Consider the following 143,687-nt stretch of genomic DNA (forward strand, 5'->3'; position numbering starts at 1 on the left):
CAGCTCTCAGAACCCAGACTTGCCCATCTCTGCAACAACCATCATTCATCTGTGGTTGCTTAGGGTGGGAGACAGGAAGCTTAACACAGAATTATCCGATTGGTTTCGCAAGAGATATAGTAGTTCAGTTTGGAAGACAGAGAAAAAGAAGGAGGGAGCTAGTTCACTGAGTTAGGACTGGATAGAGCATTGAAGGAATCTGGCTCCATTTGCTAAGTCATGTTCAAAACCCCTCCACAGCCCCTGTCCAATTGAGGGTGCAGCTGGGGGCTTCCAGATCACCTTTATGCAGGCCTGACTTACTCATAGGTCCTTTTCATGATGAACCCAAATCCACCCAGCTCCATCCTTCATAGCCTTTGAGATTACAGACAAATGTCATCCTTCCCCTGAATGCCAGCCCTTCGACACTAGGCCTCCACATCTCCATCTCCCATTCCTCACACGGGGTTTTCTTTTGTAGATTAAGCAGCTTCAGATCTCATACTTAGACCATGGTTTGCCCACCCCTTTCGTCCTGCGTCATTCTCTTCCAAACAGGAGGGCCATCATCCTCACGGCTCTGCAGTGTAAGGGCCAGTAGGGACAGTAGGGACTGCAGTTTGTAAGGTTGGCGTTGGCATGACCTGCAGAGAAGCCTAGGAGAAATGAATTCCTTTGCTAATAGATGTGCAGCCCAAGATTACAGGGTTGGGAAAATGCAAAGCTACGTGATCTTACTCTAAGGCTGGCGGAAGTGTTACCTAAGCTGGAATCTTGTAGCCCACTGAACATGCAGGCTTCAGTAACACGCCTTCCAGTCTCAGTAGAATACTATACACTTTTGAGAACGAGAATCATGATTTCAGAAGCAAGTGATTGTTTTTTAGCTCCCAAATTTTAATAAGGAAGGGTTGACATGATCTGGAAATATTACAGAAGAGCCTAGCACTTAGAACAAATGATTGGTAAATATTTTAGGAATAATCACACTCTCTTATATAGAACAACTGAATGTGCTAGATTAGCATATGACTTAAAAGGTGCTGTTGCATGATAAAAAGTCAAAAAGGTAATGTACAAATCCCACGCTGTTACTAGAAACTACTGCCCTGCCTTTGAACATGAGAGCGTGCTTTGTAGGACTCTGCAGTGAACACGCATCTATCCAAGGTACCATGAACTAGAGACAAAATAAAAAAAAAAAATCTCTTCCCTGTAATAACTTGCCTTCCAAATGTGGCTTTTCCATCAAAGTTCAAAAGCACTGTTCAAAGTGGGGAGGGGCAAGCAGGTTTTGTATGCCTGGAAGATCAAGAGAGTTGGCTTGACTCTGCATTTTCCCAAAGGGATGACCCATGGTTCATGAACTGATATTTCTAAGTTGCACCTTCTATCCTGAATGTAGAGATTTGGTACTAGACATAGTGATGGTGCCAGAGTCTTGCTAATGAGAAGAAAACCGCCTCGAATCCTAAGCATCTATGTAAAGACTGGGAAGGAGGGCCGGACGCAGTGGCTCATGCCTGTAATCCCAGCACTTTGGGATGCTGATGCAGATGGATCACAAGGTCAGGAGATCGAGACCATCCTGGCTAACACATTGAAATCCCGTCTGTACTAAAAATACAAAAAACTAGCCGGGCGTGGTGGCAGGTGCCTGTAGTTCCAGCTACTTGGGAGGCTGAGGCAGGAGAATGGCGTGAACTCGGAAGACGGAGCTTGCAGTGAGCCAAGATCGCGCCACTGCACTCCAGCCTGGGCGACAGAGCGAGACTCCATCTCAAAAAAAACAAAACAAAACAAACAAAAAACAAAACAAAACAAAACAAAAAAACTGGGAATGAAGAGCATAGGGATGTTCCTTGCTGTTCCGTGAAAAGTTTGGGCTCCCAGGGTCACGCCTGAGCAGACTTCTGATGCTTAAGTGGCAGTTCCGTCATATTTAAAAAAAAAAAAAAAGAAAAACTTAAGTTTTGCATAATAGCAAATGTTCAATTTTCCTCAGAATAGTCATTATATAGAATTTGTGAAAAGTAAAAGAACTAATATTTTTATGGAATATTCTAAAGGTAAAGAATAAAATGTAGAACTAAAAAAAAAAAAAAAAAAAGGATTCCATTCTGTTGAATAACTTTCCATTTTAGCATGTTAAAAACTTCTAATTTTTGTTGATTTGACAATAATTCAAAAATTGTATACTGTAATTATTCATCATTTTATCCCTCTGATTTAGGCATTTCAAAGAGCTCATATATAGGGACTTGATGCCTTTTCTATTCAACAACATTTATTACAAAACTCTCAAAATCAAACTTAGTAGATACCATCAAATTTCCGTAATTCCCTCCCTCAATGTTTTTCTCAGTTCATTGGAGTGCGACATTCTGAATTAAAAATCTCTTCTAGTTAGCTTGCTGTGAATTCAGAAATCAGTGAAGAGAAATTTGATTTCGTGAAAGAACCTGCCCCTGCTGTAATCCAAGCCTTCTATTGGCCTCTGGTGTGGATAAGGCTCAAGTCTGAATCCAGGGCTGGTCTCCTGCATGCTTCCTCCTGAAGCCTTGCTCACTCCTCTTCATCTCTTTCTCTCCTCCTCTGAGCACCACCAAATGCTGATGTCATAGTGCCCGTGGGGAGCATCAGAATCCTGCCGCCCAACAATGGCCTTTCCTGGGAGAGCCTGTGCGCAGGGCAGGCATGAGAGCAAGCTGGAGAGGGAGAGAGGATGGGAGGGGAAGAGGCAGCCTGAGGGAAGGAACAGGAGGGAAGAGAGAATGAAGGGCAAGACCGGGGCCAGCCATGCCTGTGCTAACAGCAGCCACCCAGCGGTGGCCCAGCCTGCTGAGAACTAGAAAATCAGAAGAAAAAGGAGAATCCACCAGGAAACCCAGGTTCCCATGAGCAGGGGCCTTTATCTGAAGTTAATGGAAGCTGAGCCGGGTCCTGACAACGTACCTTCTGATGGGGAGATGAGACTTTCCTCTGAAAGCTAAGGTAAAGGGCAGGCAGGGAAGGTGGGGAATCACGATGCTTCCGGAGCTTCCGGGTGATGCAGGTCAACATGTCCCCCATCGGGCTTCCCAGGCACTGGCTTGCTGAAGGGGGCAGTGACTGGAATTTGGGGAGGCTGGAGCCGTGCAACAAGTCTGGGAGTTTTGATTCTGTTCTCCGTTTGCTGGTCCGCTCTGGGCCTTTAGACAGGTCTCGCCAGCTTTTCCGTGTAACTGGATGCTTTCTCAAGGAATTCTTGTAAGAATCATAAACTATGGTCTATATTTATAAAATTCTAATGTAGACAATAATTTTTTCCCAGTATTTTATTAACATGGGGAATGCGAAGGAATTGCCATTAGATGCATGGATGCCATTAGATGCAGCCTGTGATGTTGAGAGTATTTTCAGGGACAGGGAACTCTCCAAGTTTCATCCTGACAGGAATCCTCAGAGCCTAATTCCTCTCAGAGGGATGAGAACAGTAGGGACAGGAACTTCAATTCCCAAACCAGGACCCAGAGAGAGCCCACAGCACCGTTGGAAGTAGGTGATGTCTGTCACTGGGTCCCCTCACCCTTTCCTGACTTGATCCTCTTTCTCTCTCCATGGGAAAGAGGGGTCCCTAGAACTTTATGTAACCTGGGAACCATTAATCATGCAAAAACAATCAGCAAAAACACATTTATAGGAAGCACAATTCCACTGGGATTTTAAAGTAGTAGATTTTTTTGTTTGTTCTGTTTTGTTTCTGAGTTGGGAAAAGGTGGCTGTCACAGACTTTTTGAAACAGCCAACCAGTGTGGTCTGACACTCCAGGGCTCCTGACAGGGAAACATGTGGGCACAATCCTGGAATCACTTTTTTCTCCCTGGATTTCTTGCCCTTCTTTTATGGATGAATGTGGAAACAAATGAAGATTCAGCTTTCCTAAATCCAAGAAGGACATTTAAGAGATAAAGCTACAAGGACTCTCATCTCACAGGGTGGGATCAGGACTTAACGCACTGCAGAGAGGCTGCCGTGGCCCCACCTTGAGCCTGAGTGGTGACTGGCGGCGTTATTGCTGGAGTGATCCATTCTCATAGACTCAAAATGATGGAAATGCACTGTCCCTTCCTCAGTTTCCATGGCAATCAATCAATGGTCATAGCTTGACCTGACCACCAACCATCTGGACCATCATAGAAGCCCTTTCTATCTCAGCTGCTGCCTGGCATATGAAATGCCCACCATAGCCAAATTCATTTAATCAAACAGAGGTTTCATAATGTTTTACTTCCTGCTTAGAAGCTTTTAATAGCTCTCCAGGACCTTCAGGACAAAACGCTAACTCCTTAGGCTGCCATCTGAGGCCATGACAAATCGGTCTCAGTCCCATATTAACGGCTCAACAAATCCATAGGGCTGTTTGATAACCTGCAAGTGAATCCTAAACACGTTTTGAACTTTCCCATTGCCTAAGGTTTGCTAAACGTGTGGCTCCACTATTACTCCCAGCCACGCTTTCCCCTGTCCCCTGTCTCTTCTCTGCTCATCTCTCCTGGTTGTCGTCCAAAGCTCCTCCAGGTCTGGATCAGATCTCGTCTGTTTAAGAGCAGCCTCAGCCTCTCTTCCCACCCCAGCACCCCCTCAACCCTCCCCCTCCCAACCTCCTCGAGCCTCTGGGACTTTGGCAACCATGTGATAGTAGGCATATGTGGCAACGTTGAGCCAGTTATTATTATTTTTTAAATAAGCCACAGAATTGATTCAAATGTTGCCAGTTTTTCTACTAGTGTAGGTTTTCTGGTCCATTGTATGAAAAGCAACAATGAAAGGAATCCAAGAGATCTCCTTGACACAATCAAACTGAAATTCAGTGCGATTAAATGTCTTGACAAAGTCACACAGCTAGCAAGGGGCAGGGCTGGGACACAAAGCCAACCTTTCTGATGTCAAATCCTGTGTTCTTTCTCCTGTACCACACTTGATGATTCTACACAGGAAAGAGTATTGTGCATTTGGTCATGAATCAAAAGAGACCAGTTTGTATTAAATTAGAGACCTTCATTCACATTGCAATGTGACATTTCAAAGCTACTGTTAGAGCATAAGGGACTCTAACCAATGACCACCTTTTCTTCTCCTGTCCTCTAACCAATGACCACCTTTTCTTCTCCTGTCCTCACTCACACGCTTTGAGAACACATAGGATGAGGGATGGATGACAGTAATAATAATGTGACAGAGAGAAACTCACCCTTTTTTATAGCCAAGCAAATACAACCCATTGCATACATGTTCTGAAGATAAACCATAACTAGTCCTCAAGTAAGAGCACTTGACAGCACCCTTTATCCTTCTTAGTTCATCTTGAAATCACATGGTAATCTGCATTAGCTAATTGCTTTTATCCAAGACCCAAGAGGGGAAAAAAAAGCCATCTGGACAGGAGATAGTTTTGCATCTTGGAGCAAGTCCCCTGCCAAATAGGCTCTCTCTTACCTTCTCACGGAAATTAGGAGATGGGGTGCTGTCTTCCCTCATATTTACATTTCAAGGAGGTGGCCTCCAGGTCTCTTAGGAAACACTCCTGAGTTTTACAAGTGGCCACAGGCTTATTTAGCTTTTCAAAAGATTTACAACATCTGGAAGGGACAGAGAAAGAATTTACAATGCCACGTGTCCTCCAGTAAATGCTCTCAGAGAAGGAGGAGGAAGGCAGACTCTTCCCCTTATTGCATGAGAGATAATTCAAAAAATATCTTTGGTTTGTATTTACCCTTGCATTAGAAAGGAACAGTTGAGCTACAGCTGCACAGCTCCTTTGACGAGACAGAAGGAACAAGGGATGCAGAGACCAGAAGGTTATTCAGAAAGTGTTCCTGGCTGGGCACGATGGCTCAGGCCTGTAATCCCAGCACTTTGGGAGGCTGAGGCGGGTGGATTACCTGAGGTCAGGAGTTTGAGACCAGCCTGGCCAACATGGTGAAACCCCGTCTCTACTAAAAATACAAAAATTAGCCGGGCGTGGTGGCACACGCCCGTAATCCCAGCTACTCAGGAGGCTGAGACAGGAGAATTGCTTGAGCCCAGGAGACGGAGGTTGCAGTGATCCGAGATTGTGGCTACTGCACTCCAGCCTAGGTGACAGAGCAAGACTCTGTCTCAAAAAAAAAAAAAAAGAAAAAAGAAAAGAGAAAAAGAAAGTGTTCCCATGGCACCCTTGGAGGGGGATAATGTTCCTCTTACATCTTTGATGCTCCTTTTAGATGTATGTGGTTTTATCATATATTATATTAATGTTAGGCTTTAGGTTAAAGGAAAATTCAATTTCGCTTTCCTAAGTACACAGGAACACTTATTTGAATCTAGGAGATTGACAATAGCTCTCCTAAGGGTCTGTCCCTTTCCTGTGCTAGCTTAGCTTAGCCAATCAACCCATTAGTCCTTCAACAAGTCTTCTGAGACCTTTCTGTGGGTCTGGCATACACTGGACACTGTGGAATAGGGGAAATGTGAGACGAACGAAGTCCTCAGAGTGTAGTTATTCTCCTCACCAACCCCAGGTTCTAGGTCAATGATGAAACGGGTGCGTGCCAAAGTGAATGGCAATAGGCAAACAGCATTTACATTCTTCCCATGAAATGATATGATTTGTTAGCATATTCAGTCTCTTTCTGCTTTCCTAATTCATTCTTTTGAGCTGATAAATGGTTATATCACTTAATGCTGTAGATTTTATCTTCAGAGGTCTATCTGCTAAGGCATTTAGTGGCTGAGCTATGACTCCTGGGGGCTGGCTCAGGTGTCCTAGTACTGTCACAGGTTGCACAGTGTCTTTGCAGAAGCCTGATTTTATTTGGAAGTCAGCTTCCCTCACTGAGGCCAGACGCTGGGTCACTCAACTGACTGACACCTTAGTTTTGGGGTTCCAGTTTCTACAGCTGGTTGATGAGCTCTGTGTTGGGGCAGCCTGGGGAAGAACTGAGCATTGGGGTGCCTTCAGTCCAGGTTGATTTTGTGGATTTGAAATCACTTTGATGCCCTTTAGGATGCAAGCATCTTTTCAGGTCTTTTTAGAATGCTGTCTTAGGTCAGGCTGCTAGAACACCTATCATAGGCTGGGTGGCTTAAACCACAGAAATTTCTATCTCATGGTTCTGGAGACTGGACCTCTGCTACCGGGGTGCCAGCATGGTTGGGTTCTAGTGATGCCCACTTTCCTTGGCTTGCAGACAGCTGCCTTCTCCCACTGTCCTCACATGACACAGAGTGAGCTCTGGTCTCCTCCTCTTCTTACAAGGGCACAAATCCCATCATAGAGGTCTTGCCCTCAAGAGCTCATCTAAACCTAATTACCTCCCAAAGGCTCCACCTCATCATACCATCACACTGGGGACTAGGGCTTCAACAGATGAAGTTTGGGGGGCACAAAGATTCAGTCCATAGCAGATGCATTTCTCAGTTGAAGCTAAAAAGCAATTCCAAAAATACTTTCTTCTTTGGTAGATTCATACGGCATACACTGCTATGACCTTGCCAATGATTAAAATATTAGAAATTTAGAAATACCCATTGTAGTCACTGTCCCCAGTCCCCTAAGTGGCCTCATTCCTGTCATCTCATCTCTTCTCTTAGATTTGCCCCCTTCCCTTTGCAACCCTCTCCATAAGCCAGCAGGTCCCTGCTCTGCTGTGGCTGGTGTCTGCTCTGATTGGCTTATGCTCATGGCATGCCTAATAGTTTGAATATCATCCCTGGGACTGGCAAAGGAGGCACTGTGGACTACAAGGCTGGGGAAAGCTGGGAAGAAGGATGAAGCCTGGAGTGCTACACGCAGATGTGTTGATCTGAAGTGTATGCCAAAGGACATCACCTTTATAGGGAAGTGGACCAGGAGGAGGGAGCGAGATAATGTCACATTAGAAGTGAGGGTGTGACATCTACAGCCATCTGATCTTTGACAAACCTGACAAAAACAAGCAATAGGGAAAGGATTCCCTATTTAATAAATGGTGTAGGGAAAACTGGTTAGCCATATGCAGAACACTGAAACTGGACCCCTTCCTTACACTTTATACAAAAATTAACTCAAGATGGATTAAAGACTTAAATGTAAGACCTAAAACCATAAAAACGCTAGAAGAAAACCTGAGCAATACCATTCAGGACATAGGCATGGACAAAGACTTCATGACTAAAACACCAAAAGCAATGGCAACAAAAACCAACATTGACAAATGGGATCTAATTAAACTAAAGAGCTTTTGCACAGCAAAATAAACTAGCATCAGAGTGAACAGGCAACTGATAGAATGGGAGAAAATTTGTGCAGTCTACCCATCTGACAAAGGGCTAATATCCAGAATCTAAAAGGAACTTAAACAAATTTACAAGAAAAATACCAAAAAGCGCCATCAAAAAGTAAGCAAAGGATATGAACAGACACTTCTGAAAAGAAGACATTTATGTGGCCAACAAATGTATGAAAAAAAGCTCTTCATCACTAATCATTAGAGAAATGCAAATCAAAACCACAATGAGATACCATCTCACGCCAGTTAGAATGGCAATCATTAAAAAGTCAGGAAACAACAGATGCTGGAGAGGATGTGGAGAAATAGGAATGCTTTTACACTGTTGGTGGGAGTGTAAATTAGTTCAAACATTGTGGAAGACAGTGTAGCGATCCCTAAGGGATTTAGAACCAGAAATACCATTTGACCCAGCAATCCCATTACTGGGTATATACCCAAAGATTATAAATCATTCTGCTATAAAGACATGCACACGTATATTTATTGCGGCACTTTTTACAATAGCAAAGACTTGGAACCAACCTAAATGCCCATGAATGATAGACTGGATAAAGAAAAAGTGGCACATATACTCCATGGAATACTATGCAGCCATAAAAAAAGATGAGTTCGTGTCCTTTGCAGGGACACGGATGAAGCTGAAGCCATCATTCTCAGCAAATTAACACAGGAACAGAAAACCAAACACCGCAGGCTCTCATAAGTGGGAGTTGAACAATGAGAACACATGGACACAGGGAGGGGAACATCACACACTAAGGCCTATCAGGGGATGAGGGGCTAGGGGACGGATAGCATTAGGAGAAACACCTAATGCCGATGACGGGTTGATGGGTGCAGCAAATCACCGTGGCATGTGTATACCTATGTAACAAACCTGCACGTTCTGCACGTGTATCCCAGAACTTAAAGTATAATTAAAAAAAAAAAGAAGAAGAGGGGAGGGTGTGAGTCTCCCCTCTGCTGCATGGTCATTGACTCATTTTCGGGAGCCAGCACTGCTGCTGGGGAGTCCCACTTCTGGTCCTGATGGAATAACAGGGAGCAGGTCTACCCTCCTGTCTTAAAAACAGCCAGAAAGCTGGACAAGTATCTGAAATAACAGTGGACACTGGACAATAGGCAGAACAGGACAGGGATTCCTGGGAGAGGGGAAGCAATACGAGCAGCCTTGCAAGTGTCCAGCTCAGCAGTGCAGGAAGAGGGAGCCCAAACAGGGCCCGAGGGCCTTCCCAGCTCAGGAGATGGAATGTGGGCTTCTGGGAGGCCAAGGGAGCTCGAATTTGCAGGGCAGAGATCTGCAGAAGAAGGAGCCACAGAGAATGGTTCAGAGATCTGCAAGGAGTGCCTTCGAGTCTTCAGCTGAGTACCGGTCTGCACATGAATGTGAGGAAACCACCAAGGAAGGAGCTTGCAGGCGGAACGATCTCCAGAAATCACTCAGACCTGGGGATACTTTGTGTCTGTGACAGCAGCTTAGAAATATATCCCTAAATTATCTGATAGTCTTCCTTTCAAAAAGAGGTGCCTACTCCTACCTCCCTTGATTGTGGGCTGGGCTTACTAATATGCTTCTAAAGGACAGAATGTGGTGAAAGTGACGGTGATAGTTTGTGACTTTAGAGACTATGGTGTAGAAAGCCCTGTGGCTCCTGCTTGCCCTCTCTTGGGTCAGTCCCTCTGGGGAAGCCAGAAGCTGTATTGCTCAGTCAGCCTCCGGACAGGTCCATGAGGCAAGAAATGGAGCCCCTGGCTATAGCCATGTGAGACACCGTCCTGGAGGCAGATCCTTTGGCCCCAGTCAGAGGGCTCCATTGTAGCCATCACTTTGACTGCGACCTCACGAGACAGCTTGAGTCGGAGCCACCAGCTGGGCTGCCCCTGGATTCCTGACACAAGAAACTGCAGGGACTAAATGCTTGTTGTTTCAAGCTGCTAAGTTTTGAGGTGAATTTTACACAACAAAAACTACATTTCCACCAGCCAGACTGGGGAGACCCCCTAAAATTCAGGACATCGAGGAGAAAAGTAGAAGAGAATTGCCTGGCAGAGGTGACAAATTAGTTCTGGAACAAAGGCTGTTCTGGATCTGCTGTAACAATATTGAACATCAAGCCTCAAAAAGATCAAACTAATCTTAAGTAACTTTACTGCATCTCAGAACAAAGCACAACGCTGTTTAAAGGAATGTAACAAAACCTAGCCACCAACGGTACAAAATTGACAATGTCCCATGTCCAAACAAAAATAACGGACTTGCAAAGAAGCGGGATAATATGACCTAGGATCTGGAGAAAAATCAATCAATAGAAACAGATCCCGAAATGATACTCATGATAGAATTAGATGAGGGTGTTAAAACAGCTACTATTTATATAACCATATGCGAATGACATTCAACACAAACCCTTTGTATCAGGGTTCTCCAGAGAAGCAGAACCAAATAGGATAGATACAGATAAATGAGAGGGTATTTAGTTTGGAAATTGGCTAACATGATTATGGAGGCTGAGAAGTCCTGTGATTTGCTGTCTGCAAGCTGGAGAACCAGGGAAGCTGGTGACATAGCAAAGGCCTGAGAACCTGAGGGGCCACCAGTGCAGGTCCTGGAGTCCAATGGCTGGAGAGCCTGGAGTGCTGATGTCCAAGCGCAGGAGAAGAAGGCTGTTCCAGCTTCAGAAGAGGGAGTGAATTTGCCTTTCCTCGGCCTGTTTGTTCTGTCGAGGAATTCACCTGATTCGATGGAGCCCAGCCCACATGGGTGAGGATGAATCTTCCTTCCTCACTCAATTCACTGATCCAAATGCTGACCTCTACTAGAAACACACTCAAAGACATCCCCAGAGACAATGCTGTACCAGCTATCTGGGTATCCCTTAACCCAGTCAAGTTGACACCAAAAATTAACCATCACACCCTTCAATTATAACTTCAGGAATTGTCAGATTGGTTACAAAAAAGAATACCCAACTGTATGGGGTCATTAAGAAAGCCACTTTAAACATAAAGACAGGTCAAAGTAAACAGAACGGAAAGAGATACATATGTGATGCTAATACTAATCAACAGAAAGCTGGAGTGGCTATATTAGTATCAGAAAAAATTGATTTCAGAGCAAGCAATATTAGCAAGGATGAGGGTCATTTGTTCATCTTTGACAATCCTAGATGTGTGTAGTTCTCATAACAGAGCTGCAAAGTTCATGAAGGGGTGACTTGGGAAGGGAAAGACTTTCTATACTAAGTACACTTCCCCCTAGATATACACTACCGCTGGGAATTGCCTTGTTTCATGCAGCCATAGAAAATTCTTGTTCTTGGCCGGATGCTGTGGCTCATGCTTATAATCCCAGCACTCTGGGGGGTCGAAGCGGGCAGATCACTTGAGCTCAGGAGTTCCAGACAAGCCTGGGCAACATGGCGAAACCCCGTCTCTATCAAAAAATCCAAAAATTAGCTGGGCGTGGTGGGACTCATCTGTAATCCCAGCTACTTGGGAGGCTGTGGTGGGAGGATCGCTTGAACCTGGTAGGTGGAGGTTGCAGTGAGCCAAGACTGCCCCACTGCACTGCAGCCTGGGTGACAGAGTGAACCAATGTTTGGAACCAATTTACACAGTTCTTTTCCTTGCAATTGCCAAACAATATTATTTATCTGATGGTCATAACACCTTAGCAGATAATAGAACTACTGAACAGCAGTGCTTACTATGCTCATGGATGAGGTTTCTAGTTGTCTTCTATTAAGCAGGTGGCCTTGAATTCTCATGAAAAAGAAAAAGAAAGAAAGAAACAAAGAGAGAGAGAGAGAGAGGGAGGGAGGGAGGGAGGGAGGGAGGGAAGGGAAGGGAGGAAGGAAAGAAGGAAGGGAAAGAGAAAGAAAGAGAGAGAAAGATCTACTTATCAAAAGATCTACTTATCAATTGATACGGGGTTCAATTGGGGGATAAAAAATTTGAAACCATCTTCCCAGAGATGACAATAAACAGAAATAAACAAGTGAAAACGCAGAAGATCTGTGGTTGCTAATCAGAGGAATCGGGTCTGAACAAAGAACCACTTAGCCGTGTATACCAAGCAGTGTCCAACAGGTTGCTTAGCAGAGGCAGAACGTCATGACTTTTCTCAAGTACTTCTCATAAGTTTCTTCCCAGAGTAATCAGAGATGCTGCATCCAGTTTGCTTATTCACAGTTTGGGCACAAAAGAGATCTTCCTCAAGCCAAGGAGGAGACAGGCTTGACAAGGAGCAGGATGGCCTTCACAGCAGCGCAAATGGGAGCTCCTGTGAAATTCTCCTGGAAGGCAGAGCTAAGAGATGTCAGCCCTGAGGCTTAGCATCCCCACAGAGGAACTGACCAGGAGCCCGGGAGTCCTGCCCCAGCTGTGTCCCTAAGTTGCTGGGTTAACCTCTGTAGAACGTGAGGATGGTCTGGTCATTTTCATTCTCGAGAGACATTGGGGAGAAAAAGAACATTTTGTGAATGATGTTGTGTGTCCACAGGTAACTCTGAAGCGTGAGCTGCCAGAATTCAAGGCCACCTGCTTAATAGAAGACAACTAGAAACCTCATCCATGAGCATAGTAAGCACTGCTGTTCAGTAGTTCTATTATCTGCTAAGGTGTTATAACCATTAGATAAATAATATTGTTTGGCAACTGCAAGGAAAAGAACTGTGTAAATTGGTTCCAAACAATGCCACTCGAGTGTAGAAGTTCAAGACCAGCCTGGGCAACATGGCAAAACCTTGTCTCTGTAAAAAAAATATACATCGTGGCTAACACGGTGAAACCCCGTATCTACTAAAAATACAAAAAATTAGCTGGGCGTAGTGGCGGGTGCCTGTAGTCCCAGCTACTCGGGAGGCTGAGGCAGGAGAATGGCATGAACCTGCAATGGAAAGCTTGCAGTGAGCTGAGATCGTGCCACTGTACTCCAGCCTGGGTGACAGAGTGAGACTCTGTCTCAAAACAAACAGACAAAAAACAAAAAACAAAAATTAGCTGGGTGAGGATATTACCCAGGCTGGTCTTGAACTCCTGAACTCCCGAGTTCATTCATCAGTGATAAGCCCCTGCAAACACTGAGTGGTAAGAGCTTGAACTGATAAAGTGATTTGATATTTTATTGGTTATCTGGATCCCAATATATCTCATTTAATTTCCCCCTAAAGCTGCTGAGATGGGGATGGTTATCTCTTTTTAACAGCTGAGGATGCTGAGGTTCAGACAGCACTCAGCCACGTGGCTGAGCTGGACTTGAATTTGAGCCTGGTGGATTCTGAACCCTAGACTTCGTGCACCTGACCAGGTGGCCTATTATTAATGAGAAGATCTACAGTCATGCGCCACATAACAATGCTCTGGTCAACTACAGACTGCGTATACAATGGTGCTCCCATAAGACTCTAGTACTATATTTTTACTATACCTTTTCTATGTTTAGATAAGTTTAGACACATATACTGACCCATTGTTTGCCTCTCTGGGCCTCAGTTTTCCTATCTAGGGAAAGGGAGACTCTTAAGGGTCGTCTACCTCTGAGCTCTTCTTAGCATCCTGTCTGTGTAGCTGTTTTCTTAGCACTGGGGAACGTGGTACTTGAGATGTGCTGCTTAAGGCTGTGACAACCCCACACTTGTTTAGCAAGGTCATGGCGACTCCGAGGACTGACTCACGGTGATATGCGGGGTCTTTTTCTTCCTCCTGGAATTAGAGCCCACTGTAACAGTCCGCACTTCCCAGCACAGCCGCCACTGTTTCTAAGCGATGGAGTTCTTTCCTCCCATCCCTGGTCATGTTGAGGTCTCTTTCCCTGCCCCATCCTCGCACCTTGGTCTCTTTCTTCTTTCCTGCCTCTCTGCTGTTCTCTGGTCTAGCCCCGCTCATCATGAATCGTTCCCAATCTGACCTGAGGAGAAAGGGTGTTCCATACCCACTCTTGCTTCATCCAGTGGAAGATAGGCATGGGGCTTGCTGTGAGCTCCCGAACTCCCCCGCTCACCAGCGGCCAGCCACGGGCCTTCTTTCAAGCACCTGTGCATGCCTGACCGCTGTGCGTGTGCTGCTGGCTGGCCCATGGTTCATTCTGCTCCTTGACACCTGGCCTAGATTTGCCTAGGTCGGTGCCTGCTCAGGCCACCAAGGTCAGGTGAATCCTCTTGCTTGGGGACAGGGCAGGTCAAATCCTGTATCAGTGCACAGCACTTCAGTTCACAGCAGCCAGGAGCACTGTGACAGTTTTTACACCATCACAACCCCAGACTGTGCACTTCCTGAGGACAGACACTGTGTCTGGTCTGCTCCCCTTTGGAGCCCCCAGTGCTCGGCCTAGGGCCTTCAACATGCTCCTCTGTGGCCAGCTGTCAGCCTTTATCATCCTGCCACTTCTTATGCCTCGACTCTAATCTGCGAGCCCCGCCCTAACTGTGGAGTAGGCCTCTGGACAGCCCGGGTGACCATCAAAACCTTCTGTGCTTTGGTTCCAGATGTTCGCTTTCCGAGGATCACTGTCCTCTCCCTGCGGAACCCAGGGCCTTTTACACCTGTCACTTCCCCATGAAACTGGCCCTGCTCAGCCAGCCACAGCACCCAGGGGCCCCATTCCACCTTGGGTGGATTCCCAGGCTGCTGTGTTCCCTGCTGCCAAGGTAGTGAAGCGGCACCAGGTGGCCTCTGGTTCCCACCTGGTTCTTGAGAGAGTGCCCAGGACAAAGTCACCTCGTGAGGGGCCTCCAACCAAGGAGTGGCCTTAGACCCCAAGGAGATGCCCTCCCTTCCCCAGAGCCCCAGGCACTGGTACCAGGGATAAAAGGCTGCACCTCTGGGGGAAGAATTCATTGATTCATTGTCCTTTCTTTGGGATCTTTTCTGCCAGGGCAGTTACAGAGCTAACCATGCTCAGAGTCCTGGCGGATCAGCTGGTGTTTCTCCTTCCTACAGTAGCTCGCCGGACACCCGTGAACAGGGATGTTCACTCTTCCTGCCTACCTTGCCCCAGGTATTCTGGGCCTGTGCAGGTGGTTGATCTGGACAACTTCAGAGTTCTTGGGATACAACAGCTACTGTCACCAACTGCGCTCAGCAGTGAACAGATCCTTCTGGGAGTGGCCACTCCTCAACTTACGGGGTTTTAGAATTGAAAAATCTTCCAACCCGGCAACTGTGACAGCAGCTTCCCATGATGCCTTTTTCATCCTCAAAGCAGATCTGTGTCATGTGCAACTGCAGCCCATTTCCCGGATTGTGAAACTGAGCCTCTAGAATCAGGATGCTTGTGCTGGCTTTGCTGAGGCATTACTCAGCCCCTCCTTCCTCCTCCAGTCAGCTAGAGCAAGGTTACTCATCCCCTGAGTTCCCTCTCCTCTTCCGAGTGTGGCTAGGTCCTGGGATTGGCCAGGGGGATCACCTCAGCTCTCCTGGCTGAGTCACTGCTCAGTCAGGCCTGGTTGCTGATAGCACAGCCAAGGGCCCTCCCAGGGGGACTCCAGCCAGTGCCAGATCAAAAGCACCAGGGCTTTGGAAAGTCCAGTTTCATTTATCGCCTGGGAGCGCACTGTGATCTAGTGAGTGTTTTCTTCCCACTGCTTGTTTGTACAACGGCTCCCCGCAACCTTGGCCTTCCCCGAGTGGCAGGCTGGGCAGCAGCGGGACCTAATTTGCTCTGAATCTAGTCAGACCCTGCTCATCAGAACTGACTCTAGCCCTGCTGGGCCCCCAGGCTCATCATTTTCAGAATGAGGGCTTTGAGTTGGATTTTCCTGTATTTTCAGACCTCTTATCTCCACATTTGAATAATGGACTTATTTTACACACAAAAAATAAACTTAAGTGGCCTGAAGTTGGACTGGCTTCCTGGAACGCTTTTCCACATAGGGTAGACTTCTTCCCAGGCCAGCTCCTCCCTGGAGGTAGGAGGGGAGGGTGCAGGAGGGTGTCCTTTTGGGGCCTTGCAACCCCAGCAGTTTTGGGCAGCTGTGATGCACTTGCAACTCTGGTCTCTGAGAAAACCCCTGTGGAGATAGCTCACCTACAAACTGCAAGATTCTCTTTGTGTAGCTCCCACCTCTGCAATGTCAGCATGGGACGGGCTGCCTAGATGGGAGCTGCCGCAAGCCCAGCTGGAGCGTGTCCACACTTGACCGATGGACGGGAGCCGTGTCCTTGGACAAAGCTCTCCAAGCAGCTGCCCCCAGATGTCTATCTAGAGCTGGCCGGCTCATCCAATTCACTAAGCTGCCGCATTGGATGCTGTTTCCAAGCTGGCCTCCTCCCTGGCCCTCTGCATCTCGGTTCAATCTCCACAGCGAGACTTGTCTTTGAGTATTGCAACACACACCTCCACCCGCTCCATTCATCAACAAGCCTGTGGGTTTTGCCTCCAAATCTCTCTGAAGGACTTCAGTCCTTCCACTTCTCGCTGAGCAGGCCCTGCAATCTGAGCCACCATCATGTCCCCGGTTCCCTGCAGTGCCACCTGTCTGCTGGCTTCTCCTCCTGCAGTCCATTTTCCATGGAGTGGAGGGGTGACTTTTTAAAGAAGTAAATTAGATCATATAATTCCCAGGTTTAAAATTCTTTTTGGACCAGGTATGGTGGTTCACACCTGTAATCCTGGCACTTTGGGAAGCTAAGGTGGGAAGATTGCTTGAGCCCAGCCTGGGCAACATAGGGAGACCTTGTCTCTACAAATAATTGAAAAAATTAGCTGGGCGTGGTGGCATGCACCTGTGTTCCCAGCTACTTGAGAGGCTGAGGCAGGAGGATTGCCTGAGGCCAGAAGGTGAAGGCTGCAGTGAACCAAGATTGTGCCACTGCACTATAGCCTGGGTGACAGAGTTGGACCCTGTCTCAAAAAGAATTGGTTTTGGAATAACATCTAAATAATACCTAAACTCCTTGCCTTAGCCTACAAGACTTGAATATTTGGCCCCTGCCTCCCCTCCAGCCCACAGCGCCAGCCCCAGGACCTTTGCACCTGCCATTTCTGCTCTCCAGAAAACCCTGCCTCCTCCCCCGTCTTTGTAGACATAGGTGTTTCTTGTCATTTAGAGTTTTAGTTCAAATGTGACACCCTCCCATTGATGGAAATCATTTCACCACCAGACATTATGTGGCTCATTGTTTATCCTCTGCCTGCCTCCCGGCTGGAGAGGCACAGGGAGCTGCCTGTCCCTCCTGTTCAGAGCCACCATTCCGCACCTGGACCACCGCTTGGCAGAGGTGAGAGTGGAAGCTGTCACCATCAGGATGATGGACAGGGGTGGCCCAGGGAGGAGAAGCTAAGAGGAGATGGCGATAGGTCAACGCGATTGCGCCTTTATGGTGGAAGAAAGGAAGTGGGAGGGTCAGAAAAGTCAAGGACGGGCTCAGGTCCCGCCACTGGTGATGAGCGGGACCCACAGGACCTACGAGATCGCGGCCAGGCCCTGGGAGGCTTACTTGGACATTTACCTGGCTGCCTTTTCTCTGCTCCCCTCCGTCCTCACTCCCCCAGTCATCGGCATAGGTCAATTCAGAGTGTTGAAGAAATACACGAGTTTGGCTCTGGAAAGGAAAATCAGAAAAGCGGCCTAAGGGGCCCCACCCCCAGGAACGCTAAGGCAGGCGGCCGGGGTGAGCGGGCCGTGAAAGCAGCCGGGCAGCCAGCGCTTCCCGAGTCCCCCTCGCGCCGCCCCGCTTGCCCCGCCCCGGCCCCGCCCCCGGCCTCTGCCCCCGCCCCTGCTCCGCCCCCGAAGGCGAGCTGCGCTGACAGCGGGCGACCGGCTGGGTGTTTGCATACAAAGGCGGCCACGCGCGGCACCGCTTGGTGAGTAGCCGCCGCCTCCAGCCTCCCGCTGTGGAGCGGGGGCCGCAGCCTCGAGTTAGGCGGGGTGAGGAGCGGCGCAGGGCCGCTGACGGCGCGTGGCGAGGCGGGGGCTCGGCCCCGGGGGCCCGAGGACCGACGGCCGGGCTACGTTCTCCGCGGCCCTCTACGGGAAGTGGTTCGGGGGAGGGAGGCGGGGAAACAGGCCCTGGAGGCCTGGAGGGCCTCGCGAGCATCCCTCGGGCCTGGCCTTCCTTGCGCGCCGCGAGGCCCGGCGTGGGCCCGGCCTGGCTGATCTCGAGCGGCGTGGGGACCCCGGGGGCTGCCGCGCAGTCCCAGAACCGCGGGGACCAGCTCCAGCCGGCTAGCGCGGGTGCGTCCTGGCTCTGCGCGATCATCCCCTGCTTTGCGCCGGGGACTGGGATGAGCGGCTTTCTTTCCCCCGGAGTTAGGATTCCAGCGCTGCAATTGAGGAAACTGAGGCTCAGGGACGTTGACCTCTGTGCCCAAGGTCACACAGTTGCTGGGCGGCAGGGCAGGCCGAGCCCAGGTTGGAATCCCGGTTCTCATATTACAGCTCTCCCCTGCGAGGCCTCTGCACCTTTCTTGCAGCCTAGTAGGTGCTAGGCCTAGTGAGCTCCATCAGCGGCTCCTGCAACATAATTTTATTATGGGGAAGGCCAGGAAAATGCAGGAAGAGAAGTAACGTTTTGGGAGTACCTTAAGTGGCGTGGAGCTAGCGTAGGTAATTTGTGTGGTCAGTAGTTGCTGGAGAAAGCAAATTCAACCCTGTTTTTGATCAGCAAGCAGGAAACCAATTAAGACAACTGGCAGTATTAATTTGGAGAGTTTTTAGAGTCCAGTAGTTTCCCACAGGATAGAAGTGTCTTGGGAAATCAAAGCTTGTAACAGTTTTTTAACTGGGGGTGTTGTGGTATGGTGGTCTAAGGGTAGTGATTGTGAGATTGGCTGTTTATCCTTTGTTCCGTAGTTTGGGTCTTATGAATGAAAGTAAGCAGTTGAGGAATGTATAGTATATGAGAAATAAGTACATGCACACATGAACGCTTTTCTTGCTTCCAGATTGTTGAAAGGTGTAACAGTTGGATTTATGATTTGATATTTTGATAGCGCTTCACGTTTGCCAGCATTTGTTATTGAGTGTTTTTATGCATGGTTGTGTGTTTTGGCGTTTATTATTCCTCTTCCCATGTGGGGCCCTGTGGTCTTGTGGAGCCAGGCGTGAATAGAGCCCTGGACTTGGGTCGGGAGGTCTGTGCTCTGATCTGGGCTCTGCCTGAGCTCTCTGGGATCCTGAGTGAGTTCTTTCATCCACCCAGGTCTTGGTTATCAGAAGTTCCTTTCTTTTAGAAAAGCACAGGGGAACAAGGGGCGGACCTGCTGAGTCTTGCGGTGTGGGAGAGAACCCGAGCATTCAGATGACAGACTGCAGGGATTCCTGGTTGTGGGGGGGATCTTGGAAGTGACTGAGGAGGAGCCTGGCCTGGATTAGGTGGGGATGATCGGCCTGGCCCGGACAGAAGGAAGTCTGTGGGCCCTGCTTTTCTGCTCTTTGCCTGGTCAGCTGCACGAAGGGCCCAGAACAGAGGGCAAGGGAGGGTCAGGAGATGACAAGATATTTCAGAAGAAGATCCTCAGGCCACCGTGGCCTGAGAGGCGCCGAGGCCAGCACAGGGCACTGGGCTTTGCAGTTGTTGTTCTGACCACTCACAGATGTAGAACTTGGGCAGAAGACTTGAATCCTCTGAGCCTCAGTTTTCTCATCTGTAAAATGAAGGGATAATCATAGCCATTTACAGAATTGTTGTAAAAATAACTGAGATAAAAACGAGCCCCTGGGACATAATATGGGGTCCACGAATCATTGTGGTGGTTATTATTTTAAGGTGCCACAGGGTGCCAGTGAGGAGGGGCTCTTTGCAGGGTTGGGACAGTCCTGGCTGACGCCGGCCTCTGCTCTATAAATCATCCCTGTGGGACGCCCCTCCCCCTGCCTGCCACCTCTCTTCCGGTTGACTTTTCCGGACCCTCTGTGTACTGGGTTCAAGGCCTAAAAGGTACCTAAATGAGATGAATTGATTTGCGCAAGGCTGCCAGTGGGGGTAGTTGAGGGGTACAGGCAGCTTTTTCCTTAGGGTGGGAGTTGCACGGATGGCGGCAGCTTTTGGAGCATTTTGAGAGACATCCAGGTGTCAGGTCCCGCCAGGACACGGAGGCTGGCGCTTCAGCCTGTTGGCGCTTGCATTTCCTCACTGGTAACCGGGGCACAGGATCTCGGAGCTTTTGAGGGGTTCTGAGGAGGAAGTCCCTGGAATCATCCACTAGCAGCTCTGGGGCTTGTTCCTTGAGAAGGGCAAAGTCACAGTTTTGACACTTTATTGAACCCTGGTCCAATGTATTGTATAATAAGCCCACTCATTTAACACTGTAATGGGGTGTGTGGGGAAAAAAGAGTTGGTACAAAACCCAAGCAGAGCCTTTCAGTGACGTCACAGGTTCTTCCTTCAGCAGGGGCCCAGGTGCCTATCAGATGGCTGTTTCTGAAATGTTCGCTTTCTGAGCTGTGAGTGAGGGTGTGGAGAGAGAGCGGCCCATGCCTGTGTGTGGAGGGGACATACCCGCACTGGCCCTGCTCCTTGATCAGGGGATGCACCAGTGCCCGAAGGGAATCTGTGCCCCCCGGGAGGCCACACTGGGCCCTGGGGCTGCTGGGGTCCGGAGCAAGTGCCCTGACCTCCCTTCCTGTGGGCTCCCTTCCTCTTCCTTTTTCCACTGCTTTCGCCTCTCCATCTCCCCACCTGTAATTCACCCAACAAGCCCTTAGCAGCTGGGGTTGGGGTGGGGTCTGTGCAGGCAGGGATATGTTGAGTAGTGAGTTTCTGCCTGTAGAAAGCTCTGGGTCTGGGTCCAGGCTGACACTTTTCACAATGAGGTATGTGGCCCAGGAGTCTTAAAACCTCAGCACAGTGTCTGGCCCACAGGCTGTTCTGCACTCTGAGGGATGCAGGGTGCCTTGTGCCATTCCCACTCCCAGCTGAGAGGTTGGGAGGACCCAGATGGACTGGGCTGCATCAGGAGAGAAGCCGGAAGCATTTTCACACCGGCCGTCGTGGCTACAGGGTGATGGCTACAGTGGGTTTTTCAACCCACTGACCAAATTTTGTGATTCTTGCAACAACTTAGAATTTTCGGCTGATGCTGAATGCTGGGGCTTTCCAGAAAAAGTTGTAGGCTGTTAGAACAGGCACTTTGCTCTGTAAGGAGGCCTGTTTGTTCCAGAGTGTAAGCTGATTTGCATTGGCTCACAAAGCTGACCACAGACCCTGCATGGGAGACACAGCCAACACCCCCATGTGCCTGCTGGCATGGACTTGTGCCCCCCACCCGCCCGGCCTTGCCCCCTGGAAATCCTTGCTCCTCTCCGCTTGCCCTCTGTCCCCTTAGCCACACACACTCACTTTTTGATGAAGTCATCCTCTGTTCATGGATCTCACTAGGCCATAGGTCTTCAGTTTACAAGACAGGAGACAAGCAACAAGGGTTTTAGGATAACGAGCACCCGACAAGGCACGCGCCCAGACAACTGTTCTGGCAAAAGAATGTCCCGCCATTGGACTCCGCAATGCCAGAATGCCACCAGTCTCGGGGTGGCCTCTTTGGGCTCAGATTTGGGGCAAATGAGAACGTGTTACCATCCTGGTGGAACGTAGGCATAGCCTTCAGATAGTTCTGTATTCATTTTAACCAGTAATGTTCTTTGCCTCTTTTTGGGAAGGTATCATTTACGTAGGTGATATATACAAAGTCTTCTCCAGCACGAGACGTATTCAAAGACTGGGTTTTGTCTGGAACCAGTTTGTGGTCACAGAGTTAGCACCTGGTTTTTATTTGGTGCATGTGCTTTGAAAAGTACTTTATGTTTACTGCCTCACAACAGTCCTATGAGGTGGCTGTGCTGATGTCATCCCTTTTTATAAAATAGATGCGAAACCACAGTGCAGAGAGCTTAGCAACCTGTCCATGGCCACAGAGTTAGTGGAAGGTGGAGGCAGGATTTGAATACCTCCAGAGCCTGTGCTCTTACCTACTGAGCTGTGTTGTCTCCTAATAGATAGTGACCTGGAACATCCAAGTGATATTTGCCCACCCCCCAATTGCTGGGGTGTGGTGGGGGGTGGTGATACAGAAATGAAGTTAAAAGGGTAGAACATTCTTTTTGACCAAGACACGAATTGGGACAGAGGGCTTTTGAAAGTGTGTAGAGAGAGCGTGCCATTGGGTCTTCAAAGGAAAAGAACTTTCTGTTGTTCATCAGTGAGCTAAATAATTGAGCCAAAGGATCGGAGTCAAAGCCTTGGGCTGTTTTGCCCCGCATAGTGGTCACACCATATTTAGATGTCTGTACCCACCTTTATCCAGGCCATTTGTATTTCTTGGCAGGAACCTGAGAACAAGCGTCACCGGGGATTGTAGTGTCTGAGGGTTGCAAAGTCTCAGTGCTGGAGGAGTTGAGTGATCACTCATCTGACCTTCCCTCCAAAACAGGAGTACCCCTGTCCAGCACCCTCTTCTGTCTCAGTGGTTTCAGTGATGGGGAGACCCTGAGACTGAGTGGACCAGAGTTTTCCATCCTTCACTCCCAGTTCTCTGAGGTCACTAATAATTGGTGTGAAATACATGCAGACATAAAAAACAAAAGCTAGAAAGCAACATTATGGGAAGTATTTATGATAAAAAGTGAAGATCTCTTCCTCCTTTTCCCAGGCTGGTCCCAGGGGTAAATCTTGTGAATCTTGTTTTGTATGTAGCTCATTCCATATATTTTTTATGCCTATCAAAATATGTACACATGTAATTTTTAAAAAATGAGTTCGGCCGGGTGCTGTGGCTCACACCTGTAATCCCAGCACTTTAGGAGGTTGAGATGGGCAGATTATGAGGTCAGGAGATCGAGACCATCCTGCCTAACATGGTGAAACCCCGTCTCTATTGAAAATACAAAAAAATTAGCCGGGCGTGGTAGCAGGTGCCTGTAGTCCCAGCTACTCGGGAGGCTGAGGCAGGAGAATGGTGTGAACCTGGGAGGTGGAGCTTGCAGTGAGCCGAGATCGTGCCACTGCATTCCAGCCTGGGTGACAGAGTGAGACACTGTCTCAAAACAAAACAAAACAAACAATAAAACCCCACAATGGGTCCATATTATGAGTATTTTTTACCGGTTTTCATTCTATATGTACCTTTTCATGTTAATATTTATGGAGCTACTCTCTCCCATTTTATTAACAGCCTCATAATATTCCATTTTACAGTGTGAATGGCCCATAATTTATTAAGCCAGAGTCATACAGATATTATTTCCAATTTTCCCTATTACAATTAATGCTGCGGTTACTGTTTTTGTACGTGGATCTTACTGTATTTGTAAGATCATTTCCCAGCAGTATAGTTACTGGGGTTTGCCAACATGTGCCCCAAAAGATAGGCATTGCCACATTGCCTACCCCATTTACGACCCTGCTAGTAGTGAGTGCAGATGTCTGATTTTCCTACTTTTCATAGGCCCTGGGGTTTTAATGAAATGCTTTGATTTTGGACCATCTGAAAGGCCTCTTTCGATTGCTGTATCTTTAATTATGAATGGGGTTGAATATCTCTCTCATGTATTACTGGCCAAATGTGAATTCTCTATACGTTTTGTCCATTTTTTCTTTTGAGCTGGTCTGAGGCCATTTTAAACTGACCTTAATCTTCTAGAGGTGGCTGGTGTTGGCAGAAATTGTGAGGTTAGGAAAGCTGTGGCGGGGGTTTTGAATTTTGGCAGTTCCAAGAAAGCAGCGTTTCTTGGCAATTTGTGAAGCCTGGAGATGGATTCTGCCAATTTTGGAGTAAATGTGGAATTTTCTAATGTAATCGTGAGGCAAGAAACCACGTGACCTCTGTCACCTCATCCTGACAGTGTCAGCAGTGCTGTCCTTTCTGGAACTGTATGAAATTGTGGTCATGAATGCTTGGAGCTCGTCCGGCCGGCCATGTGCTGGAGTTCTACGGATAAGCTTAATTATGGGAATGCCCTCCTGTCCTGGGGCAAGGAGGGGGATGGGCAGGGTGGGGGTGGGCCGGAGGAGGAAATGCCTGTCGCACCCTGGAAATACACATTTTCCCACCTGCCTAACATAGGCAGGGCTTTGGTGGCTGGACCCCAGGGCTGGCTGTTTTTGCTGTTTCATCACTTTCATCAGGAAGTATTGAAAGGCCTTTAAAAGGCCTCTGACTTGCAGGGCCTCTGAGCTGCTGGCCTTTTAAAGCAGCTCCAGCTTTTCTAGTGAGTTTTTGTATTTTGGACAGGAATGTCTCACGATCCCTGGCATGCCAAGAAAGTCCCCAATTTCCCAGCAGGTAGTGATGGATGCAGAGCTGTGCTCTTCTGTTTAAGAAGCTCCTCAGGGCACTCTGGTCAGGACAGTTTAACCACAGGGATGCTGGTGGACTCAGTCCAGACCTGGCAGAGGGCAGCAGCTGTCTGTGAGTGTATGCCAGTTACAGCAGGGCGTGGGCTGCTGCCCAGGTGGCCTGACTTTCTGTCTGTGTTCCTTTCCCTGCGTCACCCTGAGTCTGAGCCAGACTTCCTCTTTTGTCACAGGTAATTCACCACCCTTATCAACCGCCATAAGTATCAGTCCACAATGCTCTGAAAAGACTTCCTCTTTGCCATTAATGTAAATTACAGGAGGAAGCTAACACTTTATAAATCAATTTCATTTTCGTGCAAGTCTTATTAGTCATTATACCATTTTGGGCACTTCTTAGAAGCTTTTTGTGTTTTTAAAGGCTTTGGATGAAAATCCTCATTTGTCTCATAAACCTCCAAGGTGGATGTGATCTCGGCAAACACCAGTAACAGCGAGATGTTTGTGACTTTATCCGGTACTGGGCAGACCACAGATAGAGTCCTCAGATGCTGAGACACTGCCTGCAGTGTGCTCAGAGGAGGGCGGCTAGGCAGTGAGCAGGAAGCCCCAAAATAGTCCCTGTCAAGCCCAGCTGGGGAGCCGACAGTGCCTTCCCTAGAGGAAGGGTGCCAGGGGTGGTCATTGAGCTGTCCTAACATGATCTGCTGGCCCCATGAGCAGCAGCCAGGTCTGTATCTGGGAGCTGTAATTTCCTGCTGATAACAGGAACATAGATAAGGGGGCCCCATCCCAGACTGATATTGGCTTGGCTTTTGAATCACTAGGCTCCTTGGATGTGCCTTAAGCCCGCAGGTGCCCTTTACGCACCTGCCGTGAGGGCAGATGTGACCGAATGCGTGTTTGCTCTCTGGGCAGTGAGTGGCTTTTAGGTAGCTTCTCTCCAGGAAATGATGAATCACTCGGAGCTGAGCGAGTGCCAGAGAAGTCTTCAATCACAGACTGAACCCAGGAGGGTGTTTCGGCCTTTCTAAGTCCTTAAGGGTTGTAGGGAAGGTTTTGAACTATGGCTTTTGACTTTACCTTCTGAGAGGCACTGTCAGGGAGTGGTGATGCTGCGGGTGAGAACAGTTTTGAAGGTGTCACATCCGGGGCCAACCCTGAGGCTTCTGTAGCCACCTCCTACGGGAGGTTGTGACAGGAATACGATTTTGCATGTGTTTTCCAGGAGCAAAGATCTTTCCAAACTAGTCATTGTGTTGACCACTGAGGATGACAGCCTGGTGGGCTCAGTCAGAGCCATTGTGTTAATACCCTGCTCCCACACACATAGCTGGTAAATGCCAGAAGATAACACAGCCAGACCTTCTGACCCCCAATTTTGTGTCGTTTCTGCTTTTCAGTCTTACCCTTAGATGTCATGGCTGTTTATTTAAACTGCTGGCAGTAAATTTTGTTTGGGAGCATTGTCTTATGAAATTTATGCTCTGGCAGAGAACAATTCCTGCTGTCGTCTTTCGTGTCTTCTGGTTTTTAAATTGTAGTGCTTTTCCCCCTCATACCCTGACTTGCCAAGCTACTTTGAGGGTGGTGGGTGCAACTTGCTGTTTATACTCTGGAATGTCATGATGGGACCGAAAATAAAAGCTTCTTGCTTGAGATGAAGACTTGATTTCATGAAGTTGCTATGACCAGGTCACAGAATCTCAGCATCAAAGTGAGAGCCACATCAGATTCTCGAATTACCTCTACAACCTCTTTGCCAAGTGGTGGTTTAGACTTTTTGAATGCACCTTTTGAGGGTGAGCTCACTCCCTCTAGTAAACCAGTTTTTGGAAGCTTAGATTGTGCCTTCTGCCCTGGATTTGAAACTGCCTCTCTGTAATTCAGACTTCAGTTATCGTCTATGATGATCTCTCCAGCACTGGATGCCCTGTAAACATGTGCTCAATATTAGTTGACATTTAGAATTAGATGGTTGCCATTTGCTTTGCTAAAGCCACATGACTGGTTTGTCTACCTGGGCCTCACCCGTTGATACTGGATTTATCCACCTTCGATGAGGAGGTAGTGCTGTGCAGAGGACAGCAGCAGAGACTAGGAGTCCATCCTGGGCTCCCCTCTCTTCTCTGTTCACTTTCTAGTCATGCTGGAATAAACCTGGTGCTCCTGGCTTCTCATCAGAAATGGGGTGATGATGCTTACCCTGGAATGCTTCCCGGGGTTGTTTAGAATCCGATCAGATGTGCTTACAAATTATGAAGGAGTTTCATACATTTTATGGAATGTGGAGGTTCCCATGGCCTTCCCCCTGGGGCTTAGCAGTGATGTGTTAAGTGTTCTGAGCACAAACAAATAAGGGGCATTGGGAAAGGTCTGCGGGCTCTGGAGAATTCCTACCTCCAGAGGCTGACTCCTCTAGGCTGGACCTGTGGCTCCCCCTAGAGCCCCAGGAAAACAAAAATCAGTCTCAGAGGATCTGTATTGACAGGACAGACAACACTTTAACTTCAAACAGGCAATAGGATTTGTTTTCTCAGAAAGCCCCAAGTTCTGTTTCGTTCTGAGTGTCCTTTCAAAGGTAAGTCAAAGGTTAGCCTGTGCTGAAACCCGAGGTGGTTTTCCGCAGTTCTCTTTTCATTTGCTCCTGGCAGAGTTCCTCATTGCTCTTTATGTGGTGACCTGCCAACTCCTTCCTCATTAAAACAGCAGGGGCTTGCACATGCCCCGCGTGGCCCCCGACAGCCCTAGGCCATCTGTGTCTCCTGGGTAAGTGGAGACCCCATCACAAAACACATCCACATGCTCCTGCCTGCTGCCGCTTCCATCCTGGTTTTGGCAAAATGGTCACCACAGGTCAATGAACTTGGCTTGAGCCCTGGTCCTGTGCTCTGGGACACCCACTGGTTCTCAATGTTTTAAGAGTAGGACTGAGGGAGCTTGGATCCTCTACTTCTGTTATATGGGAGGAAAAGCATTCTGAAAGCAGAAAATACTTTCGCTTTTGGAAATCAGTCACCATATAGATTTAATGCAATTACATCATTCCATAAATACCTAGCTTGGTACACAAATACATAGGATTAGACTCCTGGCAAGTGTTGCAGAATGGCATCAAAGAAGACGTGGGAAGTTGTTAAAGAAAACATGGCCACATAGCACTGCAGACATCTCCTGGGCCCTGCGGTGGGGCAGGTACCGCGTCAGAAACGAGCAAGCCTCGTCCCTGTCCTCAAGGAGAGAAGACTCACTTGGTAGATAGACGTCTGTTCAACCACTTGACGAATGACAGGAAAATTTATCAAGCTACTGCCCTGGGTGACTGGGCTGGAGGGCTGAGGAGGAGGTTGAGGCTGAAAGATAGGGTCGTGTGGGCGTGTTTATGAAGGGGTCGTATACCTGGACAGCGAGGGGAGGAAACGGAGGAGGCAGGTAGGAACCCAGATTTGAGGGTTAATTATTGTTCAACTCCTGCAAGACACTTAGTTCTTTTCTTTTTTTCTTTTTTGAGACAGAGTCTTGCTCTGTCACCCAGGCTGGGGTGCAGTGGCGCCATCTCGGCTCACTGCAAGCTCTACCTCCTGGGTTCAAGCGACTCTCCTGCCTCGGCCTCCTGAGTAACTGGGACTACAGGTGTGTGCCACCGTGCCTGCCTAATTTTTTGTATTTTTAGTAGAGATGTGGTTTCACCATGTTAGCCAGGATGGTCCCTATGTCCTCACCTCATCATCTGCCCGCCTTGGCCTCCCGAAGTGCTGGGATCACAGGCATGAGCCACTGTGCCTGGCCACTTAGTTCTTAAAGAAGTGAGAGTAGGAAGAAAAGTACAAGTGAGAAAGACTGAACAAAAACGGGGATTGTAAGAGTGCATTTATTGAGACAGTTTTGCATTTGCATTTGCTCGGCCAGTCTTGTATATCATTAGATGTTGCTTACCATGACATCATTTCGTTTCCAAGGAGCAAACCCACAATAGGAAAATGGAGCCACTATTATGTCCCAGATAACATGCCTTAGGTAATGTTCTAGTTGAAGGAACTAGAAAGGGAATGAAAATCACTTTTATTTACTTGCATAATAAATGAGTGGAACAGTGGATTCCTGGATCATCCATTAAGGGGTGTGGCCTAAAATCATTCAAATCCCTTTATTTATTTATTTATTTATTTATTTATTTATTTATTTATTTGAGATGGAATCTTACTCTGTCACCCAGGCTGGAGTTCAATGATGTGATCTCGGCCCACTGCAACCTCTGCCTCCTGGGTTCAAGCGATTTTCCTGCCTCAGCCTTCTGAGTAGCTAGGATTAAAGGCATCATGCTAATTTTTGTATTTTTGTGGAGATGGGGTTTCACTGTGCTGGCCAGACTGGTTTCGAATTCCTGACCTCAGGTAATCCGGCAGCCTCGGCCTCCCAATGTGCTGGGATTATAGGCGTGAGTGCCCGGCCCCCATATGTGTTTTTAATAATCGATGCTATTCGAGTTGAGCTTGCTATTTATTATTAATGTCATAAGTAGAATTCTAAGTGGAATATGCTTGTAGATGTTTATGTCCTTTGGTATATTATCTATTTGGTCCTAACATAAAAACTGTTTCTAACCCAGAGATATCTGGAAAGATGGTATTCCAATGGGATGTAATAACCTCAGAAAATTTGTATTAGTTCAGAAGGTCAAGCTAGAAGATGTCACATTCAAAAAACTTATGTTTCTTAACCTTAGAGCTTTTCTGAAAATCCACACTTAGAGAACCCCAGTCTTGCCAAAGGATATTTGTAAGATTTGGCTGAGTTCTCCGTCAAAAACATTTGAACTAGTGGTTGTAGAATCCTGTTTCGAGTGGTAAATAAAATCCTGTCAGGTGAAGCTGCTATTTCCTGCCACATTTTGAGATTAAAATCAGTGAGTTTAAAAGGAATTTGGTATGGGGTGAGTGAACAGCAGGCATCTGAAAGCCACTGGAAATCGAAGCGTTCCATTTGGTCCTCTGCAGGTTTTGTTTGTGTTTATTGTTGTTTGTCACCCTTGAGATAATTAAGATACTTTCTTCTTTAAAGCAGATATTCCCCTCACTGCTTGGTCACGTGTTTTAGCAGACAGCAGGAAACCGACACCAAAGACAGTCATGAGATAAGGGCAGGAGGTGGGTTGATGGGCTGGTTTTGTCTGGCTTCTTCAGGTAAATTAGCTTCTTCCTTGAACCTTTTACTCAAAACATAACTGAAAGTAAAATTTGGGAATTTATACTCAGCTGGTTTATTCTTGTATTCTTTAAACATTTGTCCAGGATTTATTTAGAAGAGAGCTTGGAGGAAGGGCAGAGAAAGAAGAGCCTGGCTGCCTCTAACCTGCCAGCACCCCTCCAGGCAACAGGTGCCTGGAGTGACCGGGCCCACCCCGGTGCCTTAAAGGGCATGGTGCCTCCTGGGAGAGGGATTGCCCCCTCCTCCCCAAGTTCTCTTTCAAAGAAATTATTTAACCAAATAATATCCTGGCTTCCTGAAATGAGTTCTGGTTAATACAATATTCTCTCTCCCCAGTTCTTTTTTTTTTTTTTTGAGACGGAGTCTCGCTCTGTTGCCCAGGCCAGAGTGCAGTGATGCGATCTCTGCTCACTGCAAGCTCCGCCTCCCGGGTTCACGCCATTCTCCTGCCTCACCCTCCCGAGTAGCTGGGACTACAGGCGCCCACCACCATGCCCGGTTAATTTTTTGTATTTTTTTAGTAGAGATGGGGTTTCACCATGTTAGCCAGGATGGTCTCAATCTCCTGAGCTCGTGATCCGCCCGCCTCAGCCTCCCAAAGTGCTGGGATTACAGGAGTAAGCCACCGCGCCTGGCCTCTCCCCAGTTCTTAAAAAAAAAATGTTGATTGTGATAAAATACACATAACATAAAATTTGCCATTTTAACCATCTGTAAGTGTATGGTTCAGTGGCAAAATGGAAACCCTGTACCCATTAAACACACACTGACTCCCTATGTTCCACTCCTCCCCAGCCCCTGGTCATCCCTCTTTCTGTTTCTATGAGTTTGTCTACCTAAGGTAGCTCATATAGGTAGAATCATACAGCATTTTTCCTTTTGTGACTGGCCTATTTCACTTAACCTACTGTCCTCAAGGTTCATCCACACAATAGCATGTATCAGAATTTCCTTTCTTTTTAAAGCTCAGTAATAGTCCATGATATGGGTAGACCACATTTTGCTTTTTCATTCATCTGTCACCCTGGGTTTGCTGCCTCCTTTTGGCTATTATGAATAATGCTGCCACGAACATGGGTGTGCCAATATCTTTTCGAGACCTGGTTTCAGTTTTTTTTGGGTATATACCCAGGACTGGAATGGCTGGATCATAAGCTAATTTTATTTTTATTTTTTTGATGAATTCAGACTATTTTCTGAAGTGGCTGCACATTCTACATTCCCACCAGCAGTGCACAAGAGTTCCAGTTTCTCCATATCCTTGCCAACACTTGTTATTTGTTTATTTTTTTTTTTAATAGTAGTCATCTTAATAGATGTGAGGGGGCACAGTTTACATTCCCGCCAGCGGTGCATAAGAGTTCCAGTTTCTCCATATCCTTGCCAAAACTTGTTATATTCTGTTTTTTTTTTGTTTTTTTTTTTAATAGTAGTCATCTTAATAGATGTGAAGTGGTGGTATTCACCCTTTTAAAAACTTTCAGTGCTTAGTTGTTAAGGCAGGCCCAGGGTGTAGATGTTGAGTTCCTAGGAACAAACAGATTGCCAGGTGGAGCCCGTGACCCTGTCACTTGTTGAGAATTATTGAGAAGATTTCCTGCTTTCAAATTGAGGTATTTTCAGATTTGCAAAGAAGTTATTCAATAGAGGGGACGGCTAAAGATATCAGAGCACCATTAATCTAAGCTAAAGCCACAGCTGGGATATCAAAGCACCTTCTGGTTATTTGTGGTAGGAAAATACTCCAGACCAATCCAGTGGGAAGGTCACAGAGGAAATTGGAGTCTTGGCTCTGTCTTTGCCATGGGGAGAGCTTTGCTAAGTCACTTCCCATTTCTGGGCTTACTTTTTTTTTTTTTTGAGACAGAGTCTCGCTCTGTCGCCCAGGCTGGAGTGCAGTGGCGCAATCTCGGCTCACTGCAAGCTCCGCTGCCTCCCGGGTTCACGCCATTCTCCTGCCTCAGCCTCCCTAGAAGCTGGGACTACAGGCGCCCGCCACCATGCCCGGCCAATTTTTTTTGTATTTTTAGTAGAGACGGGGTTTCACTGTGCTCGCCAGGATGGTCTTGATCTCCTGACCTTGTGATCCGCCCGCCTCGGCCTCCCAAAGTGCTGGGATTACAGGCGTGAGCCACCGCGCCCAGCCTTCTGGGCTTACTTCTAAAAAATGAGGTTGTTGGAACAACAACTAAGGATCCTTCTAACTTCCAAATTCTTGGATTCTGAGCAGTAACCTTGAGTTTGCTCACTGGAGAGGGGCAAGGATGCTTGTTCTTGAGAACAAGAGAGCAGAGCAACAATTAAGTTATTAAAGATGCCTCTTCAGTTGCTAAGAACTAAGGAGTGGAGCCTTTGTTTTAGAACGGATAGAGCTGGAATTAGACCTTGCAGGTTACCCAGGCCAATGTGCCCCCTTTACAGAGGAGAGGCTAGGATGCAGAGATGTGGTAATGCTATCCAGTTATGAGCTTTCTCTTTCTTACAAGTAAAAAAATATCAACAGTAGTTCTTAGATGTGCTGGCCTGGGGTTGGGGCCTCACTGCTGGGGAGTTGGTCTCATCATTCGGTGACAAACATACCTCACCTGCAAGGGTGATGAAGGCAAAGAGATAGGGGCTTCACAGAACCGAAAGAGAGGTCACTTCAAAATCCAAAGACCTGGGTTCCAGTCTGGTGAAACTGGGCGTGTCAATGCAGACAGCCCTTCTTCACCAGCCCTGCAATCTTCATTGCACTTTGGCTATCTTCTGGTTTTACCATCTGAAAGGCTACATTCCTACAGGGTATTGTGAGAGTCAGCAGGAGATAATGTATATGAAAGAAATTGTACAAAGATGTTATTAATACTGCTTGAACATAGTTTTAGAGTTAGAGGGTTACCTTTCTTACCAAACACATGTTAAAATCTAAGTTCAACATGGAAGGAATAAGAAATACCAGGGTTATAAAGAATCATTTCTGATATTGTACATCTTTTCAGGAACCATCCCACTGCACCCTTTTTGCATGAAGTTAAACCCGCACCACTCGTAAACTTAGAGAAATGTGTGTTTTGATGTTTATATATATGTGACCTATTAGCAGGACAGATGAAGGGGGAGCTGGGCTCTGGCGTTTACCCCCAGGTGAAAAGGAAGGCAGATGTGTGTTCCTCCCTGAGTGTGTTTACTAAGGGCTGGGCTTGTTTCCTCGGTTGAGAGAGGAGGTGTATCAGTGCAGAGAGCTTCATTTAAAATTGTAAAATGCACCTGGGAGGGCTTCTTGCATTCTTTCCTTTGTAGGTATCATTCATGACTTTTGGTTCTCCGGCCTGTTCTAAATTAGAATTAAATCCACAGTTCTTACTAGCCCCTGCATGCAGGGGATTTGACCACTTTTGAGCATCATTTGCAAATGGGTGTGCTGATCTCACTTTTGCTTATTTCATAGGAGTTGGGGTAAGATATACAAAAGGTATATTTTGTTTTTTTAACTTGAAAGACCAAAGCTTTATCCTTGGCCTTAAGAATGTAGCTCATAAAAGAGCAAATAAACCATACAATTTCCTCTACTCTCATACACACTTCTGACACCAAACCTGTGTGTCTCTTCCACACCAAGCAGTTCTCCAGCTCTCGGAGCACACCAACTGGGTGCCTATAATTGAATTCATTTCAGACACCGTCTACCTGGAGTTAGCATCGGATTCCACAGGCTAAGGGCTCATCCCCACAAGCTGTCCCTCACTTCAGATGCCAGTCAGTCTGGGCCTCCTGTGCTTCTGCCTGACTGGGTATAAATCAGGGGTTCCCATGACCACCTCCTTGGGTTCATTCCTTTGCGGATCGGCTCACGGAACCCAGGGAAACAGTTCACTGATCGCCACTGGTTTGTTACAAAGGATAAAACTCCGGAGCAGCCAGGTGGAAGGGTGGAAGGGTGCACAGGGCAGGGCGGTGGGGTGGCAGTGGTGCTTCCGTGCCCTCTCCAGCACCCCAGCCTCCCAGCACTGCCACACGTTCACCAACCTGGAAGCTCTCTGAGCCCCTTTCTTTCGGGTTCTATGGAGGCTTCATTACACAGGCGAGATTGATTCACTCATCGGCCATTGATTACACTTAATCTCCCTCCCCTCTCCCTCCCTGGAGGTTGGGGATGGGGTGGGGGGTGGGGAGTGGCCGAAGGCACCAAAGCTTATCACGGATGAGTTCCTCTGGCAGCTGGCCCAGCCCCCATCCTCTGAGAGTCCTCTGATTAAACTTCAGTGTGGTTGAAGGGGGCTTATCTTGAGTGACGAAAGATGCTCCTTTTACCAGAACAATACAGCTCTGGAGCTAAGGAGCTGTTTCAGGAGCAGGGGAAGAAAACGAAATATCGTAACAAAAGACATTCCTATCACTCTGATCACTTAGAAATTATAAGGGGTTTAGGAGTTCTGGCTGGGATCTGGGGATGAAGACCAAAATATATATTTCCTTTTACATCATAATATCACAGCGCCACTGAATGATAGGAAAAGCTCCCAGAACCAACCTGTCTACACGGCAGGTTTGTAAGCCACAGGTTCACACACGTGGTGTTTCCTGGAGTCTGTAGGTGACCTGAGGTGGGGGTGTTGTCTGTGTGGTCACCTGTGTCCTGGGATAGTCGCCTTGAAGAATGGCGGCAGTGTGGACCAGGAGGAGGGGTGAGGTCTCGGGGTGGACTGGAAGTTATGTCATGCAAATCCTTCCTGTTTGGGCGGTATTTGCAACCACGTGGCTTCACGAATCCACCAAAGCATCAGGTGAATAAACGGGAGATGAGAAGAGAGTCTGGGACTCAGCCCTGGAGTATAAGTCAGAGCTGGAAAGAAGAGACTCCCGAGACTGGACGACCACCAAGAGGTGCCACGTGCCTGAAGGGCCAGAGTAGGGTTGATGGCGTGACCCCCTGAAGCCGAGCAAGGAGTGGAGAGAGGAGGGCTGGAGGACTCCTGCCTGCCATGGCCCAGTCCAGGGATAAGATGTGAGTGCCATGGGCCAGTCAAGACCGCCAGTTAGCACAGCAGGGCACAGTGACGGCAGAAGGATGGGAGCAGAGAGCTGGGTAGAGTGGACAGTGATGTGGGCAGGTGTGGACTGCACCAGGTGGTCAGGGATCCGGAGCTACGAAAAGAAGGCCGGAACACAGTAGTGGCTCGCAGTCCAGCTGCCTTGAACCCAGAATATCTCTTGGCCTGTCCCTATCCCTCTGTTTCTTCTGTCTCTACCTCCTTTCCAGGCGGGGAATCGTTTCTCTCCTAGCCTTCCTGCCATCAAGTTTTTTTCTTGCCAGTCTTTACATTGTTATAGTGATGCTTTTGCTAAATCTTGGATCAAAGTGTCATTTTGTTGTAGAATCTGATGGCTTCACACAACAGAGCCCGCATCTCCTGGCACGGTTTCCCACTCTCCATCCTTCCCTTCTGCACATTCTCTGTTCTGGGCACAGCTCCCTCTTCCAGTCTGGTAGTTTTAAGCTTCCGTGCTTCTGCATGAACCTCTCACTGTCCTGCAGTACCCTGTCCACCTTCTCATCTGACATCTGAGGGTATCCCTGTCCTCCTCCAAGACCGTCTCCAGCGCCAGCTCCTCTGATGCACCTTCTTTCCTTGATCATAACTCCCTTAGTGTTTACCTAAAACAAATTCAGCAACACTGACATATATTTTAGTTTGTGTGTGCGTGTGTGTGTGTGTGCGCGCGTGCTACTGCACTCCAGTCATACTCAGCTCACTGCAACCTCCACCTCCTGGGTTCAAGTGATCCTCCCACCTCAGCCTCCCAAGTAGCTGGGACTACGGGTACGCATCACCACGCACAGCTAATTTTTGTGTTTTTAGTAGAGATGGGATTTTGCCATGTTGTTCAGGCTGATCTCAAACTCCTGGGCTCAAGTCATGCAGCTGTCTCATTCTCCCAAAGTGCTGGGATTATAGGCATGAGCTACTATGCCCTGCTAGTTCCTTGTATATTGCCTCTGTTTCCTTCACGAGCCTGTGAGTCCCTCCAGGGGACAGGACTTTCTTCTTTATCTCTGTGTTGTGGCTCCAGGCCCTGTAGAGGAGATGGCCTGAATGTTTGCTGAGTGGATTGCAGTTGATAGCGGGCCAGCAGCCCAGAGTGCTGGTGTTCCCTGGAGCAGTGGAGAGAAGTCAGACAGGCAGACAAAGACCGCATGGAAATTGTCACAAACAAAAATCATTCATTTCCCTTCTCCAGTAAAAATAGTCATTTGTTTTTCAACTAATATCAAGTAGCTACTGTGATTGGCATGGTGGGGGATCCTAAGCTGTATGAAATAGTCTCTTTCCTCTACAGTCTTAAGATTTAGTGTGTAAAACCTGTCCATTCATGACAGAAGAAGGGGCAAGTGGCAGTGGTCCTAAGGACAATATAAACAAGCTTCATGGGACTGCAGAGGAGACAGGGCCTGGGGACAACTGAGATTAGATGTCATGGGGTCAAGGCTGTCTGTGCTGGACTCTGGGAGAGTAGAGACTGGTGGGCCTGCTGTGGGAGTTGGAGTGATGGGCCGTGATGGGCTGTGATGGACCCTGATGGGCCGTGATGGGCTGTGATGGACCGTGATGGACCCTGATGGGCCACGATGGGCCGTGATGGGCCGTGATGGACCGTGATGGACCCTGGTGGGCCGTGATGGGCCGTGACGGGCCGTGATGGGCCCTGATGGGCCGTGATGGGCCGGAACGGGCCGTGATGGACCCTGATGGGCCGTGATGGGCCCTGATGGGCCCTGATGGCTGTAATGGGCCACAATGGATCCTGATAGGCCATGGGGGTGAACGGAGCACATTCCAGAAACGAGATGAGCTGAAAGTTGAGTGTGTAATCTATGTTTTTGAAATGGTGAGGAGTTCATTTTGATTGGCTCTTCCTTGGATTAATTGTGTGTCTGTGTGTGTGTTTTTTGTCTGTTTTCCAGGCACAGACCATGAATTATGTGGGGCAGTTAGCCGGCCAGGTGTTTGTCACCGTGAAGGAGCTCTACAAGGGGCTGAACCCCGCCACGCTCTCAGGGTGCATTGACATCATTGTCATCCGCCAGCCCAATGGAAACCTCCAATGCTCCCCTTTCCATGTCCGCTTTGGGAAGATGGGCGTCCTGCGCTCCCGAGAGAAAGTGGTGAGCTCTCAGGGCACGGGGACCTGGCACCGGCTCTCCTTAGAGAATGCCCTTGCACTCTGGTGACGCCACCTGTCTTGAACTCTCAGACCCAGAGTTTTAGGTCTCCGTTGGAAATGGTCAGTCATAGAACTGACAGTGACTAATTGAAATTATTCTAGTTAGCATGGCTGTGTAAATTAAAGTGCCGTGGCACACACCACTGTTTATTAAGCTCCTGTATCTGTGGGTCAGGAATTCAGGCAGAGCACAGTGAGATGGTTTTTTTCTGCTCTCTGGGGCCTCAGCTGGAAAGGTCAAAGGCTGAGGGCTGGAATCATCTGCACACTCACATTCTTTGTGACCGGTGGTTGATTCTGGCTCTTGGCTGGGCTCTTCGCTGAGGCTGTTGGTCATACCAACTACCCATGGCCTCTCCACGTGGCCAGAACACCCCACAACACAGTGGCAGTGGTGAGGTGAGCATCTTGAGAGGGAGGAAGCCAGGCAGATGCTGGATCTTCTTATGGCCTAGCCTTGTAAGCCACATGGCATCACCTCTGCTGTGCTCTACTGGTTGGGGCCATCACAAGGCTGCCTGGGCTCAAGGGGAGGAGAAATAGGCTTTTCTTGGTGGTGTCAGTGGAAGAAGGATAAAGTTCATAAATTTGGAGAGGAGAACTAGGTTGTTGCCTTGCCCGCTGGGTGGCCAATTCTGACAGGCTGGGAAGTGTAGCCTCCGGCCAGAAGCAGAAACAGACGCTTTGAAGGAGGGGCAAAGAGACCAGGGATTTCTGGGATCACAGAATCTACATATTTAATAAGCCACAGGAGGGGGGTCACGAGTATTCAGGAGAGGAAAACATGCACATGTGCAGCTGAGCGTCGTGCTTCTCCATGGGACCCATGTTCAAAACACGATGGCACTAGCACCAGCCAAGGATGGAGTTTTCTGGTGTCTCACATCAAAGGGTGGAGCAGAGGAAGGGAAAACCCTCAGGGCACATTCTCCCTAGATGGGCCAGGACCAGTTCCTGGGCTCTTATCAGGCAAAAAAAAAAAAAAAAAGAAAAAAAAAAAGGCAGAGCAGCTTCTTTTGCTGATACCAGTGGTGCAGCGTCTTTTGAAAGGGCTGGTTTCTGTTTGGCCCTTTTGAAATGGTGGTTACTAAGGTGGGGTATGAGGAAGCATATCCTATCTCGCATTCCATCATGGCCTGGAACTCAGTTCTCAAGGTTTCTCTGGCATCTCCTTGACCAAGAGGTGGTCCGTTCAGTCAGTTGCGAGCTTAGATTTTTATTTCTAGTTTATTTTTAGGAGTAGCAAAGGTTCTGGAAGAGCAGGTAGGACCGGGATATTGATGTGGCCAGTTTTAGCAGACAATCTGTCACACAAATGGAAAGAAACAAATATTTACAAATAAACATTTCATGCCCCCACCTAGTGTGGATTTTGGGATGAGGTCTCGTGATTCGTTCTTTGAGTTAAGTTCAAGTGGCAGCTCTTCCTTGAGTATGGGTGAAGGATCCCAGCCAATAGTTGGTGAGTTTTCCAGGGTATAATTTCTAATGTCTGGGACTGGGGAAGCTTTGATTGCAGCTTGAACTCTCACCAGCCGTGTGACCCTGGTCTGGTCACTCCTCTTGTCTGGCCTAGCTCCTCAGCCAAAAAAGGAGGAGCTAGACCAGGTGGTCTCGGAGGAATCTTTCTATTAATTAGCTTGCTGCAGAAACAACTGCAGTTTTTGCCACTATTTTTAATAATTATAATAATGGCCAAAACCGCAATTATTTTTGCACCAACCTACTGTTTTGGGTTCCTTCTTTCCTGGTCAGGGGCCTGCCCTCCCCAACCCAGAACTCCTCCAGTGCTCAAGTGACCGTTCCCTTGGATGGGACTGCCTGACTGAGACTGGGAGTTGTGCGGCACTTCAGGGTGTATGTGATGACAGCGTGTCCACAGAGACTTGGCTCTCCCCACGAGGTCTCCTGTTCTGGTGAAGGCAGCTCATTCTTTTCTTAACCATATTTTCCCCTCAGGTTGACATAGAAATCAATGGGGAATCTGTGGATCTGCACATGAAATTGGGAGATAATGGAGAAGCATTTTTTGTTCAAGAAACAGATAATGATCAGGTAAGGAGGGCTGGGTGGTCAGGGTTACTTCCTGGTTTTGAGCTTTGAGCAGGGGTTATCTGGAGACACCGCGGAAGTTTGTGCAAAGTAATACTGGCCCTGGCTGTGTGGACAATGGCGCAGATAAAAGTGGGCGTTGATCTGTATGAGGGATTTGAGCCAGATGGCCTGGGGGTGTGCTGAGTCCACACAGACTCAGCTCTCCTGGCTGGCTTCAGTTTGCTGACGACTTCCCAGGAGACAGAGGGATGGCCTTCACACATGGGCCTGGACCATTGTCAGAGGTGTACAGATTACACTGGTGTGTCAAATCTCAAATGCCCAATGTTCTTTTATTAAGTGAGTGGCTGAATTACTTTAAAAAATATTTTAAAAATTTTAATAGCTTTATTGAGATATACGTCACATATACACAATTTACCCATTTCAAGTGTACACGTAGTGGTTTTAGTATATTTACAGACAGGTGCAACTATCACCACCAGTAAAATTTAGAACATTTTCATCACCCCCAAAAGAAACACCATACCCTTTAGATATCGCCTCCCTTGTACTCTACCCCCAACCCCTGAGCCCTAAGTTGACACTAGTCTATCTCTTATAGATTTCCTTATTCTGAACTTTTAGATGGAATTATAGTATCCCATCTTTTGTGCCTGTTTTTTTTTGATGAATGTTTCAAGGTTCATCCAGGTTTTAGTATGTATCAATATTTTATTCCTTTTTATGGCTGAATAGTATTCCATTGTATCCATAGACCATGTCCGTTCATCTGTTCCATTCATCATTACAAACAACTTGGATTGTTTCCACCTTTTAGCCATTGTAAACAATGCAGCTGTGGACATTTGTATACAAGTTTTTGTGTGGACACACGCATTTGATTTTTCTTGGTTATATACCTAGGAATGGCATTGCTGGGCCGTGTGGTAACTTTACATATAACAGCTGAGGAACTGCCAGACTGTGTTACAAAGCAGCTGTTCCATTTTATATTCCCACCAACAGCACACAAAGAGTTCTGATGTGTCTACATCTTTGCCAATACTTTTCTGATTTTGTGATTCTAATCATTCTAGTGGATGTGACGTGGTATCTCTTTATGGTTATGATTTGCATTTTCCTAATAACTAGTGGTGTCTGACATCTTTTTATGTGCTTATTGGCCATTTCTGAATCTTTGGAGAAATGTCTATTCAGATCCTTTGTTAGTTTGTGTGTGTCTGTGTGTTGTTTTTCTTTTTCACTACTGTCATGTATGCCTTCATTATATATTCTAGGTACAAGTCCCTTATCGGGTATATGATTTGTAAATATTTTCTTCCATTGCGTGGGTTCTCTTTTCACTTTCTTGATGGTGTCCTTTGCAGCACGAAAGTTTTTAGTTGTAATGAAGTCTAATTTCTTTCTTTTCAAAGTTTGTGTTTACCTTTTTAATGTATGCTGTTTTTTCTTTTGTTGTGTATGATTTTGGTGTCATATACATGTAAGAGTCCTTTGCCAAATCCAAGGTCATGATTTATGGTTATGTTTTCTACTGAGACAAACCACGTCTTTAACTCTTTTGTTCACAGATGAAGCACCTTAAAGGGGTCTGATGTAGGGGTTCCTGAATGAAATTGACTTGAACTAGTTCCTTTCCAGGAAGGCAGCCATGATTAAAAAGGAATGGCTCTTTATAGCTCCAGGTTTTAAAGCAAGTGTTCATAATTGCAGCTTCGGGACAGAACAGTCCCAGGCACTGCCTCCATCCTGCCCACCCAGAAGGGTGGTGCCTGGGGAGGACCCAGCATCTCCCCTTCCACATTCTAGAGTAACTCTGTTGATACTGGGGATCCCCGCCCACCTGCTCTTCACCTCTCTTAGATGGGAAGACTCCGAAAATACTAATTGGTTCCTAATGGCCTTTGACGGAAACTCTTTCCACTGCATGTGGACACCTGCATTTTTAATTTCTATTTGTACCTGGCTTTAGATAGATTCTTGGCCGCCGGAGCTGAGGAAGCATTTTGGGCCAGCATGCAGCGGGACCTGTATGGGGCCTGCTTGCCGGTCTTGCTGGTCTGACAGGGTGCCTGTGGTGGGGGGGGTGGGGCCTTGGAGGCCAGAGAATGTTCAGCAACATACAGATGCCTCTTAGGACCCCTGGGATGCTGCTGGAAGCTGGGGAGCCCTGTGTCCTTCAGCACTGCTTGGTGCTGCATGTGCCTGCGGGGGTCTGCCTGGCTGCCCATTCCATTCCAGCCTGCGGACAGCAAAGGCCCTTCTCTGCTCTTGACCTGAGGATTTGTGCTGCTTCTCTAGTTGGTCTAGTCCAGCAGCTGGGTGAGATGACCCCTCACTCCCTTCCAGCCTCAGCTGTGTGTCTCAGGTGTAGATGTTGTATTTCAGCGTGTCTGATGCTCTCCAAACCTACTTGAATGATCAGCAGCACATTTTTATTTATTCCCTCTGTTTTCTGTATATTCTTATTGTCAACAAATTTCTCATACAAAACGAGGCATTCATTAATAAAATGATTTCTAGAGTTTTATAAAAGCTGCTGAATCTTTACAAACAACCACTAAATGGACAGGTTGTGCTTTTTCCTTTTGTCTTTAAAGAGAGGATCAGTATCTGCCTCCTTGATGCTCAGGGCCCTCCCTGGGCCCTGGTGCAGGCAGGTTCTTGGGTGGGGCTGTCGGTTGTTTTATGTGTTTTTGGTTTTTAGATCATTATTATCTTAATTCAGTGCATATAAAAAATACACAACACACATTGTCTCTCTTTCTCTCTCTCACACCCACCCACGCACACCCACATCTACACAGAAGTGCAAGAGTGCATCTAATTCTCAGCATAATATGGTGAGTCAAAGTCCATTTTTTTTCTCTGTGCTCTGGATATTTCAGCCACAGTTGAATTTTGGAGGCTTGAGATCACTGAGAATTACCTCCCATTGTTAAAATTACATAAATGCAGGGTTGAGTACAAAGTGGCATTCAGTACGTTGTTGGCTTTCTGATCATCTTACCAGATTGGGCAGCCACATCTCCTGGTCACCGTGGCTGTGGCCTCTAGCTGGGCTGTCTGCTGTGGCCCTCCCCAGGAGGTACTTGCCCTCTGAAATGAATCCTGAGGCCTCTGGCAAGGCCCTGCTCCTTAAACACCCAAATTAATGAGGCTTTTATTAGAAAATGTGTTCTTTTCTCAGGAAGTCATCCCCATGCACCTGGCCACCTCCCCCATCCTGTCAGAAGGAGCTTCGAGAATGGAATGTCAGCTGAAAAGAGGCTCTGTGGACAGGATAAGAGGCCTGGATCCCGGCACGCCAGCCCAAGTGATCGCTCCCAGCGAGACGCCGTCAAGCAGCTCTATAGTAAAGAAGAGAAGAAAAAGGAGGAGAAAGTCCCAGCTGGACAGCCTGAAGAGAGATGACAGCATGAACACGTCTGAGGATGAGGACATGTTCCCCATCGAGATGAGCTCGGATGAGGCCATGGAGCTGCTGGAGAGCAGCAGGTAATAACCGTCCGGGGTGGAGGGGCTGCACCAGAATCAGATGGTTACCCGTTCAAGATTATTTTTATAAACTTTCCCCCCATAATTCCTTATTCTTTTATGTGTTTTAGACCAGTGGTCCCCAGCCTTTTTGGCACTAGGGACCAGTTTTGTGGAAGACAGTGTTCCCATGGACGGGGGTGGATGGTGTTAGGATGATTGAAGCATATTACATTTGTAGTGCTCTTTATTTCCATTACTATTACATTGTAATATATAATGAAATAATTATACAACTCACCATCGTGTAGAATCAGTGGGAGCCCTGATCTTATTTTCCTGCAACTAGACAGTCCCATTTGGGGGTGATGGGTGACAGATCATCAGGCATTAGATTCTCATAAGGAGTGTGCAGCCCAGATCCCTCACATGTGCAGTTCACAACAGGGTTCCCGCTCCTATGAGAATCTAATGCTGCCACTAATCTGGCAGGAGGAGGAGCTTAGGCGGTCATGTGAGGGATGGGGAGCGACTGTAAACACAGATGAAGCTTTGCCAGCTTGCCTGCCACTCACCTCCTGCTGTGTGGCCCAGGTTCTGACAGGGGCACGGACCCCAGGAGTTGGGGACCCCTATTTTAGGCTGAATTTTGGAATCATGTGGACCCAATCCTAGAGTGGTATAAAGATTTGCTGTGCTGTAGCCAAGAGAGTGTTGGTGATGCCAAACCTCCTTGGCTGATCACTTTAGCAGCCTGGGATGGAGTCAAGAAACAGGAACTGAGCAAATTAATAGTTCATGACCAAACCTATTTTCTTGGAACCTATTTATTCTTCTTTGAGCACCAACCGTGCACAGTTGGGCTGATTTATAGGCAAGCGCTGATTTCAGGCTTAAAAGTAAATGAAGAAAATGCTGTTTTCTCTATAAGCAAACTGTTTCCTTTTTCCTTTTGACTTAGGTCCAAAGTTTAATGGAAATTTTGTTTCCTTTTTCTTTGCTTTTAACAGTGTAGTGGAATTCTGTTTGTATGTATTACTATTTTGGTGAAAAATGCCAGTTTTAAAAGATAAAATTAATATTGAGAGGATATTTGATGTTTCAGATTTTTATGTAATTCAGTGTAATTTTTGATAATTTTGTTCACATAAAGAAGGGATAAGGAACATCAGGAGTATCGTCCTGTGTCATTATTCGGAATAGAATATATCTTTTTTTTTGGTGAAAAAGAAATGACAACTGGCAACAAATATTGCTTTTCCCAACTACAGCCTCTAACCTGTGACAGGCGCAGAACCAGGGTCATTGGGCTTCTTATAATGGCCTTCTTACGTCCAAAATTTAGTGGTAGGTGTTCCAGGTAACATCAACATACAGACAGATGGCCTCTGCATGATTGAAATTGTGAATTGTATTTAGTAGTGAGTGTGCTTATACCTGAGACTAGGTCGTTTGCAGTTATTCTGTAACCATAAAGCATGTTTGGTTGATGCCATTTATTTCTTCTGCTAGACGAAACATGATCAGCGTATGGTCATTGAGTTATTCAGCAGCTCTGCCTGTACCTGGCAGGGGTTTTATACCACCCTGGGGCCGGTTTGGGGCCGCTCTACTTCCCAGGCTTTTGGAACGTGACTGTGTAGGGTAACAGGAGGCGGCATGATGGGAGGAGCCAGCAGTGTGATCACCGCACGCGTGTCTGAGTCCAAATGCCGAAACAAAATCATTTTACATTTAGAATTCAGCCAAAGCATTAGCACATAGACACGTTTATGGACGCCGGTATCACTTTCTCCCCTCCCACTGCCTGGAACAGGTCTGGGTGTTTAAAGAGATCATGTTAATTACAAAGCACTTAGAGCTAATCAAGAAAAAATTGGAACTTGATCGTGAATCTATCATTAAGAATTCTCTGACTTTAGTCTTCTGATTTTTTTCCTCCAGAACTCTTCCTAATGATATATCTCCATTCCAAGATGATATTCCTAAGGAAAAGCTCTCCCCAGCCGTGATTTACCCTCAGTCAGCCTCATACCCTAATTCAGATAGAGAGTGGTCGCCCACTCCCAGGTAAGCTGTTCCCCTGGCCCAGGGGAACAATTCTAAGAAAAGAATGAAATAGAAATGAAAAGTGAAAATCATTAGGACCAGGAAAAACACAGTGTAGAGTAGGAGGTACAGATTAGGATTAAAAACAGAACATGTTCAGATCATACACTTATATCTGGTGTCAGACTCCATCTGCAGATATGGCTGTAGCTCCCTGGAGGTGAACTTGAAAGGAAAAACATGTAAATTACATCATGCTAATTGTTAATAGGAGAAAACACAGTGGCAGAGCCTTTCTTGATACTTAGCCCTAAGTAAAATTCAAAAACACAGACATTGCCTCAGGAGCCGCTGAGGTCGTTCAGGGTTATTAGAATGATGCCTCCCCCCACACTTAATCCATTCTGCCGAATTCAAGAATATTTATTTCCCTGAAATGAACTCACAAGTTGCCCTAGAGGAGAACTTGGAGAACTAGGGCTGCTCACTGTGCAAATACCATCCTGATGACCCCGAGATGTTTACACCAGTGAAGCCTGTGGGAATAGTGAGCCCCCCAGCTAGTTTTCAAAGGACTGGGGGAAGAGGGTAGATCTAAATCCTGTGTTCTCAACACAGGAAATAATATAACCCCCACTGGGATGAAAATTCATTCTTGGGTGGCAACAGAATCTTAGACATTACAATGGTTTGTGGTCTCTAAGGGGCCATAGCATTCAAATCTCATGGTGGGTGGAGCTGGGCTATGAATTTCTCAGAATGCTCGGGGGTGTGGTGATAATGAAAAAGAGACTGAGAAACGCTGATCTAAATGCCAGTGACATCCTTGGATTATTCGTACACCTCATGCTTTAGATTTGCTTCTGGAATCTGAAGTAGAAGTGTGCGAGCCCTTAGAAACTCTGGGTTCCTGCCTAAAGCCAGTCTTATCAAAACGCCACCCCGGTTCCAGTTTGATCAGGGTAACCTTGTGCATTAGCAAGCGGCAGTCCCCATTGTGTGCTGACATGGAGGCTGGAGAGAAAATAGACACGTCCCATGTCTGGTTTCCAGCCAATACTGATGTCGCAGGTTAGTCCAGCAGGCTGAGGCTGAGGCCTGTGACAAAGTCCCTGCATGGAGGTCGGCTGTGTCAGAGCCTAGTCCTGTTCAATAGAAACATAATAACTAGCACCATATGTAATTTTAAGATTTCCAGTAGCCCTATTTTTAAAAAGTTAAAAAAAGATGAAATTAATTTTAAAGCTATATTTCATTTGACCACAGTATTTCCAAAATATCATTTCAACAAGCAATTTTAAATAATTATTAATGAGATACGTCACATTTCTGTTTTCATACCAAGTCTTTAAACTCCATTCTGTATTTGACATGGGCAGAACATCCCAATTTGGACCAGCCACATTTCAAGTGCTCAGGAGCCACCTGTAGCTGGTGGTTTATTATAACGGACAGTGCAGATATAAGACCTTTCTAGATTCTCATTCTTTCTCTAGGTCTGTGGAGATAAAATAGCGGAGGGAAAAATAGTGGTGTAGGAGGAAAATAATATAGAATATTTAGAACCCAGTAATAGATTGAAAACTCTGTTCAAGCACTGTAGGTTAATTTTAAGGATTTAAAAGAAATACTTTAAACGCAACTCTGAGCATGTTTAATGCTCCAAACATCTGTCACGTTTTGCCTCATGAATGCAGCACGATGACTGAGTCAGGTTATGTAGATTGGACCGTCACCAAATGGAATGACAAATTAGGATAAATAGCTACATTTCCACACTTGGAATTAGGTATTTTCTGTAAAGAGACAGTTGACAGCATACACGATCAGATTTTTGGATTATGTAGTTTGATTCAGCATCGAAGTGTGGCCAGAGACAATCACTCCTATACGTGGGTGAAACAGAAAGTGAAATAGGTCATTTGGCAGTTTCCTGTTTTTGTGTCTCAGAAAATTCACACTGGTGTCTTAGCAATTTCAATATCCAGTGCTCTGCCATTATCAGATGCCTGAGTTTATTTTCTTAAAAATGTCATTGTTGAGAGTAGTCAAATGCTTTATATAATCTTATATATAATCTTTATATAATATACTTTATATAATCTTACTTGATGTAATTGACCTCTGATTTTGTCTTTCTTTTAATGTGTATCACGTGGTGGTATCCAGTAGCCTGGTAGATTGCAAAAGGACTGCCCCTCATCTTGCAGATGCGGCCGAGGGAGGTCTGTCTAGTTCTTGCCCTCCACAGTCTTCCCTGTTCCATCCTCCGGAAAGGTAGAGGAGTTACTTTCCCCATTGGGATGTATTCAATAATGAAAAATTTGATCTAACTCTTATTATAAGTGTATTTTACCATTAACCAAATTACTTATGAAGAAAATACCTGTAGATTATATGAAGTGAAAATTTTGATCTAACTCCTACAAATCGATTTCACTAACCAAATTACTTATGAAAAAATATGTCTATAGATTACTCTCTTCCTTTCATTATAAGCATTTGTCGATGATCAGATTTTTTTTTTAATTCCTAAATTTGACTCTCTGGAAATTATGGTTAAGCAAATAATTTTACCTAATTCTGTGGAGTGCTTTGGAAATGAGAATAATGAAATGTGGCTTGGGAATATGATCTTATGTCTTCTGTCTAGGGTTGTTTGACAAATAAGTTTACAAGATATTTTTAGAATACCCCTTGAATTTATTATAACCATTTAAGCAGTTTATTGGGCTGTCTGAATAATGGAGTCAGACACTTTCCACAGCATTTCTAGAACAGAATCTTGGAGAATGGGCTGGGTCTCAGACTGAGGATCGCAGGTTGGTGTGTTCATTCGAGGCAGTCATCTCAGATTTCCGCCTTCATTCCCTCAGTTTTGGCCTGCCTACTTTGTGGACTTACATGGTTTACTTTATAAGCCCTTAGCAAATGAAGCTACGATTAATCTGTACATGGGAAAACCTTTTTTTCTTTTTGATTAAAGAACCAGACCTCAGGATGTACTTCATGCAGAGGCTATATTTGCAGAAGAAAAGTCCGTTTAGAATGAGGAAAACAAAGTCGTAAACAGTTGTAACTAATTAGCCTTATTGGGACTGGCAAAAATACTGAAAACTTTGATAAGGCTAATAAATACCTTATTTATGAACATCAGTCATCGACCTTGTAAACTTACTTTTTTGAACAACCCCTTGATCTTAAAATAATAATATTTGATGACAGAGCACTTTGGAGTCATCTTTCTGGTAAATCCCACTTGGCGGTGGGCCCCGTTCCTGGGTCCTCTTCGGTCCGTCTGAATTCCCTCAGTGACGGTCGGCAGAAAGCGCATCTATATTTGTGCACAGGACCTTTGGAGAAGGGCTGCTGTGGCCTGAACAGGCAGCATTGATGGTGGTGGCCTGTTTGCTGTCGGGGAGGGACTTGCAGCTTAGACTTTTGTGTAGGGCTGGGCTCCTTATGCATGGGTTGGCACGCGTGAGTGCCTCTATGGCTTTGTTTCGTGGCTTGCGGCTTTTAGGAAGGGACCAGAATGTTAGGAACTCTGGAGTTCGGAGTCGCTGCAGGAGAACCGTGTTCCACATTTTTGTTCTTCTAGAGCAGAGGTTGGTAAACCACGGCCCATGGGTCAAATCTGGTCCATCATGTGCCTCTGTCAAGCTTTCCCGGGCATAGACAGTTGGTTTACATACTGGCTGTGGCTGCTTTCACACCACCACGGCAGCGAGTAGTTGCGACAGACGTCATAAAACCCATAAAGCCCGAGATATCTGCCACTGGGCTCTTTACAGAAAATGTTTGCCGACCCCTGCTCAGAGCCAGCTTTGTCTAAAGGACTTTATTTCATTTGGTGGCAGTGAGATAATTTATTGCTCCAAAGAGCTTACAGCCAAATATGTTCTATTTTGTATGGTAAAACAGTGGCAAGAGCTTTTTAGACAAATACTTTGAGGTTTGGGCACAGCACCATTGAGGGTGAGAAGCCAGTTTCGATGGACTTCCTCCACGATGATGCTGGAGAAAGAGTGGATTCAGGTCAAACTTGTAGGTACCAAGGCCCCTCGCTGGAGGCCACAGCCTGCACTTTTCCCATTGCAGTGATACTGAACATGTGACTGTAGATGCTTCAGTGCCATAAAAGCGTTGTCTCTTTGGAGAAGTCCAGTTGTAGAACTGGAGGAGCAAGGAGGTTGAAAGGCCAGGGGGTTTTCTCACACGGATGTGTGGGGGCCCCACGTGCCTTCTCATAGGACTGCTCCCTAAAGGGCAGAAATGTGTGTCTGTTGGGAGCAGGGTATCCCATTGCAGAAGCTCTCCTAGTGTGATGTCAGGAGCCTCCTCCCCCCAGGCAGGAGAAAGAGAGCGTACAGGCTACCCCGTGGCAGCACGTCGTTAGAAGGGCTGGGAGTCGGGGGCACCAAGGGAGCAGGGACCACCCTCTGCCTTTCTGTGTGAGATGAGAGAGGTGGCGCTTGGTCTAGCTACCCTATGTAGCTTGAGCAAAGAGATTCAGGATCAGTTTAGCCCATAGGGTCCGTGTTTGTTGGATACAAGTTATGGATCATCATGAACTCACCTTGTATTGACAGGAAAGTTGTATTCAGTTGGAGTTGAACTCTAACTCAAAGATAAATGAGACCAGGAGCATCAGTCTCCGAAGAACAGACAAGGTCCGGGAAAGAAGATGACAAGGGAAACTGCAAAGTTTTATTTCCTGCTTTGTCTGAAAACTCTGCTGTCTTCTTCTAGAGGAAATGATGCAGGAAAATAAGCAATAATTAACCATGTTATTATGCGGCAATAAATAATTACAAGAGTTGCTGCTGTAAATAATATTTCTCTAAGTTGTTTAGAATACGGTGAGGATCTTGTGGATAAGTTAGTGACTTTTGGATGGTTACTTTGGCTGGGCAGAAGTAAGACCTCATTTGGACCTTCAGAGTAAAAATTCAGGAAAAGTGGAGGTGGTTGCTGAGCGAGCCTTAGCCAGTTGGTAGTCCCTTGTCAAAAATTCCTGGAAGACATAAGACCTTAGAAAATATCAACTTGGAGGCTCCTGCCCAACGTTATCGAGTTTATTTGTGGCATCCAGCATCTTTGGTAAAACTGGCATATAATATAATTCCCTGTTTCCGAGGCCAGTGCAGATTATAAATATTTAAAATATAGACTCTAACGAGTGCCTGCCCGAGCCAACCAAGACCCTTTTGCAGCCCTCTGACAGCAGAGGAACTTGGTTTGGAAGCAGAATGCAGGAGATGCGAGTGCAGAGCGGGGTGGGGAAGGGTGGTCTTTTTGAGGTAAGAACACACTATTTTTCCCTTTCTCTTTCCATCTCTTTCTTTTGTAAAACATCCTTTTCTGGGTTACTTCTTTTTCTCCTCTCCTCCGCGGTGCAGCAGGCGGCAGGGTGGGGCGGGCGACCCACGCGGAGCGCCTTCCACGGGACGCGCTGCACTGCCCCCTGGTGGCCGAAGGAGGGATTTGTCATGAGGCTCTGCTGAGAGCGAACGACAGCTGGGGTGCATTTTCTGGGCTATTTGAGCCATGGAGCTGGGCCCAAAACATTTACAGAAGTTTCTTTTCCCACCTTAATTTTCGCTTTGTGTTTTCTTAAGTCCTTCCTGTTCCCGACCTTCAACACCTAAAAGTGATTCAGAATTGGTCAGCAAGTCCACGGACAGGATGGGGCAGAAGAACCCAGAAATGCTCTGGCTGTGGGGAGAGCTGCCGCAGGCTGCTAAGGTGAGCGTCTCTTCAATTCTGCCACGGACCGAAGATTTCTAACTTAGCTTAAATTACATGGAATTAGTATCATAGCATAGCCAAGAAACACAGCTACCAGAAGCCAGAGGTAAACCAAAATATATTAAGGATTAGCCTTGAATGTTGGAATTACTTTCTTCCACATTACCAACATTATAGAGAGGTCTCATTGCTTTTGTAGATGTTAAACCCATGGGATTCCTCTTAGGATTTACTTTTTTTTTTTGAGACAGTCTCACTCTGTCACCCAGGCTGGAGGACAATGACTCTATCTTGGCTCACTGCAACCTCTGCCTCCCGGGTTCAAGCGATTCTCCTGCCTCAGCCTCCAGAGTAGCTGGGATTACAGGCGCGTGCCACCACGCCTCACTAATTTTTGTATTTTTAGTAGAGACGGGGTTTCACCATGTTGGCCAGGTTGGTCTTGAACTGCTGACCTCAAGTGACCCACCCACCTCGGCTTCCCAAAGTGCTGGGATTGTAGACGTGAGCTGCCGTGCCCAGCCAGGATCCACATTTTCTATCACAGCTAAATGCAAATTAAATTAAAGAAATACAACTTACACACAATCTTGCTGTCTTGAAACTGTAAACAAAAATAGCTTCCAGCTCTTGATTCTGCTAGGTCAGTGATGACTGGAGCAAAGCCACAGGCGGAGAGATGTGGCCTCTTGGCCCATTGAAAGAGAAGCTCAGTTGTGAGAACTGGAATCCACATGTTCTTGTGTCCCTCACAGAGAGAGACATCTGGGAGAGCCCTGGGAGAGGGAAAGGCTAATAGAACAGAAATGAAAGATTTCAGCCTAATAGATAAACAAAGTCAGAAAACCTTAAGGTTTTGATTCATCAAGTAGTAAGTATTTCTGGGCCCTCATTGTTGGTGGGACCCCGAATTTGACCCTATGGATATCTCCTAAATACATAGAGAAGTAGCTGAGTGTAGCAGAGAGAATGAGGGCCTGGGAGGCAGCAAGTTATTCTGGGTTTGAGTCCTCACTCCACCACTTGCTAGAAAGGTGACCTTGGGCAAATGAGTAGACTTCGCTGAACCTCAGTGTCTTCATCTGTAAAATGGTGAGAAAATGACAGAATTTTTGGAAGGTTAGAAGGGCTAATGTAGGTATGTGAAGTATCTGGCACCTGTAGGCCCTCTGAATATTTGCATTCTTTCTCCTTGGCTGTGCCACATGCACGCTGAGCCCCAGTTTCCCTATCTTGGAAATGCAGTGGGTTTTACATGTAGGTACATAATTGGTTCAGCAAATGTGTTTCTAAAAACATGAAATGAACACAGTCTTTTCTTTCAAGAAATTTTACTTGGTATGCTAATGTATTATAAGCATCTTTAATTATGTTATTATATCACAAGCTTTAAAAAATATTGTAAGGTCCTTAGACGATGCTATAGCCTCTTGCATCCCCAGTAAGTGTTTGTGATATGAATGAATGAGTGAGTGAGTGAATGACTATTGAAAACGTTCTTTATAAAGAGTCAGGATGGGCAGCTTTTTGGAGAGTAGTCTGTTGAGGCCAAAGTTGTGGATCCATTTCCTTTCTAGGTTACATTTAGATTTCACAGAAAATGCTGATTTCCCTGTCCACAGCTATGGTGCTGACCCAGCCAACTCTCTTTGCAAGTTGATGTCAGTAGTTGCTGGAGAAACAGCATGGAAGTGCAAATCCGTCACTTCTTCTGGCAAAATAGTTGTAACCGCAGATTTTCTGTTAGCATTGTTTTCATTTTCCATTGAAGCTGTTTGATCAGATAGAGAAGTGAATACCTTTTCCCCTCTTTTTAGCCCATGAATTGCATTTTGGGTTTTGTTTGAATAAATCTTTTCTGTAACTGGAAATCCCGCTGGCGGTAGAATCAGAAATGCTAATTTCTCACTCATGTGAACCAACTGTCACCAAATCTTGACTTATTCACTCATGTTTTGGGAGTAAACTTCATTGAAATATACATACAGAGAAATACAGATTGTAAATGTATAGCTCAATACATTTTCACGGCAGGAACAGATCCGTGCAACGTGCACCCAGACCGAGAAGCAGAGCGTGACCAGCAGCGTGGAAACCCCCACTCTTTGTGGTCACTGCTCAGACTGACCCCTCTGCTCCCTGCAAGGGTAAACTTGATCTTAACAGCAGAGATTAGTTTTGCAAGATTCATTCATGTTGTTGGTGTAGCTGTAATTCATGTATTCTCATGGCCACAGAGAATCCCAGTGTGTGTGACTAGACTTGCCATCTAACAGTGAACATTTAGGGTGCCCTGCCTGTTGGCATTGCTAATCTCACTTCTCTTTGGCAGTGGATGTTTTACAGGAAAGTTCATTTGCTTTGGACCGGACTTTTCATTTGGACCGGAAAGTTCATTTGGTTTCCGGACTTTTGGGCAGGTGTAGAAGTCACCAGGTGATTCCCGAGGCTTAAAAGTCCTTGCCTACTTTTGATTACTTCTTGTTCTCTGTCCAGTTTTTCTGGTTGCCTCTGTGCTGACCTTCTCTTTCTCTCTCTGTCCCTTTCTCCTCTTTGCTCCAGTCTTCTCCACACAAGATGAAAGAGTCCGGCCCATTGAGCACTAGAAAAATTTGTGATAAAAGTCACTTTCAGGCCATTCACAGTGAATCTTCAGACACTTTTAGTGACCAGTCGCCAACTCTGGCCGGGGGTGCACTTTTGGACCAGAACAAGCCTCAGGCAGAAATGCAGTTTGTGAATGAAGAAGACCTGGAGACCTTAGGAGCAGCAGCGCCACTCTTGCCCATGATCGAGGAGCTCAAACCCCCCTCTGCCAGTGTAGTCCAGACAGCAAACAAGATGGATTCTCCTTCTAGGAAAAAAGGTATGAAGGTTGGGGCTCCCCAGCTGTCTTCCTGTTCGTAGTTTGTGCTCACTCTGCAAATGACAGGTCCTTTCCAAAGTTCCAAGGAAACTGAGGTAGAAACTGAACTATGACAATGATCATGTTCAGTCTGTGCTCTTCGGAGGAATATTTTAATTATCAGAATTTAGTCATAGGAAGTCAGACATGAAGGAGGCCTTGAGGATCATGTAGCAAACTTCCTCATTTTACGCACTGGGGCTGCTGAGACCTGGGAGAGTTAAGTCCTTTTCAGCATACGATGGGACCCATAAATGTGACTTTAATAAAGCTGATTATTAGGTTAATCCTGGCCACCTCTCTTCTTGACCTGTGTTGCTTTCCAGCCCCTTACCCACTGTAATTTCTGCATACCATTTATCGCGATTTCAAATGATCATTATTTTATTGATTTATTTTTGCCCGACTCCCCCATAGTCTGAGATCAAGAGTCTTTTCTATCTAACTTACCTTTCTCTCCTCGGTGCTTGGCATAGTGGTTGGCACACAGTGGCGCTCTGCATTGGTTTAATGCACTCCTGGCTGTGTGTCAGTATCAACGATGCCAGGCCTGATCTCCATCCACCCAGCAGCTTCGTGTGGTGTTCTAGAATTGTATGGACCAATTACATCATTCTCTGCCAGAAGTAAAGAGGACATTTGAAGTCATCATGCTCAGTGTCTGACAATGCACAGTGTCAGATGCTTTGCCTCGGGGTATTGATGGGGAAGTGCCTAATGAAAGCTTTTATCATTTCATAATAAGTGTAATGATAATGGTAATAGCCTCAATGCATTGAGTGCTCAGTACACTTCAGGCACTTTACGGGGGAGGAATGAGGCTCACAAAGTTAACTAACTTGATCCCGGCCACACGATGGTGGATGACGGCCCTGGTTTGTGGACCTTGGTGGTCTACGGTCATGTTGTACTGCCCACCATTTTTCAGTGGGAAAAGCGCAGGCTGTGGCCTCCAGCGAGGGGCCTCGGTATCTACAAGAGTGACCTCAATCCACTCTTTCTCCAGCATCATCATGGAAGAAGTCCATCAAAACCAGCTTCTCACCCTCAACGGTGCTGTGCCCAAACCTCAAAGTATTTGTCTAAAACACTCTTGCCATTCAGTTTTACCAGACAAAATAGAACACATTTGGAACTACTGTGGTTCTTAGGAAGCATGAGTACCTGGGAGCACATCTGCACATAGTGTTTAAATGCTGTTTCTATAGATACAAGGCCATGAGGTCATTTCTAGAAGAGTGGTTTTCTAACACGATCCATTCGCCCTTTTAGATAAACGAAGCCGACATCTTGGTGCTGACGGCGTCTACTTGGATGACCTCACAGACATGGATCCTGAAGTGGCGGCCCTGTATTTCCCCAAAAAGTAAAATTCCTCTTAATTCCTCACATCATTTTCTATAATCTAAATACCATTCTGTGTGAGCCCAGTCTTCCCTTATGTTTGATTAGAAAGTGTGCAAGACAGCCAGGCACGGTGGCTCACGCCTGTAATCCCAGCACTTTGGGAGGCTGAGGTGGGCAGATCACTTGAGGTCAGGAGTTCGAGACCACCCTGGCCAACGTGGTGAATCCTCATCTTTATTGAAAATACAAAAATTGGCTGGGCATGCTGGCACGCACCCGTAATCCTAGCTACTTGGGAGGCTGAGGCAGGAGGATTGCTTGAACCCAGGAGGCAGAGGTTGCAGTGAGCCGAGATCATGCCATTGCATGCCAGCCTGGGCCACAGAGTGAGACTGCATCTCAAAAAAAAAAAACGTGTGTGAGAGAGAGGCAGCGGGAGGCTCCCATTGCGTCGTGAAATGTGCCTGCTCTCTCTATGGACATAGGGGGTGGGCACTGGGCGGCATCCCCACCTTGGGACAGGGGTGCAGGCACCAGACTGCCCTCCCTCTGAAGCCTGAGGTCATGTTGTCCACAGTGGTCATGGTCCACAGCCCAGTAAGTGGCGGCTGTGCAGCCCTTTCTTCCCCCAGGAGGGTGTCCCATGATCCTGGGGACACACCCCCAGTCCGCCTGCGATCTAGGGCAGGGCTGGTGCCTGGAGGGGAAGGGCAGGGAACAGGGAGGACAGCTTACTTCTTAAGTGTATTTTAGGGGAATATAGAGAGATGCAGCCGGCTGAGAAATAATGGTTTTGTCCCCTAAGCTAAGGCGTTTAAATGTCTCTTTCCTTGTGGTGCTTTAATAAACATCTGTGCTGAGATGCAGTCGTCTGCAGCTCTGAGGGTGGCCTCGTGCCAGAGCATCACCGGATGGCGATGTGGGACCCTGGACTGGGACAGTCCTCAGCCGGTCTCTGCCGCTTTTCCTCCTTCCAGTGGAGACCCTTCTGGACTCGCAAAACATGCCAGCGACAACGGAGCCCGGTCAGCCAACCAGTCCCCGCAGTCTGTGGGCAGCTCAGGCGTGGACAGTGGCGTGGAGAGCACCTCGGACGGGCTGAGGGACCTCCCTTCCATCGCCATCTCCCTCTGCGGGGGCCTCAGCGACCACCGGGAGATCACGAAAGGTACCGCGGGCCTCGCGCGGGCGCCCTCTGGTGGCCGCCGGTCAGAAGGGCCAGAGGCTTAGGTTTCTCCAAGGGGTGCGTGTCAAGGCAGCTTTTCCCTTGGTTGCGGTTAATGAGAGCACAAATGATAGCACCGAACTCGTAACCCCGATGTTTCTAGCTTGCAGTTAGCCGGCCTCAGAGTTCTGTGGGTCACACGTGGCTCAGGCCGTCACTGTGTGTCCCCTGTGTCCCAGGCGAGCACTGCAGGGACGGCCTCCAGAAGCCTGCAGGCCGGGGGGGTGGTGGTGGGGGGGTGGTGTCAGTCTAATTAAATTAGAGAATGTTGGCAGCGAGAGAGAAGTGTGCCGGGGCCTTGGAACAGGGAGGTCTGAGTTGGTCAGAGGAGGGCTGGGAAGTTTTCCCAGCTGGATTCAAAGGGCGTTAATAGGGTGGGCTTAGGTGATTCATTCATAGCACTGCCACATTCATAGCAATGCCCTGCCAGGGCCTCCTGACAGTTCCATGGCAGGGTGTGCCCAAGCCCCACAGCGGGGCGCAGTCAGCAGTTATCAGCTGATGGACGCCGGCACTAGACACAGTCACCCTGCACTCCTCCCGCCCCCTCCCCCACTGCTTCCTCTTTTCCATCCCCTCGTGGTATTTCTGGCAGGGAAGGGGCTGAGGCTGTATACTTCTTCCCTCTACCTCTCAGGAGCCACCCGCATCTCCCCTTCCACCCAGGGCTGCCATCTGAGACTCCTGCCTCTGCCCTGGTCCCTTCAAGGCTTTGGGAATTTCTTCTTCCACAAAGATTGAGGCCTTTTTGTTCTCACGCCTTTGCCAGCCATTCCTTTGAGAGCGGAAACAAGATTGTGTGCTGGGTCCCGCCAGCTCCGTTCATTCACTCAGTTTTCCTAGGGCCACGCATTAATACCCAGGCCCACTGTGTTTCTGAGGTCATGGGGGGCGAGCGCACTCTCTGGACACTGGCGTGAGGAGACCAGTGTCCCGTCGAGTCCCCTGGGTGTTCCCTCCCTGATACACATGAGCTGGTGGGGGTGGGGTGACAGCACTGACAAGGCCAGGTGCCGTTATCTGAGTGTCATCTCATGGGGCAGGATCTGCGAGTGTCCAGTCCTTACAGGTGAGGCCAGATTGTCACAGGAGACCCCAGGAGAGTCCCCAGAGGTCCTGATTAGGGCTCTGAGGGTACATGTCGAGGCCCGTTGGGCTGGCATCATGACCCAGGGACTCTTTTCCTGGACAGAGGAGATTCTTAGTGTCTGATGTCTGCTGGGATTCGGTTTGGTTCAGGGTAAATAGGAGCTCCCAGGGAAGGAGCAGGTGTGGCTCTGGGCCAGGGAGATGGTCAGAACCACGGTCAAGGGTCAAGGTACAGCCCAGCTGCCAGAGCCGGTCAAAGAACTGAGAGCGTCCAGGGCCGAGGTCTGGGCCTCCTGACCCTGCCACCTTCTCCTCCGCTCTGATCCGGGTGCGGCTGCCCCAGTGCGGTGAGAACAGTGCCCTTCCTGCTTCCGATTGTGTTGGAGGCAGCCCCGCTTTTGGAAGGGCCCTGTGCTTCCTGTTCACGACCTTCTCGGTCCCCATGACCACCCTAGGAAGCAGATGTGGTTATTATCCCCATGCTAGAGGAGGGAGCTGGGGCCTGGGAGGTGAACCGCTTGCCCAGGGTCACCCCAGTAATCATGACTTCAGCCGAGGGAGCCTGGCCTCTGTGCCATGCGTAGCCATGACTCTACCTGTGCAGATGCACGTGCATGCTGTTTTCACCCCTACTCCCTGTGTGAACGTATGTGCCCCAACTAAGGTACACGTCCCCCAGCATCCTCAGACTTGCCCTGGCCTCCCTGCATTGCTGCGCAGACACCGCCCTCCAGATAAAATGGTGCGGCCTTTACAAATACATTTTATAGGATTGTCTGCGCAATTGGAATGCACAAACTCTCAGAAAACACTTGTGAGTGAGCGAATGAAAGGTAGGCCTAATTTTGAGCTGACCTGTCTTTTTCCCTGATCCTCTACAATCGCTGTCACAGATGCATTCCTGGAGCAAGCTGTGTCGTATCAACAGTTTGTGGACAACCCCGCTATTATCGATGACCCCAATCTCGTGGTAAAGATTGGGAGTAAGTAAGTACCTCTTGAAAGTCACTTTGGCAGTAGCATGATACTGTTTCTGTTTCATGTTTTCAAATAGACCTAGACATTAAGCCTTAGAAATATATAAAATCAAGACTTTGCTACATTGCTTTATTATGCCTTCACTGTGGTCGGAGTTCCATGCCCATAGAACTGGCAAGACAGCTGATAGGTTCCGATAGCCCTCAGTCCTGTGAGTTTTAGTATTCATCTCTACCAGTTTTTCTTTTTTTTCTTTTTTTTTTTTTTTTTGAGACGAGGTGTAGCTCTGTCTCCCAGGCTGTGTGCAGTTGTAGCTCACTGTAGCCTTGAACTTGTGAGCTTAAGAGATCCTCCCACCTTGGCCTCGCAAAGTGCTGGGATTTCAGGTGTGAGCCACTACCCTCAGCTCGATGTTCTTATTGAATGTGAACAGTCACACTGTGCAGTACATGGGTGTATCAGAGTAGCCTACATCTCTACCCTGTTGAAAAACTTCATTATCGGCCGGTTGCAGTGGCTCACGCCTGTAATCCCAGCCCTTTGGGAGGCCGAGGCGGGCTTATCACGAGGTCAGGAGATCCAGACCATCCTGGCTAACACGGTGAAACCCCGTCTCTACTAAAAAAATACAAAAAATTAGCTGGGCATGGTGGCGGGTGCCTGTAGTTCCAGCTACTTGGGAGGCTGAGGCAGGAGAATGGCCTGAAGCCAGAAGGTGGAGCTTGCAGTGAGCCCAGATGAAGCCACTGTACTTCAGCCTGGGTGACAGAGCGAGACTCCGTCTCACAAAAAAAAAAAAAAAAAAAAAGGGAAAACTTCATTATCTGAGGACAAGGGATGCACATTTATTTTTGCAGACTGTTAGCAAGCTTTTCTCCCTTAAGCCATGGATGTTTTACACCTAGTTGCCTTTTCCTTGACATGTGGCAAGAAATACCCCAAGCACATTGTGTTTGCTGCAGCAGCTGTACTGTGGGATTTGGGCTGCTGGCATGTCCAACTGTCCGCCCTGCTGGCACGGCTGCTGCTGGGCCCTCACTAGCGGCTGGGGTGAGGTGGACGGGAGCCTCTGCCTGGGGGGAGAGGTGGGGACTAGCAAGAGTGTTGAGCTCTTTAAGGACCTTGCTGGGGTCCTGAGCTTTCCTTGTCTACTTTATATGACATCGGAAAGGTTTTCAGTCTGAGCCTCCGTTTTTTGACATCTATTTCATTGTTTTGTGTTAGATACTATAATTGGACAACAGCAGCACCCCTCCTCCTGGCAATGCAGGCCTTCCAGAAACCTTTGCCAAAGGTGAGCTTTAACATGAGAAAGAAAAGGGGATGCTAGAAATGATGGGTGGCTTAATCTGGGTGGTTGGAATTTCACTTTTATTGTGGAAACCACAGCGTTAATTCCACTGTGCTGTTTTGAAGTTCATGAGCATACAGGCCGGGAGTTTCAGATCTCTCTCTTGCACCTTGCATGTGGGTCCCCCTCCTCCTTATCGAGGCAAAACCTCCCAATCATGGACCAAAGATTCCTTTCTCAATATCTGCCGTGCAAGGGGCACAGGTGGAGGCTGAGCAGACGGGTGCCAGGACCTCAGAGCCTAGTGAGGACAAAGGGAGATGAGTGTCACCCTGGAAGGGGTGGAGCAGGCATCAAGGTCAGGCGCAGGTGTCCGTGCCAGTGTCAGGTGCTGCTCAGCCAGGAAGCCAGCCCCATGCCTGATTCTCTGAGGCTGGAGCCAGTACAGGGCCTGGGCAGCTCCCAGTCTGCAGGGGAGAGTAGGTAAGTGGCTGCAGGGAAGAGTTAGGAAGGCAGCCACGCCACCTGCCAGCCTGCAGTGTTCTCATCCTCCCCAAAACAATTCACTAGACAGTCAGCCGGGAATTGTTAATTTTCAATGATAGATCATCCTACTAGATTATACGTTCTTTGCTGCAGAGACTGCCTTAGACTTGTTTGTGTCCTTTGTGTGCTTAGCAAGCTTTTGTGTGCCTTAGGATGTTGCAGTCGGTCAGCCAGTTCTAACACTTGAGATTCTTGAAGGTCTAATTGGACTTTGTTGAGTCTAGGCTTGCTTCTTCCTGGGTTTGCGTATGTGTGTGTGTGCCTGTGCCTGTGTGTCGGTGTGTGTGCATGTGCGTGTGTGCATATGTGCATGTGTGTGCATTTGCATGTGTGCATGTGCACACGTGTGTGTGGACGTGTGTGTGTGCATACTTGTGCAGGTATGTGCGTGTTTGTGCATGTGTGTATGTGCACGTGTGTACATGTGTGTGTCTGTGTGTGTGCATGCGTTGTGTTTTGAGGACTGCAATCTCATGTTGGATGGTGCTTTATCTGTGGGTACCTTTGTGGACTGGGCTGAGGGCATGTTCTCCAGAGTGGTTTTTATTTTGTCCCTGCCATGGTATCCATGGCCTGGGACACATTTTTATGTCACCGTTCTCAACATTTACAAATCCATAAGAAAAAAGGCCATTGCAATAGCAATATAGCTAAAGGATTTATTTATTCACTGAAAAAGAAATCCACATAGGCTCTGAAACTTAAATTCATTCTTTTGATATGCATGCTAAATCTTTTTACAAGTCAGTAACTTTTGACTCTATATATGGCATTTCTCTAATATAGAATTTTCCCATCTTATCTTTTATGGCTGTTGGGTTTTGTATCACACTTAAAATGGCCCTGCTTCCCCATTTCCAAAACTTGTGAAGATAGGCCTTATATTTTCTTTTTGTGCTTTCTTGTATATGGGGTGTATTTTTACAAGTTTTGGAAATTTTGAAAGATTTTAAAATCTTTCATCCATCTAGATTTTATTTTGAGCTTAATGAGGGAGGTATTGGGAACCAAACCAGTTTTTTTTTTTTCCTAGGAAGTTCTTGAATTGGTGAAGATGCTTTTTGTTTTAGGAAACAGAATGACTAAGAGTGGCTTAAGTAATGATCTCATATGACAAGGATCTTAGAGGTTGGCAGTTTCAGGCTTGATGAATTTGGGTTAGCTTCTTTGTGATTTTCTCAGCTTTTCCTTGATGGTCACAAGATGACTGCCCTACAGATCATCTCCTCATATCGCCACATCTGAAACGGGAGGGTGGGAGCAGCTTGCTCGTATTTCATTGGCCAAAGTTGGTCGCATGATCACCTCTAAAGCTGTTCTTGGCAAAGCAATGAAATGACGGTGAAGGCTTCAACCATTGAGGTGCATCCTCTGGAGTTGGGCCAGCCTTCACACGCATTGCAGCCTGATTCTTGAACAGAGTTTCAGATCTGTCAGCAAGGAAGGGGAGGCAGGTGAGCTGCTCACAGAGTCTGACATGGCTACTGAATTATCCCAGGACCATGTATTAACTAACCCTATCCTCCAGCGTCTGACATGGCTACTGAATTATCCCAGGACCGTGTGTTAACTAACCCTATCCTCCACTCAGAGGCACTTACAACTTCACCTTCTGTTACATTTCTCTGTGAATTTAGATTTATTTCTGGACTTTTGTTTTCTGTTCCTGTGATATGTGTCCTTGTATACCAACACTGCATTCTTTTAGTATATTTAGGTATATTTTAATATCCAGTAGTGCTTGTTCTACTTACTACTCTTCTACCTGAGAATTTTCTAAGCTATTTTTGTTTGTTTTCAAATGAACATTAGAACAAGTTTGTGAAGGACTGAAAATACTCCTGTTTGTTTTTTCCTTTCTTTGGCTTGCTTGCTTTTTTTTTTTTTTAAATTGTGGTTTTGTTACAGTTATGAGTAGATTTAGGGGAAATAGGTCATTGACAGCTTTGTGAATTGTCCTATTTATGAACTGGATGTGAGTGGTTTGTGTTTTACTGCAGTTGGGTTTTCTTTTGTGTCAGATAGAGATCTTTTAAACTACATAGTAAATTACTTACCTATCTGCTTCCCTGCACCCTGTTAGACTGAATCTTTCAGCTTAAATCTTTCTTTCGTTACTAGCTGAGGTGTCAGCTACTTGAAAGTTCTGTAAACTGAGGAAGGGACATTACATGACTTTTACCTTAGTCCTGGAATTAACCTCAAGATAGATAGATATTTTGTTCTTTGGAAAAAATGTAGAAAATTATCAATTCATATTTAATCTCCCCATTAAACTCATTTGCCTAAGTTAAAAGTATGAATTTTCTTTTTAATACTTGAGATTTTAAATCAAATGTACCTATTAATGTAAATGTTTAGAAATTTACACTTCGTAAATATCCTATGCATTTTACCTTTTGTTGAAAACTGTTTTATCCTCTACCCCATATTAATCATTTCATATTTTATTTTATAATCATATTGAGAGTAATAATATCTTAACCGGTTAGCCACTTTAATTTGAAAAGTTCCAGTCTTACTAATCACTAATGATTTCTAATGCTTTCTTTTTCTGTTGTTGTTGTTGTGTTGTATTTTATTTGTTGTTTGTTTATTCCTTTAACATCTTCTTAAGTCTTCATGCTTAAGTTACCTTCATGTAATTTTGGACGCCATTAGGTTTTGCTTCTCTAAAATTTTTAACCCACAAATAGTATGTTGTGTTTTCTCTGATTTTTTTTTTAAACCTTACTTTAATTTGCATGTATGTTTCTTTTGGTTTGAATGTGCTAAGTTGATCTTTTTTTGTTCCATTATTTATGTTACCATCCATTTAAAACAGGCCACTGTGGAATCGATCATGAGGGATAAAATGCCCAAAAAGGGAGGAAGATGGTGGTTTTCGTGGAGGGGAAGAAACACCACGATCAAGGAGGTAAGCCCAGAAGACAAAGCAGTGCTCACACTTAGCAAGTTTTGGTTTTGTGTAGTGAGATTGGTTTTCATGTACTTACATCAGAGAAATGAACATAGGCCTTAGTGCTGAGTTTTCATGAGCCAGCTCTGCCATGAACTAGGGCTTGTGGAACGTGGGGAGGTGGGGAGGAAGGTCAGGAGCCAGCAGCATAGGCGTCACCCCCTGGCTCTGTAACCGTTAGGAGACTGTGGTCCAGTCACTCCCTCATGGTAAGATTTCGTCATCTATAAAAGAAGGGATTCACCCTGGGAATTCAGTTTCTTAAGAAATTAAATATCTTCCTTCTGCTTGTGGAGACAATTTTTTTTTCTTTTTCTTTTTCTCCCCTCCTTTCTTTTTTTGAAATGGGCTCGTTCAGTTACCCAGGCTGGAGTGCAGTGATGCAATCTCAGCTCACTGCAACCTCTGCCTCCTGGGCTCAAGCAATCCTCCCATCTCAGCCTCTAGAATAGCTGGGATTACAGGCGTGCACCACCACGTATGGCTAAGTTTTGCATTTTTAGTGGAGTTGGATTTCACCATGTTGCCCAGGCTGGTCTCAAACTCCTGGGCTCAAGCGATCTGCCTGCCTAGGCCTCTGAAAGCGTTGGCATTACAGGCATGAGCCACCACGCCCTGCCTGTGAGGACAATTTTAATGAGGTATATATACTTAAGGCAGTTGACTAATTCTCTGAGTCCTTTTACTGAAATGGCACGTCTGAAGGTCCATGGCTTTGGCCTTACTTATGAGTGCCTGTGATTTCTTTCAGATCTTCGTTGCCTTCTCCTCCTATTTCTTGAAGTACTTGCTTTGCTTGGCTCCCAGGCCCCTGTGTCCACCTGGGCCTCCTCCTCCCGGCAGACTCCTCCCGCTCTGGCTTAGTCACCTCTAGGAGGGTCCTCAAAGCTCATGTTAGGCCACCTTTTCTCCTTTTAGTTCTTACTTTTCCCTTCTGCCCATGTGATGACTCCATTTTTCTCTGCAAACCGGACATTCTTTTCTACTCCACATCCGTTTATCAAGTAGCCAACTAAACAGACATTGTCCTGCGGATGCCTCAAGGTATTTCAAACTTAACACTTCCAGAGTTGAACTCACGGGATTCTTGCGAGTTCTTCCATCACTGGGGCCATAGTCAGAAAATGGCACCACTGTCCATCCATGGGTGAGATTCATGCTTTTAGCCTCACTCCCACACCAGGTCCTATCAGTTTTCCATCTTAAATACTTACCTGACGTGTCCATGTCTCTCCAGCTCCACTCCCACAAATCTGCACTACCGTCATCTCTCCCAGAGGTGCTCAGATGGTCTCTTTGCACCCATCCTCACCCTTGCTTCTTCATTCTCTGTACTGCAGATACATTGGTCTCTTTAGGGGACTGCTCCCATTTATGTTGCTTCTTGCTTAAAGCCTTACTGTGGTTCCCCAGGGCTCTTATAATGAAGGCTGGTGTCCTTATCACGTCCTACGGTGCTTGTGTGTTCTAGTGATGAATCCTGCCTGCCTCTTTCATCTCATCTTTGCTGTTTTCCTCTGCCCTCTGTGCATTAGCTTCAATGGCTGGAGGTACCTTCTACCCTGGGGGCTTTGCACATGCTGTTTTCATTACGTAGTATTCTGTGGACCCCTCTCCCCTGCTTCGCTTAGCTAACTAGCGGATCCAGTAGCCCTTTCTCTGCACATGAGTCTGGTCTGCTGTCCTCTGCCTGTGAACTTTTCCTCCATAAATTTTGTCATAGTTGATAATTATATAATTAGTAGTGTGACTATGTGATGAACCTTTCCTTTCTGTCTAGACCCAAAACTCCATGAGGCAGAGACCATATATGGCTCTGATTGCCTTGGTGTTCTTGGTTCCCATATTGGACCCAGAGTAGGGGTTCAGCAAATATTTGTTGAGGGCATGCTGATTACTCTCGGAAAGTAGTATGAAGAAGCCACAGGGACAATAGTCAAATTGGTTATTTTAATCATAACCTGCCATGAACTCTATTTATGCCATTAGTTGAAAGGGAAAACGTTTGCTGGAAGAGTTTTATCAAGATATAGTTGTTCTTTGACATTTTCTGTTAGCATATCTGAGGTCTTCTTATCAGTTTTACTGATCTCCAAGGGCTACAGACAGATGAGTGCAAATATATATACTTTATATTAGAGGCCTTAAGAAATGAAGGGCCTCTCTAGTTTTCTTACTAGAGAGCAGAATGTTCTAGAATTTAAGGTGGAAGTATATTTCAATGACTTCTTTGTAGAATATCCAAATTCTCACCAGTTTGAATTAAGTGGAGTGCTGCTATAAAGTAAGGAACAATTATGAAAGTAAATGTTTCTTTAAAAATCTAAAACATACTTATTTCAGTTAGATACATATTTGGGAAATAGCCTAAGAAGAAATTGCTAATAGTGGTGGCTAAGTCACATGATAAATAGATAAAACAAAACTGGACACATTATATCAATTATTTGTGTGCTTATTAAAAAACCTAAAGGATATTTGAAATTAGTTCATGCTAATCATATGTTAAGACAGTCACCCTATTATGCTGTTTGTATTGTTCATTTTCTTTATTAAAGGACCGTAGTAGAAATCGTTAACCTGTGTCCTGATGAAATGAGCACAGATAAAGAGATTTAGTCATTTACCCCTGGTCCCTTGGCATTTCTCTCTGGTCTCTTCTGTCCATAGGGCCATTGCCCATCTCCGTCCTCCCTTGCCTGCTGTGTGCCTAGCTTTGTGTTTCAGACACAGAGTCTTCTTTAGTCCTCATAGCAGCGTTAGGAGAAGGAGAATATCACCCCTGTTTCACAGATGAGGAAGCGAAGTTCTGGACGGTTAAATGACTTGCCCAAAGTTTGTAAGCAAGAGAGACAAGACTGGGCCCAGGTGTTCTCTTAGAAATCCAAGGTTCTTTCCAGTACACCAACAGAGGATTTTCTATTAAGAGTATGTGATCTTGGAAAAGAAGAAAATGCTTTCACATCTTCCCCAGGCAAAATATGGTATGAAAATATTTTCAAGCATTTCTATCAGCAATTTCAAGAAAATATTTTGAAAGGCCCCCAGAATCCAAGCAGCCCTTGATCAAGCATTTGCATAAGCCACAGTGATGATGGAGTTTGGTTTGGTGCCACCAACACTCACGGATAACAGACTCATTTCTGTCAAAAATACTTCTTGGTTTAATCGTATACTTCTTAGCAAAGGAGCGATCAGGACCCACTGAAATAAACACAGCCAGAGCCTCCTGGGGCGATCGCTAGGGTGGGCGTCCTTGGGGAAGGGTCTACCTTCAGGGATCCTGCATTAAGGAAGCCCCTGGGAAAACACAGCTGCCTGCAAGCCCCTTCTCTGTGGTACTTCTGTGACTCTTTCTTTCTTCCTTCTCTAGGAAAGTAAGCCGGAGCAGTGCTTGGCTGGCAACGGACATAGCACCGGAGAGCAACCACCGCAGCTCAGCATGGCCACCAGGTGCGGTAGGAGGCTTCTTGGGATGTTGCAGCGTCCAAGTTCATGGCACATGCCGCCTGGATGCAGCTAGGGTTCACCACACGGTTCCAACTCTGGCTCTGTGATTCACTTGGTGACCTGGAGCAATGTATTTAACTCGGTTTTCCCATGAGCAAAATGGATGCAGTTGCTCCCTTAGATAGCTAATTTGCAAAATAAATGTGAGCCTTAAGTGAGATAATATAACTAGAGCATTTCTTATGGTCCTGGCATGCAATTGTCCTTTATGCAAAGATGATGATGATGATGACAATAATGACAATAATAACAGTGAGAATAATGTCAGTGATGACGATAATAAATAATAGCCCTAATGATAACATGGAAATAAGTTTCACTTCTGAAGGAACTTGCCTTTCTCTGCAATTTAAATACTGACCAGGACTTATGTTGATACTTTTGACATGGATTCATATTCACTTGGCATAGGAGAGGTTAGATTTTGATGATACTGAACAGTATTTGTGGTTTGTCTTCAGGTTAATCTCTTTGTATGGGGTTGGAGGTGACTCTGAGGACAGTCCAATTATACACTAATTATGATGCAGGTATCATATACTGACACTGAATGATTTGCTCTGTACCATCTTTTACTTATTACTTCATGTTTACAGTATTTCCGTGCTGAAGAAATCCAGGATTCCATTTCTTATTTAGCAGACAGAAAGTGCTAACAGATTAATTGGGGCCAGATCCACATCTTACTCGTTGTTGTATCTTGGAGGCCACTGCCCCACAGAGTAGGCTTTCCAAAGTGTTGCTCAACCATCACTGAACCACTGAGGTTTTCTCCATGTGTTGTTGATTTATGGGAGAGGCAGGCATGGATTTCCATTCCTCTGAATCCTGGCCATGGCTCTGCGTCTTAAACAGTTTTACATCTAGGATTCTTTACTACACACAGAAACCCACATGGGAGGCAGGTAGGAAACGATCTGATTTCTTCATTGTTCTCTGTGGAGAAGAACAGGGTGGAGACGAGTCTGTGGGACCTGGCAGGGGTGAGTTTGAATGTGCCTGTGAATGGCCTGGCCTGCTCTCGCCTGGGATGCTCTTGAAGGGAAACGTTTCCGTTTCCCCTGGTGGTGTCCCAGGGGCCTCCTCGCTGACCCACCCCTGGTCTGTGCTTCACAGGCACAAGAACGAATGGAAAGGCACCAGGGTCTCAATATTTCCCAGCTGGGAATTCTGAGTTTGGCTGTGAGTGCGCTTGGAAGGGAAAAGGCAGGTGTGTTGAGGATGGAGCCCAGGCCAAGAACGTGCCACCCTCTGAGTGATCCATCAAGCAGCCAGCATGGAAACCAGACATTTTTAAAATAAGTGGTTGTTTACTCCGCAAGCTGTAGCGGAAGCAGCCGACTTTAGAGTCAGGCAGGTCTGCTTTGGAATCCCAGCTGTGCTCCTTGGTAACCATTGGACCTCGGGCAAGCTCCCGAACACATCTGAGCAAAGATGCCAGTGCCACCGTCAGTGCCCAGACAGGCTGGGATGGAGCTGACCTGGGGGCTGCGTGGGAGGCATGCCCCGAAAGAGGCACACAAAGAAAGATGCAAAACTGAGTGCTCTCAGCAACTTAAACCAACTTAAATAGCTACACTAGAAAGGCCCCATTTTCCTGGAATTCATTTTAATAACCTTCTCTGTCTTGGCAATACTTTCTAAACACAAGAGGTAGCACAAGGCAGGATGTAGAGCAGGGACCTTGTCCAACAGCCTTCAGTGTGATCTTTGGCAAATTAATCCTCCTCTCAACGTCTCCATCTGTGAAATGGGGTTAAGAGTAACACCGATGCAGTAGACCCCATCTCACTGGGTCTTTGCAGCAACTTCATGAGAAAATAATCCAGAGTGCAGAAACCGATCGGGGAGAGTGGCTCTGTGATCACCTGGAGGACACAGTCCCAAACCATACAGTTTCAAGTATTTTAAAATAGACTCTGTGGGCTAAATGCACGATGTCTGCCAAGTCCTTCCTGCCCTCTCGCAGTGCCCCAGGCTGTGGGAGCTCACCTCTTGCATTAGCATGACCTGGGTGTGAGACATGGAGTCAAAGGAGATCATTTAGGAACTTTAAAATTTATTGACTGTCCTATTGGATTTCACACTTGCATGGGGATTGTAGCCCCTTCGTTTTGGCTAATTTGTCCCATTGGAAACAGGTGTATTTACCCAGTGCCTGTACCCTCATTGTATCTAGGAAGTAACTCACTTGCTTTTGATTTTACTGGCTCATAGGCAGAGGGGACCTGTCTCAGATGAGACTTTGAACTGTAGACTTTGAGTTAATGCTGAAATGAGTTAAGACTTTGGGGGACGGGGCCGGGCATGGTGGCTCACGCCTGTAATTCCAGCACTTTGGCAGGCCGAGACGGGCAGATCACCTGAGGTCAGAAGTTTGAGACCAGCCTGGCCAACATGGTGAAACCCTGTCTCTACTAAAAATACAAAAATCAGCCGGGCGTGGTGGCATGCACCTGTAATTCCAGCTACTCGGGGGATACTGAGACAGAAGAATCGCTTGAACCCAGGAGGCAGAGGTCACTGCGGTGAGCCAAGATCGTGCCACTGCACTCGAGCCTGGGTGACAGAGGAAGACTCCATCTGAAGAAAAAAAAAAAAGACTTTGGGGAGCCTGTTGGGAAGGCATGATTGGTTTTGAAATGTGAGAAGACGAGATTTGGGAGGGTCCAGGTACAGAATGATATGCTTTGGTTCTGTTCCCCCCCCACCAAAATGTCCCAAATTCGAATTATAATCCCCGTAATCCCCACGTGTCAGGGGTAGGATCGGGTGGAGGGAATTGGATCGGGGGGCCGTTTCCCCCATGCTGCTGTTCTCGTGATGATGATTGAGTCTCATGCGATCTGATGGTTTTACAAGCATCTGGCATTTCCCCTGCTTGCACTCATTCCGTCCTGCTGCCCTGTGAAGAAGGTGCCTGCTATTCCTTTGCCTTGCGTCATGATTGTAAGTTTCCTGAGGCCTCCCCAGCCATGTGGAACTGTGATTCAATTAATACCTCTTTCCTTTATACATTACCTAGTCTTGGGTATTTCTTCATAGCAGTGTGAGAACAGACTAATATAGCCAGTCTTAGACCTAGGGGAAGATGCGCCTGAGGGTCAGAGAGTTAGGTTTACAAGGGAAGGAAGAGGACAGCCACTGGGAGGGGCCTATACACAGTGGGCACAGTGGCATTGCTGGTGCCAGCACTGCTCTTACTCTTACTCCTTCTAGCCATAGCAGACAGGACCCCAGGAGAGGGGGGAGAGCAGCGAGACACTTCTGCAGCTCTTCCCAAGTTGGAACCTCAGCTCTTGCAGTTTACTTGGGGTGTCACGGATTTTCTCACTGTCCAATACAATCATATTCAAATGTGGGCAAAAAATGCTTTACCCTGTCAAATAGAAACAGCTGGACCATTCGCCATTCTGAGTTAGTCACACTATGGTTCCTCATCAAACCTAAAAAATTAAGAATTGGTTCTTGTGAAAAAGAACTCAGATTTTGAAAAGAATGTAAAGTTCTCTTGAAAAATGTAAACGTTTTAATTTGTACTGGCATCTCAGACTTTGAGTCTCCTTATTAGAGTCATGCAGTTGACTAAAAAAAAAAAAAGGTGTCAGAATGTTTTCCTAATTGACAGACTTGATTGACGTAACAGTCCCCGAAGTCCCATAATTGAGCAAACAGCTTGTCACCATACAAATAATTAAAATACCGTTTGAAAAACGTACACTGACAAGTGCTAACTTAGATGTTGTTCACAGCTACTCTTCTGTGCACACATTTTCAAATGACATGAGCCCTTTTGTTTTGTTTTGTTGCTTCTTGCAGATACTGTAAAGCAAGCAACATTTAATGAGCCATTGTAAGGGGTGGGGTGGGGGCCTCCGAAAAGGAGGCATTTTATTCTGTGCAGGGTGGCGTGATCTGGGACGTGGCAGCCGCAAATGACCGTGTACTTGCCCTAAGCCGAAACCACCAACAGCCAACTGCACATCTCACATTTTAGTCTTTGTATCTGTGTTTTCCTTTCTGTGTTCCTTCAAACATGGCATGCTGCACAAATTTAGTGGTTTTTTTTTTTTTTTTTTTTTAAAGCAGCAGATGGAAATCACAGCCATTCCGCCTTGCCTCCTCATCCCGCCGGCAGAGGTACACATCAATCTGTTGTCACCAAGAGCTTTGCTTCACATTTGGATCTCATTTCACTCCAAACTGTTTGGTTGGAACATAAACATTTTCCCATTCAATGAGGGGCCTGTAGCCTCTTTCTTCTTCTGCTTGACAAGGAAATCTGCACCACCGCCCCGTCCCTAGCAGCATTTGCCAGGCTGTACTAGCTCCAGGACCACATTTACCCCGTCTGAAAACCTCCAGGTTGTTGGTTCAGAAGAACCAGCCTGGTTCATAGGGTCCGTAGGTGTCAGAACTGGAAGGGACTTTGGTCGGACCAGGTCATTTTACAGAGGAACCCACTGAGGCCCAGGGAGGAATGTTTTAGGATGCGGCCTTTGCTGGGGCTTATGTCTGGGTCTCCCAGTCCAGGTCTCTGCAGCCTGTTACCTGCCTGCATCCTGAAGTTTTGAGTGGATGTGGTTCAGTTGTTCCTCTGCATTTTAAGATAAGAAATCAAGACTAAAAGATGAAGAAGTGATTTCTCCAAGGTAATACAGGCTGAAGTTACCAAGGGCTGGAAATCTGTGTTTTTCAGAGTCTAACTGCTGTGCCATCTCCACGCTACCTAGAATCAGAGTCAGCCCCCAGTGTCATGGCACTGTTCCATCCACGTGTAGCTTAGCTCCGCCACAGACCAACCACAGTTCTAGCCGATGCTCTGTTCTCCTTCAACTCAGCCTCCTGTTGCCATGGCGTATTCCCCCAGGACTCTGTCCCAGTGATCTCTAAATCTTTGACTTCAGCCCAGGTCTCTGTGTTGTGATTTAGACACAAGCGCTGTGTGAGTAGGAATAGGTTATTTGCTGTGCCATCGATGCGTGGCATGGTATGCTTGAGTGTTGGCTGAACGAGCTCTGGGCCAGCAGCCCGAAGCCCACAGACCTCCCTTTCTTGGGGCCCAGGGAGCAGGTGCTTAGGCAGGGCCTGCTCATTCTAGGACTGGAAGGAGCCAGGTCTCCACACAAGTGCGTTAGAAACAACACAGAAGTGAAGGTGCTGTGGAACACTGTCCTCCTTCACGTCTCCCCAGAATTGGGCAGTACTGGGTTGTAGGGATCTCTTTTTTTCTTTTTTGAGACAGGGTCTTACTCTGTCACCCAGGCTGGAGTGCAGTGGCACATTCTTGGCTCACTGCAACCTCTGCCTCCCGGGTTCAAGTGATTCTCTTGCCTCAGCCTCCCAAGTAGCAGGGACTACAGGCATGCGCCACCATGCCCAGCTAATTTTTTAATTTTTTGTAGAGATGGATTTTGCCATGTTGGTGAGACTGCGAATCACTTCTTAAATGAACACTTATGGGGTCTGAAAGCTGTAGGTTGCATAGGAGATCTTAAGGGAGGCAAGGGCAGGGGAAACAGGAGGCAGTAGGATGAGAGGAAGTTAGCACTGAGAGGAGAGAGTTTATTGACATAAAAAGATAAGACACACACTGGTACATCTTCTCTTGTGAAATTCAGATCCTTTGCCCACTTTTAAATGGATTATTGGTTTCTCTGCTGTTGAGTTGTTTGAGTTCCTTGTACGTTCAGGGTATCAGCCGCTTGTTGAATGAGGAGTTTGCACGTGTCTTCCCCATTTAACGGGTTGTCTCTTTGCTCTGTTGATTGTTTCCTTTGCTGGGCTGTAGCTGTTGAATGTGATATAGTCCCATTTGCTCAACATCACTAATCAGGAAAGTGCAGATCAAAACCACAGTGAGATAGCATCTCACCCCAGTTAGCATGGCTACTATCAAAAACACAAAAAATAACAAATGCTCCCAAGGATGTGGAGAGAAGGGAACTCTTAAACACTGTTGGTGGGAATGTGAATTAGTACAGCTATCGTGGGAAAACGGTAGGAGATTTCTTAGAAAACTAAAAATAGAACTACCATACAATCCAGCAATCCCGCTACTGAGTATTTATCCAAAGGAAGGGAAATCAGGATGTCAAAGGGATGCCTGCACCCCCATGTTTATCACAGCACTATTCACAGGAGTTGAAATATGGAACCGAGCTAAGTGTCCATCAGTGGATAAATGGATGAAGAAAATGTGATACATATACACAATGGAGTACTATTCAGACATAAAAAAGAATAAATCCTGTCATTTGTGGCAACATAGGTGGAATTGGAGGTCATCATGTTAAGTGAAATAAGCCAGGCACAGAAAAACAAATATCACGTGTTCTTACGCATATGTGGGAGCTGAAAATGTTGATCTCATGGAGGTAGAGGGTAGAATGGTGGTTACCAGACCTGGGAAGGGTAGAGGGGAAAGGCGCATGAAGAGAGGTTGGTTAATGGGTACAAACATACAGTTAGATGAAAAGAATAAGTTCTGGCGTTTGATGGCACAGAATGATTATAGTTAACAGTAATTTATTATAAATTTCAAAATAGCTAGAAGAGAAGATTTGGAATGTTTTCAACACAAAGAAATGATTACAGTTTGGGGTGATGGATATGCTGATTACCCTGGTTTGATCAGGGTATGCATGATATTTTGATAAATGCAAATGTATGCATTTATCAGAATATTACATGCACCCCATAAATACGTGCAATTAATATGTCAATAGAAAAATAAAAAATAAAAAAAAACAGTTAAAAAAAATGAGCTGGAGCTCTGTGTATATGCTAACCTTGCCAAGAGGAAGGTACTGAGCCAGAAGCTTTGTAGGAAGGCAAAGTACCGCAGGGCTTGGGATGTGCTGCTTTCGGGGCCACTCAGCCTTTTCCATTTAGTCTAAGGCATTTGCTAAGCGCTTCATATAGCATTAAGGCATTTTCAAAGATAGTGGTCCTGGAAGGCAGAGCTAATACTACTGGGTTGGGGATTATGTCATAGCAGGATTTTCACTGACTGTACAGCTAATTATAGATATACTTTATGTGAACTATTTAAAGAAAACGAGCCTGATTCCCACCCTGCACCTCCCAGCTCCCCACTGAACAAAAAAGTCTAGAGGAGTTAGGGACACTGACCTGTATATTCTGAGCAGGGAAGTAAGGCATGTTCCTCTGGGGGATCCTGCGGGGTAGAATTGGTGGTTCTTCCTTGCTTTCACTGGCACCTGTCCGTAAGTCCTAGAAAGGCCCTAATTCCTTGGAGTTGTATATTTGGCGAGCTTTATACAGGGAACTGACGGATGAGTTTGGACTTGTAGAAACTTGGACTCCAAGCGCTTGGCCTGCAGTCACAGATAGGAAGAGAAGAGAGACAGAGAAGACAGTTAGCATCTTCCTAGGCCAAGAGGGAGTTTAACCCTTCTTGTCATGAATAGGAACCTGTTGGCTTAAAATAGTGATGGTAGCTCATCAATAGGCAAGTGAATGAGGAGAGGCAGCCCCCACATGTGTAATGCAAGAGATGCATGAATGGGGATGTAGTGAGAGTTCATTGATAAATTTAGCATCTTATGGTAAATGATCACCCAAGAGACGGGACTCAGGAGAGACTGGATTGACTTAGTCATTGATTAAAGGCTAATGCATTTTTTGTGGCTACCCAGATGCATTTTCTAATTGGTGATGACATCACTGTGTGTTCCAGAGTAAAGCATGAATCATCCTCCAGTGATGAGGAGCGCGCAGCTGCCAAGCCATCAAACGCAGGCCACCTCCCTCTTCTGCCTAACGTCAGCTACAAGAAGACTCTCCGGCTGACTTCCGAGCAGCTTGTGAGTCTCCCATGTTTGCTGTGGCTGTGTTGTAACCACATGAGGTTTCTGCAGACTCCTAAGGCTGTGTGATGGTTGGGATGTGCCCCTTACTTGTTACCTTTCATCCCAGCGGGCCTGCAGTCCCTCAACTGGGTACCTGCTGTTTCCACCCCAACTCTAGCACTATCCAGGCTGGGTCCCCAGTGCGACCTTCTCTTTTGTCTTCTCCTTTTGCTGGCCTTCCTTAGGAGGAAGGCAGCCTGGCAGAGCTAATTCATCTTGAGGTGTCAATCACAGATAGATTTGAAAATCACTCAAGGGTGTTTTTGCATCAAGAGAGAGATGTTTGTTAACTCAAATGCATCTCTTCAGTTGGTGGAAATCAAGCAGTTCTGATAGAATTTAGAGAATTTCAGGTAACCAGGGACATCACCTGGTCATGGTGTCCTTTTATTTTTCCATGTGTGAGACCAGTTTTAATTAAAAGCCCTTTCTTGGATCCCACTGGTCATGGTCAGTGGGCACCTATCCTTGCTTTTTTTGTGAATCAAGTCTTTTGCATCTCCCCTGAGTTAGTGGGGAGCCTGGCTCAGGGGTGAGGGTGTTTACTAGGAAAAGATAAGGAACAGGCCCAGACACCCACTCAGGCCATGTGTGGGACCCTGCAGCCTGAAAGTCTCTGTGTGACTCGCGGTTCCCACTGGTGACACTGGGGACACCTGCAGTCAGGCAGCCTGGGGGTCTGAATGGCCAGCTGGCATGCACCAGGAGTCCTGGCACAGAGACTCAAAACTGCTCAAAAGTCACTTTGCATTTTGAATTTGGTGTGATTTCTTTGGGTCTAGACTATATTCTTCTGGATATGAGGCATGACTGATAACCAAGACTTCTCTTTTTCCAGTTTGTGTCAATATAATAATAATTTAAAAACATGGTTATTTAGGGGAATGTATTTTCACACTTGGCTTAAATTTGTCTCCCTGAATCATGACCTTCCTATTTAGTCATGGAGTGGTAAGTTTATCCTATTCCAAAATTGTGATTTATTATGCTGGATAACTCCGTCATTGAATCCTGGCTAATGACTCTAATCTGAAAATACTGGATCAAATTAGCACCATCCTGGGAAGTAAAACAACTCTGTAGCAAGTAGGCACATTGCATTACAAGGGGGCCTGAGAGAGCTGAGGTTTCGTTTTGCCTGTCCAACCCCAGAAAGAACCAGAACAAGGAAGGGTGGGGGAAAGAAAGAATTATCCAAGGGCCCAGGGCAGCCCCTTGTTTTTAAAGCCAAATGCTGGTTCTCATGGAACAGAAGCCAAATGCCCATCCATCGGGGCCTTTCACTCAAGCAGACAAATATTAATGGTTCATGTTCTTCAGAAAAGCTTGAAGTTGAAGAATGGCCCCAACGACGTGGTTTTCAGTGTCACCACGCAGTACCAAGGCACCTGCCGCTGTGAGGGCACCATCTACCTGTGGAACTGGGATGATAAAGTCATCATTTCTGATATTGATGGGACGATCACCAGGTAGGTCCCGCTGACTTGGGGGCCATGGTAGATTTCTTTGCTTCACCGTGCGGTCTCTGGGCCTGGTGTTGGCACCTCCGCTCCCCTCATGGGACTTGCACGGTTCGAATTCTGGTGCAGTTGGAGCTGCTTAGTTTCAGCTCCTTGGTGTCAATCATTGTGTTTAGGGTTGGGTTGTTTCCCTCTAGGGTATTATCTGTCTGACTTGGTTGCTTCTGTGGGGGCTTCTCAAGAGCGTCTTTTCGGAATGGCCTTTTCCTTTGATTTAGCAAGCCAGGCACCTCGATGCATGATCAGACTGAAGGCGTCCTTCCGTGGGTTACCATGTCCCTCCGTCAGCATCGACTTTGATGACTTGAGCCTTGGGCTTTCTATCCAGAAAGAAAGTTGTGGGTCTTATTTGTGTGTGTGTGTGTGTGTGTGTGTGTGTGTGTGTGTGTTTTAACGAGGCATGAATGGTGCAATGAATCTGAATGGGAGTTTTACTTTATTTTTCTCTTTCTCTTCATTTAGATCAGATACTCTTGGCCACATTTTGCCCACCCTTGGGAAGGATTGGACCCACCAGGGCATTGCTAAGCTGTACCATAAAGTGAGCCAGTGAGTACGGAGTGCCTGTTCCCACCTCCCGCGAACGCTGGTTGTGTGCACCACACTCTGCATGTGGAATTTTTCCTGCCCCAGCACGGGGTGACTTGTAGAGAGGGCCGCACCTCACCCGGGGAGGGGCACTGGGGGTCAGGGGTGGCCGTGGAGAGTCCAGAGCGAAAGTGAATCCCAGCAACTCTAAATTTGAATTTAATACCAAGAAACAAGGAGCGAAGTATAGGGGAATCGATTACTAGGAGAACACAGATGGTGGCAGCGTTAGGGGTGAGACTGAGGTTTAGCTCATCCCGAGGGATGGCAGAGGTAGCCAGATGAGGAAATAGGAGCTTATATGTTATATATGCCAAGTGATTTTCTGTAGGCTAAACAGTTGCAGATTCCAGGCAAGTTTTGTTGGCATACATAGTGTCCACCTGGTCTGTGGAGTGCTCCAGCAAGCAGCCCAGAACAGAACAGGGCCCACCGTGGGGCCCTCAGCCCCAGACATCAGGTGGGAGAGGGGTTCTCCCGCTGCTGTTCTGTGCTGGGTACATGGGTTACTTCACTTAAATCTTACAGTGATTCTGAAAAGCACATAATATCATTTCTGGGTTTAGATGAGTGAAATTAATGAGGAAAACTAACGTGATTTATCCAAATGCCCATTGCTGTCATCTGGCTCCAGGGTTCAGAGCCCAGCAGGGATTCTCCACGTCCCCCCGAAACGCCCCCATTCTAGCTTGCCGGGCCCAAGCCTCTCTCCCGCTCAGTCATGCCTTCTCCAGCCTTTTGTGGCCTCAAGTCTCCCGTGTGAGCGAAATCTCCCCCTCCACAGCATTCTGTTCTCCAGCCAGTTAGAGCTGGAAGGTGGCTCTGCCTGAATCAGGACAGCGCTGTCTCTCCATGGGTGAGGAGGGTGAGCAAGTTACATTCACACGTAGTGAGCGTCAAGATGGAAGTCCCAGGCCCGTGGTTCCCAACCTTGTTTGCTCATCTCCAGCCTGCATTGGTGATGGTAGGGAATGGGCCACCATCCAGAGCTGTTTCTAGAACTCTGTGAACACAGATGAATGAACTGTATTTCCCTGCCCTGCATCCATTCATCCATCCAGCATTCCTTGAGGGCCTGTTAGTGCTTCATCCTAGGGCAGGTGCCTGGGATTGCCATCAACTAGGTAAGTCTCTGACCTGAGACTTTATGATCTGGTAGAAAAATGGTGGCTTGGAGAGAGAACCTTATATCCTAGTGGGATTAAAAGCTTCGGATTTTGTTGGACGCATGCCTGTAGTACCAGCTACTTGGGAGGCTGATGTGGGAGGATTCCTTGAACCCAGGAGTTCAATTCCAGCCTGGGCAACATAGTGAGACCCCCCATCTCTCTAAAAAAATAAATATATACATTTAAAAAGCGTCAGATGTCATCTTAGATGCCCAGGCTCATTGGTTTGACTTTACTTTTCTAGATTTCATCTTTAAAAATTATTCATAAAAAAGTTATACATACTTCTTAAGACATAAATATATTAATAAAAGAGGCCAAGATTATAGAAACTTTAAAGTGCAGAGGTTGTATCACCCTCCTCCCTGCCTTGCTCCAAGCTATTCCCTTCCTTAAAAGTAGAACTACTATGAACAGTTTGGTTCTATCTTGCTGCACTTAAAAAATTTGGGCTGGGCGCGGTGGCTCACACCTGTAATCCCAGCACTTTGGGAGGCCGAGGCGGGCGGATCACGAGCTCAGGAGATCGAGACCATCCTGGCTAACACGGTGAAACCCCGTCTCTATTAAAAATACAAAAAATTAGCCGGGCGTGGTGGTGGGTGCCTGTAGTCCCAGCTACTCAGGAGGCTGAGGCAGGAGAATGGCGTGAACCCGGGAGGCGGAGCTTGCAGTGAGCCGAGATCGCACCACTGCACTCCAGCCTGGGTGACAGGGAGAGACTCCATCTCAAAAAAAAAAAAAAAAAAATTAACATTCCCACACATATACACTCACATTATTTAATTATTCATCATATCTTTTTGTTTCATTTGGTGTAATATTTACCTTACTCTTTTGGCTGCTGAGCAGAACCCTGTCGTCTAGCTATACCATACTTTGTTTAACTCGCTGTCTATTGATGAACGTGTAGGTAGTTGCCACTTTTTCCACTATTGCCAACAGCGATGCAGTAAGCATTCACATACAATGCTTATGATATATAATGCATGTATAAATAAATAAAGAAGGCACATACACTTAGGGAAGTCCTGCTGTAAAGTAGATTCCCAGGAGTAGAACTGCTGGGTCAAAGGATGAGCACATTTAAAGATTTGATCAATATTGCCGAATTGCCCTCTACAAAGGTTATCCCAGCCTGTGCGCCTGTAGACGGCGGACGTGCAGAGTCCCCTCCCTGCAGCCTCACCATGGGCTGACCTTTCATTTAGAAGAATTAATCTACTCATGAGCTGCCTTGACTTGTGTGACACTGAAAATTGCATCTATTTTTAGTTGAAGGAAAGAAACCCTCATGGGTCAGGATATTGAGTAGTGCACAGCCTGATTCATTTGGTTTTTGGAACATAAATCTATTTCCGTCCTTACCGTAACATTAAACAAGCACTGTTGCTTTTTAATTTTTTTTTTTTTTGGGTCTTGATTCGTCTCTTGGATTTTCTCAGAAGAGAGATCTTCATGAAAAATAAAGCTGTGTGACTTACTGAAGAACCCCTGACCATTCTTTGACTGGTTGGTTTAGAATGAGTGAAACCTGTTTGTCTGGACCGGCAGATACTGCTGTACCCTTCCTGTCCTATCACTTTGGTTGAAAGGCCGGAGCATGATGTCATGTGGAGAGCCAACAGTTGCCTGCTCATTGAGTTGGATGTGTGTGTTGTCCGGGGCACCCAGTCAGGCCTGTGTGATTCGCAGGATGGCCAGGGCTTCCGAAAACCCATCTTCAGGGAAGCTTTGCCACGACCTTCAGGGTTCCCTGCTCAGCATCGTAGGAGGAGGTGCCAGCTCCTTGGTGTGGCATTTGAAACCTGGCACTTTCAGGTCCCAGCCTTCTGCCAAGCCCTTATTTTCAGCTGCTGTTTCTCAGCCCTTCCTGCTCTAATCCAGAGACTCTGTTCCTCCTCTGCACTCCGTCCCCATCTTCCTGCCTTTATTATGTGGTGGCCTCAGCTTGACGTGGCTTCCCCTCTGATTTTTGCCTCTCAATATTTTTGCAGCCTTTAATGCCTGGCTCAGATGCCACAGTCCTGAGGCCACAATCGGTGACCCTCGTCAGCTCTGGCCTCTTCCCTGTCCCCGGACTTGCTGGATTCTATGTGGATACCGGAGGGCTTGGGCCTGGCTTGTTGGCCTTGGTCCCCATCATGGAGGACAGGCTGGACATGATGGCAGCCCCCAGAGCCGACCACTGACGAAAGTAATTCCCATCCTGGCAGCCTCTCTCAACCCTCCTCACATGATGGCCTTAGCAGCCACCGCTGGGAGACCCGTCAGGCTAAGAATTGACCAAGGCTTGTGGCCTGCTGTTCTAATGACTGCCATCATTCTTTTGAATCTGTATTGTGATTTCTAGAGAAACAGAGAAATGGTTCTCATACTGGGTACCAGGAAAAAGATGCCATTTACATGAGGGTTTGTGAACTTTTTCCTGACATTGCTTCCCTTGAATTTGGGTACGACTTACATTTTATGCACTGTCGTATTTGTCTAATGAAAGAGCCAGTCTTCAGCCAGGCACAGTGACTCACACGAATAGCCCCAGCACTTTGGGAGTCCGAGGCAGGTGGATCACTTGAGGTCAGGAGTTTGAGACCAGCCTGGCCAATATGCTGAAACCCCATCTCTACTAAAAGTACAAAAATTAGCTGGATGTGTTGGTGGGTGCCTGTAATCCCAGCTACTTGGGAGGCTGAGGCAGGAGAATTGCTTGAACCCTGGAGGTGGAGGTTGCAGTGAGCTGAGATCTCACCATTGTACTCCAGCCTGGGTGATGGAGCAAGACACCATCTTAAAAAAAAAAGAAAAAAAAAAAAAAAAAAAAGAGAGAGAGAGAGAGAGAGAAAGCCAGTCTTGCAGTTAACCACTTGCCTGAAACAACAGCAAATAAGGACAATTTTGTTTTCTGCTGAAGTTAATTACTTGTTTGGATCTAGTCAGCCCATGAGAAATGATCCGTGAAGCTAATTGTCACCTTGTTCATAGAGAAGGTGTAAAGCTGGCTTGAGTATTGATGAAACAGAACAAATACAAATGGAAGATACAGGAACCCCTTTCAGATTCAGGTGTATTCAAAAGTAGAAGGAAAGTCAAGAAAGACTGTTGCCTAAAAGAGCTAAATCATTGAGCTAATGGGTCCTTTGCGGCCTAAATTTGGGCAATAATTGTTTGAATTTTTGACCTTATTTCATACATGCTTTTATATTCATGTAACCAGAAGCCAGTGTTTTTGTAACTTAGGGAAAAGAACACTTATCGTGTTTCTCCAGGTTCATTAGCTCTGCTGGGGCCTAGGTGTGTGGTGTCCCAAGCCAGTGGACTGAAAATGAGAGGCATCTGTAGCAGACTTCTTAGGGTCTTTTTTTTTTTTTTTTTTTTTTTGAGACGGAGTTTCGCTCTTGTCACCCAGGCTGGAGTGCAATGGCATGATCTTGGCTCACTGCAACCTCTGCCTCCCAGGTTCAGACGATTCTCCTGCCTCAGCCTCCCAAGTAGCAGGGATTATAGGCACATGCCACCATGCCCGGCTCATTTTGTATTTTTAGTAGAGACAGAGTTTCACCATGTTGGCCAGGCTGGTTTCCAATGCCTGACCTTAGGTGATCTGCCCACCTCAGCCTCCCAAAGTGCAGGGATTACAGGCGTGAACCACTGCGCCCGGCCTAGATCTTTTTTCTTCTCCTGCCTGCAGCAGTTCTTTCTTTCACGTCAGCACTTCTTTGTTTATTGCAGTCATTGCTCTCTGCCAGTAAGAGATATGATGGTGCGGTAAATAGAAGGTCTGATTGGGAGTTGGGCCGGGATCCCAGAAGCGGCAGCCATTAGCTCACACTGGGCCCTGGGACCGAGTACCTACTCTGAGCTTTGGTTTCCTCTTCTGTAAAATGAGGAGGTTAGGCTAGATGACCCCTGAGGTCACTGCTAACCTGGGAATGCTCTGCTCCTGGCTGTGTGGATTGCACGAGGGTGTGTTTTGCTTTTCCAAGCCAAACCTCAGCCCAAACTCACAGGGTTCCACTGGACTCTGGTTGCACCAGGAGCTGTCCTAAGTGCCGTCGGGGGTGCTGAGCAGTCTCTCCCTTCAAGAAGCTTGTGGTACTGTGGGAGGAGACACTTAGGGCTCCCTGTAATGAGGCAGTGAGGGGCAGATCGAGCGAGGAAGATGCTGGTTTTTGTTGGACATATGTCAAGGAGAAGTTAATTTTGATTGACCAGAGGTGTCAGAGGAGGGCCCTGTGAGAAGGTGGCACTCCGCTGAGTCTCCCTGGAGGAGCAGGGTTTCAAAGGAGAGGAAAGCTCACCACAGGTGGAAGTAGGAGCGAGAGGGGAGGCTGGGAGATGAGCAGGTGCTGGGTGGGCTCACTGAAACGTGGCTCTGGTGCAGACGGTGGGGTGGGTAAAAGATGAAGCAGGAGAGTAGGCAGAAACCAGGTTGCAGAGTGCCTGGGAGGTGACTCACCAAGCCTGAGTGGTGCTGAGCCTTCCTTTCTCAAGGTGGCTGGTGACCCTCTCTCCCCTTAGGATGGCAGATGGGGCCACAGAGTCATTTTTCTCTGCAGCAGTGGCTCTCAACTGATGGACATATGGCCGTGTCCGGGGATGCTTCTGATGGACATAACTGGGGCATGCTGTTGACCCTTAGTGGGTGGACCCAGGGTGGTGCTGCATATCCAATGACGCGGCACTGTGGGGGCCTGGCTCCCCAACAGACACTCCTCCCGTCTCAGATGTCAGTGTTGAGAAAGTCCAGTCTAGAAGCTTATCTTGCAAAATGCTCCCAAAGGTGATCTTTCCAAACTGTTTAAATCTCCCTGAGTCGGTGTCTTAAGAGGGATGCAGAGATTAGGGCAGAGGAGAAAACTGTTTGCACCAAGCCTGGGCATGGATCCCTCTTTTTTTTTTTTTTCCCCCCATTCTGGTTCTCCAGTTGCTGAGAATGCTAGAGGAACAGGAGTGATGTGTGTGTGTATCGCACCCTTATCCACTGGCACTTCCTATCCCTGGATGCCACCTGTCCTGCTGGGTAATTGTTGATTTTCCCCAAGCACTCTCTGCTCCTGTAGGGCAGGGCTGTGCCATGCCCTGTGGGCACCCCAGACCCCACGTGTGGCCTGGCACAGGAGCGCCCAGTGACTGAGTGTGCATTGAAGGGACCGTGGAAGGAGCCTACGGGTTGAGCAGGGACTTCAACTGGGCTGGCCTGTGGGGCATGTCCTGCCACTGGTTGCCCTCCTGAATGAGGGGTTTTCCCTGTGAGAGGCACCGTGGAGACTTAGTGCTGCCTGAGCATTTGATGGGAGCGCTTGTTGGCATTGCAGGCAGCTTTTGTTGAAGGCGGGAGGGAAGGCTCTTCCACCAGCAAGCGTTTTCCCCATTAGGTCACTCTCGAGCTGGCCTTCCAGCTAAGTTTAGTCAGGCAAGAATGCTGGCACGCTGACAGTTACTCAGTGGCATGGCCCAACTGTGAAATATATTTGACAATCCAGTTTTGTGTAGATTAGCATCTTAGGTCTCTGCAGGTGGCAGCTTTTAGGACTTTGATGTGAAGAGCTATACATGGAAATAGTGATTTCTTTTTAAAGGTTGTATTAATTAGATGGCTAAAATACAAAGATATTTAGAAATTAATAAGATTGGCCGGGTGCGGAGGCTCACGCTTGTAGTCCCAGCACTTTGGGAGGCCAAGGCGGGCGGATCACGAGGTCAAGAGATTGATACCATCCTGGCCGATATGGTGAAACCCCGTCTCTACTAAAAATACAAAAAATTAGCCAGGTGTGGTGTTGCATGCCTGTAGTCCTAGCTACTCAGGAGGCTGAGACAGGAGAATCGCTTGAATCCGGGAGGCGGGGGTAGCAGTGAGCTGAGATCATGCCACTGTACTCCAGCCTGGTGACAGAGCGAGACTCTGTCTCAAAAGAGAGAGAGAGAGAGAAAGAAATTAAAAAGACTGATTTTCAGATGCATCCCTGTATTCCAGATAAGCTGTTATGTCTAGATTCTTTTTGTCTTAAAACTTTCCTGTTTCTTAGTTTTAAAGGACATATTATTGAGCAGTTTTTGAAACAAGTCCATTGGCCATTATAAAATATTTATGGTAGAGCAATACGTTGGATAGGAAGCGGGTCGTTTATTCACTCATTCAGCAAATATTCACTAAGTGTCTGCTACAAGTCAAGCACTGTTTTTGGTACTGGGGTTGTAGCAAAAAATGGGACAAAGTCCCTGTCCTCATGGAGTTTATGGATGAATGAGAGATACAGTTACAGAGATACTGTAACGTCGTGTTAGTGATCAGTGCTAGGAGGAGAGGGAAGGCAGAGCGAGGGCCAGTGCCTGGGTGAGGAGTGTGGGGGGGTGTGTTTCATCGTGTAGGGGAGGTCAAGGGAAGGGCCCTCTGAAGAGGCGAGATCCAGCAGAGACCTAGATGAGGTGAGGGTGTGAGCAGCCCCTGCAGACTGGGGGAAAGGTGTTCCAGGCAGGAGGAATGGCGTGGGCAAGTGCCAGCACAGATGAGCGTGGCGAGTTGGAGGAAGGGTGGGAACACCTGTGTGGTTTGCCAGGAATGAGGAGTTGGAAGTCCTCGCAGATGGGGTTGGGGTTGGAGAGAAAGGTGGGGGCCGGGTCTTGGTCTTACAGGCCACAGTGAAGGGTTTGGACGATGTCTGCGAGAGGTGCAGCCTCAGGAGGGTTCTGAGTGTGAGTGGGCTGTGCTTTACGTTTTCTTAGAGCACCACGTGGAGTCGGGATAGCAGCAGGGTGGTCATTCAAGATTGTCAGCAACGGAGGCCAGGAGGCCGTGCAGTGTGGACGTGGTGGGAGCACTGGGTGGTGCTGAGGGGCGGTTTGGGTGGCTGTCGGCGGTGGAGCAGGGAGGATCTGCTGATTGTATGGCACGGGGGCTGAGGGCAAGTAGACACCAGTGGGGCCCCTGAGGGTTTGATGTCACACCTGGGTTAGGAGAATGCCACTTGCTACTTGCAACACGGGCTCCCGAGGAGTCTCGGGGTGAGTTGGGGAGGAACCGCTGTGGTGTGTGAGGTTTTGGAGGTACCCATTTTGGAGTATGATGAGTTCTGTGGGGTCCACAGTGAGCCTGTACTGCACAGTGGGTGTAATGTGGAGTTCATAGTAGCTGCAGCTTGGGAGAGGGGTCTGGACGGGGTCCATGCATTTGGGAGGTATCAGTGTATAGATAGTGTTTAAAAATTTTTAGATAATATATTTTACTTAATCCAGCATATTCAAAATGATATCACTTAGACATATAATCAATATGAAAATGATTAATGAAATATATCATACCTTCTTTTTTTAATAATAGACTTTGAAACTTGATACCAAGTTTTTATGCTTAGAGCACATTTCATTCTAGACACTAAATTTTTGATGGTTAAAAAAAAGTGAAATGGGGCCGGGCTCAGTGGCTCATGCCTGTAATCCCAGCATTTTGGGAGGCCAAGACAGGTGGATCACCTGAGGTCAGGAGTTCGGGACCACCCTGGCCAACATGGTGAAACTCGCTCCCTACAAAAAATACAAAGATTAGCCGGGCATGGTGGTGCATGCCTGTAATCCCAGCTACTTGGGACAGGAGAATTGCTTGAACCTGGGAGGCAGAGGTTGCAGTGAGCCAAGATTGTGCCACTGCTCTCTTGCTCTGTCTGGGGGACAGAGCAAGGCTCTCGCTCAAAAAAAAAAAAAAAAATGTGAGATGGAGTCCTGCTAATGCAACAAAGTTGCATTCATAGAATAGTTATGTTGCTTCAGTCTAGACATGGCATTTGGAGCTGTGGAAGTGGGTGAGATCCCCAGATCCTCTAGGGAGGGTAGGGGGTATGGAGAGATGAGGCCTGAGACCTTGGGCGCTTGTACGTTTTGAGACTGGCAGTGCAGATGGGAGCAGTCGAGCCGCCGTGTCTGGGAAGGGGTGGCTGCTGAAGAGGAGAACACCCGGACACTGTGGAGTCCTGGGGGCTGAGTGACTCAGGTGCTCCGGGAGAAGGAACGAACCCCCGAGGCAGAGACTACTGGGGAGTCCATTCCTACAAGAATTGAGAGTTGATACCTGAGTTTGGCAAGATGGGCATCAAGGTGACCTGTGCAGGGACAGCAAGGAAGGGAATGAGAGAATGAGAGTCTGCTGGGAGTGAGGAGAGGAAGGAAGGTGAAGAAGTGGACTCAATGCGTATACTCAGCTTTTTGGAAGAATTTTACTACAAAAGGGAACAGAGAAATGGTATCTTAGCCAAAGAGAGACTAAGGACGTTTTGGCGTGTGTGTGTGTGTGTGTGTGTGTGTGGTTGTTCTGGCTTGGCTTTTTTTTAGGATGAAATGAGAGATTGCAGAATATTTATGTGCTGATGTGAGTTACCCAAAAGAGAGGAGGAATTTAATGGGGTGTGTGTAGGGGCTAATAAAGCAAATGCTGGAGCAAAGTGTGTGAATTGGCAGGTGGCTGTGGACTTGTCGCAGGGGCTGTAGCCAAGAGCTGGGACCAGGGGGAGTATGAAGGGCTCAGGCGCAGGCAGGTGAACCAGTTTCATCCGTCTGAACCTCAGTTTCCATAGTAGTAAAACCAGGGGAAAATACTCATCCAGCCTTGTTCTTCTGAGGATTAAACAAAGTGGGGAACGCAGAAGTGCTTAGTGAATTACAGTGAAATGTATTTAAGCTTATTTCTCAATTGCAAGCAAGATTTTGTAGAATATGGACTTTTGTATGTGGGGGAACTTGAAACAGTGCCATTCTTCAGAACAGATCTGGATCAGGATTTGTGAATGCAAAAAGTTTCCATTTTCTGATGCCATGAAATATGAACGTTTTATGTCTTTCAGGAACGGATATAAATTTCTCTACTGCTCTGCCCGTGCCATCGGGATGGCGGACATGACGCGGGGCTACCTGCACTGGGTCAACGAGAGGGGCACGGTGCTGCCCCAGGGGCCCCTGCTGCTGAGTCCCAGCAGCCTCTTCTCTGCCCTGCACAGGTACCAGGCCTGCTCCCTACACCTACATCTGTGGGCCTGTTCGGACCCTCTCTCTTCCTAACTGCAATTTTTGTAAGAATAGCTTCCTCACTGGTCTTCTCCAACCAATATCCATGCTCCATAGCCGGCACCAGGAAAATCATTCCAAACACAGGTCCACACCTGCATTGGCTCCTCACGGCTTTCAGGCCAAGTCCAGACTCAGGAGCTTGGCGCCTGGTGGCTCCTCATGGCCCCCGCCTCCCCTCCTCTCCAGGCGCGTTTCTCTCGTCTCTACATTTCAGTCTGTGTCTCCCACACAATTGTCTCTGCTTGGAGCCTTTGCACATGCTGTTCCCCTCTTTCTGGGTCACTCTCCTGCTCCATCTCTTCTTGAGTAGCCTGGCTGAATCTTAATGTCCCTTGGACAATGAGCCTCTATCTCATCTCCTTAGGGATCCTTAAGTGGCCCGTCTACCCAACCACCATCATCCACCTGGCTTTTGCCACCCATCATACTTGTTATTTTCTGTCTTAGAGTTCTGGGAACACTGCTTGTTTTAAGGGTTCTCTAACAGACCACTAGCCAATTTCTGATTGCCTTCCTCCCTTCATCTACTGGGCCATATCAAGGTAGCTAAGCTAGACTAACTCTGGCCCCATGGAATTGGAGGAAGAAAACACTGGATGTCCCTGTAGTTGGGGGAAGAAAACACTGGATGTCCCTGTAGTTGGAGGAAGAAAACACTGAATGTCCCTGTAGTTGGAGGCCCAGGGCAATTTACTAGACACCTCTCAAAGCAAAATCTATTGTGGTCAACCATGGGACATTGGGCCCTGCTGAAGGCTGATTATAAGTATCATAGATCTTTATGAATGTCATTGGTGTGATTCTGCCTGAATTTGAAGACCAGATGAACTGTTTGCTGCTGGTAATCATGCAAACAATGGAAGAATCTAAAGGGGCCCCCAATGCCGTGTTGATTCTTGTGTATTTTCCTTTAGCTCTGTAGGTACCTTTTCCATCAAGGCGTTGTTTTGTGTAAGCAGTAGCTTTTTTCCTGTAGTAAAGGATCTCAAATTGAGACAAGCACGTTCTAGGGGAGAAAAGTCAGGCACAACCTAGTGTATTTCAAGTCCTCAGAGCTATCGTAACAGCATTGATCTCCATAGAAATCCTGATATTTTAATGCAATTGTGTCCCTAAGCTATGCTGACAATTTGCAACAAGCCATTCATCAGCCTGTGTTAAGTAGTAAGGCTTTGCTAGGCCAAGCAAAAAGTTGACATTGTTACTCTGACATCCTAACGCTATCTATACATTTAAAGTGATCCTTTTCTCATTTCCTTATTTAAATATCATTGTCCAAGGTATATTGCTTTTTCCCTGGAAGGAATTATTTTAAGAACCCTAAATCACATAGTTGGTATGTCCTCTTGGAAGGCCAAAGTGCTCCTGTGGCAAATGGCCACCAGCCTGGTCCTTCCCAGGGCTGCCATCAAGCCACAGCCATTCCATGTGCTAGCTGTCCCGTGGAGTTCTCTAGAATTGCTAGCCAAGTCTGCCCTGATGCAAATGACCTTCCTTTTTTTTTTTTTTTTTTTTTAAATTTTACCCTAAGTTCTGGGATACACGTGTGCAGAACGTGCAGGTTTGTTACCTAGGTATACGTGTGCCATGGTGGTTTGCTGCACCCATCAACCTGTCATCCAGGTTTTAAGCCCCACATGTATTAAGTATTTGTCCTAATGCTCTCCCTCCCCTTGCCCCCTCACCCCCTGACAGGCCCTGGTATGTGATATTCCCCTCCCCATGTCCATGTGTTTTCATTGTTCAACTCGCACTTACGAGTGAGAACACGCAGTGTTTGGTTTTCTGTTCCTGTGTTTGTTTGCTGAGAATGATGGCTTCCAGCTTCATCCACGTCCCTGCAAAGGACATGAGCTCATTCTTTTTTATGGCTGCATAGTATTCCGTGGTGTATATGTGCCACATTTTCTTTATCCAGTCTATCATTGATGGGCACACAAATGACCTTCCTTAGCACAACTCTTTAACTGGGTGCAGTTCTGATTCTACCGCTAGGTTTTGAATTAGGATGCAGGAGGGGAATGTAGTGGGTGGACATGTGTGCGGTGCAGTGGGCAGAAACAAGCCCTCGGCACAGGATGGCGATCACTTGGCCTTTGTCAGGAGTGCTGTGGGTATCTTTTCCCAGTTCATAGCTTTTGATGAAAATAAACTTAGTTTTATGTCATTGAGCGTATTGTTTCCTCTGTAGTTGTGCTTTTTGTGTATTACCAAAGTCTTCTCTGACCTGTGGGCATGAAGACAGTCCTGTATTTTATCTGAAGGTGTTGCTTTCGCATTTGGGTCTATAATCCACTAAGAATGGATTTATTTAGGTAGAATGAAGTGGGGGTGCAATTTAATTTTTTTTTCCTACATGGGTATTCGTTTGTCCCAGCACCACGTGCTAAAAAGACTGCCCTGTCCTTGCTGCTCCGAGATGCCATTGTGGTCATAAAGCAAGTATCTGTGAATGTGTGGTTCTGTTTTGGGGCTTTCTGTTTTGTTCCACTGGCAAAGGCCTGGACGAATTGGCCAAGGCCATAGTGTCCCATCTCCCACAGCTGCAGAAGCTCCTCACCTTCCCAGCATCGGAAGTGCTAGGCCTGGCTTTCTGCTCGTTTTCGTAGCTTCTAGACTCCAATTGCATCAAAACACCCAAGACTCTGTTATGAGTTTGACTGAAATTGCAGCGAATCTGTAGAGCGATTTAGGAAGACTTAATATCTCAAAATTATACTGGATCTTCCAATCCAAGAGTATAGTCTATTTCTTCATTTGTTTATCTTTCCTAATATATTTCAGTAAGGTTTTATAATTTTAGCCATAAAGGTCTGGCACATCTTCTGTTAGGTTTATTTCTAGACATTTTATATTTTAAAATTTAATTTAAGATACCATTTACACAATTACCTTTTCTACTTGTTTCCGATGCATGAAAATGCGATTAATTTTTGTACATTGATTTTTTTTTGTACATTGACTTGCTAACCTTATTAGAGTCTTTTTAATTCTGGTATTTCATATGTAGGTTCAGCTTTTTAATGTGCATATTTGTTTTTTGTGATGACAATTTTTCCCCCTAATTCGCTCTAATATATATAGCTTTTATTTATTTTTCTTACGTTATTGCATTTGATAGGGCAGGCAGTACAGCAGTGAATTGCCACAGTGATACAGACCATCATTATTTCACTGTTAATAAGATGTTCACCCTAGGTTTTTTAGTATTCCATTCCATTCCTAGTTGGAGTTCTCATCTGGATTAGATGTTAAATTGTATCAAATCCTCTTTTTAAATTTAAATATTTTTAAAAATGAATTTGAAGTTGGGAGGTAACTGGTATCAAATACCCTTTTTGTATCTGTTGAGATGATCAGGTTTTTCTCTTTTAACCTGATAATGTGTTATATTATATTGATTTTAAATATTAAATTGCTATTTCATTCCTGGAATAAACCCAGCTTTTATACATTGCTACAATTTATGCATACACACACACACACACACACACACACACACACGTATATGTATATACATATTTTAGAATTTTTGCACTTATATTCCAAATGAGATTGGTCCACACTTTGCCCATACTTTTCTTTTTTAGGTTTTGTTTTTAAGGTTATGCTAGCCTCATCGAATTAATTTAGAGATGTTCCTTTTTGTTTTTATGCTCTGTCATTCTTTGTTTCCTGGGTGACCAGGAGAACTCTTGGTGAAATGGCTCATCCTTGGTGTTTTCTTTGTAGAAAGACTTGAAAGTATGGGTTTACTTTCCATCTCGTGCTTTTCTGGGATGTCTTAACTGCCTGACACACACTACACTTTTGAAGATTTGAGTTTTCTTAGTGTTGTGGCAGCTTTGTCAGCTAAAAACATTTTGATGCTAAAGGAAGCTTAGCCTCTCATGCTAATCTATTATTCATTTGTTTAACAGAGAAGTGATTGAAAAGAAGCCAGAAAAGTTTAAAGTCCAGTGTTTGACAGACATCAAAAACCTGTTTTTCCCCAATACAGAACCCTTTTATGCTGCTTTTGGAAACCGACCGGCTGTAAGTAGTAGATTGGGTATAGAAAAACCCTTGAAATGACTGCCTTTTCTGGTTGCTGTCATCTGAAAGCCCTATCCTAGAACTCTATGTAGAGTCAGATTCTCATCCTAGAAGCAGTAGCCTGGTGAAGAGCCACTTGCCTACATCTAAAGGGAAGGGGATTACAAATTGTCTTATGGCCTCCAGGGTTCTTTGAAAGTTGGCAGGTGGGTCAAAGCTTGAGATGTGGGACTTAAAACTCCAAATTCCAAATTATTCATTAAAGCAGTAAAGCGAGAACATGTAATCGGATTAGGTTCTTTCTACCAGAAGGGAACCGCAAAAGTAGTCCTAACCATGATGGTGAATTCAGCATCTCACATCTAGTGTTGTCTCATATCATGAAAGAAGCGCTTTGAGATTTTGCACATATGCCCAAATTTACTAGCTAAGTATTCTAGAGAATGTAGTTGGGTACTAACTGCTCCATTGGAAAGTCCTACTTTTGAAAGTTATGGGAGATTTTCATGAAGTAGGAATATGGGTCAGAGAATAACCTGAAGGAATGTTAGAATTGCACGACGTGATAGGTTGTCTTTTCTTTAACTCAGTCCTTGAACGGATGAGGGAGTTGAGGCCCAGAGAGCAAAACTAATTGAACAGTTTCCCATCAAAGGATATTCTTTCACTGCACCACTTTGAGGTAGAGCTCTGGTTAATGAAAATTTGATATTTCATCAAATCAGAAATACCATGGACTTGTTTTTACAATGAACTCTTTTTTTCTAATGAACACTTTAAATCACCTTTACCACATATAGGATGTGTATTCATACAAGCAAGTAGGAGTGTCTTTGAATAGAATATTTACCGTCAACCCTAAAGGAGAGCTGGTACAGGAGCATGCGAAGACCAACATCTCATCGTGAGTATTGTACATGTTTTATGTGATTATTATATCAGTACCACTATCTTAAAATGGCGCTTCCCAGTTCGTGGTGTACCTCTTCCCCTTTGCTGCCTGCATGTTAATCTCTAATTCTTATAATGAAGAAATGTATTTCAACTCCTCATATTTTGTCCAAAACATAATTTTTAGACAGCTGGAATTGAATCAGATCCCCTGTGGGTCTAAAATTTAAACTCGTGGTTAAATTCTGCTACAGAATGGAATTGAATGAATTTGAAAACTAGTAGTTTAGATTTGCCAAGTTAGGTTTGAAAGCCTAGAATGTGAATGAGAAATGTAACCAAACTGAAATATGTGAAGCTATATTTAAAGATGAGGAACTGTATATCTCTTCACATACCAAATGTTTCCTACCAGAGACATTGCTGTGTAATTGTTAAGAATTCCCCTCATATTTTTGGTCAAAGCCCAGTTTTCCTGAGTCAGTGGGCTACACGGGATTGCTCTTTCTAATGTGGCATGCTTGTGTACTTAGAATCACTCTTGACTTTATCCTGTCCCCATTGGGTTCCTAACTTCTTAGAATGGAGAGCATTTCCTCCTTCCATGTTGTTGGGAGGTGGGCCCACTGGGTGACATCAGCCCAGGCAGACCCTTGTCTTCCTGCCTTGTTCATTTCAGAGACTACACCTCTTCTGGTCTTGTCTGTGCAGACCTCAAAAAGAGTCTCTGGCAGGCCAGGTGCAGTGGCTCATGCCTGTAATCCCAGTACTTTGGGAGGCCGAGGCGGGCAGATCACCTGAGATTGGGAGTTCGAGACCAGCCTCACCAACATGGAGAAACCCTGTCTCTACTACAAATAGAAAAATTAGCTGGGTGTGGTGGTGCATGCCTGTAATCCCAGCTACTCAGGAGGCTGAGGCAGGAGAATCGCTTGAACCCAGGAGGCGGAGGTTGCTGTGAGCCGAGATCGTGCCATTGCACTCCAGCCTGGGCAACAGAGCTAGACTCCATCTCCAAAAAAAAAAAAGGCCTCTGGCCTTAGTGACCCCAGAGAGCCCAAGGGGGTCCTCTTTATCTGGAGGAGTTAGACTGGGGGAATTTGGTTCTAGGAGATTACTATGGATTGGTTTTCTCCATGTAGCTCCTGTGATTTTAGATAGATAGAGAGCTAAGTTCCCTCACGGGCAGATTTTTACTTTCAAGATGGTCCTTACACCAGTTGGATTCTAATTGAGTGTCAGTAGGACAGTTCTAGACTAACAGGAGTCCTGGGGCTGCCCCACAAGACTCCTCTAACCCTACAGTCATGCCAGTACCCAAGCAGTCCTCAAGGGTTGTGCAGGGAGGGGAGGGTGGAGCCAAGGCCCTGTTCCCTCCTGTAGAAGGCGAGTCAGTGTCAGGCTGCTTCCTGATTGGCAGAAAAACAGGAGGAACTTGATTCCTTTTTTAACCCTTCCTTGCAGTTTCTGCTGCCTCTTTTATTCTAAGTGGCTGACTGTGACAATGTCTCGTTCTTGCTCCCCCCTCATTCCCCAGGCTGGAGAGGACCTAGTGGGTTTCTGTTTAGGATCTGTGTTAGTCTGTTTTCAGGCTGCTAATAAAGACACGGACCCAAGGCTGGGTAATTTATACAGGAGAAAGGATGTAGGCTGGGCGCGGTGGCTCACACCTGTATTCCCAGCACTTTGGGAGACTGAGGCGGGTGGATCACCTGAGGTCAGGAGCTCAAGACCACCGTGACCAACACGGTGAAACCCCGTCTCTACTAGAAATACAAAAAAAATATATATATATATATTAGCTGGACATGGCAGCTTGCACCTGTAATCCCAGCTACATGGGAGGCGAAGGCAGGAGAATCACTTGAACCCGGGAGGCGGAGGTTGCAGTGAGCCAAGATCGCACTGCTGCCCTCCAGCCTGGGTGACAGAGTGAGACTCCATCTAAAAAAAAAAAAAAAAAATGGGGAGGCCTCACCATCATGGTCAAAGGCAAGGAGGATCAAGTCATGTCTTACATGGATGGCAGCAGGCAGAAAGAGAGCTCGTGCAGGGAAACGCCCCCTTATAAAACCATCAGATCTCATGCGACTTACTCACTATCACGGGAACAGCATGGGAAAGACCTGCCTCCATGATTCAGTTAACTTCCACTGAGTCCCTCCCACAACACGTGGGAATTTCAGATGAGATTTGGGTGGGGACACAGCCAAACGTATCAGGATCAAAAAGAACTTTCAACCAGTGAGACACTGTCCAGGAATGGGAAAGTGGCAGGTCTTGCCATGAGGTGCATGAAAAAGGGACTCCAGCATCTGAGAGGGTTTGGCTAGGTGGCCTCTGAGGTCATTGCACTGACGGAGGCTCTAGGGTTAAAATGCACACCTCGCCCACGGCTTGGCCTGGGGTGGAGCTCTGCAGACTTGACTCATTGCCAGGGGATGTTGTGGTTTTACACCTGGACTGGAGGTGGGGTTGTTCCTGTGAGAGAGTAAATCGCCTCCCCCAGGGGGCTTACATTTCTCTGGCACTGAACTTGGTATAGCTATTTCTGAGCCAACTAAGTGCTTGTCGTTCAGCACTGGGACAGTCATCTGAAATGTCTTCAGATGGGTGGGGCCACACAGAGGGAGGAGCTCAGTTCTTTCTCCCTTTCGTTTGTGAGTGTCTGTGCATAAGCTCTGCCTGCTCCGGAGGAGCCCTGTGCGTGGAGGTCGGTCTGGGGGAGGCGCGCAGATGAAACTCGGCCTGGCCGCTCAGGGAGCGTGAGAGTGGGTTTGGTTCCAGTGCCCGCCGCAGCCTGGCAGTCAAGCCTGCGGGGAGGGGCCCTCCTGCCGCAGCCACAAACCTCAGACAAATAAGCCTTAAAGCCGGAGGTATTTTAAAAATCTGTCTGTTTGTTTGAATCCCCAGGAAAGACGTAACTCTTAGTTTTATATTAGGAGACATCATTTTTCCATTTTGTGCAAGCACGCTGTTTCTCAAAAGTCCTTTGGAGGTCCTTTATTAAATATACACACTCAGCCTCATTTCATACATTATTTTATACTTCAGAACATGCGATTTAGGTTCTTAGCAATTTGGAACTAGGCAGGGATCGGTGACTGTCAGGGAGGAATCTGGGGATGGCTGGCAGAGGACTGGGTGTGCCAGAATCTCAGTTTGGAGGTGCCTGGAGGTCTGAACATGCATATTCAATATAGCAACTTTCTTTTCATAGTGTAAGCCACAGAAACGAACATGCAGCATATTTTTGGGCATGCAAATAAAAAGAGAAGCAAGAGAACGTTGTAGGCAGCACTGGGAGGCCCTGCTCTAATTCACCTCCACACACTATAAAGATGAAGGGTGCCGAGAGGGCAAGAGAATTGTCCAAAGTTACAGCAACCAGGAGAGCCCAGGTCTCTTGACCGTCATGCCAACCGGGGCTTTTTTCTCTAAGACGTGTTCATAATTTGTCGCTTAGATACATTTGAGCACCCAGTAGACATTATTTTAATGTTGCATATGTGATTTTATTTAATTAACCTTAAAACTGTGGTCTAGTTTTTATTTTCCTTCCTTTACAGTGGAGGAAATTGGCTTAGATAGATTATGCCATTTGCCCAAGATCACGCAGCTAGTAAATGGCAGAGCTGAACGTCAAATTAATGTCTCTTTAACCCCAGGACCCAGCTCCTTTTCACTATGCAATGAAGCAGTCTCTGTCTGGTGCTCCAAAGATGTGCCTGGTCTGTGATTCTTCCCCCGATGTCCCATATGTGACCCCCGCAGCAGATGCTATCCCTTGGCCATGCTGACTTCCTCCTGCCGTCTTTTGCTTGGCTGTCTCCCCTTTTCCTGTCCTTCAGGTGAAGTCGGGTCCCACCCACCTCTTCCCCAGAACCTTCTCTGATGCCTCCTTTGTATACTCTTCATTTTTATCTCTCATTTTCAATTAATCGATAACAAATTATTCTAGAATGGCTTCAGTCATGTCAATAAGTAGGCCATCTGCTCCTTGAGGTTGTAGATCTCTCTTGACTTCTACATGCAGCCCCTGGGTGCAGAGCTGGTGTCACTCAGTGGCAGTGACAATGTCCCTTTCCTTCCAGGTATGTGAGACTCTGTGAAGTAGTCGACCACGTTTTCCCATTGCTGAAAAGAAGCCATTCTTCAGACTTTCCCTGTTCGGATACCTTCAGTAACTTCACCTTTTGGAGAGAGCCACTGCCACCTTTTGAAAACCAGGACATTCATTCTGCCTCAGCGTAAAATGTCCCAAGCAGCCTCTTGCCAGCGGTGCAGAGCCTGGTTGTCACCCATTAAAGGATAAATCTCCTGGGAGTGCACAGCTCCACCTGGGAGCCTGGCGCGTCGTCATTGGCCTGACAGCAGAGAGAATTGAGAAGCATTTCTCCTCTGCCCCACCCTGAGGCTGACATTTCTAAGCAAGTAGGAAGGGCGCACTTTCTAGGCGAGGAGTTGGGCGCGTTTGTACCGTGAAAAGCATTCCACAGTTGTGGCTTAATGCCAGTTACGATGCAGCCTTTCCGGCCTGCCCCAGCAAGTAGCTATTGGTTCACGTGCAGTTTGGGGCTGTGAAACCTAGGCGGAAGGTGGCTGTCTGAGGGCTGTCCCTGCCTAGGACAGGGTCAATCGAGGAATGCCAGATATGCGCGGTTTTTGGCAAAGTAGGGGGTGCATTTCCATTATAGCAATGTTACTGTCACCACCTTCTGAATACAGTGGGGAGGGCTGTGAAGGCTCATGTGACCTGGATCTGAGGTCTCTGATAGAAATTCAGACGTCACTGGGTCTAGGCCTGGCCTCAGACTTGGCCTCGTGGATGGGCCCCTTACAGTATTTGCTGACTAGTCTCATTTTTAGGTGGTAAGTTTTTCTTTAATTCCTTTTGTTAAAGATAGTCTATTTAATTGGCATATTTCCCCCAGTTTTTGGGGCTCAAGGCTGGAATATTTATGCCTTAATGTATCTATGGCAGATATTTTATTTCGAATGCGCTTCATCTAGCTCATGGTAACTTTGCAATGCCTTAGATTAAAAAGATAGTCAATATTACTAAGGCAGTGTTTTGAGTGAGTTCGACACTGCCAGCTTCCTTCCGTCCAGCGGGGTGGTGCTGACTGTGTGGACTTGAGCGCACTTATGCCAAATGATAACGATAATTGACTTCTATTGAGAGCTCTCCAAAGAAACTGGTTAGTTTTAAGAAAATAGTTTCAAGAAGTTAAACTGTATTCTTTTAGATATTATTTATTGTTTTACTCTGATTAGGTTACTGTGATAGGCATTTTAGTCATATTCTTTCTATACCACTGTCATTAATATATTAAAAAGACGTATATGTTAGACTATCCAAAGGGCCTTAGTCTCTCTTTCTCATAGACTGATCTTCTTTTGGGATTTATGAGTCATTTATTTTCCTTAGCTTTTTCCACTCAAGTTAAGGGCAAGTGAAAAAGTAATAATCTGAGTGGCATTCTTTAAGCTGACAGAATGTGATTCTTTTACTTGTTTATTACACTGGCTTGTGGACAGAACAGTTTGAAAAGTGAAAGAATTATTTTGGTAAAAGATTTTGCTTTACTTTTCGAAGCATTATTTTTTTAAAGAGTGTTTTACTCCAACGATTGAAACATTTTCCTATTTAAATTTCCTTGTTTGAATCACAGGAGGCAAAAAATGGAACAGTTGAATGAAATTTTACTCTTTCTGTGAAAGAAAATCCACAGAATTGTTGCCTCCGATGTAGTTGGTGGGCCCTGTTAGCATTGGATGCCTTTGCCAGATGGTTCGTGTGGACACACAAAGGCAAACATAGATCTGCCATCGATTGCAGATTTCTGTAGAAACACGGATGTGCATGTGCAGATTCCTTTTGGAGATATTAAAAATAATTAAAAATACTCCTGCCTGAGGTTGCAGTGAGCCGAGATCGCGCTACTGCACTCCAGCCTGGGTGACAGCGTGAGAATCCATGTCAAAAAAAAAAAAAAATTGGCCTGCCTTAACTAACTTCTCTGCGCCTGTTCACTAGTAACCTAAAGAGGCTATATTCATTCTTTATGCAGTGAGGGTATTTGAGTGAATTTTAACTGCTCTCAACTAAGTATAAGCTCATGGGCCTGCGAAGGTTCACCGTTTCTCCTTTGCACCTGGGAGGAACTTTGGCTGTGAGAATGGGGGGACGTATCCCCCATGCAGTTTGCAGTCGGGCAACCCTCTGCCCCAGCACACTCTGTAGGCGGAGTTTTCAGAACATGCAATTTTGGACCCCGAATTTTGATGTACCTTAAACTTCCACATCACTGCACCATGAAACAGAGCATGCCTTCCAGAAAGTCACACTCTCAGATCTGTGTCAAGTTCAATGTGAGCCCTGGCAAGGCTGGCATATTAACACCTGCCTTCTGGCTTCTGAAAGTGAGACGTCTATATGGGCTGCACTCACGCATATGCAAGTTGGTTTATCTTTGTGTCCATGACTATAACCCGGTGATGCTGAGGTCATGGGCTGGAATGCTGTATTTGGACCACACATTTCAAAGTTGCCCTATGGAAATGAATCCCACTTAGTGCAAGTCATCAGATGTTTGTCACATGTGATGAAGAAAAATATGTATACCTGGCACAGAGAAAAATGTATACCTGGTACATTGGAGAAAAATAACTACACTTTCAAAGAGAATTCCCTTTGCAGTTTTATGTTTGGATTACCACTGTAAGCACATTTTATTTACATTTGATCTGTATTTGTATATGCTGGTGCAACGATAAAAATCACTGTGATACTTCATTGTGTTGTACTGGATGCAAAGCTAGAAAATATTGCAATAAATGAGACCGATGAAAGACTTCTCTGAAAATCAGGTGTGTGAATTTTAAATAGTTTTTGGTAAGTTACTCAGTTGTTGATTTTTCTGGGGTGTGTTATCAAGCATATTCTAAAACAAAATCTTCAGGCTATGAATTGTTCACTATTCGGAATACATGTTTTTCCTGATGTTTTAGATTTAAATGGATAAAAGACCAACCTTCTCTATGCACTTGGGAGGGACGGGAGAGATGAAAAAAGAGAGGAGCAGGCCGTACCCGGGATCCCTCCCTGGCCTGGTGGGATATTCAGGAGGAGGGAGGTTTCAATCAAGTGAATTTCATGAAGTGCCTCCCAGGGCCTGACCTAGAACCGTGTTTAGCCCGTGGGGGTTCCCCAGCCTCACATCTGCTGTCCTCATTTTTTCGACTCTTCTCTGTGGTGAACCCCAGATTCATTTTTCATTTTGAATGAATCAAAATCCTTGACTAGTGCAATCATAGAAGCTGAAAACTGTCATAATTCCTATTGATTTTACATGTGGACGTGGCCGGAGACTTCCTATTGATTTACCTGCATCAGCCTAAGCGTTTTCAGAATAAATGGAAAAGTATTGGCCTCCTAAATGCAACACAGCTGGTCAAGATACTAGGCTGAATTCCTAACGAAGCCCAAATCCAAACGGTTCATCTCTAGGTGCCTGTAGGATTAATGCTTTTGCATCGTAAGAAACAACACCTTCTCATTTTGTTGAACACTGTCACGGATTTGTTCTAACTCAGACTTCAGTGTGTGGGCTCTTTTAAAATAAAAATTCATCTAGATGATTGTCTTCGGCCTGTCGATGCCCACGTGCTGGCGGAACTCTGCAGGCAGCTGTCACGTGTGCGAGGGAAATGAGCTCGGGGGCTTGGATTTCCCCAGTGTCTCAGCTGTGATCGCCTGAATGTTAAAAAGGCTTTACAGCTTGGTTCTCGAACACTGACACATCAGCACGCTTGCATCAGAAGCCGAGGAAGGTTGACGATGGGGCCATTGACCATCAGCATTGGACCCCAGAGTGCCCTTTCCAGGAAAAGGGAATGCACGTGGCCCTACTACAGCCCTAGAACGGGGGAACTGTCCTGGAGGAAAGTTAAGTTGTCCCCATCTTAAAAAATGAAAAAACCGGCTCCTATAAGGCTGGGCACAGTGGCTCGTGCCTGTAATCCCAGCACTTTGGGAGGCTGAGGCAGGTGGATCATCTGAGGCCCAGGAGTTCGAGACCAGACTGGCCAACATGGTGAAACCCCGTCTCTACTAAAAAAAACACAAAAATTAACCGGGCGTGGTGGCACGTGCCGGTGATCCCAGCTACTCAGGAGGCTGAGGCAGGAGAATCATTTGAACTTGGGAGGCGGAGGTTGCAGTGAGCTGAGATCGCACCACTGCATTCCAGCCTGGGCAACAAGAGTGAAACTCCGTCTCAAAAACATAACAAAACCAAAAAACTGGCTCCTACAATGGAAACTTGGTGCGGCCTAATCCACTGCTTCAGGAGAGATTTGTCCCGTCTCCGCTCACATTTGTCTGCCTCTGCTCTTTATTACTTAAAGACTATTTTATTATTATTATTTTTGGGAGACAGAGTCTTGCTCTGTCGCCCAGACTGGAGTGCAGTGGTGCGATCATAGCTCACTGTAACGTCGAATTCCTGGGCTCAGGCAATCCCCCGGCTCTGCCTTCAAGTAGCTAGGACCACAGGCACATGCCGCCACACCTGGCTCATTTTTGACCACTCCCCTTCGTATTTTATATTTTGTCTTCAGACCAGTGCTGTGCCCCATCTCTGCCTTAAACTAAGAGAAGGTGGTGAAAATGCCTTCTGCCTTTCTGCTTCCAACCCCTTTTTCAAACCCCTGCTGCATCAAAGGTGGTGACCAGTGTCACTTCCATTGCAAGCCAGGCAGGGAGCTTGGGACCTGAGGGAAACCAGAACATGAGCAGACAGAACCTGACCCTGGAAGTCAATGGGCCCAAATGGCCACCGGGGGGCACAATCGCTTTTGGTTTGGCAGCACAGCCTTTTTTTTAAAGTCTCCACTTTGACAAAGGCCCCTTCCCGGGTAGTGCTGGCCTTGGAGACCAGAGGCAGAGGGGGGAGTTCCTCAAGGGGACTGTTTTGGTATCAACGTGACTGCAGTTGGCACAGCCCAAGGTGAACAACACTTATTGGCTGGAAAGGGTGCCGTCTGGTTGTGTTTGTTCAGGTCTAAAAACCATTTAGATCTGCGGTTCTCAGAGTGTAGTCTGCAGTTCCAGCACTAGGGAGCTTGTTAGAAATGCAAATGCTTGGGCCTTTACCCTAGACCTGCTGAATCTCACCGTGGGTGGGTGTGGGGCCGGGTTATCTGTTTTAAGAAGTCCTTCCGGGGATCCTGCCTCACGTACAAGTTGGAGAAGCAGGGTTTAGATGATGCAGTGGAGGCCCTGCATCCTGTTACCAGGTAGCCTCTTCCGTATTGCTCAGCTCACATCTGACTTCAATTTGGCCTGGCGAGAGCAACACTCACTGCCCAGAGCTCAGACAGATCTGCCGCAGGAGGGAAGCCCCTGGAAAGATCTTCCGCTGGCCACTCCTGAGAAGGAGCTTGGAAGCTCAGTACAGGAGCTCGCTTGAGTCACAAGGTGTCGTTGTGATCCTTTGCTACACTGCTTCCAGCCTGAGACACCTTCCCAGGGATGTGGGCCGGCCCAGGCTGGGACGGGATTCCAGGCCTTGCAGCCTGGAGCGTGTGTGTGTGTGTGTGTGTGTGTGTGTGTGTGTGTGTGTGGTGGGGTTTGGAGGGGGTGTGCATGTGAAGGAGCAGGCCTGGGCTGTGCCCAGATTGCTAATGGCTCCCTTCCTCCCACAAATTGTTGGAGCCTGGAGGTGCCTGTCCTGATGCCAGTGATCTTTTCATTGGTGCAGGAAGTCCATTCAGCCCTGCATTGCTTTTAATGAGTTTTGCAAGCAAGTGGCCTCTTCCTGTGACTCATTCTGCCTTTTGTGCACCGGAGATTGTGGTTTTAAGTTTCACTTTGGAAAGTAACCACCACTTCTGCTGCTTTCTCCCTGTTGGAATCTGAACAAGTTACATTCATTTTGCAACAAAGAAATGTAAATGTAGGAGCCGCCAGTCATATTTCTGCTCTGATTGTAAAAACATCCTTTTCCGAGATGGTTGACAGAGCCAAGCTAAGAAGAAATGGTTTATATTTTCAAGTAACACATTCATTTGGGAACTCCATATTTCCCGCTCCTCCCACCCATCAAGTTTGCTTTTGTTCTGTGTCTTATTGATTCACATTTCAGGGAGATCCTAAAAAATAAACAGTGCTTGTTGGTTGAGTGAGGCGGTTAACCTCTATTTTATTGAAAGAGACTTCATTCTGAACAAACGTTTGTGTTCTTCCTTCATGCGGTACGCAGAGGATGACCATAACGATGACTTCTTGCACAGTGAAGTTTTTCCTTCGGACCTTCCACACAAATCCGCTTACGGTAATCCGAATAGATGAATTTCTTAGGATTAGTGAATATATGTTAAGTGGACAAATATTATACAATATTTCTCCTCAAATTTAAATAGTGTAGGCATATTTAAAATGTTAGTGTTGAACTAAATTTTTTTATAACTTTATTTAAATATGTACAAACATTAAACAGTAGCTCTTATAGCATTATAAAACCGAAATGCGTTTAAGTACATGTAAAACTATAGTGCTAATTGGCTGGACACAGTGGTTCACGCATGTAATCCCAGCACTTTGGGAGGCTGAGGTGGGTAGATCACTTGAGATCGGGAGTTCGAGACCAGCCTGGCCAACATGGTGAAACCTTGTCTCTACCAAAAATACAAAAATTGCCAGGCGTGGTGCCATGTGCCTGTAATCCCAGCTACTTGGGAGGCTGAGGCAGGAGAATTGCTTGAACCCTGGAGGTTCTTGGGGATCAGGGACACTGGTCTGGGTACCTCTTATTCCCACAGGCACCTCCTGTTGCAGGAACGGGGCCAGGGTGTGAGGTAGCCAAGCAGTCTCAAAAGCCTAAGGTCTGAACTGATTCATGAAGTGCCTGGAGAAAAGATAGGGCACGGGATCTTAGCATGACACCACCAGATGAGTGGGATGGGGCAGGGGTGGACTTATGCACCCACCTTTCCACCCCTGAGACACCAGGCTGATCAGAAAGCGCCACCCCCTGGGGATTTCGGAGATGCCCTTGACGTCCCCTGGAGGAGGAAGACTTTGACCTTGATTTGACTTTGGCTCAGAGGAGGCCTGGCTTTTTCTTTCCACAGCAGCAGTAGCAGCACCTGGCCGTCAGCATCATTCCACCACAGTGTGAAGCCACTGGCTGATGTGTAAAGGTGAATTTCAGACCCGGGGGTAGTCTAGGGTGTCCATGTACAACGTATGAAAGTGTGAGCTTTAAAAGGGCAAACATTAAAATTGAGGATGTCCTTTGAGTGCCTGGTAGTTTCTCACTATGCTTATGGATAACACATGATTTTTTGGGGCATTCATAGCTGGTTGATATACTTGTTCTTATGTTCATTAAAGCTAGGGACTTCTCTCAACTGGCACAACAGTAGACGGCCTTTACAGTAACGCACCTTCGAACATCTCATCTGGCTGACAGCACATTCTTTTTTTTTTTTTTTTTTTCCTTTGAGATGGAGTCTTGCTCTGTCACCGAGGCTGTAGTGCAATGGCATGATCTTGGCTCACTGCAACCTCCGCCTCCCAGGTTCAAGTGATTCTCCTGTCTCAGCCTCCCGAATAGCTGGGAGTACACACGCACACCACCGTGCCCAGCTAATTGTGTTTTTAGTAGAGATGGGGGTTTCACCATATTGGCGAGGCTGGTCTCGAACTCCTGACCTCATGATCCACCTGTCTCAGCCTCCCAAAGTGCTGGGATTACTGGGGTGAGACTCCGCGGTCACCTTCCTCTCCCCAGTGGAAGCCCCATGTACCTCTCAAGGCCCAGCATCAGCCTCACCTTCCCTGTGGTCTGTTTCAAGCAGACCCATACAAAGCTCTCTGCGCTTTGGAAACTGCCAGGTAAGACACAACTGCTTTATTATCATTGCTATTTCCAAATCATCACTTCATTTTGCTGAGGGGAAAATTGAAATTCAGAGACTTTTGTCTAAGGTCCTCTAACTAGTAAAAGACAGAACTAGGATTCAGGTCTCCAAATCCAGAACGATGAGAGTCATCAGGCTCTGTCTCACTGTTTCCAGCAGTTGAGCCCTGCATGCACCACGAGCGACAGTCCTGTGGGCGGCCACTGGACAATGGAGGTGAAGTGGGGAGGCATCAGAGTGACAGCCACGTTGTGTGCCTTCTGCACGAGCCAGACCGCAAGACAATACTCAGAGAGAGGCAACAATATCCATCCTGGCTGAGCTGATGATGGTGAGGGGCCACAGAGCCATGAAAATGACTTGGAGCAGCCTCCATGTATTCCTCAGTGTTGAATCATTGTGTGCACCCACAGAGCATTTGCTTTGTAAAAAAAGCTAACATTGTGAAAAATGGGGTAGGCACTTCCTGTTTTGACCAGGAACAAATGCAAACCAGACCCTGCTCCTCTCACCAGGCAGAGCTTGCTCTTTCAATTCAGAGATATCTGCAAGGACCCAATTATGCTGTGGTGTGGAATGGAGCATTTATGTAAACTGAGGTTCCTGCCAAAGACACCATCTCTTGGCTGAATGGCAAGATTGGCCAGGACACCAGGAAGCTGAGACTGACTGGACACACAAGAGTGGGAGCTTGTGAGACAGTGGGACACAGGACTAAGTAAATTATGTTTCTCTTCTGCCTTCTGTTCTTTGTCATTAATGTAACAATAGAATAATAATACAAAGGAGTGACGTGTTCAGTTGCTGAATTCCTGATGTATTATATCCTGGTGGAAATGCTCATTGGGGTGGGGCTTCCTGTATATGTGGGGGGCAGGGCCAGGGAGTTTGGAGACCCTGAACCTCAGGAGATGTGGGAGAGATGGCTGCTTGCCCTCTGAAGAGTTCTGCTTTCCTTGCATATTGTAGAGTAGTGGCTGAAAAGCAGCTGCCTAGCAGGGGCTGTATTTTCCAGCCCCCACTCCCATGTTAGGTGGGGTCATGTCACTCCATCTCGCCAATGGGAACGTGAGCAGCAGTGACCTGAATCACATCTGGGCCAAGGTATTTAAAAAGCAGGCGTATCTTTGTCACATTCTCTGTCTCTGTCCATCAACTGGAAGCAAAGGTCTCTGAGGAAGGAACCTGGGTCCCTGAGTCACTCTGTGGAAGGCAGCCTGCCAAGTACTAAAAGGGACTTTGTGTGAGTGAGAAGTAAACTTCCAGCATGGTGAAGACTCTAGAATGTCCGCTTTTCAGATACTTTTGGCATGCTAAGACAGTCCTGAGTACTTAAGATTAGTGACTAAAGCAGTGAACAAAACAATGAAATCCCTATCCTCAAGGTGCTTGTATTCTACATGAGGGACATAGAAACCAGTAACATGTCAAGTGGTAATAAGGTCTGCAAATAGAAAAGGAGCAGGGGAGAGAGGAAAGTGGAGCGATGGAAAGGCACCATTTCCCAGAGAATGAAGCGAGGGGTCCACCCCTCTCCTGCAGTGACAGAGCTGGGGGCAGGGGGTGAGGAGATGAGGGGCCGGCATGGCTAGAGCTTAGGTAGTGGAGGTAGCAGGAGCCTCATTGTGAAGGGCCTTGCAGACCACTGTAAGGGGAAAACTAAGAGGAGCTGAATTTGGGGAGAAAATCAAGTTTTCTTTGGATGTGTAGGTTTGAAAGAATGATTAGACATCCAAGAAGAGAGACGTCAAGTGGACAATGGATATGCCACTCTGATTTTCACAGGAGAACTCAGGGCTGTCAGTAGACGTTTGGGCATGATTAGTACACAGATGGTGATGAAAGCCACAGGGCAAGATGAGCCCAGGGAGAGACTGAAAGGAGTAGAGAAAATCCAAGGTCCAAGGACTGTCCAGGCGTCCCTCCCGAGAGGAGGCCTTCCCTACCCTGATAACACCCATCATTTTTACCCCCAGGTAGACCAGACCCTCTCTGTGTGGCACCCTCACAGGACACGACATTCTATCACTGCACCTGCCCCACTTCTGTGCATAATTTCGTCAATGTCTGTCTCCAACTAGGCATAAGCTCCTAGATCTCCGAATGCCTGGCATTGCATCATCTGCATAGTAGGCACTGCGATGACTTTTTCTTTCTTCCAGTGCTTTATTGTTGAGTATAATACTGAAGTACAAAACACCACTCAGACAGACATAATGGCGATTGTTGCCATCAATGCCCACTCCAGGTACTCTTCAAATTGGCCACCAGATGGAATAAGAGGGATCGTCCTTGGAGAATCTGACTAGTGAGAAAACATAGAGTGGAGAAGAGAGCAGGCAAGAACTGTGTCTATTGCCCTGCTGGTCAATTTCTCTTTCCCCTTTTCCACCTCTTTCGCCCTTGCCTTAATTTTTGTCCTTCCTTTCTTTCTTTCTCCCTTTATTTTGCTGGCTTTTTATAGTTTTCAGTCTACTGGGTTTTTGAAACCAAAATAACATATTCACATAGTTTTAAAAGTTGAAGATTTTTACCAGAAGACACACAAAATCCACATGGCTGGTCCTACTTGTCACCCTCCCCCACGCCCCTCCTGATTCTCATTTTCAACCCTTTCCCCTGTTTATTCTGGAATTTACTTATATATTTCTAAGCAAAATGAACATACTACAATATTTTGATTAATGAAATTTAAGCATTCCTTATTGACTTACGACGCCAGATGAAGTTTTTGTCTTTCATATGTGCTTTTTCCCATCCCTAAGCCTTGTAGTATAAAAATATCATGTTTTTTAAAAATTTCTATAACTTTTGCCCTTTCCTGGAGTTAAAATGCTCCATTTTTCATGGTGCATTATTTTTTCAAATTATTACTAACTCCTTCCTCAGCCTCCAAAAAATGTTATGGGAAAAAAATCTCTGTAATATTTTCCACACTGTTAAATATATGTCTCCTTTTTTCCTCCTGGAAACCCTCCCGCTGAAGTGCTCTCCCTGCACGTTCCGGTCTAACGGCTGCTCTGACCCCCAACAAGCCATCATTCTGGAATCTTCTCTGCTTTTCTGCTTCATTGGAGGCCCTGTGTCCCATATCCCAAATGGATTGTTCTTAGTTTTTTTTTTTTTTTTTTTTTTTTTTTTTGTGGTATTCATCTCCCATGAGTGGCAACAGTCTACCATTCTGAAGACATTAGTTATAGTACCTGTGAAATTTTCTTCTGTTTCCTGAATTATCTCAATCATAATAGTAACTCCCCAAATTTTGTTTGTTTGCTTTGGTTTCTATTGGTGACTTCCCTCAAGTGTCTGGTAATACTTTATATCTGTTTATATGTAAGGGCGATGTACTCAAAAGTTATGGGGTTGGGAGTTGCCTGTGCAGGGTGGCAGGTGTCTGCGTCTGTCTGTGGGTGAGTGTGGTTATATGAGTGTGGGTCTGTGTCTGTGGGGTGTATATGGGTGTGTGTGGGGTGTCTGTGTTGTGAACATGGGGGGTGTGGTTGTATTTTTGTGGGGTGTGCAGGTCCTGTCAGCCATGGGCTCTGCTGCAGGTAGTCTGCATGTCCCTGCAACATCAGCACCTGCAGCTTTCCTCTCTGGGGTTGTTTGGTCTCTGCAGAGAGGCTGCCTGGCCTCATGGCAGGTGGTGGAGCTTGTGGTGAACTGCCTGTCACATGCCACAGTTGGACCAAGGAAGCAGCCGAGGAGCCCCACTGCTCGCTGTACAAGTGCCCCCAATGCCCAGTTTTATTCTAGCACCTTGTCCTGCCTCTTCTTCCCAACTCCAGGACAATGCACCTGCCATTAGCCACTCCAGTGCCCATATCTCAATTTCCCACTCTCTACAGAATCATTCCCATCATCATAGAAATCTGCTGTGATGTGTCCTATCAGAGTAAAACCAGCCTCAACTCATATTCCTCTCTGTGACCACCCATTTCTCTGCTTCCCTTTATGGCCAAATCCTTGGAAGAGATGACTATATAGTCCACCCTTCCAATCCATGGTTTTGATATCTGTGGATTCAACGAAGCATGGATCACAACTATTTGGGAGAAAAACTGTATCTTTACTGAACACATACAGACTTTTTTTCTTATCACGATTTCCTAACCCATATAGTATAGCAACTATTAACATGGCATTTACACTGTATTAGGCATTATATGCAATCTAGGGATTAAAGTACACAGAAGATGTGCATAGGTTGAATAAAAATACTATGCCATTTTATATTGGGGGCTTGATATCCATGAATTTTGAGATCCACAGGGGCCCGAAACCAATCCACCGTGGACACCAGAAGCTGACTGTCCTTGCTTTTCCCCCTTCCTCCCTTTCCTTCCCTCTCACACCCACTTCAAGCTGACCTTTGGCCCCCACTCCAAGGTACCCACTCAACGTCTTCAATGAACTCCAAGGGACAGAGCTAAGCAGTTTAGTCTCCATCTTACTTCGCCCAATAGTCAGAGAGGAATTTGGTCATGGTTTGTCTCTTGCTGCTTCCTCACAGTCTGGAAGACATTTCCCCCAGGGAACAGGGAAAACAGGGCACTGGAGGGGCAGCAGTGTGGCTGGAGGACTGGCTCTGAAGTGCAGCAGGGACGCTGTTGAGGGATGGGCAGGCCACATCATGAACCAGGTGGCCTGGCCTCATTTCCCATGCACTTGGTGGCCGCTAAAGGGAGAAGGAATGGAGAATGGCAGAGTTGGGTGATGCTTTAGAGGGATCACCCAGGTGGTGGTGGTGACAGATGGGAGGGGCTGGGCAGGAGCAAGGAACCTTTCCTGAAGACCCTCCAGGTGGCTCAGAATGGAGAAACTGAAGGTCCAAACAGGCAGTGACAGGGGCAGGAAGGAGGGGAGCTGAGGAGAGCTGGGGAGGAAGCTGGGATCACTTCCAAGTCTCTAGCACAGACACCTGAGTACATGGAGGGCCCATTACAGAGTCCAGCAGCCCAGAAAGACAGAGCCGGCCGAGGCCTGCATGGAAGTCCAGGGGTCCACCTGAGGCAGGTTGAGTGGTTGAACCCTGAGGAACAGCCAGCGAGTGGCCAGTGAGGCAACATGTTCAATCTGAACATCCTCATTGTTCCAAACAAGGCGACAGGAGAAAGGCAGCTCCTGCTGGAGAAGCCGCTGGTGAAGGTCCACTCTGCAGAGTTTCAGAATGGTGCCAGCCCCTCCAGGCTGCTCGTCGCCCATTCACTGCCCTGTCAGCCAGCCTTGGCTGCCCTTTCAAGGACACGTGAGGCCACAGGAACAGGGAGGGCCAGTCTGCGTGGTGAGGTGACCCCTGACACACGCCGAGGTCTCCCCTGTGCTGGGAGGCTGGAGGGCATCCCTCGGCCTCTCTGTGGTCCCCAAAGCACAGCTCTAAATGCCCATGTGCACCCAGTGGGCTTCTGATCTCTCCCCTTCCCACGCCTGGCTCAGTGGGCACCTGGCTGTCTTCCCACCTGTAGAGAGGTAGGTGCAGCGCCTCACTTGGCCTCAGACACAGGTGTGATCTCCATACCAGCTCTTCTTGTATTTTTCCAGAGTGAATGGGGGTGTTGACAACTTGTCCAGATGAGTGAAACTGACATTTGCTTCCTATGTGCCTGTTTATTTATTTATTTTTTTTTTATTTTTTATTATACTTTAAGTTCTAGGGTACATGTGCATAACGTGCAGGTTACATATGTATACATGTGCCATGTTGGTGTGCTGCACCCATCAACTCGTCAGCACCCATCAATTCATCATTTATATCAGGTATAACTCCCCAATGCAATCCCTCCCCCCTCCCCCCTCCCCATGATAGGCCCCAGTGTGTGATGTTCCCCTTCCCGAGTCCAAGTGAGCTCATTGTTCAGTTCCCACCTATGAGTGAGAACATGCGGTGTTTGGTTTTCTCTTCTTGTGATAATTTGCTAAGAATGATGGTTTCCAGCTGCATCCATGTCTCTACAAAGGACGCAAACTCATCCTTTTTTATGGCTGCATAGTATTCCATGGTGTATATGTGCCACATTTTCTTAATCCAGTCTGTCACTGATGGACATTTGGGTTGATTCCAAGTCTTTGCTATTGTGAATAGTGCCGCAATAAACATACGTGTGCATGTGTCTTTGTAGTAGCATAATTTATAATCCTTTGGGTATATACCCAGTAGTGGGATGGCTGGGTCATATGGTACATCTAGTTCTAGATCCTTGAGGAATCGCCATACTGTTTTCCATAATGGTTGAACTAGTTTACAATCCCACCAACAGTGTAAAAGTGTTCCTATTTCTCCACATCCTCTCCAACACCTGTTGTTTCCTGATTTTTTAATGATTGCCATTCTAACTGGTGTGAGATGGTATCTCATTGTGGTTTTGATTTGCATTTCTCTGATGGCCAGTGATGATGAGCATTTTTTCATGTGTCTGTTGGCTGTATGAATGTCTTCTTTTGAGAAATGTCTGTTCATATCCTTTCCCCACTTTTGGATGGGGTTGTTTGTTTTTTTCTTGTATATTTGCTTGAGTTCTTTGTAGATTCTGGAAATGAGCCCTTTGTCAGATGAGTAGATTGCAAAAATTTTCTCCCATTCTGTAGGTTGCCTGTTCACTCTGATGGTAGTTTCTTTTGCTGTGCAGAAGCTCTTTAGTTTAATGAGATCCCATTTGTCAATTTTGGCTTTTGCTGCCGTTGCTTTTGGTGTTTTAGACATGAAGTCCTTGCCCATGCCTATGTCCTGAATGGTACTACCTAGATTTTCTTCTAGGGTTTTTATGGTATTAGGTCTAACATTTAAGTCTCTAATCCATCTTGAATTAATCTTCGTATAAGGAGTAAGGAAAGGATCCAGTTTCAGCTTTCTACTTACAGCTAGCCAATTTTCCCAGCACCATTTATTAAATAGGGAATCCTTTCCCCATTTCTTGTTTTTCTCAGGTTTGTCAAATATCAGATGGTTGTAGATGTGTGGCATTATTTCTGAAGGCTCCGTTCTGTTCCATTGGTCTATATCTCTGTTTTGGTACCAGTACCATGCTGTTTTGGTTACTGTAGCCTTGTAGTATAGTTTGAAGTCAGGTAGCGTGACGCCTCCGGCTTTGTCCTTTTGACTTAGGATTGTCTTGGCAATACGGGCTCCTTTTTGGTTCCATATGAACTTTAAAGCAGTTTTTTCCAATTCGGTGAAGAAACTCATTGGTAGTTTGATGGGGATGGCATTGAATCTATAAATTACCTTGGGCAGTATGGCCATTTTCACAATATTGATTCTGCCTATCCATGAGCATGGTATGTTCTTCCATTTGTTTGTGTCCTCTTTGATTTCACTGAGCAGTGGTTTGTAGTTCTCCTTGAAGAGGTCCTTTACATCCCTTGTAAGTTGGATTCCTAGGTATTTTATTCTCTTTGAAGCAATTGTGAATGGAAGTTCATTCCTGATTTGGCTCTCTGCTTGTCTGTTACTGGTGTATAAGAATGCTTGTGATTTTTGCACATTAATTTTGTATCCTGAGACTTTGCTGAAGTTGCTTATCAGCTTAAGAAGATTTTGGGCTGAGACGATGGGGTTTTCTAAATACACAATCATGTCATCTGCAAACAGGGACAATTTGACTTCCTCTTTTCCTAACTGAATACCCTTGATTTCTTTCTCTTGCCTGATTGCCCTAGCCAGAACTTCCAACACTATGTTGAATAGGAGTGGTGAGAGAGGGCATCCCTGTCTTGTGCCAGTTTTCAAAGGGAACTTTTCCAGTTTTTGCCCATTCAGTATGATATTAGCTGTGGGTTTGTCATAAATAGCTCTTATTATTTTGAGGTATGTTCCATCAATACCGAATTTGTTGAGCGTTTTTAGCATGAAGGGCTGTTGAATTTTGTCAAAAGCCTTTTCTGCATCTATTGAGATAATCATGTGGTTCTTGTCTTTGGTTCTGTTGATATGCTGGATTACGTTGATTGATTTGCGAATGTTGAACCAGCCTTGCATCCCAGGGATGAAGCCCACTTGATCATGGTGGATAAGCTTTTTGATGTGCTGCTGAATCCGGTTTGCCAGGATTTTATTGAGGATTTTTGCATCAATGTTCATCAGGGAGATTGGTCTAAAATTCTCTTTTTTTGTTGTGTCTCTGCCAGGCTTTGGTATCAGGATGATGCTGGCCTCATAAAATGAGTTAGGGAGGATTCCCTCTTTTTCTATTGATTGGAATAGTTTCATAAGGAATGGTACCAGCTCCTCCTTGTACCTCTGGTAGAATTCAGCTGTGAATCCATCTGGTCCTGGGCTTTTTTTGGTGGGCAGGCTATTAATTGTTGCCTCAATTTCAGAGCCTGCTATTGGTCTATTCAGGGATTCAACTTCTTCCTGGTTTAGTCTTGGAAGAGTGTACGTGTCCAGGAAATTATCCATTTCTTCTAGATTTTCTAGTTGATTTGCGTAGAGGTGTTTATAGTATTCTCTGATGGTAGTTTGTATTTCTGTGGGGTCGGTGGTGATATCCCCTTGATCATTTTTTATTGCGTCTATTTGATTCCTCTCTCTTTTCTTCTTTATTAATCTTGCTAGCGGTCTGTCAATTTTGTTGATCTTTTCAAAAAACCAACTCCTGGATTCATTGATTTTTTGGAGGGTTTTTTGTGTCTCTATCTCCTTCAGTTCTGCTCTGATCTTAGTTATTTCTTGCTTTCTGCTAGCTTTTGAATGTGTTTGCTCTTGCCTCTCTAGTTCTTTTAATTGTGATGTTAGAGTGTCAATTTTAGACCTTTCCTGCTTTCTCTTGTGGGCACTTAGTGCTATAAATTTCCCTCTACATACTGCTTTAAATGTGTCCCAGAGATTCTGGTATGTTGTATCTTTGTTCTCATTGGATTCAAAGAACATCTTTATTTCTGCTTTCATTTCGTTATGTACCCAGTAGTCATTCAGGAGCAGGTTGTTCAGTTTCCATGTAGTTGAGCGGTTTTGATTGAATTTCTGAGTCCTGAGTTCTAGTTTGATTGCACTGTGGTCAGAGAGACAGTTTGTTATAATTTCTGTTCTTTTACATTTGCTGAGGAGTGCTTTACTTCCAATTATGTGGTCAATTTTGGAATAAGTGTGATGTGGTGCTGAGAAGAATGTATATTCTGTTGACTTGGGGTGGAGAGTTCTATAGATGTCTATTAGGTCCGCTTGGTGCAGAGATGAGTTCAATTCCTGGATATCCTTGTTAACTTTCTGTCTCGTTGATCTGTCTAATGTTGACAGTGGAGTGTTGAAGTCTCCCATTATTATTGTATGGGAGTCTAAATCTCTTTGTAAGTCTCTAAGGACTTGCTTTATGAATCTGGGTGCTCCTGTATTAGGTGCATATATATTTAGGATAGTTAGCTCTTCCTGTTGGATTGATCCCTTTACCATTATGTAATGGCCTTCTTTGTCTCTTTTGATCTTTGATGGTTTAAAGTCTGTTTTATCAGAGACTAGGATTGCAACCCCTGCTTTTTTTTGTTCTCCATTTGCTTGGTAGATCTTCCTCCATCCCTTTATTTTGAGCCTATGTGTGTCTCTGCATGTGAGATGGGTCTCCTGAAGACAGCAGACTGATGGGTCTTGACTCTTTATCCAGTTTGCCAGTCTGTGTCTTTTAATTGGAGCATTTAGTCCATTTACATTTAAGGTTAATATTGTTATGTGTGATCTTGATCCTGCCATTATGATATTAACTGGTTATTTTGCTCATTAGTTGATGCAGTTTCTTCCTAGGCTCGATGGTCTTTACATTTTGGCATGTTTTTGCAGTGGCTGGTACCAGTTGTTCCTTTCCATGTTTAGGGCTTCCTTCAGGGTCTCTTGTAAGGCAGGCCTGGTGGTGACAAAATCTCTAAGCATTTGCTTATCTGTAAAGAATTTTATTTCTCCTTCACTTATGAAACTTAGTTTGGCTGGATATGAAATTCTGGGTTTAAAATTCTTTTCTTTAAGAACGTTGAATATTGGCCCCCACTCTCTTCTGGCTTGTAGAGTTTCTGCCGAGAGATCTGCTGTCAGTCTGATGGGCTTCCCTTTGTGGGTAACCCGACCTTTCTCTCTGGCTGCCCTTAAGATTTTTTCCTTCATTTCAACTTTGGTGAATCTGGCAATTATGTGTCTTGGAGTTGCTCTTCTGGAGGAGTATCTTTGTGGCGTTCTCTGTATTTCCTGAATTTGAATGTTGGCCTGGCCTGCTAGGTTGGGGAAGTTCTCCTGGATGATATCCTGTAGAGTGTTTTCCAATTTGGTTCCATTTTCCCCCTCACTTTCAGGCACCCCAATCAGACGTAGATTTGGTCTTTTGACATAATCCCATACTTCTTGCAGGCTTTGTTCATTTCTTTTTCTTCTTTTTTCTTTTGGTTTCTCTTCTCGCTTCATTTCATTCATTTGATCCTCAATCGCTGATACTCTTTCTTCCAGTTGATCGAGTCGGTTACTGAAGCTTGTGCATTTGTCACGTATTTCTTGTGTCATGGTTTTCATCTCTGTCATTTCGTTTATGACCTTCTCTGCATTAATTAGTCTAGCTGTCAATTCTTCCACTTTTTTTTCAAGATTTTTAGTTTCTTTGCGCTGGGTACGTAATTCCTCCTTTAGCTCTGAGAGGTTTGATGGACTGATGCCTTCTTCTCTCATCTCATCAAAATCATTCTCTGACCAGCTTTGATCCGTTGCTGGCGATGGGCTGTGCTCCTTTGCAGGAGGAGATGCGCTCTTATTTTTTGAATTTCCAGCTTTCCTGCCCTGCTTTTTCCCCATCTTTGTGGTTTTATCTGTCACTGGTCTTTGATGATGGTGACGTACTGATGGGGTTTTGATATAGGTGTCCTTCCTGTTTGATAGGTTTCCTTCTGACTGTCAGGACCCTCAGCTATAGGTCTGTTGGAGATTGCTTGAGGTCCACTCCAGACCCTGTTTGCCTGGGTATCAGCAGCAGAGGTTGCAGAAGATAGAATATTGCTGAACAGCGAGTGCATCTGTCTGATTCTTGCTTTGGAAGCTTCCTCTCAGGGGTGTACTCCACCCTGTGAGGTGTGGGGTGTCAGACTGCCCCTAGTGGGGGATGTCTCCCAGTTAGGCTACTCAGGGGTCAGTGACCCACTTGAGCAGGCAGACTGCCCCTTCTCAGATCTCAACCTCCGTGTTGGGAGATCCACTGCTCTCTTCAAAGCTGTCAGACAGAGTCGTTCGCGTTTCAGAGGCTTCTACTCCTTTAGCTGAGCCCTGTCCCCAGAGGCGCAGTCTACAGAGACAGGCAGGTTTCCTTGAGCTGCTGTGAGCTCCACCCAGTTCCAGCTTCCCAGCGGCTTTAGTTACCTACTTAAGCCTCAGCGATGGCGGGCGCCCCTCCCCCAGCCTCGCTGCTGCCTTGCGGTTAGATTGCCGCAGACTGCTGTGTTAGCAAGGAGAGAGGCTCCGTGGGCGTGGGACCCTCCCGGCCAGGTGTGGGATACAATCTCCGGTGTGCCGGTGTTACAGCGCAGTATTGGGGTGGGAGTTACCCGATTTTCCAGGTGTTGTGTGTCTCAGTTCCCCTGGCTAGGAAAAGGGACTCCCTTCCCCCTCGCGCTTCCCAGGTGAGGCGATGCCTCGCCCTGCTTCAGCTCTCGCTGGTCGGGCTGCAGCAGCTGACCAGCACCGATTGTCCAGCACTCCCGAGTGAGATGACCCCAGTACCTCAGTTGAAAATGCAGAAATCGCCGGTCTTCTGTGTCGCTCGCGCTGGGAGATGGAGACTGACGCTGTTCCTATTCGGCCATCTTGCTCCGCCCCCCCTGTTTATTCTTTAAAAATTTTTTATTGTATTTTTAATTAACAAAGGAAAAATGAATATATTTATGATGTACAACATGATGCTTTGAGGACTGTGATAAGGTACTATATTCTTTAAAACTGCTAAGAGAGTAGATTTTATTTATTTATTTATTTATTTATTTATTTATTTATTTGAGATGGAGTCTTGCTCTGTCACCCAGGCTGAAGTGCAGTGGCATCATCTCAGTTCACTGCAACCTCCGCCTACCAGGTTCAAGCGATTCTCCTGCCTCAGCCTACTGAGTAGCTAGGATTACAGGTGTGTGCCACCACGTGTAGCTAATTTTTGTAGGTTTTTTTTTTGTAGAGACAGGGTTTCACTATGTTGACCAGGCTGGTCTCGAACTCCCGACTTCAGGTGATCCGCCCGCCTTGGCCTCCTAGAGTGCTGGGATTACAGGCATGAGCCACCATGCCCAGCCAAGAGTAGATTTTATTATTTTTATTTATTTATTTATTTATTTATTTATTTTTTTGAGACAGAGTCTCGCTCTATCGCCCAGGCTGGAGTGCAGTGGCCAGATCTCAGCTCACTGCAAGCTCCGCCTCCCGGGTTTTACGCCATTTTCCTGCCTCAGCCTCCTGAGTAGCTGGGACTACAGGCGCCGCCACCTCGCCCGGCTAGTTTTCTGTATTTTTTAGTAGAGACGAGGTTTCACGGTGTTAGCCAGGATGGTCTCGATCTCCTGACCTCGTGATCCACCCGTCTCGGCCTCCCAAAGTGCTGGGATTACAGGCTTGAGCCACCGCGCCCGGCCAAGAGTAGATTTTAAATGGTCTCATCACACAAAAAAGGGTAAGTATATGAGGTGAAGGATATATTAATTAACTTAATCATGCTGCAGTGGATACATTCATCAATGGCTGTTAATTCTCTTATGTTTATATGCATTGCAATTGAGGAATGGAGGAGGAATAGTTGATATTTATGGCACATTTTGGCTGGAAATCTTTGAGAATACCCCTTGTGAATTTTGCATGAAAATGAGATTCTCAGGGTGGGGAGCTGAGCCTTGATTTTCAGGATCTCCAGCCTCACTTGTTCTGCAGAGGATGCAGCAGGTTGTGTCCCATCAGAATGACGGCTGCAGCTGATTCTGGTGAGAGAGATTAAGAACAGAGCACCTTCTGCATCTCATCAGAAGGGATTCTTAACCTGGGTTGTATATTAACGTTAACTGGGGGCAGGGGCCAATTTAAACAATTACTGATGCCCAAGTCCCAGCCCAAACCAATTGAATCTGAGTCTCCATTTACACCCTTCAAGCGGGGTCAACTTGGAGTGTTTACGTCATTAAAAACTCTGATTGTCATTGTGGATTTGAAAGACAGACTGTGGCTTCAACCACAGCAGCATGATGGTGGATTTTATCTATAAAAGGATAAAGACCTTTGCGGGCTGAAGGGAAGAGGTTGTTTTACAAGGGATATTCCATCTTCTTGAGTAATGCACGGGAAAACCCACAGTGGAATCATCAGGAAGCAAAACGCTAAAAATAAATGTGGCATGCTTCTCTGATAGGAGAGTAGGGACAGATCTTGATATTTGCTTCAGCATGGGGGTGCCAGGACCACCTGGGGAGCCAGCAATGAAGAGATTGTAAGAGGCAGAAGGGAGCCCCTAATGAGATGCAGAGACTTCACATTTCTCAAGTGTGCTGGAGGACTGAAGCCAGCGTCTGGAGGGCAGGCAATCTGGAACTATCACCATGAGCCTCCCCAAAGATGAAGTCTGTCTGTTGAATTTGCATTTATAGATAAAGTATACCAAACAACTGGCAGAACTTGCTGGTATGCTAGCGAAGCAGGAATCATGCATATCTAACTTTTCCATACATTTGCCACTTATTTTCCTTCTTTCAAAAATTCCTTAAATGTCCGTTATGGTGTTAGGCTGGCGTCTGAACCATATTACGAATTGGTCCTGCCATCATGATTGTACTTGTAGTAACTTTTCTAAGGGCTTGAAATTTGCTTGAGTTTTCTATTATTTCATGGGTGAGGGGATGGTAGTGAGAGAATCTTGTGGTTGTTATTGGCTTCTCGGAAAAGTGGGGCCCAGGAAGATTTGGGATTGGATTTCCAGTCCTTTGCAGATGCCAAAATAATCCTGTCCATTGAAAAGTGGTTTGGGAAGCAGTGTCTTCAGGAGAAATCCACCTGAAATCTACTTCCACCAGGAACCCCTCTCTCTAACACTGAGCAGAAAGGGAAATTTGAAAAGAGAATTATTTTTACCTCAATTTATTTGGACTTTAATTCCTATGTGGAAATCTAAAAACGAGAAAGAATCGAGTGTCCATATTTGCGCTCATTCTTCAGTGTGTATTTGGGTGCTCTGTACGATCTCTCCAGGGCCGTAATAGACCACACTGCTGAACTTACGTACTGTGTGTAACAGAATAGGAGTACATTTCAGAACAGGGTATAATGTAGCCTTGGAGCTAATTTACAAAATATCCTGTTCTTGTTTATTTCAGAGCCTTTGGGGAATCCCATGAAATAGTAGAAGTTGAGGGAGTGGTTTTACAGCTGCTGTCCTGCCCTCAGGAGACAGCTAATTCACAGACACACTTGCACAATTAAATCAAGTTCAGCGCGTGCACCCCAGAATCTGATGACAGCAGCCACCCTATTGGTTTCTGTTTGCATTTGAGCAAATAGAGTGGCCTGGGGTGTATGGGTGATATTAAACATCCAAATGCCATTCTGACAATCTACTTAATAACTGACCTTTATGCCGTGGTAAAGTAATCCTCAAGAGGTGTGAAATTTTAGTAAATAATCTTTATTTTTTTTTGTTATGCAACATTTCGGGTGAATTATGGATTTATACCCCATTGTCCCACACAAAAAACACTCTAAGGTTTAAGTTTCCTATTTATTTAGCGAAAGATGCAGATACCTATTGGAAGTGAGGTGGCTACACAGAGTAGAAGAGAGGTAAAGATACTTCATGTCTCATTGTAGCTTCCTTTGATCCTTCATTTATCCACAGAGTACTAGTCAGGCAAGATGGATTCTTTCTGGGTCTAAGAAAATACATTTCTTATTACTCCACAACATCTCAGAAAGCCCAGTTATGCACAATCCAGCACACCTGGGCTCTCATTTAATACTCTTTCATTTGGAGAAAGAAAGATGTTAAGAAATTGGTGCATGCAGTTGTGGGGACTGCAGGCCTGAAATCTGCAGGGCAGGTTGGCAGCCTGGAGGCCTGGGGAACAGCTGACATTGTAGCTCAAGTCCAGAGGCAGTCAGGAGCAGAATTTCTTCTTCCTCAGGGGACCTCAGTCTTTTTTCCCTAAGGTCTTCAACTGATTGGATGAGGCCCACTCACATTACAGAAGGTCATTTGCTGTGCTCAAAATCTACCAATTTAAATGTTGGTGACGTCTAAAAACATCTTCACAGCAACATCTAGAATGTGTTTGATCAAATACCTGGCACCATAATCTAGTTAAGCTGGCATGTGAAATTAACCATTAGAGATGATAAAGCTGAAACTCAAAAAAGTATTGAGTGATGTAGCTAGGACTTGAGCTGAGAGCTGTCTGACTCCAGAACCTGTCCCATATTCCCCATGATCTCATTGTGTGTGTGTGTGTGTGTGTGTGGCAGGGGCAGTGGTGTGGTACGGACTGGGTCTGTTCACCCAGGGCCTGCTGACTGCAGCAGCCATTCTTCCTGCTTTGGAAAACTTCCGGTCACCTTATGGGGAAAAATCCTGAGATTTCTCAGTATAGTATCCCTGGAAGACCATTCACTAAAACCTGGCATTGTAGGAAGGCAAGCATTCCTGGACAGATGCCAGAGGCTGAGTGCAGGTTTAGTTCAGTCCAACTCAGTTCAATGCAACCTGCATTATTTTGCCCTGACCATGTGCCAGTTTGCTTTTGGCCACAGTGTAGTTTAGGAGAAACAGATGAAAACACACAGCTCGTCCCCTTTGGATCTGGTGAAGTTGGAGGCAGAGAAGCACAGAAAATATTTGGAACAAAAACGACAGATGCATGTTCTAGTAGGAATCCAGGGCTGTCACTGATGGCTGACCTGCCATATTACTCAAGTCAAATCTTACTAATTCAGTCCTTATTATTATTATTTTTTTTTTGTTGAGACGGAGTCTCGCTCTGTCGCCCAGACTGGAGTGCAGTGGCCAGATCTCAGCTCACTGCAAGCTCCGCCTCCCGGGTTTACGCCATCCTCCTGCCTCAGCCTCCCAAGTAGCTGGGACTACAGGCGCCCGCCACCTCGCCCGGCTAGTTTTTTGCATTTTTTTTTTTTTTAGTAGAGACGGGGTTTCACTGTGTTAGCCAGGATGTTCTCGATCTCCTGACCTCGTGATCCGCCTGTCTCAGCCTCCCAAAGTGCTGGGATTACAGGCTTGAGCCACCGCGCCCGGCCTAATTCAGTCCTTATTAGATAATATGGAAAAATACAATTTTTAAAAGATCTATTTAAATTTGTATAGCTTTTCAATTTCAACCGAGGTTAGTTTGCCTTTGACAGGAAGCTTAATGGTAAGAGAACTTGTTATGAACAGTGATATGTGTGTGCATGTGTTTATGTATAATTAACTGGAAAGAACCAACAAACTTGGATTTGAATCCTAACTGGTGTTAAAGTTAAAGGTAAAATCATGACTCTCATGAAAACATATAATGAATGCAAGCCAAAGATTTTATTTAACTTATTAATTAATGAGGAAACTAGTAAGATGTAAAAACAAGTTCAGTGGACACACAAATATAGGCAATCAGTAACTGGAAATGAATTTGCACACAGATGCAAAACAAATTGTGTCCACAGGGCAATAATCAATTGTATCTTCAAGGCCCAAAATTGATTTGGATTTCCATGGACAGGAATTATTTGCATTACTTGCATTATCAGTTTTCTGCAACTTATAAAGTTGTAAAATAGCACAAAGATGTTCAGAAAGTGCAGATAACTTGGAAGGATGCTCTAGAACGAACACCCACTAGCCTGCTTTTTCCCATTTCAAAGTCTTGTGCAATCTTTTTCTGACAATGGTGAATACCAGGATAATGGCTTTGGGCATGTTGTTTAACCTCTCTGAGTCTCAGTTGCCTTATCTATAAAATCGGGCTGATGCTTTTTCACTGGAGTGTCCTGCAGATTAAAAGTGATAATGTGGTCATGCACCACATAGTGACGTTTTGGCCAGTGATGGACTGCATAGATGACAGTGGTCCCATAAATGCAGTATTTTTACTGTACCTTTTCTATGTTTGGATACCCAAATACTTACCATTGTGTTACAATGGCCAACTGTATTCAGCACAGTAACATGTACATATTTGTAGCCTAGGAACAATGGGCTATACCATATAGCCTGGGTGTGTAGTAAGCTCTACCATCTAGGTGTGTGTTAAGTACACTCTATGATGTTTGCACAATGATGGAATTACCTAACAATGCATTTCTCAGACCGTATGCTTGTTGCTAAGCAATGCGTGGCTGTATATACAAACTTCCTGACACAGAGTACATATCCAATCAATATTAGGTCTCCTTCCTCTGTATTTTTTTTTTTTTTTTTTTTGAGACAGAGTCTCACTCTGTCGCCCAGGCTGGAGTGCAGTGGCGCGATCTTGGCTCACTGCAAGCTCCGCCTCCCAGGTTCACGCCATTCTCCTGCCTCAACCTCCTGAGTAGCTGGGACTATGGGCGCACGCTGCCACGCCTGCTAATTTTTTGTGTGATGTGCACAGTGTGGGGTATTGGCAACCCTGATTTGGGGTTTTTGGAGCATCTACTATGTGTCTGGCACCATCACATGATAGAAGCTCATGTTTCTGCCCATCCCCCCAGCCTGTCCTGTCCCCAGGGCTCTGGCTCAGGGTGTTTCATGCTGGGTCACTGACCAGCCTCTTCCTAGGCACGGGGCTTCCAATCTCTGTCCCTTTGATTTTCTCCCCAGTGCACTCAAAGTGATCTTCCTCACCATCTTCCTCTTCTTCAGCTGTTCCCTGTTTTCTACACAACAATGCACAGGTCTCAACGGGCGTCTTGTCCCAGGCCTTGTTGACCTGCCCATGGCAGCCACACTGAGCCACCAGACCTCCGGCTCAGCCCATTGTATGCTCTATTTCCTCCATGTGGACCTTGGGGAACTAATTTTTTGGAAACGCATCAAAACAGTTTCCAGCTGATGCTTTCTATCTCCCTGCTCATTCACTTGGCTTCTGCTATTATTCCCAGTGGTGGAGTGCAGTGACATCAGCATCATCCCGGAGGGTCACAGCAGAAACAAGCTGGAAGGTCTCGGATTGATGGGCTGAGACCTGCCCTGAGTGTCGGGAGGGAGACCCGGTCTCATGCCCTGCGTCACGCCTGGAAGTCCCTTCCCCTCTCTGGGCTTCTGTTTCTCCCCATTACACTGAAAGATTGGCGTGGTTGGTGGTTTTCCCAGGTGGTTTCTGTCCCATCACCTCGGAACTCCTTAGAAATGCAAATTCTCAGGCGCCACTCCAGACCCATCAGCTCAGAAATGCAGGGCAGGGAGCACAGTGATCTGTGTTTTACTAAACTGGGAGGATGGGGCGGGTGTTCTGGTACCGCCTACAGTTTGAGAACCACTGGTTAGGTAAATTTTCAGTCCCCTTCTGACTCTGGTAGTCTGATTTTCTGCTCTCATCTGTGAAGAGGACAAATTGTGCCTATTCCTGATGACATCTGGGACGACAATGGGCGAGAGAGGGGTTCCCACAAGAAAGCGAAACTCAGATAGGTGACTACAGAAGTTCCTTTCAAGCATCACCTATTATCACGTTACTCGGATTCCATTTGCTAATTAATTTCAGTGAAAGCTGAAAGGAGCCCCGTGGGAAGGTCTTGATGGCCCTGCAGTGGCTGCATTAGGAACAATTCCTGGCTGTCCCTGAAAGGCCCCTGGAAGGCTCCCTTCGGCAGCGCCTGGAGAGGGAGGCTGACAGCAGCTTTGTGCATCTCAGAGTGGATACTGTTTCTCCCATTGGTCCTTCACACAATTGGGCAAGTGTCCGTGGCCCGGCTGGCCTCCAGCTGCGGCTGTGCGCCCAGCTCTCCTGGAAGTGTGCCTGCAGCCCGAGAAGGGGCGCTCTGTTTCCATGGGAGGCATGCCCAGCTCCTGTTGACAGGTTTGCAGCTCACTCATGGAAAGGCCTGCTTTCCGGAGCTGGCCTCGGACTGAGCCAGGAAACAGTCATCTCAGCGCCCAGCATGTGGCTCAGGGGCTGGCGCACAGTAGGTGTGCTGAAAAACAGCTGATGCCAACTTGAGGTCCGTTGGGTCATGTCTTAAAATTGCTTTGGGGCTCCAGTGGAATCCCGTAATCAATTTTGGGTAGCTCCTTGGCTCCTAGGGGCTGTCGGGAGGGGCATATTTTATAAGACTCCAGGCTGGGTGCCATGACTCACTCCTGTAATCCCAACATTTTTTGAGGCTGAGGTGGATGGATTGCCTGAGGTCAGGAGTCAGAGACCAGCCTGGCCAACATGGTGAAACCCCATCACTACTAAAAATTCAAAAATTATCCGGGTGTGGTGGTGCGCTCCTGTAATCCCAGCTACTCAGGAGCCTGAGGCAGGAGAATTGCTTGAACTTGGGAGGTGGAGGCTGCAGTGACCTGAGATTGGGCTACTTCACTCTAGCCTGGGCAACAAAGTGAGACTCCGTCTCAAAACAAAAACAAAAACAAAAAACAAACAAACCCAACCAACCAAACAAACAAAAAAACCCTCCTGGACTTCTGCTCTTCAAGCTCCTGACTAATGTGCTGAGGTAAAGGAAGTGACCTTGGGCTGGGAGAGTGCCAGGTGGCATGCTAGATGACATTGCGTCTATGATGGTGCACTCCATGCATGATGGGATTGCTAGGAGAAGCAGTTTCTAATTTCCAGATGAAAAATTTAGGGCCCCCAAAATAGGTATTCTGACCAAAGTCACACAAAGAGTGAGTGATAGAGTCAAAATACTAAATTTAGTTTCATTTACTGAATCCTTACCATATGGCTAAATAATATAGTCATTGTATGATGAGTTTCTATTTCTAAATATTCTATTTGTCTAGTTATTCTAATGATTGTAACACATCTGTCTAATCCTCACTCTAATGCCTCAAAACAGGTATCTTTGTCACCTTTTTACAGATGAGGAAACTGAGGCTCAAGGGGGTAAATTAACTTACCTGCTGTCACCCCAGGCTAGTAAATAGTTAGGCTTGGATTGTACCCCAAAAGGTGTTGGATGAATGGATGATATTAAAGCCTGTTCTCCACCATGTTCCTTCAGGCGAAAGATTTCAGCGTGGCCTGGAGGCAGCCTGCACCTTGTCAGGGTTGTGGTGTCTGAATTTTCACCATCCCCAATCTTTAGGATTTAATTGCTCTCAGCCCCCAGCTCCAAGTGATGAGTTTACTCTGAGCAGGGCTCTTCCTGGACAGGTGAGCCCCTGGGTAAATCACATGACATTGATATGAGACAATTAGTGAGGTTTTGACATGATTCCAAGTCAACACCATGAGACTACAGTTCATCATACAGACTCTACCTGAGATAGAGGTGCCTTAGGAGCATGAAAACCCCTGTGACTTGGGCATGAGCTGGGGCATCTAACCGGGTAGTGGGAGGGTTCCAGAAAGAGTGATAGAGGCTGACAAAGAGAACCTTCACACCACTGGCTCTTGAGGGAATATGGTTGTCATCTTGCAGATGAAGAAATGGGCCCAGAGATGGTGGGTGAGTGATTTAGTTACATTGAAGTCATTTTTTTCAAGTAGTCACCGACTCCAGCTTCTCTATGCCACAGACTTATATGCTCATACAGGGGAAGCCAGAGACCAAATTCCATCTCTACCCCCAAGAAACCCATAGTCTAGTGGCAGAGAGAGAAATCATAAGAAGGCATGATACAACAGGTCAAGAACTGTATTTTTGGCCAGGTACCCTAATGTTCACAGATATGAGAAGAATGGTGGAGAAAACAGCCTTCCTGTTTCCGGAATAACGACAATGAATTGGCAGTCTGTAGATTTTAAAGAATGTTCACATATCAGCCATGTTCATTGAATTCAAGTTTAGTGGGCCGGGCGTGGTGGCTCACACCTGTAATCCTAGCACTTTGGGAGACCAAGGCGGGCGGATCATTTGAGGTCAGGAGCTCGAAACCAGCCTGGCCAAAATGGTGAAACCCCGTCTCTACTAAAAATACAAAAAAAGTAGCTGGGCATGGTGGGAAGCTGAGGCAGGAGAATTGCTTGAACCCGGGAGGCAGAAGTTGCAGTGAGCTCAGATCACACCACTGCACTCCAGCCTGGGCAACAAGTGAGACTCCGTTTCAAAAACAAACAAACAAAAACGAATTCAAGCTTAGTGGATGGGTGAACACTGCCCTGTGAAGGTACATTTTGTGGATGTTTCTGAGCTTGCATAGCTGTGAGTGGCAGAGCTGGACTTGAACCCAAGTATCTCTCCTGGTTTCCAGCATCGAGTTGGGTGAGCAGGGGCAGAGCTGGAACAGTGAAAGTCCATATTTCCTCAGAATAACAAAGGATAGATGGACGGACATAACCTAGGGAAGGCTGGAGTGATATCCCAGAATGAATCTCCTGAGAGGTTTGCGAGCTGCAGATCAGAACTGGAAGTGGCAGAGAGGCTGATGTCCCGACCCGCGGGACAGTCGAACGGGCCCTGGAAGGGGGAGTGGGAATGGAGGAGACAAGAAAACACGAGAAATGGAGACAAGACAAATAGACTGATCAAGTCTCGTTTAATAATGGTGGTGCGATGCCTTATATAGGCTGGCAGGGGAAGAGGTTGGGCCAGGGCGGTGACAGGGGCCGGTCTTCTCAAATTACAATTGCGCATGCGCCGTGGGTTTGTAATTTTCCCGGGCGCGGGATCGCACCTGCGCCCTAGGCTGCATATCTTTCTGGGCGCGAAAAGGTCGGCGCGCGCGGGAAAGGTCTGGGCGCTCGCGGGAAAGGTTTGGGCGCGCGCGGGAAAGGTTTGGGCGCGCACGGGAAAGGTTTGGGCGCGCGGGGGAAAGGTTTAGGCGCGCGCGCGGGAACAGTTTATAATGAAGAACCCGGAAATGTGCCATTTTGTCTCCGCTTTGCGGAGATCAAGCAACAGAGGTCGGCTAACTCCGGGCCTTATGGCTCCGGACAGGCTGAAAATCATCTTCTCAGCTGGAACAAGTGTGTGTCTTTCAAGTTGTATTTAGGGGGAGAGAAAGGAGAACTGCTATTTCAGGGAAGGGACCTGCAGAGACCCTGGCCTGCAGGGCCAACTCATAGCAGAGTCTTAGGCAGGCCAGGGAGGGGGAAGGGAAGAACAATGATAGCATCCTGATTGTGTGCCGAATACTTTCCACACATGATTTCATGTCATTGTCACATAAAACTATGACACGGGATTCTGCTCTGACTTTCAGGTGAAGGGAAGTGGCTTGTTCCTGCCTGTGTTTTTGAGAAGCAGCAGAGGTAGGTTTGGAACTCTGATCTGCCTGACTCCAAATCCTGTTCTCTTCCCACTTCCCCACACCATCTTCCCACCGTATTCTTCATGCTCCTGACTGTGGCACCCTCTTAACTGTCCCCGGCAGTAACCGTTCCATGCAATGACACAGAGCCAGTAATACATGTCAGCTTTAGTCAGCTGTGAAGAAGAAGAGGTCAGTTCTAGAGCAGTGGGAAAAATAACGGGAACAATCCTGGTTGGGGGTCAAGTCTACATCAAAGCCTAAAGGTGTGGCAGGCAGGTGCCTTGGGTTTTGGGGGCTGGAGTGCTGCCCACACAAGTGGACCATGGGACATCAGGCCAGAATGCCAATGGGGTTGAGATATGATGGCCTGGAGCCGCCACAGGTGATAAGGTTTATTGGAGGATTTTAGTGAAAAGAGCATAAAGAAACAATGATGAAAACCGTTGCGCTGTTTGTGGGGTGGAAAGGGGGACACTCACAGAGATGGAGTTCTTTATCTCACCATCTCACCTAGACGCTGAGAGGAAAATGCTTTCCAGGGATGGGGTTGGAGCTGCGATTCTGGGCATCTCAGGCAGCTGCAGTCAGGACAGAGGCCCTTCTTGGTCGCCTGCCCTGAATGGCCTGAATGTTCAGGGCTGAAGCCCTTGGAGACTGCCTGTGCGTTCGCCCTGATGATGCAGGGTGAGCGCTTAGACCCAGTGCTCCCAGACTGCCTGTGCATTCATCCCAATGATGCAGGGTGAGCGCTTAGACCCAGTGCTCCCAGACTGCCTGTGCGTTCACCCCGATGATGCAGGGTGAGCGCTTAGACCCAGTGCTCCCAGACTGCCTGTGCATTCGCCCCAATAATGCAGGGTGAGTGCTTAGACCCACTGCTCCTATTCCTCTTGCCTTGCTAGGCCTCTGCTGAGCTATAGCTCATTCATCCATCACCCTGCACTGTGGCAACAGGAGACCAAGTCTCTGTCATCTTGGCATTTCCCTTGTAGTTGGAAGGACAGACAGTACAACATCAGCAAGAGAAGGCTCTGAAAAAAGCCAGCAGTGGACGAGAGGCAGCTACTGCAGGGCCCTGGTTGGGGAGGCGTGTGCTTCAGACAAGTGGTCAAGGGTGGCCCGTGTCTAAGCTAAGTAGTGAGCGTGAGCACAAGTCATCCATTGGGTGAGCTGAGAAACAGGCTTCCCAGGCAGGGGAACAGCAAGCACAGAGCCCTGGGAGTTAGAAAGGGCCAATTGTGTCCCCGGCGGGGAAGGATGGGCCAGCATGACAGCCATGGAGGAGAGGGGATGTGACCCGTGGCAAAGAAGAAGGCGGCAGGTGGCAGCTTCCTCAGAGTCTGCTCAACCATGGTGATAAGCTCTAGTGGACTCTGTAAGAGTGCAGGGAAGTAACTGAGGTGTTTTAAGGAGGGGGGATGTGGGAAGAATAAATAGCAGAGGGGCAATTAAGAAATATTGCAAGGCCGGGCATGGTGGCTCACGCCTGTAATCTCAGCACTTTAAGAGGCCGAGGCAGGAGGATTGCTTGAGGCCAGGAGATCAAAACTAGCCTGGGTGAGGTAGAGAGACCTTTACAAACAAATTAAAAAAAAATTAGCCAGTCGTGGTGGTGCACGCTACTCCGGAGGCTGAGGTGAGAGGATCGCTTGAGCCTAGGAGGTTGAGGCTGCCATGAGCTGTGATCATGCCAACACTGCACTCCAGCCTGGGCAACAGAGCAAGAACCCATCTCAAAAAGAAATACTGTAGAGGTAGAACCATGGGGATTTTTTGGTTGTTTCAATATGAGGCTTAAACGAAAGGAAGAAATCGGGGATGCCTCCTGCATTCTTGGGTTGAACTAGCGAGATAGTGGTGGCAGGACAACTAAGAAAAGAGCCCATTGAACTCCACTGTGGACATGTTAAATCTGCAATACCTGCTAGGCAGTTGGGGAGATGAGGCCATTAGACTTGGCATCCTGGAAGTCGTTAGAATCTTGATAAGAACTGTTTCAGCAGAATGGAAGTGAGGAAGTAGAAGCAGTGAATGTGGATGACATTTTGAGGAATTCTGCCATGAAGAAGATACACAGAAGGGGAGGAGGTGAAGGGGATTTTTTAAAGCAATTTAAAAGTTTACCAGAATGTCTCATACATATCAAAGAGGATCCAGTGTGAAACCCATGGTAACTTCTCTTAACATTTCTTCCATTGTCATGTATTTCCACTTTTACTTGGAAAGATCGAAAGTTAGAGAAAAGTTGAAAGAATCATACAGTTAAGGCCCATGGACTCTTTATCCAGATTTTCTCTCTAGCTCTCTCTCTGAAGAGAGGAGCAATGGGAACTTGTGTGTTGCTGGAAGTAATGACCCAGGAGAAAGGGAGAGCTTGAGGAAGGAGGGAAGACAGGAGATTTGAGGGGAGCAGAGTCCTTGAGAAGGTGACAGGTGGCATTCTTCAGTATAAAGGAGGGCCCCGCCTTGGATAGGAGCAGGATGCTGCCGTTGTAACAGGAGGGAAGACGTGGGAAGGTGAACATGTTTCTGGTGGCATCCCCCCATGAGAACAGAGGGGTTAAGGGACTTATGTGGGGAGAAGAAAAGAATTAAGTAGCTATGTTAGAGAGGGGAAATGATATCACAGGACTGCTGGGCAGGGTTGAGTGCCCATCTGAGATTTTTTTGTGGTCGTGGGGTTAGAATGAACCAATAAGCTTTGTTGTGTGGACTTTCTTCAGTAATATTCAGCGACCTGGATAGGCAGGGACAGGGTGATTGGTTGTATTTAACCAGGACTGGGGCTTGTCCAGGGGACAGTTCGATGGAGGGACGGCAATGGGGTGGCTGTGATGAGGGACCAGAGAAGCACAGCTGGGTCCGAAGGGGCAGAAACATGGGGCACGGGGGTGGGACCACCTCTGGGAACATAGGGAGCTCAGAAGTTTGGCCTCACTGAAGAATGACACTCCATTCCACAGGGAATTCCAGGGCCAGGGATTTAGAGGAAGCAAGGATATGGTGGACAGTTAGGGGCCATTTGAAGTTGAGAGGTCAGAAGTGGTGCAGTTCTTATCATGTACAGAGTCCAGGATGCACCCTTGGGCACGGATGACCAAGGTCGATGGGACAAAGGTGGTTCACAGTGAGCAGGACAGACACCAGCACAGAGGGCACTGAGTGGGTCATCCTTAGGGGCTTCGATGTCATCAGGTATAGTGGCAGGAGCAGAGTTGGATAGGAACACTGTGGGCCAGGAGCCAAAGTATTCAAGGAGCAGGGTGAATGATGGGTGGTTGGAAGGTGGCTGTGAGAGAATGGAGATTGGGAGGAAGCAGGTTTGGGGCTTGAATCACTCTAGGGCGTCTGCACCGGAAGGGGTGAGAATCAGGGCTGGCCTGGGAGGTTGGGACTTCTAGGACTGAAGTGTGATGTTATTATCCCTCGTGGCCTCTGCAAGGAACAGGGACAATCACTCTGGACTACTGCGCTGCCCCTCTTGCTCCCAGGTACTTGTGGGCAGTAACTGCGGTGATGAGGTGCACGAGTGCTAGAGTCAGAATGTGCTGGCTTCTGTATCACTTTCTAGACGTGTGGACCTGGGCATGGCATTTTACCCCAGTGGCTGCATTTCCTCTTCCATAAGGTGGCACTCATGAGGTTGTTTCATTAAATGAGAGGTCTTAGTCCATTTTGCATTGCCCTAAAGGAATACCTGAGGCTGGGTAATTTATAAAGAAAAGAGGTTTATTTGGCTCATGGCTCTGCAGGCCATACAGGAGGCACAGCACCAGCCTCTGCTTCTGGCGAGGCCTCAAGAAGCTTAAGATTATGGCAGAAGGTGAAGGGGGAGCAGGCATGTCACATGGCAAACAAGGGAGCAAGAGAGCCAGGTGGGAGCCACATACTTTTAAACGACCAGATCTCATATGAACTCAGAGTGAGAACTCACTCATCACCAAGCAGATGGCCCAAGCCATGCATGAGGGAATTCACCCCCATGATCCAATCGCTTCCCACTAGGCCCCACCTCCAACATTGAGAATTCCACTGCAACATGAGATTTGGAGGGGACAAACATTCAAACCATATCATGAGGTAAGATGGAAAGCACTTTGCTCTCTGCCTGGTGCATATATGGATCACTAGATATGAACTATTATGATTATTATAGGAATAATGTTTTTGGAACATTAAGCCACTCCATTTTCATCCTTGGTCATCCCTAGATCCAAGCCATCCTATGGTTCCTATGACGAAGCCCTCCATGGCTACCTCAGACCCAGGGTCTCCACAGTGTAGACAGACTGTGCCTGCCTCAGTGAAGCAGAGGCTTAGAGCCTGGGGAGGCAGGAGAATATGCTTTAGAGCAGCACTCCCTAATCTTTTTGGCACCAGGGACTGGTTTTGTGGAAGACAATTTTTCCATGGACTGGGGGTTGAGGGTGTTGTTTCAGAATGAAACTGTTCCACCTCAGATCATCAGGGATTAGATTTTCATAAGGAGCATGCAACCTAGATCCTTCACATGCACAGTTCATAACAGGGTTTGTGCTCCTGTGAGAATCTAATGTTACTGCTGATCTGACAGGAGGTGGAGCTCAGACAGTAATGCTCACTTGCTTGCCACTCACCTCCTGCTGTGCAGCCTGGTTCCTAACAGGCTGCACACTGTTATCAGTCTGTGACTCAGGGGCTGGGGACCTCTGCTTTAGAGGAAGTTCCTTCCAGATGGGATGAGGAAGCTGAAAGTCTGCCCCTTCATGTCCAGAAGCACATGAGAAAGAGAAGAGAGGGAGGTGGAGCAGGATGGTGGTCAGCCCATCTTTCCTGACCATGCCCTTTGGGCCAAGGCTATGGAGTGGGAGGTGCATTGCTTGTGTTGAGATAAAAGATGATACAGAGAAGCTTTGCTGTGCTCCTGGTGGGAACCCTGGAGAAGTCTATAGTCTAGGGTGACTGTGCACCAACATGAGGGGAGAGTGCAGCAGCCAGTGAGGGAGGACCTGCAGGATAAGGTGGAGTTCACGGTCCCAGGTACGCCAATTCAAACACTTCGCTGGAACATACCTCCCTGCAGAGAAAGCCTGTGACTCAGGGCAGGCACTTATTTCTTGGCAAGCTAGGTGTTATGTATGGGCTGAACTGTGTCTCCGCAAAATCCACGGGTAGAAGCCCTAACCCTCAGCCCCACAGAATGTGAGTGCATTTGGGGATAGGGCCTTAAAAAAGGGTGATTAAACTAAAAGAAGGACTTTAGGGTGGGTCTTAATCCAATCTGACCCATGACTTACAAGAGGAGGAAACTGGGACACACAGGGTGACGAGGATGTGAGCAAGAGGGGTGGCCACATAGGGACATGGAGAAGGCGGCTGTCTGAGTCATTGGCACACCACGGAGAGGAGTTGTATTAGTCTGTTATAACGCTGCTGATAAAGATACACCCAAGACTGGGGAAAAAAAGGTTTAGGCTAGGTGCAGTGGATCCCAGTAATTGTGCCTGTAATCCCAGCACTTTGGGAGGCCAAGGAAGGTGGATCTACTAAAAATACAAAAAAAAAAAAAAAAAAAAAAAATTAGCCAGGCATGGTGGTGCATGCCTGTAATCCCAGCTACTCAAGAGGCTGATGCAGGAGAATCTCTTGAACCTGGGAGGTAGAAGCTGCAGTAAGTGAAGATCGCACCACTGCACTCCAGCCTGGGTGACAGAGTGAGACTCCATCTCCAGAAAAAAAAAGGGTTTAATGAACTTCAGTTCCACATGGCTGGGGTGGCTTCAGAATCATGGCGGAAGGCAAGGAGGAGCAAGTCACATCTTACATGGATGGCAGCAGGCAGAGAAAGCTTGTGCAGCAAAACTCCCATTTCTAAACCCATCAGATCTCATGAGACTTATTCACTATCAGGAGAACAGCATGGGAAAGACCCGCCCCCACGATTCAATTACCTCCAACTGGGTTCCTCCCATGACATGTGAGAATTGTGGGAGTTACAATTCAAGATGAGATTTGGGTAGGGACACAGCGAAACCATATCAGAGGCCTTGGAAGGAATCAACCCTGCCAACACCTTGATGTTGGATGTGAACCGTGAGGAAGTAAATAAATCTCTGTTGTTTTAGGCCACCTAGCTTTCGGTATTTGTTACAGGAGCCCTAGCAAACTAACACACTAGGCTAGGCAATGCTGCCGGGGACTGACGTTTGCTCATGTGCACCTATGCCTTTGACTGTGGGCTGAAATGACCCAGCACCCCAGGTCTGCTGGCCAACACTGGTTCACGAGCCACCTCCTCCAGGAAGCCTTCCTTTATCCATCCGGGAAGAATATGGAGTCTCTTTCTCTGACCCTCGAACCCTTGTGCAGACTTCCATGAGGGCATCTTGCACCTGCCACTGCTTTTATAAATGGCTCTGACTCAGCAGCTCCTCAAAGGGACCAGAAACATGTCTCTCCCCTGGGTGTACTCTCTGAGCACTGCACACAGCCACCTGCACTTCTCAGCCCCGTTGCCTGCTGAACTACAGCTTTCCCATGGGGCTTATTGTCTTCCTGAGCTGCTTAGGATTTACTTCCTGGTTTTACCTGGCTTCCCCCACTGGTATGTGACCTGTGTGTGGCTGAGACATTTGGTCCATTTTGTCTCTGCTGCAGCTCCAGAGCCTAGCACAGGGCCTGGGACCTGGTAGTCACACTATGCATTTTTGTTAATGAATAAATAAATGGGAAATAAAGGTGCAAATATGTTTGCTGTTGATGGGGATTCTGCTCTCCCAGAGGGAAGGTCTTGCTGTTTGGATGTGCCAGTTATTCTGTCTATAAGATCCACACTCAGCATTTTTCCTTGCATCTGTGTTCCCCCAAATAAGGTGATTTTTGGCTTTTACAATGAGTGTTTCTGAACGCTTCATGGTAATACTGTTCTGGAAGGCTGAGCAAGGGTTTGCTAGCCTGAAACTTAGTTTCACAGCCAGCAATATACGATCTTCTGGCTTCTCTGCCTTTGCCAAGCTCTAGTTAAATCTGGTGGCATGTCTAGTTGCAAGCTTAGTTAGTATTACGTTCCCCAGTTAAAGCGTGGGCTGTGTTGGTTCTCCCTTGCTGTGCCAAGGATGGGATGGGCAGAGCCCCACTGGAGGCAGGCCTTGCATCAACCCTCCACCTGTCCACACCCGGCCCACAGTGGGCTTGCAGCCCATGTGCCTGTTGAATAAATAACCATCGGTTCAAGTTCTGCTGTCCTTTCTGCTGTTTCTCTCTCGGTAGAGAGAAGTTTCTTTCAAACCCTTTTCAGAGTTGATATCATTCCCACGTGGGATAAGGAGTCGAGAAGGGGTAATTGAGAGAAAAATAACCCAAGGACAAGAGCAGTCTCTGCTAGCGGGTCTCTAGCCCCCTCAGTGTGCAGGAAGAGGCTGTGGAGTGGGTGGGGCACTGGCCTCAATGCCCTTGGAGTGAGCCCTGCTGCCCCACAGACAAGCTGGGTATCCTTGGGCACATTACTTCACCTCTCTGAGCTTCTTTCCTAATCTGTCAGGAAAGGATAACATCTACCCTGAAGCTGAGCTGTGAGGGTGAAGTGGCAGATGCATAGTAGATGCTCAGTAAATGTTGGTGTCCTTCTTCCTGGAGGGATTATTCCAATCGGGACAAGGCTGAAAATCTTGGATGAGTGGATTGACTCTTGGTTTTTGGTCATTTTCATGCTCTCATTGAAAAATCATTCATTTAATAAATAGTCACGGTGCATGTCTCTCAGACAGTCTTAAAGTCACCTTTTCTAGGTAATACCAAGAGAGGTCAGAGCCTGAGAACAAGAAATGAGTGTTCAATGCTGGCCTAAAAGTGTCTGGGGAGATTTGCTGGATGTTGAAACTTTCAGATCTCAGAGCTTCTGACATGCTGCTGTTTTATGAAGGTCATTTTTCTCGATGACTAGTTGTGCATTTCCCTCCATTAGTTAGGGGCCTCCCTTTTCCCTCCCACATTGAGAAGGACAGTCAGTCACATCTGTGGAAAGGTGCCAGGTCAGGCCAAGGGGTTGAGAGCTGCCTGGGTCCAAATCTAGAATTGCAGGGGCTGCTGATGGCCAGGTTCCCTTTCCAGTTGGCTCAATTCCTTTTCTTTTTCTTAGAGGATATTAAGAAACTGTTCATTTGTTCATTTATTCATTCAATGAACTCTTACTACTTATCCCAACAGCATGCACACATGAAGACAATGCTTTAAGTGTTATTGTCAACTCCAAACATATTCCCCCGGTAGTCAGAGAAGAGAACACTAAATGGTGATGGGGTAGGGAAAGGTTTCAGGGAGTGGGGTGATGCTGGAGATAGGCCTTAACAGTTGAACAGGAGTTTGCCAGAGGGCGATATTCATCCCAGTCAGAGAGAATGGAGGAATAATGGATAATAGAGGAATTAATTGCAAAGATTCAAAGATGTTACCGATCTCAGTGTTTAGGGATGTTGATGTTTACTGTGTCATAGTTGATGACTGGTGCAGTTTTTGCCTGTGTGTAGAAGTGTTGGTATGTAGGTATGTTTCTGTGTTTGGGGGAAGGATGTGTGTGTGTGTTTATGTGTGTTTGTGTGTCTGTGTGTCGGGGGGTGGGATTAGGAGGGGATGGATGGACATGCTGGTAGAATTCAACACGAAAAGGCTTGATGTACCTGAATATCACTAGACCTTTGAGAAGATAAGGGTCCTCCACTGAGACATGAAACAACCGGGTGGCTGGTGAAAAGCTGTCACAATAGCAAAGGGTTCTTCAGAACTTCAGTGGTAGTCTGTCACCTGTCACCTTGCACCAGTTTGAGCCTCTTTGAAATCTGGTGCCTGCCTATGCAGCTGCATCGTCTTTCTTCCTTCGGTGGCCCCTCCAGGACAGCTAAATGCTAGGTTGAGGTCAACAAGGAGTAAAACCTACCCCAGGCTTTGAAGTAGTTTGTAATCTTGTCGGATGAAACGGGAGGTGGGGAGGATGTCATGCACTGGGCGTTTCCGGAGAGCCATCTGCAATCACAGCCACCACTCTCGGTTTGCGTGGACTTTTTCCTGTTTTGTTGGGTTCACACAGGCATAGTACAAAAACACAAGTTACTTCTCAAGCTATATTCAGCCATTCACTCAGCCAGCATTTATGTTCCAGGAACTATTCCAGCCTCTATGAATGAGTTCAGAACAAGGAATGGTTATTCAATGGCAACAAATTCGTCCATTCTTGCCCTTGGTGAAATTAATCACCTCTCTGAACCTCAGTTTCCCATCTGTAAGATGGGTGTAGCAACTCTTTCCTAACCAGAAGGTACCCGTGGAAGCCTCTGGCTCAGCGGGTAAGAAGTGTGTGTGTGTTCCTCTCCCCCATGCCCTCCCTCACCTCAGTACTTGCTTCCCCTAGACATTGCTTTCCTTTGTTGGGTCAGAGGTGGGGTGTCGTTCCCCTTGCCACCAGCAGATGGTGCCCAAAAACCCCCTGCAGGGAACCGAGGCCACCCGCCTCCCCGTCTTCCCACCATCCAGCTCCCTTCCGCCCCTTCTCCGGGACGCGTCAGTCATTCCAGGTCCCAGGCAGAAAGTCACACAAAACACTTTGTGTCTGTCAGCAGATTCCTGGAAGGTCACGCTGAATGATGAATGCTCCTGGGTAGGATTGGAGGGCTCTTTTTTCTTTTTTTTCTTTTCTTTCTTTTTTTTTGTCTCCCATGAATTGCATCACTGGGCAGCCTCTTGGCTGTATTCAGCCAACTCCTGCGGTTTTTAGACCTTTCCCAATTGTTCTGTGTCTGCTTCCTCTCCAGGATCCTTCTGGCCAAGGCAGGATATTCAGGGTTGGCTGTGGCCAGGGAACTGGTCATTGTCCAGCACATTCCATGCACACGCCCTGCCCAGTCCATCCCAGAGCCTGGACAGATTGTGGTCCTCAGGACAGAGACCTGGTGCATTGCTGTGACCCCAGGTGACAATCTCACTGCCCTGATTTCCCAATAAGGGGAGCCTGGCCCGGCAGAGAAATGAGCCTACTCTCCAAAGTTGAATTTCCGGCAGGATCAGGGCCTTTATATATCCTGGTCTTCGGTGTCCCCCTTCTTCTTCCTGACCACATATAGACTGCTTATGATATTTTTAACTTTGCCAGCTCTTTACCCAAATTGAGCAGCCATTTTGCTTTTGTAGATATCCTGAGTTGGCCCCAGTTTAGCATCCTGACCTGCCATCCCAGTGTTAGGTATTGGGACCATGGTCCTGATATTTTGCTTGAGGAAAATGAGCCAAACCACTCAGAGGTGTGGCATATGTGGCATGTGAAAGCACCTTTCTCCTCCATCAGTGGCGTTAGTGATGCAGGGCAGTGGGAATGAGTGTATGTACGGAGATCAATACAGATGAACCCTGCTCTCAAAGCCTGTGCAAAGGGGAGTGAGAAGACAGAGCAGGTGTCATCCCTGGCGCAAGCCCTGCTGCAGAATAGATGGAAGGGGTGGGTCCAGGAACCCTGAGATGGAAGCAGCAGTGGCTCTGCTCCCCATCACCCTGAGCAATCACGTGGGGGATTTGTGCCTGTCCCTGCAACTTTAGGCTCTGAGGATCTAGAGCTCTTGGTTCCTGGCGGGGAAATATTATTAATACCATCAGGGAATACAGCAAGAGCCCACTAAACGTAAAGCTACAGTTGCTGCTGGTCATTTTGGGTTCATGTGCCAATAGATCACCAGGCAAGGAAAGGAGTTATTACCTCGGTAGGAGTAATGAACCCAGCCGGGCGTGGTGGCTCATGCCTGCAGTCCTAGTACTTTGGGAGGCCCAGGCGGGTGGATCACCTGAGGTCAGGAGTTTGAGACCAGCCTGGCCAACATAGTGAAGCCCCATCTCTACTAAAAGTAAAAATTAGCTGGGCATGGTGGCAGGCGCCTGTATTCCCAGCTACTCGGGAGGCTGAGGCAGGAGAATCACTTGAACCTGGGAGATGGAGGTTGCAGTGAGCTGACATCACACCATTGCATTCCAGCCTAGGTGACAGAGTAAGACTCTGTCTCAAAAAGAAACAAACCTAATGTTTCAAACAAACAAACAACAAACAAACAAAAAAGAGTAATGAACCATGCTCGTCACGAGGAGACAGTGAGCTGCTGCTTCGTAATGCTTCACAGTGGGGGCAGCAGGAAATGTGTTGGGCATCAGGTGATCCCTTGGGCACCCCTGGCACTCCCACACTCAATTCTAACAGGAAATGGAAAGGTTTCGCGGCTATGGCCTAATAAGAACATGAAACCCAGGGCCTCAGACCGTCCCCAGACCCTGCTGCCCCAGGTGAAGATCTGGGTACCATCTCCCTCAGGAAAATCCACAGCTCAGCAGACCTCCCAGCTGCTGGGGAGGGAAATGTGGTGTGGCTGGTGGAAGAGGGAGATGGTGAGTTTCAGGGGCAACCTTGGGACCCACCCAGCAGCGAGGGCGGCAGTTCATCCCAACATCATTGCTGTTTTACGTTTCTCCGGAAATTGTGATCCACCAGAACCCAGAAGAGGCTGTGCTTAATGGAGTGAACGTCCTGTGAAGCGCAGGTGTGAGGCGTGGATGATAGGAGACCGTGCCAGTGCCCCCAGCGCCCTTTCACCTGATGGCTCACTCAGCCTACAGCTGCGCCCTTCCCTTCAAATCGTCTTGGGTAATGGGTGCTGCTTTGGAAATGCTTGGAAGGTCATGTCCTACCTCTGGGGTTGGCTTCCAGCCATGGTTGACTGACAGCAGGGGGCACAGAAGGCCAGACACATCTTGCCTCAGGTGGGCCTACTCTGAGGGTTTATTCAGCCTCCACATGGACTTCAGCTGAGCGTGCATCTTTGCTTGGCTTTTCCTACTGGCCTATTCGGCTTCCCTCTCCTTAAGGGTCCTCCTGAGAGAACTGCCTTAATAAATCAATTGCACAAGGATCCCTGTCTTAGCCTATGCTTCTAGAAAACCTGACCTAAGATAAATAAGTTGTGGGAGCATGAGAGAAAGAGATACTTATTTTATCTGAGGGGTCAGAGGAGTCTTCCCAGGGCAAGTCTTGAAGCTGTGAGTAGGAGTCTGATTGTGCAAAAGGGTGTTCCAAGGAGAGGCACCAGCATAAGCAAGGTACAACCGTTGTGCCTCCTGCCTGAGAATAGCCAGCTGTTTCGTTTGGCTGAGTGCTGAGCAAATAGGGTGGAGTGGGCTATGAGTGCAGGATAAGCAGATGGGTGTGACTATGTGAACATCCAGAGGAGAAGACTGGGCTTTAAGCTTAGATCTCAAACACTTCTGCATTCAACTCTTCTCTGGCTCTGGTTATTGACTCAGACCCCAGAGACCACCACTTAGGAAATAAGTTCATATTAAGTTGGAATAGGAAAAACACCCTATGTCATATTCCAAGTCAACGGCAGAAGTAGGGTATGTCTTAGTCCCTCTGGGCTGCTATAACAAAGTACCATAGACAGGGTGACTTCAACAAAAGTGCGCTTCTCACAGTTCTAGAGGATGAAAGTCTGAGATCAAAGCGCCCGCACGGCTGGGTTTTGATGAGGACCGTCTTCTGGGTTGCGGACTGCTGACTTCTTTTTTTTTTTTTTTTTTTTTTTTGAGACGGAGTCCCGCTCTGTCGCTCGGGCTGGAGTGCAGTGGCCGGACCTCAGCTCACTGGCCTCCCGGGTTCACGCCATTCTCCTGCCTCAGCCTCCCGAGTAGCTGGGACTACAGGCGCCAGCCACCTCGCCCGGCTAGCTTTTTGTATTTTTTAGTAGAGACGGGGGTTTCACCGTGTTAGCCAGGATGGTCTCGAACTCCTGACCTCGTGATCCGCCCGTCTCGGCCTCCCAAAGTGCCGGGATTACAGGCTTGAGCCACCGCGCCCGGTCAACTGCTGACTTCTCATTGTTACTCACCTGGAGAAAAGAGAGTGAATTAGTTCTCTGGCCACTTCTCATAATGGCATGATATGGTTCAGCTGTGTCTCCACCTGAATCTCATCTTGAATTGTAGCTTTCATCATTCCCATGTGTTGTGGGAGGGACCTGGTGGGAGATAACGGAATTGTAGGGGCAATTCCCTCAATACTGTTCTCGTAGTGAATGAGTCTCGTGAGATCTGATGGTTTTATAAGGGGTTTCCCCTTTCGCTTAGCTCTCATTCCCTCCTGCCTGCCGCCATGTTAAGACACGCTTTTCGCCTTCTGCCACGATTGTGAGGCCTCCCAAGCCACGTGGAACTGTGAGTACGTTAAACCTCTTTTTCTTTATAAATTACCCTGTCTGGGGTATGACTTTATCAGCAGCATGAAAATGGGCTAATACAGTGCACTAATCCCTTTCGTGAAGGTTCCAACCTCATGACCTAATTACCTCCCAAAGGCCCCACTTCTAAATACTATCACATTGGGGATTAAATTTCAACATATCAATTTTGAATTAATACAACACTTAGTCCATAACGGGATATAAAACTCAAGCCCCCAAATTCTAGCCCAAAGCTTTATCCTTTATTCATTGTTCATAATAATAAAATTCTAAAAATATTAATATCATATTTTTAAGCTACTCCTAAGCTTTGGAGTTGGAGATATTTTGATTCCTCTCTTCTTAAGATTTTTAAATGCTTCTTTCTTCCTAATAATTACTGACAAGAGTAATTCAGATTCATGTCATATTTATTTAGCCTTACTATGTGTCAGTTGCCTTCATGTACATTAACTCATTTGATTCTTCCAACTTCCCAGTGAAGCAAGCAGTGTTATTCCCACATTATAGATAACAGAATGGAGTCACAGGTTAAATAATGTACCCAAAGGAGAAACCCAGGATTTTTCCACTTTACTGCTAGAGTACATTTTTCCTTATATAATTTAGTTTTTGTTGCATACCAAACTGTCCCCAAAATGTTGTGGATTAAAACAACAACAATGTATTTATTTTATAATTTGTGGGTTGCCAGTTTGGGGGTTGGCTCAGTTGGGTGGTTTTCTGCTCATCTGGCTGTGCTCATTCTTGTGTCTGTGGTCACCTGCTGGTTGGCTAGGTGGCTCTGTTAGTCAGCCTAGGGCTGGGGCAATGAGGGAACTGGGCCATATATCTGTCATCGTCCAACAGACCATCCCAGGCTCTTTCACACAGGGGTTGGTGGGAGGATTCCAACAGCAGCAAGTTAAGACAAGCTCCCACAGGTAAGTGCCATAGCCTCTGTTTGCATTACAACTGCTCACAATCCACTGGTCAAAACAGTCAAGAGGCTAAGCTCAGTGTGGTGTGTCACTGCCCAAGTGCCCAAGGGCATGGATACAGGGAAGGAAATAATGTGTGGCAAAATTTTCAAAGTTTTCAAAAAATGTTTTCTTAATTATAAAAAAAAGCATGTGTGTGTATACATGTATATAAATGTTTTGAAAATTTGGAAAATACAGAAAAATATACAGAAGGAAAACAAATTACCTGTAACACACCACAGACAATCACTGTTAGTGGCTTATTTCCTCATCTGTTTTATGAGCATTTTAGTGTGCGTATGACTGTGTGTATATATGTTTCAGTAATATTTTCTTTTAAAACAGTGGTATTAGAGTCTGCCTTTTTGATTGACAGTATATTTTGAACATTTCTCCATGTCATTCAAATAATTCTTGAAAATATACTTTTTATTACTCTATAATTTCTCCCCACCATATTTTATTTAACCCTACCCTGCCTTTTTACTTATATTTTTGTCGTTTAGGTTGGTTTCATTTCTCTCCTTTCTTTCTTTCTCCCTCCTTCCCTCCCCCCCTTCTTTCTTTTGATTATAACAAATAACATTATAGTGAATATTCCGGAATAAAAATCTTCCTCCATATTTCTGATGATTTTCCTAGGACAGATTCCCAGAAGTCAATTATAGGATCAAATGAGATAACATTAGTAGGACTTTTGATACATATTGCTTAAATTGCTTTCCTGGAATTTACTCTCCCACAGCACTGAGGGAAAGGGCCTACATTATGGTACTCTCAAGGGCACTAAGTATTATCTTAAAAAAATAAAGATCAATTAGGTAAAAAGCAGTACCTTTATTTAATTTGTGTTTCTGGTTGCCAGTAAGGATAAACGTTTTAGAAATACTTCTTGACCGTTTATACTTTTGTAAATGTTCTCTTCCTCAGACAAAGGACATATATTTTAAGCTGATTTGTATGAATGACCCTGTGTTGAAGTCATTGACATGTTATCCTATACGTTACAAATATTTTCCCCTTTAGGTTGTCATTGGCCTTATAATTTTGTTTGGGGATTTTTTTCGACATAAAGGAATTTAACATTTTCTATTCTCGAATCTATTTTTTCTTTTTTTTTTTGTTTTGTAACATTCATTGCTTTTATGCTTACAATTTCATTCTTGACCCATCTCTTAATGTAAAATGTAATGGTTCCGCCACTGAGAATAATGTTTGGAAAGGCTGTCTTTGAAACCAGAGTTGACTGGTGGAGCTGATTGTCTACTGTGATGTTTTCCCCCACCTGGGCCTGGGTAAAGGCCTTCAGGGTCCTGTTTACTGGGCACGAGGCTAATCAGCATGGGCCTGTGGAGCCTTGGAGTTTAGCTCTAAGCCCGTCAAGGAAACTGTGACACTTTCGTACCCATGGCCTTCTTAGTGGACCTTTCCTCCCGTCATCCAGACCCTGAGGTGGGTGGAGACTCTTCTTTCTGTACTTTGCAATCTGATTTGAGTCATCGCCAGGAACCCCCAAGGCCCATGCCACGTAGTGGTTTGTTTCTTTCCAAGTTGTGAATTAGAATCCCAGTGGCTATGAAGCTGTCGGGTGACAAGGAGCTGCTTTTCAGTGAGTGATCGAGGCTATCTTTGTGTGGTACTTGCATTGTAGTGACTCCTGTAACACTACTTGCAAAGTAGTAAAACTTTGTTTTTCCATGAAGCTTGCTCCTGAAAGAGAGCCAGAATCTTGCACCAATGACGAAAACAACTGGTGCCTGAGGTTTGCTTTTGCACTGATGGAGAACTGAGTTTGATTTCTTAGCTGAAGCTAAGAGGGAATATGGTTACAGTGGAAAAGGCAGGGATTCAGAGCTGCTTGGAACTGGGTTCAAATTGCTTCTCTGCTACTTGCTGTGTGGCTTTTGACAAGTCATTGAACCTCCCTGAGTTTCTACTTCCTAATCATTAGGAGAGACCCCAGTCCTGCTGTCCCTTTCCCGGAAAACTGGTATGAGTCTGGAACGACGCAATGCAGGCCAAGTGGTTGACACGAGGCTATAAGTGAATGGCAGATAGCATTTTTATCTAGGAAAAAAAAAAAAAAAGCAATCTAAGTAACAAAGTGATGGAATTAGGGATTGTGGCAATTTGTGAAAATTTCAGGAATAATGTTTTGGAATGTTAGGGATTTGTCACTGAGATGTTCCAGAAACATGAAGTGATGGGTTAGCAGTGAGGGAAAAACACAAGCACCACACACTTTGCATAAGCATTGATTTTGACATTAAAACACACAGTAACACACAATGGAGTAGGCTGCAAATCCATATGAACTATAGGGTAAAACAAGGCTTTGTGAAATTGCTCACCAGTGGAAGGTCTTTTTGGCATTTAAATTGCCCGGTGGTCTGAGTTCTCCCTTCTTTAATGTTAGGGCTACTTTGGGGGAGAAGTTTGAGAAGCTGTGGATAATGTGAGGTGCTTCTCCAAAGAGGAGAGGGAACCTGCTGGACGGCCACACTGACATTGCTCAGAAGGGGATGGTTTCCTCCTGAGGTGGGATTTCCCCTCTCCACCTCGGCTCTGGCACAGCATTTTTACAGACTCCTGGAAGTTCTCATGGGTGCTGTTCTCGGATTATTTCTTGTTCTTCCAGGCACTGGGTAAAATGGCAACTTTCTGCTCCCTTGAAATTAGGTACATGTGACCTGTCATGCACAGTAGCGTGTGGACAGAAGCCTCAAAAAGTAGTGTTTGATGTGCCATTTTGCTTTATCCACTCTCAGCCATTGCAGAGACAAGGATTAGAGCTTCCCTCAGCCTGGGTTCCTGAAGAAAGAGGCTCTGTCGATATGATGACGTGTAGCACAAGTGAGCAATAAACCTTTTTTGGGCATTTGGGATTGTTTCTCATTATAGCAGCAAAGCCCACCTTATTCTGATTGATAGACTTGAAAGCAGTTGCCAAAAAATCAATGGCTTTATTTTGTCCACCTGGCCTACACAGCAGTGATTCACCGCTGACACTCAGATCTGCTTAAAATTTTTTTTTTTTTTTGAGATGGAATTTTGCTCTTGCTGACCAGGCTGGAGTACAATGGCACAATCTCAGCTCATCGCAACCACCGTCTCCTAGGTTTGAGTGATTCTCCTGCCTTAGCCTGCCAAGTAACTGGGATTACCGGCGCCTGCCACTACCACACCTGGCTAATTTTTTTATTTTTAGTAGAGACTTGGGTGGGTGGGATTTCACCATGTTGGCCAGGCTGGTTTTGAACTCCTGACCTTAGGTGATCCTCCCACCTCGACCTCCAAAATTGCTGGGATTAAAGCCATGAGCCACTGTGCCCGGCCTCAGATCTATTTTATTTTAGAGACTTATGAGTATGTCGTGTGCTTGGCCAAGAAGATCTGGGTGTGAGGGTGGCTGGGCTGCAACACTCCCTGCATACCTGCTCTGAGGATACTAGCCTCCAGCACTGATGCAGCTGATCAGGCTGAAGAGGAGAAAGAAAGGCAAGGACAAGCATTTGCCCAGGACCTGCCATGTGGCAAGGGATCTGCTCCCTGCTTTCTCTACATTACTTCTAATGATCACAGCAATCTCCGAGGTGATTATTGTTCTCACTCCTCTTTTATAGATGGGAAAATGGTTTCTTGGAGAAGTTAAGTAACTTATTTGGAGCCACGTAACTGGCAAGGGTCCAAGTAGAGATGCAAACTCAGGCTGAGAAAATGATCTTTGAAGGAGGGAAACTGTTTCGTTCCCACCTGTAAGTTCTGTTTTTGGCAGTGCTGAATCTCATCAAATTAGATCCAGAGAGGCCAGTCAGGGTGGCTTATGACTGAATCCCAGCACTTTAGAGGCCAAGGCGGGAGGCCACGAGTTTGAGACCAACCTAGGTAACATAGCAAGATCCCCGTCTCTATAAAAAATAATTAGCTGGGTATGGTTGTGTGTACCTGTAGTTCTAGCTACTCTGGAGGCTGAGGAGGGAGGGTTGCTTGAGCCCAGGAGGTTA

At 46.5% G+C, this 143,687-nt stretch overlaps 1 protein-coding gene across 4 annotated transcripts; it reads left to right on the forward strand.

Annotated features, from left to right (window-relative positions):
- The first annotated feature begins 18,008 nt into the window (after positions 1 to 18,008).
- On the forward strand, positions 18,009 to 98,108 carry LPIN1 (lipin 1). 4 transcript variants are annotated; one of them, XM_023199319.1, is made up of 21 exons: positions 18,009 to 18,081; positions 36,661 to 36,861; positions 38,880 to 38,975; positions 42,169 to 42,476; positions 44,400 to 44,525; positions 46,674 to 46,781; positions 50,126 to 50,252; positions 52,818 to 53,121; positions 54,433 to 54,526; positions 55,485 to 55,675; positions 57,715 to 57,808; positions 59,024 to 59,093; positions 62,461 to 62,553; positions 65,969 to 66,048; positions 73,808 to 73,934; positions 75,300 to 75,448; positions 75,962 to 76,048; positions 86,091 to 86,243; positions 90,234 to 90,348; positions 91,149 to 91,252; positions 95,334 to 98,108. In XM_023199319.1, exons 2-21 carry the CDS (start codon positions 36,670 to 36,672, stop codon positions 95,491 to 95,493), a joined length of 2,778 nt encoding a protein of 925 aa, XP_023055087.1. In that variant the 5' UTR covers positions 18,009 to 18,081; positions 36,661 to 36,669; the 3' UTR covers positions 95,494 to 98,108. The 4 variants fall into 4 exon arrangements, with proteins under 4 accessions (XP_023055087.1, XP_023055103.1, XP_023055097.1 ...); XM_023199329.2 differs by lacking the exon at positions 18,009 to 18,081 and adding an exon at positions 18,098 to 18,451; XM_023199323.3 differs by lacking the exon at positions 18,009 to 18,081 and adding an exon at positions 31,767 to 34,701.
- Positions 98,109 to 143,687: the final 45,579 nt, after the last annotated feature.

This window comes from Piliocolobus tephrosceles, chromosome 15 (assembly GCF_002776525.5).
Source record: "Piliocolobus tephrosceles isolate RC106 chromosome 15, ASM277652v3, whole genome shotgun sequence".
NCBI classification, from domain to species: Eukaryota; Metazoa; Chordata; class Mammalia; order Primates; family Cercopithecidae; genus Piliocolobus; species Piliocolobus tephrosceles.

Bases quoted from the DNA above. Each gene is read 5' to 3' on its own strand.
- LPIN1 (XM_023199319.1), top strand. From the start codon at position 36,670: ATGAATTATGTGGGGCAGTTAGCCGGCCAGGTGTTTGTCACCGTGAAG. The intron at 66,049-73,807 runs GTGCGGTAGGAG...TGTGTGTTCCAG, and splicing joins CAGCTCAGCATGGCCACCAG to AGTAAAGCATGAATCATCCT. The intron at 75,449-75,961 runs GTAGGTCCCGCT...CTCTTCATTTAG, and splicing joins ATTGATGGGACGATCACCAG to ATCAGATACTCTTGGCCACA.